The sequence below is a fragment of the Sus scrofa genome, chromosome 15, assembly GCF_054392235.1.
Source record: "Sus scrofa isolate SSC_HxYL_T2T_F1_AM1 chromosome 15, Sscrofa_HxYL_maternal_Yorkshire_Landrace_v2.0, whole genome shotgun sequence".
In the NCBI taxonomy this organism is placed as follows: domain Eukaryota; kingdom Metazoa; phylum Chordata; class Mammalia; order Artiodactyla; family Suidae; genus Sus; species Sus scrofa.
Window position 1 is genome coordinate 146,132,962 of NC_139397.1, and position 117,814 is coordinate 146,250,775.

The 117,814-nt window shown below is 40.2% G+C and overlaps 2 protein-coding genes, 2 long non-coding RNA genes, 1 other non-coding gene and 1 pseudogene across 18 annotated transcripts; 5 read left to right on the plus strand and 1 right to left on the minus strand.

The window, feature by feature from the left end:
* The first annotated feature begins 8,174 nt into the window (after positions 1 to 8,174).
* On the plus strand, positions 8,175 to 9,373 carry LOC110257098 (large ribosomal subunit protein uL1-like; annotated as a pseudogene).
* Positions 9,374 to 10,375: 1,002 nt separating this feature from the next.
* PSMD1 (proteasome 26S subunit, non-ATPase 1) lies at positions 10,376 to 114,972 on the plus strand. Of its 8 annotated transcripts, XM_001925902.8 has the most exons (25): positions 10,376 to 10,549; positions 15,515 to 15,558; positions 16,968 to 17,041; positions 17,229 to 17,398; positions 21,636 to 21,841; positions 25,404 to 25,547; positions 29,998 to 30,224; positions 32,004 to 32,064; positions 32,979 to 33,107; positions 35,170 to 35,258; positions 35,717 to 35,795; positions 36,268 to 36,441; positions 38,243 to 38,354; positions 38,918 to 39,114; positions 40,611 to 40,706; positions 43,298 to 43,362; positions 75,072 to 75,186; positions 80,185 to 80,301; positions 88,200 to 88,302; positions 93,870 to 94,039; positions 96,494 to 96,586; positions 98,702 to 98,788; positions 99,582 to 99,728; positions 112,839 to 112,994; positions 114,768 to 114,972. In XM_001925902.8, exons 1-24 carry the CDS (start codon positions 10,534 to 10,536, stop codon positions 112,983 to 112,985), a joined length of 2,862 nt encoding a protein of 953 aa, XP_001925937.3. In that variant the 5' UTR covers positions 10,376 to 10,533; the 3' UTR covers positions 112,986 to 112,994; positions 114,768 to 114,972. The 8 variants fall into 8 exon arrangements, 1 of the variants encoding a protein (XP_001925937.3); XR_014830192.1 differs by lacking the exons at positions 96,494 to 96,586; positions 98,702 to 98,788; positions 99,582 to 99,728; positions 112,839 to 112,994 and having other exon boundaries at positions 93,870 to 94,357; positions 114,086 to 114,972; XR_014830193.1 differs by lacking the exons at positions 93,870 to 94,039; positions 96,494 to 96,586; positions 98,702 to 98,788; ... (1 more) ...; positions 112,839 to 112,994; positions 114,768 to 114,972 and adding an exon at positions 90,016 to 92,875 and having other exon boundaries at positions 88,200 to 88,471.
* On the minus strand, positions 46,039 to 63,167 carry HTR2B (5-hydroxytryptamine receptor 2B). Of its 7 annotated transcripts, none has more exons than XM_013984563.3 (4): positions 63,076 to 63,167; positions 61,513 to 61,762; positions 52,992 to 53,192; positions 46,039 to 48,681 (listed from the first exon to the last, which is right to left on the minus strand). In XM_013984563.3, exons 2-4 carry the CDS (start codon positions 61,739 to 61,741, stop codon positions 47,789 to 47,791), a joined length of 1,323 nt encoding a protein of 440 aa, XP_013840017.1. In that variant the 5' UTR covers positions 61,742 to 61,762; positions 63,076 to 63,167; the 3' UTR covers positions 46,039 to 47,788. The 7 variants fall into 7 exon arrangements, with proteins under 7 accessions (XP_013840017.1, XP_084854403.1, XP_084854405.1 ...); XM_084998277.1 differs by having other exon boundaries at positions 61,513 to 62,015; XM_084998279.1 differs by having other exon boundaries at positions 46,039 to 48,435; positions 61,513 to 62,208.
* On the plus strand, positions 53,605 to 60,809 carry LOC146396189 (uncharacterized). Its single transcript, XR_014830226.1, has 2 exons — positions 53,605 to 56,711; positions 57,692 to 60,809. It is a non-coding gene; the product is annotated as an uncharacterized LOC146396189 (long non-coding RNA).
* On the plus strand, positions 100,888 to 106,527 carry LOC146396190 (uncharacterized). Its single transcript, XR_014830229.1, has 2 exons — positions 100,888 to 104,063; positions 104,586 to 106,527. It is a non-coding gene; the product is annotated as an uncharacterized LOC146396190 (long non-coding RNA).
* LOC146396191 (U6 spliceosomal RNA) lies at positions 101,290 to 101,396 on the plus strand. The gene has a single exon (XR_014830650.1). It is a non-coding gene; the product is annotated as a U6 spliceosomal RNA (small nuclear RNA).
* Positions 114,973 to 117,814: the final 2,842 nt, after the last annotated feature.

Sequence of the window (117,814 nt, forward strand, 5' to 3'; positions counted from 1 at the left end):
CCATGAGTGCAGCCCTAAAAAAAAAAAAAAAAAAAAAAGCAAAAATAAATAAATAAAAAGCTAGTTTTCTGGGTGAAGGATGGGCCATGTGATCCGCTTCAGTTTCTTGCCTTCCCCTCAAGCCAGCTTGGGCCCCCCTCCCCCCCATCTGTCCCACCCTCTGATGCTCTCGGTTTGTGCGGACCACCTGCCTGGTCCTGGTCCTGGTGGGCAGTTGAGTTTGCGACCCTCTGGTGTAAGGGGTGGTTTATACATCCTTTTCTCATCACCGTCGGTATTTCCTATGAATAGTGGAGGAGAGAAAGGCTTTCTTTCCTGAGATTCCGGTTCTGCCTCCCAAATGTTCAGCGGGGGACTCGCACCCATTGTGCTTCCTTGAGAACCTGCCAGGGTGAGTCCCACCCTTTAGGAAGAGTGTCGATGCTGTCTCCTAGCAGACAGAAGAGTCCAGGGCCCGAAAGAGATGGCCTCGGTGGTGGGTCTCTTCTGCAGGACTCTTTACAAGGCACAAACATTGAGGTGGGCCTGTCTGAGGGTGGAGGTCCCCAATTAGGTCCGTGGTACCCGCAGCCACCGGCAAGGGGCCTCTGGTCAGGTCCCTATCTGCTTCTGGGTGCCAGTCTTTCTCATACGGTGGTGGTTGTGCTACTTCTGACTTGACAATTCCCAATATCTAAGAAAACCAAACAGTATCTCACTGCTGTCTAATCGAAAACAGAAAGGATGACCCCCTTTAGTCTCGTAACACGTTCCTTGAAGGGACCCTTGGGAGCAGGGCATCTGGGCACGTGGTGGGACCCCTGGAATCAGGTGGCCTGAAAGTCCCCCAGTCCTGCCCTGGGAGACATTTCCACAACCCTGTTGGCTGGGATTGGGAAATCTAGCCGGAAGGTAAATATTTAAAAAGAAATTCATTTAAAAGAGAGCATTTAACTTGGGATTCATTAGCGCGTGTGTGCATGTTTAACGAGATAAAATGGCCTTAACTGAATCTCAGAGAACCCTTTAAAGTGACATGCATCCATTGCTTTCCTCGCAAAGCATTTGTCTACAAGGCCTGCTGCACCAGAGTCCCTCAGTTATCAAACCAAAACCTGAAGGCACACCTGCAGAGGGGACAAGGGCTGAGGCCCCCAAATCTGTGATCTAAACCAGCCCCTCATCCCCGGGGCAGACCCTGCCTCCCTGGGGAAGGTTGAAGTTGTCCAGATTAACCTGAAAGCCGCCTCTACATCAAAGTGTAGCAGAACCACGTGGGTGGGCTGTTCCCTGGTCTCAGAGGCCGCACTTTGTCCTATTGGGGTGGCAAACACAGCCCGTGCCATGGAGGAAGCCGCTTATTTTGTACTCGAGGTCTGTAGAACCCCCTTCTGACCTGGCTTTGTGTGTCCATGGATCAAGGATTGGGACAGACTTGGAATTTGACCTGGGCAGCCTGCCGCTTGTGTAATCTGAGAGTTCAAGGGGAAATGGGGTTCAAGGCAGGGGTGCCAATCAGGATCCTACACGTATCCCTCTGACGCCTTTGGCGTCTGAGCCAAAGCCCTCTGGTTGCCTCCTCTTGGGGGCTGGCTGATATGGAACCGAGGCAGAGACCACCGCCACCTCCCAACCCCCGGGGCCCTGCCGTGGTTCATGGGGATCTCAGAATTTGATTCCAAGGAACTGTGGTGTGCAACTGGGCACTGGGGTTGCTGTGGGACCAGGGCTTTGGCAAGAACCAGAATCCTGTCTGGCTTCCTCCCTGAGCTGCCCAGCCCCCAGCCAGAGCTCCTGCTGCAAATGCAGATCAGGCCTGGCTCTTCCCTTAACCAGGGACGTTCAGAGACCCTGAGGCAGACGTTCCGATTTTAGGTCTTAAGTCTTGCTCGTTGCTGTCCCTCTCTGCACGTCCTTGGAGTAATTAGGCACGTAGCCTCCTCCTGATGACTGAGCCCTTGTATTGAACCCTGGTTACAGAAACTGGGTCTCTGTCTGGTCACATGTGTTCTTTCGCGCCCTCATTCATTAACAAGGTCGTCTCGGAGCAGGGCCCTGCCTCAGATCATTACGCCAACGCCAGGCGGCCTTGACCCTGATCCTCCTGATCCTCCTCTGTCCCAGGTGCATCGCCCGCCCCAGAACCAGGAGGCAGGGTCCCGAGACCTTGGGGCAGGGTCTAGACCAACCCTGTCTCAGAGGAGCCTAACACCAGACACATATGTAGCTTTAGATTTTCTAGCAGCCACATTAGAAACAATTTTTGTCTTTTTTAATTTTTTTTTTTTTTTTTTTTGTCTTTTTGCCGTTTCTTGGGCCGCTCCCGCAGCATATGGACATTCCCAGGCTAGAGGTCGAATCGGAGCTGTAGCCGCCAGCCTACGCCAGAGCCACAGCAACGCCAGATCCTTAACCCACTGAGCAAGGCCAGGGATCGAACCCGAAACCTCATGGTTCCTAGTCGGATTCATTAGCCACTAAGCCACGACGGAACTCCAAAAGAAACAAATTTTAATAACATTTTATTTAGCTCAGTATGCCCAAACTCGTATCATTTCAACTGTAAATATTTTTAAAACATTAATGAGACATTTCGCGTCTTTGAAATCCTGTGAACATTTTACACTTACAGCTCAGTTCAGATATGAAATTTTTATACACAATATTTGATGTAGATTTCCTTACATTTATAGTTTAAAAATAGATTCACATCCTCAAACTGTTCCACATGGGCTTAAATTTTCCAATAACTGAATTGAGAATCAGTCTTTTCATTTCACTGAAATAGGAGTTCCTGCAGTGGCTCAGCGTTATGAACCAGACTAGTATCCATGAGGATGCCGGTTCAATCCCTGGCCTCATTCAGTGGGTTGGGCATCCGGAGTTGCTGTGGCTGGGGCATAGGCTCGCAGCTGCAGCTCCGATTCGACCCCCCCACCCCCCGCCTGAGAATTTCCATATGCTGCAGGTGTGAAGGAAAAAAGAAAAAGAAAAAGAAAAACAAAAACACAATGAAACAAAAATTAAATGTAGTTTAAAATCAGTTCCTGGGCTGCACTAGCCATATTTCAAGTGGTCCCCTCTGGCTAGCAGCCACCAGATAACACAGCTAGCGTGCAGGAGATCTCTCTTCCGGGGTTCATTGTGACTCCTCCCACTCCTGGCCACTTGTCCAGAGCTGATTGGTCATCCCTGACCCTCCCTCCACCCAGGGGTCAGTGGCTACCAGCATCAGCTCATCCAAGGCAGACTTCCGGTTGCCCAGGACCGGTTGCCCAGGATCGGTTGCCCAGGATAGGTCTTGCCCTCCTGGACACTGTCCTTAGAGGGAAGAGAGCCCAGTGTCTCTGGTGGTTTCCCGGGTCCTTCCACGTCTCAGTCCATTCAGGCCAGTTCCAGCCCCCACCGAACGGTTCCCCTCCGATCAAGCACCGACCCACGGGAGGCCCGTATCACCCACTGCGTTTCACATCTCTGCTCCACGAATAAATGCTTCTACTCTAAAAGCGTGTGGCCTGAGTGCTGTACTTGAAGTAACCACGAGCCTCGGGGCTGGTTTTATTGTGCTCTGCTCTATGCCACGCCCTTGGTTAGATCCCCTCCTCTCACAAGCGGCCCTGCCAGGTAGGTAGACCCGCCCCCTCTGCAGCCGGGCTCCTGAGACCCACAGCCACTGTGCTGCTAAGTGGCCGAAAAGGGATAGGATTCCTGGGGGGTCCAGGCCGCAGACGCCTGCCCAGTGCACCTCGTCTCTCTGCAGCCCAAAAAAGCAATCAAGCCCAGTTCTGGACAGGAAGATCAAACCCTCCTAAGATCCAAGATCTAAATGCCAGAAAGCTTGGGAGTTGGAGGGCAGAGGTGGTCACTGAGAGCTCGCCCCTTGCCACCTTCTCCGCCTCCTGGTGAGCGCTGTGACCACCAGAGGGCGCCGCTGGGCCAGGGAGATGCTCCCACAAAGCTTCGGACTGAATCCCGCTCAAGGTGGGCACACGCACACAGGAAAAGGGTGGTCAGTTTCCACCCTTCGCCCTGACAGAGGCCCCCGGCGCAGCCCATACCTGTGCGAGGCCACAGCTGACTTCCTTTGGGCTTTGAGAGCTTTTGTGGTCTAAATTTGGAGGGAGGTGGTTGTTTCTGAAAAGAGCCCTGGGTACGAATTCTTTCTGTGGTTTTACTGTGTCCTAAATGCTCTCTGCAAACAGAGCTCATTTTAGAGTCTGAGGCATAGTGCTGAGTTCTAACCTTGCGCCAATAACTAACTGACCCTGTGTTCATCTATTCATCCAACAAACATTTATCGAGCACCTCCTATGTGCTGCCCCTGTGCTAGTTATTTTAGGGAATACCGAGATGAATTAAAATGTGGCTGTGCCCTTGGGTAGTTCCTTGTCCATTTGGGACATAGGCAAGGAGACGTGATTGTGCCTGTATGGGGACACAGGGTGGGGCGGTCAGGGAAGGCTTCCTGGAGGAGATGCTGCTTGTTTGGGACTCAAGAAAAGTCTTGTTATCTGGGAGTGAGGGGAAGAAGGCCTTGAAGACAGAGGAGAGAGCAGATACCAAGGTCAGAGACAAGGTACCATGGCCACACAACTGCTCTGGCAATCGCAGCAGTTCTGGATGGCAGCAGTGTGGCACAAAGGACAGAGGCATGGGACATAAAGATGGAGGGTAAGCAGGGTAGGGTGAACGTCCTGGAGGAGCTTGGAGGAGAGAGTTCCTGTCTTCCTTACTTTGGGTAATGCTCCAGGATGGCTATTAAAACATGGTCTGGAGGGAGCTCCCTGGTGGCCTAGTGGTTAGGATTTGGCACTTTCACCACTGCAGCCCAGGCTTAGTCTGGGAACTGAGATCCCACATCAAGCTGCTGCATGCTGAGGCTAAAAAAAGAAAAAGAGTGGACTGGAGAATTGTGAGGTGATGAGCAGGAAGTCAAGGCTGCAGGGAGCTGTTGCCATGGGGAAAGAAGAGGGCAGACAGCTAGTGGGGAATGGAGTGAGCTAGTGGGCCACTGGGCTGGTGTGTGAGAGTGATTAAGGAGCCCAGATCTGGTGCAGACCCACTGAGGGGGACAGAAGAGTCAATGGCAGGCTGCCAGCCCCCCTCCCGCCCACTGGGGCCCTGCTTCAGTAGCTGATGGACGCCTTTGATCACAGGGAGATCAAGGCAGGAGACACGTGTGGGGGTGGGGCAGCAGAGTCTGCAGCTGCAGCTTTGAGGTGATTGAATTAAGGAGCATCGAGCAGAGATGCCTGTAGATGTGCGAGTCTGGTGCTCTGGAGAGCAGGCAGGGCTGCAGGAGTACGTTTTCAGGCCACCACATCGTCTACCGCAGTCGGAGGCATTGCACTGTCACAGGGAGAGCAGGGAGTGAGGAGAAGGCCATGCACAGAAACAGGGGAGAACAAAGCTTAAGAATAGAGGCCAGGGAGTTCCCAAAGTGGCTCAGTGGTTAACAAATCTGACTAGGAACCATGAGGTTGCAGGTTCGATCCCTGGCCTCGCTCAGTGGGTTAAGGATCCGGCATTGCCATGAGCTGTGGTGTAGGTCACAGACGTGGCTCAGATCCTATGTTGCTATGGCTGTGGTGTAGGCCAGTGGCTACAGCTCCGTTAGACCCCTAGCCTGGGAACCTCCATGTGCCATGGGTACAGCCCTAGAAAAGACAAAAAAAAAAAGGATAGAGGCCAGTGTGAGGGCTGATGGTTTCAAGGAGCAGAAGCAGTGGTCAGCGTTAAGTTTTGAGAAAGATTGCTCTAAAGAACGCAGAACAGAATGGAGAGGGGAGTTCCCATCGTGGCGCAGTAGAAATGAATCCGACTAGGATCCATGAGGATGTGGGTTCGATCCCTGGCCTCGCTCAGTGGGTCAGGGATCCGGCATTGCTGTGAGCTATGTTATTGGTCACAGATGCGGCTCAGATCCTGCGTTGCTGTGGCTGTGGTATAGGCTGAAAGCTACAGCTCTCATTTGAACCCTAGCCTGGAAACTTCCAAATGCCTTGGGAGCAGCCCAAAAAAAAAAAAGAAGAAGAAGAAGAAGAAGAAGGGAGTTCCCATCATGGCACAGTGGAAACAAATCCGACTAGGAACCATAAGGTTGTGGGTTCTATCCCTGGCCCACTCAGTGGGTTAAGGATCTGGTGTTGCCATGAGCTGTGGTATATGTCACAGAAGCAGCTCGGATCTGGCGTTGCTGTGGCTGTGGCATAGGCCGGAAGCTGTAGCTCTGATTTGACCCCTAGCCTGGGAACCTCCATATGCAGTGGGTGCGGCCCTAAAAGGACCAAAAAAAAAAAAAAAAAGAAGAAGAAGAAGAAGAGAGAGAGGGAAACCACAGGCCTGAGGCAGCAGAATCCCCAAGAAGAGAGGGACTCTTGGGGTTCCCATGGGTCTCAGGTGAAGCTGTCACAATTACAAGCCCAGCATCTAAGCCAGAGACGTGATTGTCCTCCATAGAGAATGTCTTTTTTTTCCTAATTGAAGTATAGTTGATTTATGATGCTGTGTTAACTTCAGCAACGTGATTCAGTTACACACACACACGCACATTCTTTTTCAATGTCTTTTTGATGAGCAGAAGTGTCAAACTTGCCACCCCTCTGCTTTAAAAAACCTTTTGAAGGAGTTCCCTGATGGCCTAGGGGGTTAAGGATCCAGGACCCAAGCAGTGACTTGGGTCACTGGTGTAATGCAGGTTCGATTCCCAGTCTGGGAATTTCCACATGCTGCAAGCATGACCAAAAAAAAAATTCTTTTTACAACTCAACGTCGTCATGCTGTACCTTACATCCCCAGAACTTATTCATCTTGTAAATGGAATTTTGTACCTCTTGACCCTCTTTATCCATTTCTCCCAAGTTGCCAACATCTGTAAAGTTCAAAAGACAACGTGAAATTCTGGTTTCTGGCTTTTCTGGGAAAACTCATAAATTCTCACAACAGCAGCCTTTCATTTTGGCACAGCAACACTGCAGGAGCTGAGTAGCCACTGCTCTCTTTAGATGGGGCATCATTTTTCATTTCGTCACAGTCACCACCGCCCCCTACTGCCTCCCTGACACTGTCAGTTGCCACTCGCCATCCTGCTCAGCTAGTGGTTTCTTTTCTTTTTTTCTTTTTTCTTTTTTTTGTCTTCCCAGGCTAGAGGTCTAATCGGAGCTGTAGCCACCGACCTACACCAGAGCCACAGCAACACCGGATCCTCAACCCGCTGACCGAAGCCAAGGATCGAACCCACAACCTCATGGCTCCTAGTCAGATTCATAAACCATTGAGCCACGTTGCAACTCCAAGCTAGTGGTTTCTTACTCAGCCTGCTTCACCTATTTCCATTTCCTTTAGCACTTGTATGGGATTCTTTTAGGAGTTTGGGGCGCACAGGTGTCCTTATGCTGAGGGGTCAGCCAAAGCACTTCTATAAATAATACTCCCAAATACTCCGTCAGTTTGTTTTCCATGCATATCTCCTAGAGCCTTTCAATCTGAGCTACAGTTCTTCAAAAATGTTGAATAATTATACTTAATATATTTTAGCAACCATAGCTTAAGAACGCTGATTTTTTATTTTATTTTATTTTTTTTGGTCTTTTTGCTATTTCTTTGGGCCGCTTCCACGGCATATGGAGGTTCCCAGGCTAGGGGTCTAATCGGAGCTGTAGCCGCTGGCCTACGCCAGAGCCACAGCAACGCGGGATCCGAGCCGCGTCTGCAACCTACACCACAGCCCACGGCAATGCCGGATCGTTAACCCACTGAGCAAGGGCAGGGACCGAACCCACAGCCTCATGGTTCCTAGTCGGATTCGTTAACCACTGCGCCACAACGGGAACTCCTTTTTTTTTTTTTTTTTTTTGGGGGGGGGGCTCATTTTTTAAAAATTCACCCATAGGTGTTCTTGTTGTGGCTCAGAGGGTTAGGAACCTGACTAGTGTCCATGAGGATGCGGGTTTGATCCCTGGCCTCACTCAGTGGGTTAACGATCCGGCGTTGCCATGAGCTGTGATGTAGATCACAGACGTGGCTCAGATCTGGCACAGCTGTGGCTGTGGTGTAGGCTGGCAGCTGTAGCTCCAACTTGACTCCTAGCCCAGGAACTTCTACAGGCTGTGGGGGCGGCCCTAAAAAGAAAAAAACTAAATAAATGAAATAAAGAAATGTTTTTCTCTTTTCAAGTTATCACTGAACCAGGCACCATGAGCAGCAAAGTCTCCAGAGACACCCTCTAGGAGGCAGTGCAGAGGTCCTACACGGGAACAAGCACAAGGACTGGATGTTTTGGGGGACAGTGGAGCTTCCCATCAGTCTGGAGAACTGGACCCTCAGAAAGACAAATGCTTCTCGAGCACTGCCAGGCTTAAGTCTACTCTTTGCCCCAAGTTCTCCATGTGTGTTCTGGGAGACCAGCCACATTGTGATGAGGCCAAGGCTGTGGAATTCCCACACACGGACACTGAGGCACTGAAGAAACTCAACAAGAATAAGAAACTGGTGAAGAAGCTGGCCGAGAAGTACAGCGCCTTGGAGTTCCCGTTGTGGCGCAGTGGTTAACGAGTCCGACTAGGAACCATGAGGTTGCGGGTTCCATCCCTGGCCTTGCTCAGTGGGTTAAGGATCTGGCGTTGCAGTGAGCTGTGGTGTAGGTTGCAGATGCAGCTGGGATCTCGTGTTGCTGTGGCTCTGGCATAGGCCAGTGGCTACAGCTCCGATTAGACCCCTAGCCTGGGAACCTCCATATGCCGTGGAAGCGGCCCTAGAAAAGACAAAAAGACAAAGGAAAAAAAAAAAAAAAAAAAAAAAAAGAAGCACAATGCCTTTTGGGCTTCAGAGTCTCCGATCAAGCAGATCCCACAGATCCTAGGCCCACGGCTGAATAAGTCTGGCAAGTTCCCTTCCTTGCTGACCTACAATGAGAATACAGTGGCCAAAGCTGATGAAGTGGAGTCCAGGATCCAGTTCCAGATGAAGAAAGTGCTGTGTCTGGCAGTGGCTGTTGGCCGCGTGAAGATGACAGAGGGTGAGCTTGTGTACAGCCTCCACTGAGCTGTCAACGTCCTGGTGTCATTGCTCAAGAAAAACTGGCAGCATGTCCAGGCTTTGCACATTAAGAGCACCACGGGCAAGCCCCAGTGCCTGTACAGCTTAAGAAACCACCTGCCACCATTAAAAAAAAATTCATACATAAACTCACATGGATTATCAACCACGTTTTATTTCAACAGCAAATCATTGGCTTGTGTCACTAGGTTACATTGTTTTGAGAAGGCCCCAGAAATAAGGTTTAATAATCACTATTCAATTGAACGGTAGCTTGAGAGTACAAGTCTAGTGGCTTAAAAATGCCACCATTTGGGAGTTCCTGGCGTGGCTCAGTGGTTAACGAATCCGACTAGGAACCATGAGGTTGTGGGTTCGATCCCTGGCCTTGCTCAGTGGGTTAAGGATCTGGTGTTGCCATGAGCTGTGGCTTGGATCCTGAGTTGTAGGCTGGCGGCTACAGCTCTGATTAGACCCTTAGCCTGGGAACCTCCATATGCTGCAGGAGCGGCCCAAGAAATGGCAAAAAAAAAAAAAAAAAAAGAAAAAAAAGCCACCATTTGTCGCTAATCTTTGTCAAGACTACTCCGAACTACTGAAGTAAATTGTGTATTGAAGCTGTTAGAAGTGTGCAGATGGCGATCACAACTGCCATTTCACATTAGATGTAATAAAAAAAACAGGAACCTGTTGCTGTGGAGGGAGAGAGGAACTGAGCAGATGGAAGACAAGAAAACTTTTTTTTCTTTGAACACTTTTCACTGTATATCTTTTTATACTTCTGATTTTTAAGCCATGTGCGGTATTCTTTCAAATGTAAGTAAAAGCCACTGTTCAACTTTATCATAAACCAGTGATTACTTAGGGATGCATTATGATATGATAGTAAAGTATTTCTGTGAGGATTCTTCTGAAGCTGGGCTCTGCTTTTTTTTAAAAAAATTGAAAAATCATTGTTGTAGGAAAACGCTCTTTGCTCAATCACGAACCCGCCCCGGCCCGGACCCGGACCAAAGGTTTGGCTCTGGCACGGGGGCGCTGCAAGGAGACTTCCCAAGCAGCAGGTGGCGCTGCGAACACCGCAAGCACCTCCCCTCAACACCTTTTTTTCTCAGCAATGGCGGGTGATGGTGGGGTCCTTTTTCTAGGGGTGGCTATTCTGGAGCCTGACCCCAAGTGCGGACGGGTGTTCCCACCCCCGCGGGGCCGCTGGCCCCGAGGAGGGTTGGAGAAGACCACGGAGCTCTCCGTGCATTCTTCCGCTGGGCGGCGGTGGCGGCACGGAAGACACAGGCCGGGGGAGAGTCGGCGCCGGGCGGCAGGCGGGACAGAGGGCAGCCCCGGGGCGGGCGGGGTCCTGGGTGAGAAGCGAGCCGGCGGCCTGAGGAGGTGACTGACTGAGCGGGGCACCGGGGCAGCCAGGAGACGCGGCGGAGCGAGCGGGTCCTGAGCTGACATATACACGGCGCGGCCGGGGCGGCGAGCGAGCGAGCGGGCGGGCGAGTGCGGGGCGCAGCCATGATCACCTCAGCCGGTGAGTGCGGCCGCAGCCGGCGCCGAAAGGAAGGAGGCGCCACGCCGGCTTTTAGCTGAGTCAGGGCCGGTGACTGGGCACCTCCCGGCGGAGCGCCGGCCGCGCGGCCGCCCGCCGCCCGAGGCCCACCCCCGGGCCGGGGGCTGGCAGTGTGGCCCGGCCTCTCTGTGGGCCCCGGGACCTCGTCCGGTTCGGGGGACTCGCGCTGGGTTGACCGCCTCGCCATCCCTCCTCCCCAGCCACACCCCCGTGCTCGGACCCGAGGGGCGCCCTGGACCCTTCTCCCACCCTGACGGGTTTTTCCTAAACTCCATCCCTCCCGAGGTTGGCCGTGCGGGGCCGTCCGATGCCAGCCCTTCCTTACAGGTGGTTAGGATGGGGTGGGCCCCCTTTGCGGGACAGTAAGGTAGCCTCTGGCTACCTAAGTGCTTCCCGGTCTGACCCAGCTCCGTTCTCCTTAGAGTGAAATCTAAATTAAGTCAGGTGTGAGACGGGTCATTTCCAGGTCTGTTCCAAGGATATTTAGTTAAAGCACTTAGGGAACTTTTGTGTTCGTTGAGGACCGCATCCTGAAGACGGTTATTATACTGAGAATCAGCCTCTGGTTTTGAGGCTCCATGATCAGTGAATGTTCTGCTTGGACGAAGAAAGAGCTCCTGGGCGGGCGGAGCAGGTGCCCTACACTCAACCATTGTGTGGGTAGATTCGTGGAATGACGTTTGCAATGGGATGTTACAGGGGTCAAGTTTGGGGTGAAGTGTGAGCCCCCACTAGGGATCGCTTTGCACGTAGCTGTCCACAGCCTCTGGGGCCTTTTTCCTCTCTTGCTCACATGCGCTTTTCTGGTCCTGATTTGCTGTCTTCATGTCCCACAAGTGTTTTGTTGTAAACAAACTAGTCAGACGGCAGTTAACCATGTGTTTATAAGGCTTGCTTAAAAAAGTTGGTGGCAACAGTGGGAGACAGGATCGTTACTTTTAAAGACCTGAGGAGCTGTCACTTGTACATGGAAGTAGACTTTTTCCCCCAAGGGGTACATATGATTGGGAGATGAATTGTAGTACAACATTGGGAAAGGCTTTTCCCCATCAGAGCTCTCTAAAGATAAAATAAGCACTAAATTTCCTGCCACCTGTAAATGGAGGCCTCATTGTTTTTCAGATTCATCATCTTAGCCCCTCCCGCCTTCATCTCTTGCCTGGGTCGCTTTGACAGCCTGGAGATTTTGTTTTCCACCATTACCTCTATACAGTCCATTCTTCTTGAGTATTCTTTTTAAAACCTTGATCACATAATATCCTTTACAGTTCTTCAGTGCTTTTCATTGTGCTTATAATAAAATATCCAGATTGTTAACTGAAAACTTACATGATCTGATTCCTACCTTGTCTTGTACTGCTCTTTTCCTCCCTGTGCTCTGGTCATACTGGCCTTTCTCTTCCTTAAGTCAGTTTCTGTCCCACTTCAGGACCCTTGCCCATTCCTCCTGCACTTTTTAGACTCCTTTTCAAGTTTTCTCTTAGTTTCCCAATCACTGGTTTCAGCACAAGTGTTAGTCTTTCTTTTCTGATCATTCTGTTAAAACATGCTGCTTCTTTCACCCTCAACTGTCCCCTCCCTTCATTACAAGCCCTGTAATTACTTCGTTTACTTGTCTGATTACTGTCTTTCTCTCTGTGTAGAATTTTGGGTGGGAAACTTGTCATTTTCATAATTCTTAGAACACTGCTGAGCAGATGGCAGAAGTTCAAAGGTATATCTTTTCTTTTTTCTTCTTTTCTTTTTGTCTTTTTAGGGCAACATTTGCAGCATATGGAGGTTCCCAGACTAGGGGTCTAATCGGAGCTGTAGCCGCTGGCCTGCACCACAGCCACAGCAACTCAGGATCCAAGCCGTGTCTTCAACTTAACACCACAGCTCACCTCAATGCCGTATCCTTAACCCACTGGTAGAGGCTAGGGATTGAAGCCGCGTCCTCATGGATGTTAGTCAGATTAGTTTCCCAAAAGTGTATCCTGAATGAAGAAATCAGTCAACTAATCAAATCAATAAATCAGTCCCTAGAGTTTTTAAAGTAGAGACTAAAAAAGCATTTGGTGGGGATACAATAGAATGTAAACCAAATAATTTTTGAGGTCCTCCTCTGAGACTCTGATGATAGTATGGTGTGTGTTGGTTAATCTCATTTGTCATATTTACTGGATTGAATTACTTATCAGCTTCTGCTCCAAACCTTTTATTATCTGGTTTCCTGTCTTTTGGTTGGTTCACTGTGGCTTAGGATAGGTCCCAGGTACTAAACAGAACCTAACAGGTTCTAGTTTGGATTAGTCAGTTGATTTGTTCATTTATTCGTTAGGCACTTGCAAGGCACTAAGAACACAATGGTGAATAAAAAGTCAACACGTATTGTGAAGTTTTTCAAGAGGTTTGGCTGTGAAGGGGAGTGGAGAGAGAGAGATGGTGGGAGGGAGATGTGAGAACGAATTTTTTTTTAACATAATACAGTCACATAAAGGAAAATTATTCATAGAAGCTTTAAAGCAATAGTCTCCCACTCCGCTCTCCCTTTTCATATTCCTTGAGGCAACCGTTTTCAACTTTTAAGCTGTGTCTTCTACAATATATATCTTCATATTTATAAATAATATGCTGTTTAAAATAATGCTATAGACTGATTCAATTATTTCATTTATTTATTTATTTATTTTTAATTTATTTTTTTACCTTTTCTAGGGCCTCTCCCACGGCATATGGAGGTTCCCAGGCTAGGGGTCTAATCAGAGCTGTAGCCTCCAGCCTACTCCAAAGCCACAGCAACGTGGGATCCGAGCCACATCTTCAGCTTAGACCACAACTCACAGCAACGCCGGATCCTTAACTCACTGAGCAAGGCCAGGGATCGAACCCGCAACCTCATGGTTCCTAGTCGGATTCATTAATCACTGAGCTACAGTGGGAACTCCTGATTCAACAACTTTAGATAAAATCTGCTGACTTCATACTACGACATAAGAGATTTTTTAGCATCCTTTCCCATTTCCCAGGTGTGCTTCCTCCCCTCATCTGAAGGAAAGTTCTGTTTTGTTATTGAGGTGGGAAATGTTTGTGGATGGAGTGTAGAGTATTTGGCTTAGTTGTGTTCCGTGGACAACAGCCACATTTCTAAGCCAGGACAACCATGTAGCACATTAGTCCTAAGTGAAACCAAACAGCAGAGTATAAAGAGATCCATCACCTCTTTTGGTAAAAGCAATTCAAATATACCATTGATTGATAATTAAGGGTATGGGTCGCATTTTTAGTATTTTGATAAAGTGTCCTGCCATTTATGATTTGTTCTGCAGATCAGTACCCTTGTCTGTCAGCTCTTCCACATCATTAGTTCATAGTCACACACATGCATGCCCATTGCGTGCTTTAATTTGTCTTTTCTTCATTACTGTCAATTTAGCCTCTGTATTCTGGGTTTGTTATACTAATTTGGAGCATCAGGAAGTTTCTTTTTAACTGATTTTATGATTTTAGAGTAGTAGTATGCCTTAGCTAGAACCATGAAATAGTTGGATTTTTTTCTCTTTTTTTTTTCTTATATCCATACCTGCAGCATATGGAAGTTCCTGGGCTAGGGGTTGAATCGGAGCTGCAGCTGCAGGCCTACGCCACAGCCATACTGGATCCGAGCCACATCTGCCACCCTTGCCGCAGCTTGTGGCAATGTCAGATCCTCAACCTACTTCGAGAGGCCAGGTCTTAAACCCAAGTCCTCGAGAAGACTGTTGTTGGGTTCTTAACCTGCTGAGCCACAAGGGGAACTCCTTATTTGCTAAATTTTGTATCCTTTCCTGTATGGCTCTCCAAAGACTGCTGAAGCTATTTGGCAAACCTTCACTTATCAGATAGAAATGGCTACATCTCCCAAGTAAAGTTGTCTTGACACTCTTTGTATCAACTCACAGTTTCAAGTCAGTGTTCCAGAATGATTTTAAGGGCTACATGGAAAGCATACCTGAAAGACAGCTTAGTTTCCTTGGGATCCAAGGATAATAATTTCTCGTATCTTTTTTCTAGTAATCCCTTTGATATATGCCTATATTTCAGGGTGCGTTCCTTTGGAGAGGATAGTTATTTCCTTTACTCTCCAGTATTAGTGCTAATGCCTCAGGGTCACGTGGGGAATTGGGTAACTAAAGTCAGAGTAAGATTGCTCATCATTTAACAAAAACTTCTAGGTTACTTATGATATAAAGGAACTGTCTTAATATAGGCATCTTAGAATAATTGTATTATTTTACTCTGAGTTGATAATTGAATGTTCCTTTTTTGTAATAATTATATAACTGTTGGTTTATTTTGCATGAATTATTTTATTTATTTTATTTTTGGCTGTGCCCATGGCATGTGGAAGTTCCCTGGCCAGGGATCAAACCCTCACCCCTGTAGTGATAACACCAGATCCTTAAACCACTAGGTCATCAGGGAACTCCTAAGATGAATAATTTTATTCTAAAATTATGTGGGTAAGTTTCCCATTTTGGTCAGCAATTTTAGACCCATGATTTTCAAACTGTGGCGAACATCAGCATTACAAAGGAAGGCTTGTGGGCCCTTTACTGGACCCCATCACCACAATTTCTGATTCAGTAGATCTGGGATAGGGCCAAGAATTTTTATTTTTAACAAGTTCCCAGGTAATGCTAATGCTAATTGGTCCAGGGACCACATTTTGAAAACTGTTGCATTAAGCAAATAATGTGATACATATGTGGCATCATGAGAGTTTGATGACGTAGTTAATTCTTAAGCTTTGAAATGTAAACTTTTTCAATTTTAAAGAAAAATAATCATTCCTCTAGTGAAGTCATCCCTCAAAAAAACTTTTTTCCAACGATGATATATTTTTGACTGTTAGTTTATCTTAGCATATATATATTTCATAATCATAATATACCCTTTGTCTTATAGCTGGAATTATTTCTCTTCTGGATGAAGAAGAACCACAGCTTAAGGTATGAGATGAAGAAAAATTAACTGGACTTAATTTTCAGAGCTCTTTTAATTTAGTGATATCTCTCTGTCTTCCATCATTTATAATAGCCATCCTACCCAGTCTATACCCAGACATTGAAATCTAGTTCCAGAGGATAATATTTTGGCAACAGCAGTTGGTTTTCCATAGTGTTTAACAAAGCTAAGGCAAATAAATCTCAGTATGTCACCTGGCACCCCACCCCCAATTTCTTTATCAATACAAATCATAAAAAGTTACTTACACTGTCACATATTTTATTTATTTTTATTTTTATTTTTTTGCTTTTTAGAGCCACATCTGTGGCATATGGAAGTTCCCAGGCTAGGGGTCAAGTTGAAGCTACAGCTGCCGGCCTACACCATGGCGATTTGGAATCTGAGCTGCATCTGTGACCTACACCACAGCTCACGGCAGCACTGTATCCCTGACCCACTGAGTGAGGCCAGGGATCAAACCTGCGTCCTCATGGATACTAGTCAGATTTGTTTCCGCTACACCGCAGTGGGAACTCCTGTGTCACATATTTTAAAACTTTTTTCATGTGACAAAAATTCGTTGTAATATACTTCAGCTGGGCACCTAAATCATTTTATATCCAAACTAGCAACCTAAAATCAGTTTTGCTTTTTAATTTTAAGAGCTGCAGGTGCAGCATATGGCAGTTCCCAGGCTAGGTGTCATATTAGAGCTGCAGCTGCTGGTCTACACCATGGCCACAGCAACACCAGGTCCCAGCTGCATCTGCGACCTATGCTGCAGCTTGTAGCAACACCAGATCTTTTTTTTTTCCCCACTGTACAGCAAGGGGATCAAGTTATCCTTATCTAGACATAGTTCTCAATGCTACTCAGCAGGATCTCCTTGTAAATCTATTCTAAGTTGTGTCTGATAAGCCCAAGCTCCCGATCCCTCCCACTCCCTCCCCCTTCCATCAGGCAGCCACAAGTCCTTCTCCAAGTCCATGATTTTCTTTTCTGAGGAGATGTTCATTTGTGCTGGATATTAGATTCCAGTTATAAGTGATATCATAGCAACACCAGATCTTTAACCCACTGAGTGGGGCCAGGGATCGAACCCGCATCCTCATGGGGGTTTTACTGAGTCACAACAGGAACTCATTTTAAATCAATCTTATATGTATTATCAAAGAAGAAAAATGTTCAGTATGATAAGGAATGACATTATAAGGCTAGTCTGATGTTTTATGATTGAAAATAGGATATGTGTAAATCCAAGAGAAAATATAAGTCAGTTGGTAAACTTTTATATTTGCCATAAATTTAAAGTTTTGGTATATATGACTTAAAATTTGGTCACTGATTTGTTGGAAACTTTATTTTAATGAAGTAAGTAATTCTGTCTCGAATGTGGTTTTATCTTCTACAGGAATTTGCACTACACAAATTGAATGCAGTTGTCAATGACTTCTGGGCAGAAATTTCTGAGTCTGTAGACAAAATGTAAGAATTAACTTTATTTCTATAAATTGGAATAAAGTAGATCAAAGTTAACTACCTGTGGATGTGGGCGGCTTATTAATTCATTTAGAAATTTGCTTCTACTAAATTGCAACTTAAATATTTAGATTTGGAATTTTAAAGGAGGACCACAATTTGAACTAGGCTTATATGTCCTAATTTCTTTCAGAGAAGTTTTGTATGAAGATGAAGGTTTCCGGAGTCGGCAGTTTGCAGCCTTAGTGGCATCTAAAGTATTTTATCACCTGGGGGCTTTTGAGGAGTCTCTGAATTATGCACTTGGAGCAGGTGACCTCTTCAATGTCAATGACAACTCTGAATATGTGGAGACTATTATAGGTAAATAATAGCCTTCCATCTAGTAAGGCTTTATCCTGTTGGCCTCTTTCTTGTTTTAATTCATACAGCATTTTTTCCCCTGGATTACTTTTTGATATTACCACATTTCATTGTAATTGAAAGTTCATAATCTTTCTACAGTAGTTTTCTGCAAGCTGATTTTTTTAGATCTGCTTTAGAGTTCTTTGTAATTTTTGTCATGAAGAACAGTAACATCAATGACAGTGGTAATTAATGAAGGCAGACATCTCAAAAATATTTTAAGAATGAATGTAAGAAATTATTCAGAAAAGCCATTTTATTCAACACAAAGATGGTTATTTCATTGATCTTGTTCATATCTTCTAGTGAGCATAATATTAAATGAAAAAATTAAATCAGATTATTATGACTTACAGAAATTAAATCATAGCAGTTTATAGAGTTGTTTCTGATACTGGAAACCATTATTATTATTATTATTTTTATTACTTGCTTTTCTAGGGCTGCACCCAGGGCATACGGAAGTTCCCAAGCTAGGGGTCATATCAGAGCTGTAACTACAGGTCTACACCACAGCCAGAGCAACTCGGGATCCAAGCTCTATCTGTGACCTACACCACAGCTCACAGCAATGGTGGATCCTTAACCCGCCGAGCGAGGCCAGGGATCGAACCTGCATCCTCATGGATACTAGTGAGGTTTGTTACTACCAAGCCCCAAGGGGAACTTCCCAGGAAGCCATTATTGAGTGTTTCCATCGTGCAAGGCACCGTGCTTGTCATTCTTGGTAGTGTAGTTTATTTCACAGCTACCCTGTAAAGAAAGAGCCAGCCATGTTTTACAGATGAGAAAACTTGGGTTTTAAGATGATAAAGAGATGTGGCTATTAAATAGAAGGGTCAGAATTTAAAACCCAGGCTCATTTCTACTGGTAAGCATTTTTTTCTTATTTGTTTCTTTTTTTTGGCCACGCCCACGGCACATGGAAGTTCCTGGGCCAGGGATCACATGTGAGCCGCAGCTGCAGCAATGCTGGATCCTTAATCCACTGAGGGAACTCCTTGTTTATTTTTTAAGTGAGGAGATAGCACACAGGCAAGACTTTGGGTTCTCTTATCTTGTAAGTTGAACCAGCCCTGTAAGATTTTGGTTCAAAGTTTTTGTAGCTTAAAAATGTTTGAAAATTCCTGATCTAGTAGATGAAATAAGGGACTGCATGCCCTTTAGACATGTCTTTATGACTATCAAGCTTTAGATCATAGTTACAGAGAGCCCAAGAGTGTGTTCTCTCAAGTGGGTATAACAGAGATTTTTAAATTGCTGGTTACGAAAAGATCTGCATTATTCACCTGAACTTTTTTTTTTTTTTTTTTTTTTTTTTTGCCTTTTTGCCTTTTCTAGGGCCTCTTCCCCCGGCATATGGCGGTTCCCAGGCTAGGCAGGGGTCTAATTGGAGCTGTAGCCACCAGCCTACACCAGAGCCACAGCAACTCGGGATCCGAGCCATGTTTGCGACCTACACCACAGCTCACAGCAACGTTGGAACCTTAACCCACTGAGCAAGGCCAGGGATCGAACCCACAACCTCATGGTTCCTAGTCGGATTTGTTAACCACTGAGCCACGGCAGGAACTCCACACCTGAACTCTTAAAAGGGGGAAATTGGTGTTCTCTTTCAGAAATTGGGAAATGCTCTACAAGGCAATCCAAAGGGGTACTTTTCAAATATCCCTGAAATTTGAAGTGAGATTTTGTGTTCACATTTAAAATCTTTTTGCCATAGTGGTGTGGAAATGTTGCAGGGAAGTTTATTGCTATTGGGGACTCATTGAATTGGAGTCTTCATATATGAATCCTGTGGAAAGAACAGATGGTTTTAAAGAACAGACCATTCATTTGAAACCAGAGCACTTTTCCTACATTAAGTTAGAAATGGGGAGTGAATTTCACTTATCATTTTTTTAGTATTTGAAGAATTTTTTTGTGAATGTTGATCATTTTTCCCAGTAGTGATCCGCATGTACTTGCAGTGTTAGCATTTTATGAATGATGCTTTTTTTTTTTTTTTTTTTTTTTGTCTTTTTGCCTTTTCTAAGGCCGCTTCCCGCGGCATATGGAGGGAGGTTCCCAGGCTAGGGGTCGAATTGGAGCTGTAGCCACCGGCCTATGCCAGAGCCATAGCAACTCGGGATCCGAGCCACGTCTGCGACCTACACCACAGCTCGTGGCAATGCTGGATCCTTAACCCACTGCGCAAGGCCAGGGACCAAACCCTCAGCCTCATGGTTCCTAGTCGGATTCGTTAACCACTGCGCCACGACAGGAGCTCCATGAATGATGCTTTTTAAACAGAACTGTTGGTCTTTAAAGAGCTGTGAGGTGGTAGATGCCTTCCTATGTATCATCTTAATTTTAGCTTATGGATGATGATTGTTGACTGGTAGATCAGTTCTGTTTGCTTTTCTTTGTGTGGAAATGAGGTTCACCCTTCTAGTTTTCTTAGGACTGTTAGAATAGATTCTTTTCAATGTTGGTAAGATTTGTGAGAGGGCATAAAAAATAGAATTTAGGAACAGCTTCCTAGGATCTTAATATGACAGACAATTCACCCTGAACATTCAAGACTAAAAATCTCCCAATTATGATAAGACTTCAGCTAGGAATGAGGCTAGATTCTGGGATGCAATAATGACATAAACCTGGTAAGTGAGAGCACAAGTCTTAGTTGAAACCTAGGAGGTGCATTTTTCTTCTGAGGTTCTTCTCTGATGAGGTAGGGATAATGTTTCTTCACAACTACATTTGGTACAAAAAGCTCATATTGAGACCTGATGAGGATTTTTTGCAAGCAAAATTGTTTAAGGTCTGCTTTGTGACTGCCACTTTGTTCTTATTAGTTGTACCTGAACCTGCATAAAGCTCGAATGTGATATATTCTGAGTTATAAAGTCCTCTACTTCCCCCCCAAATGTAGACCCATTACTAGTGGACCGGTAATTCTTTGTATTAGTTCAGATCATTTCTTTTCCTGGGGCTGTAGTTTTCAACTAAGTAATGTTATCCTTGTGCCTTTCTCTTTGAAAGGAAGAATGACAAGCCAGTAAATTATAGAGAAGATAACTGTTATATATGTCATTCAGCTTGAGTGGCTATTTATTTTCCTTATAAAGGTGGAAGAAGGCTTAGGGAAATTTCCTTTTTCAGTTGTTCCTAAAAAATTTAAGTTGTTTGTAAAGTAGTGTCAGTTGTACTCATGGTACCCTTCAGTATGTTGCCCCATCCTCCCCATTTGTCAAAATTGCTGTGAAATGTGAAAGCAGCATTGTGCACGTGGACCACTGCATGAATTTTCAGACTCCCTGTTTGGAGGGGGGGAGGTTTCTATGAATAGGTTCAATCTACCTCACATTGAGACAGTGAATATTTTAGCTGATTTCTGGAAAGGTTTTTGGAAATCTTTGGAATTGCCTTCAAAACCCGTGGCACGTTACAGGTCACTCCACCATTATCCTACAAAGAAAATTTAGATAGGATCTCTACTCTCAAGGACCTAATAGTTTCATTAGTGTGAAGAAGTCTATTAATTTATAGCCATGGGATAAATTGCTACAGTAGGTCTTTGTTAATATTTTCAATCATGGCAAGTGTTTATTTTGGGGTTTTGTTTTGTTGTTGTTGTTGTTTCCTTTTTTTGGCTGCCCCACAGCTTGTGGATTCCCCAGGCCAGGGATCTGCTGTGAGCTGCCGTTGGCAGGCTATGCTACAGCTACAGCAACGCGAGAGCCTCTAAACCACTGTGGTGGGCTGGGGATCAAACCTGCATCCTGGTGTTGCAGAGACGCAGCCAATTCTGTTGCACCACAGTGGGAGGTCCTGGGTTTTGGGGGTTTTTTTGGTTTTGCTTTTTTAAGTGTTTGCTTTTGAAAGCTAACTATTTCAGTAGCTGTTTATAGCCAAATCTGTATAATAAGGAACTTGGTAAAATCGAATAGTATAATTTTGGTAAAAATACAATAAAATAGAAATGTTTTGAATAGTGTCAGCTTATTGGAATTAGTGTATAACCCTGCAGTATAACTGTTAATGAAGGAAACTGTCAATTTAAATGTGTAACTTCTAGCATCTAAGTAATTTGAAATTTGCTTATTGCTGTATAGTCATTCCATGAGTTTTTATGATTATAAATGTAGGCATTGTCCTTTCTAATAGTTTAGCCCAATTTACAAGGTGACCAGAGTTATTTTATTTTCTCTAGCAAAGTGCATTGATCACTACACCAAACAATGTGTGGAAAATGCAGATTTGCCTGAAGGAGAAAAAAAACCAATTGATCAGAGATTGGAAGGTATTGTGAATAAAATGTTTCAGCGATGTCTAGATGATCACAAATACAAACAAGCTATTGGCATTGCTCTGGAGACACGAAGGCTGGACGTCTTTGAGAAGACTATACTTGAGTCGGTAGGTAGATGTTGTGATTTTAGATTGTTGTTGGTGAAGAATCAGCAAACCAAATTATTAATACTGAAAAGTGCATGGGTAGTGAAAAGAAAATCTACTTCAACATTAGATATAGTAAGGTTCTCTTTGCTAAACATTTTATTTTTATATTTATATATGAACCTTGGCTGTGTTTTGTGTTTGTTAAATAGGGCTGCTTTATTTTTTTGTCTTTTTAGGGCTACAGCCACAGCATATGGAAGTCCCCAGGCTAGGGGTCAAATGGGAGCTGTAGCTGCCAGCCTACACCCCAGCCACAGGATCCAAGCAATGCAGGATCCAAGCCATATCTGTGATCTACACCACAGCTCACAGCAACACTGGATCCTTAAGCCACTGAGTGAGGCCAAGGATTGAACCCATAGCCTCATGGATACTAGTCAAGTTCATTACTGCTGAGCCATGAAGGGAACTCCCTAAATAGCTGCTTTTATCTTATACATTTATTCTTTTGAGGTCTTGCATGGGGTAGTTGTTTTAATTACCCTACCCTTTTAAAGAAGATTATACTGATAAACTACTTTTTTAACTCATTTATCATGACTTAAACTATAAACCAGATTACTGGTGTGAGGGTGTTTTGCAATGATCATGACAATTGCAAATCACCAGCCAAAGTGGTCAGAAAGGTGCAAGACTGAGTTAAATGGACATTGATCTGCATGCCCACTTTGTCTGCCTCACTAACTATTCCTTCCACCAACAAACCCATGCCACAGCTATAATCAGAGCCACAGCAGTGACAATGCTGGATCCTTTACCCGCTGAGCCTCAAGGGAACTCCATTTTGAACTTGTCTCATCTACTAGATGTACTCTGTCCCGTTCCCCTTGCTGAAGATATTGCTCATGCCAAAAACATCCTTTTCCTTTTCTTTCTTTACCTGCTTTATTTCTTTTCAAGATTCACAGCTCACCTCAGCTCAACTGTCACTTGTTTATAGATCCCGTCAATTCCTGCCAGCAATACCCTCTTCAACCCCTGTTGCAAAGACTGTCCACCTAGGTCCACCAGATTATATCTTCCATGAGGACAGATACTTTAACCACTGGGTCGCCAAAGCCTAAAGCAATGTTTAGCAGCAGTGGTAAGATATGTTTAAATGAGTATATAAATGAATGACCCAGTGTGATAGAGTGGCTCTTGTTTTACTTTTTAATTTTTGCACAGCTGTAGGTTTTCCTTGTCTTCATGTGAATAGAACTGAAATATTTGTTTTCATTCATTCAACAAATATTTTTTAAGTGCCTACTATGTGCCAGACACTGTTCTAGGTGTTGGAGGTATAGTGGCAAACAAAACCTACAAAGTTCCTGCCCAAGTGGAACAATCCACTGAGGGAAGGGGCAGCGAAGCCTATCCCTAGAAGGTAAATGGGCAATAAATGTTTCAAAGAAGAATAAAGCAGGAGTTACCATTGTGGCTCAGCAGAAATAAATCCAATTAGTATCCATGAGGAAGCGGGTTCAATCCCTGACCTCCCTCAGTGGGTTAAGGATCCAGCATTGCTATGGCCATGGTATAGGCTGGCAGCTGCAGCTCCGATTCAACCCCTACCCTGGGAACTTGCATATGCCTTGGGTGCGGCCCTAAAAAGCCAAAAAGAAAAATAAATAAAGCAGGCAGAGAGTAAGAAATGCATCTCAACTTTCCATCCTAAAGCACATATACATATAGATATAACAGGATGAAGCAGTACCTACTTTTACTACTTGTGATATAACTCTGATGTTTTAAAATTCATCTTTTAAAAAATGCTAGTCCTGGAGTTCCCTTTGTGGCTCAGTGGAAACGAACCGAACCAGTATCCATGAGGCTGTGGGTCTGATCCCTGGCCTCACTCAGTGGGTTAAGGATCCAGTGTTACTGTGAGCTGCGGCAGAGTCTGCAGATGTAGCTCATATCCTACATTGCTGTGGCAGTGGTGTAGGCTGGCAGCTGTAGCTCCAATTCAACCCCTAACCTGGGAACTTGATAAAGCCAAAAAAAAAAAAAAAAAAAAGCTAGTCCCATTAAGTTGATTTCATTATGTGTATACACTTAGGTGTACAACATAGGTCACAAGATAGGTCACAACTAGCCTTTTATTTATTTATTTATTTTTAAACTTTTTTTGAATGAAAATGTGTTTAAATTTTATAGTGCTTTACAATTTTCAAAAGCTTACACACAATTTCTTATTACCCATAAAAACCCTTATTTAAAATCCTCTATTCCTATATTGCCTCTACCCCTCCCTTCCCTACTGGTAACCACTAGTTCTCTTTATCTGTGAGCCTGCTTCTTTCTTTTTTTTAATTTCTTTTTTTATTTTTATGTCCATATCTATGGCAGGTGGAAGTTCCCAGGCCAGGGGTTGAATCAGATCTGGGGCCTGCACCACAGCCACAGCAACACCAGAGCCAAGCCGCATCTGTGACCCATGCTGAATGCTGGACCCTTAACCCACTGAGCCAGGCCAGGTTTCAAACCTGCATCCTCAGAGAGACAGCGTTGGGTCCTGAATCCACTGGGCCACAATGGGAACTCCCTTTTTTGTTTTATTCACTAGTTTGTCGTATTTTTTAGAGTCTGCATATAAGTGAGATCATATAGTGTTTGTCTTTCTCTCTGTCTGACTTAATTTACTCAGCATGATTCCCTTCAAGTCCATCCATGTTGCTGCAGATGGCAAATTTTCATTCTTTTTTATGGCTGAGTAGTATTCCTCTGAGAGAGTATGTGTGCGTGTGTGTGTGTGCGCGTGCGCACGCTACATCTTCTTTATCCATTCATCTGTTGATGATGGACACTTAGATTGCTTCCACAGCTTGGCAGTTGTAAATAATGCTCTACAAGCATTTGGTGTATGTATCTTTTGAAATTAGTGAATTTTGAATTTCTCAACTTGCTTTTTGAAAAATGCTCCTGTAGCTCTTCAGCATGCTTATTGAAGGACTTTTATAGGTTGGTATCTCAAGTATCAGGTATGCTTTGAAGAACCACAAGGTAAACAGAAATAATGTGTAGTCAGAATTTCCGCAGGAATGCGTTCCCATTGGGGCCCAGGAGAGCACCAGCTAGATGTGACAGCACTCCAAGCTTGAGTCACTCAGAGCTGGAAAACATTTCTATTACACTGTTCCTGGCCAGTGAGCAAGCGGTAAGTTATGAGGAGTAGCAAGATTGGAGGCAGACACAATTGAAAAACATAGCCACTTGTATATGGATAATTGTATATGTCTTTTTATAATAATGAGCAGCACCACTCTATTAGAGTATACTGTGTTCATAGAGTGATGATCTTGAATGACCACTAGGCATTAAGTTGTTTTCAACCCATTTTTTCATGAATATGGGGAAATAGGTAATATTATTTTAAGATTTTGGTCTAAAATGGTTGAAATTTTAAAGTTTTATTGTTTAAGTTAAAAATCTTTGGCTGCCTAGAATGACTAAAGAATGTTGATTAAAATAATTCAATTTCTGAATAAACATGCTTCAGTAACCAGATAATGATGTGTCTTCAAATTCTCTCTTTCAGAATGATGTCCCAGGAATGCTGGCTTATAGCCTCAAGCTCTGCATGTCTTTAATGCAGAATAAACAGTTTCGGAATAAAGTACTGAGAGTTCTGGTTAAAATCTACATGAACTTGGAGAAACCTGATTTCATCAATGTTTGTCAGGTAGTTTTAGATTACATTACTGTACACTGTAATATGCTACGCATTGCAGCATATTATTTCACATCACTGTAATTCCATACATGTATCTCAGTTGATCTTCACAATAGCTCTGTGAAAATAAGATGCGTTTATATTTCACTTACTGATAAGAAGCAATTACTCAACACTAAAAAGCTATTCTCTTATAATGTTTTCTTTCTATATATTTGTTTTCTTCATTTTGAAAATAACCTAAGGAGTTCCCGTTGTCGCTCAGCAGTAACAAACCCGAATAGTATCCATAGGATGCGGGTTCCATCCCTGACCTTGCTCAGTGGGTTAAGGATCTGGTGTTGCCGTGAGCTGTGGTGTTGGTCGCAGACGCAGCTCGGATCCCAGTTGGCTAGGGCTGTGGCATAGGCCAGCATCTGCAGTTCTGATTCAGTCCCTGGCCTGGGAACTTCCACATACCACAGATGCAGTCCTGAAAAGAAAAAAAAAGAAAGAAAATACCCTAAGCATATAAGGAAAATTTTGGAAACGAGGTTATAAACCAAAAAAAAGTAAAAGATAAAAGCAGTACCTATGTTATATCATTCTAAAAAGAATTTTAAGGGTAAAAATTATCTTTAGTTTCATTCTCCAGACACAACCAAGATCTTTGGTTGTATATGTATATATATTTTTTTTGTCTTTTTGCTATTTCTTGGGCCGCTCCCGCGGCATATGGAGGTTCCCAGGCTAGGGGTCGAATCAAAGCTGTAGCCACCGGCCTACGCCAGAGCCACAGCAACGCGGGATCCGAGCCGTGTCTGCAACCTACACCACAGCCACAGCAACGTCGGATCCTTAACCCACTGAGCAAGGGCAGGGATCGAACCTGCAGCCTGATGGTTCCTAGTCGGATTCATTAACCACTGCGCCACGACGGGAACTCCGTATATTTTTATCTATTTTCATGTCTGGATTTGCTTGCCCACTTAAAATTAAGATGGTATAGAAAATACATAAAATGAAAAGTGTATCTTTCCCTTTCCCTGGACCTTTTCCCAATTAAAAGATGAATAGATGTTTTTCCTACTCTGCCTGTCACATGTGGGGAGCTACTCCCATTCTTTTCAGTGGCTAGATTGTGTTTTATTGACCGGAAGTGCCAAGCTTGTATTTTTAACAATTCCCTCACTCTGTAAATTTTTGTATTCTGCTTAAAGCATAGCATTTTATCACACATTTTATTTTTCCACTTGAATGTGTTCTCATAATGTGTTTTATCCTCTATACAGCTATTAAAATTTAGATTAATGCATCCTTTTTTTTGGATGACTTTTTTTAAAATTCAGGTATAGTTGCTTTATAGTGTTGTATTCATTTTAGGTGTATAGCAAAGTAATTGAGTTATATGTATTATTTTTATATTATACATATATACATTTCAGATTATTTTCCATTATAGGTTATTACAAGATATTGAATATAGTTCCCTGGGTTATAGAGTAAATTCTTGTTGCTTATCTGTTTTATGTATAGCTTTTATGCTTTTTAAGGCAAATGTGAAACAGAAAAAAACTGGAAGAAAAAATCCTTTACATCTACCTTTATATCACCCAACGTCTACTTAACATATTCCTTTCACTTTTCTCTCTATATAGGTTTTTGGAGTTTTGTTTTCTTCTTTTTTTTTTTTGATAGTTTTTTAAATAGTTGTTTTAAAAAACTGACGTGAAAAACAGTAGTCCTTTTCCCTCTTCCTCTGTGTATGTCATTTTTATTCTTCAGAAATAATTTTATTTCTTTTAGCTGTTTTATTCCTGTCCTTTTTTTTTTTTTAGGCCTGTACCCGCTGCATATGGAGGTTCCCAGGCTAGGGGTTGAATCGGAGCTACACCTGCCAGCCTACACCAGAGCCACAGCAACGCAGGATCTGAGCCACATCTGCGACCTACATCACAGCTCATGGCAACACCAGATCCTTAACCCACTACTCGAGGCCAGGGAGCAAACCCACAACCTCATAGTTCCTAGTCAGATTCGTTTCCACTGAGCCACGACAGGAACTCCTATTCCTGTCCTTTTAATTTTTTAAAAATTTGTTTTACATTTTTAAAATATATTTTTGAACAGATAATAATACATTCACATGATTCAAGATTTATAAAGAACCAAAGGATGGAGTTTCTGTTGTGGCTCAGAGAGTTAAGAACCCAACTAGTTTCCATGAGGATGTGGGTTTGATCCCTGGTCTTGCTCAGTGGGTTAAGGATCCTGTGTTGCTGTGGCTGTGGTGTAGACTGGCAGCTGCAGCTCCGATTCAACCCCTAGCCTGGGAACTTTCCATATGCTGCAGATGTGGCCCTAAAAAAAAGAACCAAAGGTTGTATAGTAAGAAGACTTCTTCCCACTTCTTTCCTCTGTCTCCACAGTTCCCCTCCTTGGAAGCAAACAGTATCAATTATATTTCTCCTTCAATTTAACATTTTTCCATGTTTTAACTCTTCATAGACTCTTGTTCAAACTCTTTCTTTTCTTTTTTTTTTAAATAAATTTTACCGGAGTATGGTTGTCTTAGAAAGTTGTGTTTTACTTGTACAGCAAAGTAAATCCGTTATACATATACATACATCTGTTCCTTTTTGGATTCTTTTCTGTATATGTTTGTTTTTTCCCTTTTGGGCTATCCTGTGGCATATGGAGTTCCCAGGCCAGGGATCAAATCCAAGCTTCGGTTGAGACCTAAGCTGCAACTGCGGCAACACCAGATCCTTAACCCATTGTGCAGGGCTGGGGATTGAACCTGCGTCCCACTGCTCCCACAGTGCTGCCAATCCCATTGCACCACAGCGGGAACTCACCCATACAGGTTATTACAGAGTATTGAATAGATTACCCTTTGCTGTACAGTAGGTCCTTATTAACTGTCTGTTGTAGCAGCAGGTATATGTCAGTCCCAGCCCCCTAATTTATCCCTCCCATCAAACTTTCTTGATTGTGCAGTAGTCATTCAGTGGGTGTACTTTGCTTTTCTTAACCAGGCGCCTGCTATTGGTCATTTATTTGTTTCCATTTTTTCCTATTCTTAATTTATAATAACTGTGGTTAATGTGTTCATTTGGGGTTTTGGAGGGGGGGGGTGGTTAGGCCCGCACCTGTGACATAAGGAAGTTCCCAAGCTAGGGGTTGAATCAGAGCTGCAGCTGCCGGCCACAGCCATAGCAATGCATCATCCAAGCTACATCTGTAGACTGCTGCAGCTCGAATCACTGCCGGATCCTTAACCCACTGAGTGAGGCCAGGGATCACACCCACGTCCTCATGGATACTAGTTGGGTTTGTAACCCACTGGACCACAATGGGAACTCCTAGTGTGTTCATTTTGAAATAGAATTATTTGCTGCTTAAGGGAAAAAGAAAATTTAAATTGAATTATTAAAAGAAAAATTCTAAATTTATTGGATGGTTTTTGTTAAAACTTGTGGCAGATCATAAGAGCAGTAAGAGAAAAGCTTCAAAATGGTCATTTTAGTGCCCAGCCCAATACAATGTGTGTTAAATGAATGACTCTTACAATTTATGGTAAAGCAGAAGGAGCACTTGATAGAAATTTACGGATAAGATTTAAAGAAGCCCAGATTAAAGCAAAAACAAAAACCAAACAGGAGTTCCTGTCATGGTGCAGCAGAAATGAATCCAACTAGGAACCACGAGGTTGCAGGTTCGATCCCTGGCCTCACTCAGTGGGTTAAGGATCTCGTGTTGCCATGAGCTGTGGTGGAGGTCGCAGACATGGCTCAGATCCCACATTACTATGGCTTTGGCGTAGGCCAGCATCAGTAGCTCCGATTCAACCCCTAGCCTGGGAACCTCCATATGCCGAGGGTGCAGCCCTGAAAGGCAAAAAAAAAAAAAAAAAAAAAAAATCCCAAGTTCATTCACCAATTGGGTTTTGAAGATTGCTAATTGCTAGGCACACTATTTGAAGCTAAGAGTATGGAGTTCCCGTTGTGGCTCAGTGGTTAGTGAATCCGACTAGGAACCATGAGGTTGCAGGTTCAATCCCTGGCCTGGCTCACTGGGTTAAGAATCTGGCATTGCTGTGAGCTGTGGTGTAGGTCGCAGACTCGGCTCGGATCCCACGTTGCTGTGGCTGTGGTGTAGACTCACGGCTACCACTCCGATTAGACCCTTAGCCTGGGAACCTCCATATGCCACGGGTGCGGCCCTAGCAAAGGCAAAAAGATTAAAAGAAAAAAGAGGATAAGTTGCATGGGTTTTCTTATGGAAGGCAGTTGCCATTTTCAGAAAAACTTTGGTGCCAGGGTCAGAAATGGAATGCTAGACTAGATAGCATTCCATTTTGCCCTAGTTTGCTTATGCTTATATTTTAAGGTTTCCTATATTGTTAACTGTCACTCTCTAAGTATTTTGTAGACGTAGTTTTCAATTATTATGTAATTGTTCTTTATCTGCATTTCAGTGCTTAATTTTCTTAGATGATCCTCAGGCCGTGAGTGATATCTTAGAAAAACTGGTAAAGGAAGACAACCTCCTGATGGCTTATCAAATTTGTTTTGATTTGTATGAAAGTGCTAGCCAGCAGTTTTTGTCATCTGTAATCCAGAATCTTCGAACTGTTGGCACTCCTATTGCTTCTGTGCCTGGATCTACAAATACGGGTACTGTTCCAGGATCAGAGAAAGACAGGTATAAGTATCTTTTTCTGCATCAACCTAATTGAACAATCTTTATTTCATTTTGAGAGTAGACAATATTATATGACTATAATATATTTATAGGCAACATAATCTAAGAATAAATTTTACCATTAGCTTTCAAAGATTGTAGTTTTATTAAGGCTGTTGCTCTCTTGGGCGCTCTGCTGGGCACATTAAGGAAAACATGGATGTTTTTGGAAAGAAACGGAGGTGGTTGTCTGATAATGAGGGCCTGCCAGACAGCAAGTGTGCTGTCTAATCAGGTAAATTAAAAATCTCAGTTAGGGTAAGTGGGATTTCAGTTTCCAGTTGTTTGTTGCTAATACGTAGAATTTCAGTTGACTTTTGTGTATTAATGTTGACTCTCAACCTTGCTTAAATCACTTATTAGGTCTAGTAAAAAAAATTTTCTAGATTCCTTTATAGAATTTTCTACATAGGAATCATACTACCTGTGAACAGAGACAATTTTACGTCTTCCTTTCAAACTCTCATACCTTTTCCCTCCGTATTTTTCTGCATTGGTTAGGATTTTTGAACATCCTTGCTTTGCGCCTAATCATGGGGAAATAGCATTTAGTCTGTTTCTTTTTGATTTAAAGTTTTCTTTCCTCTTGCCTTCTGCTTTTATTATGTTGTGTTTATTTGCTTTCATATTCCTTCTGAGTTAATCTTCATTTCTGAAATGATTACTTTTCTTCTTTCCTTCCTAATTTTTTTCCTAGTTCTATTATTTCTGAGTTTTTCTACTTCTAATAAGTAATGCTCCTTTATATGTTGTAAAATTTTCTTAATGTCTTTTACTTACTTTGATCCTTTTCTGGGGATTATCTTTACCAAAATTAGTTTTCCTGAATGTTTACAAAGGAGGCTTGTTTAGAATAGTTTTTAAAATTTCATTGTTCTCTAGAACTTCCTCTTCTGTTGTGTTTGTGGAATAATAAAGAAAAATGGCAACGTATGTTCTGAGATCTCCTTGCTCTGTTCCCTTTCCCACTTTTATTTGGACCTTCTTTCCCTTCATTTCTATCTTCTTCTTTTTTTTGCTCTTCAGGGCTGCACCTGGGGCACATGGAGGTGCCCAGGCTAGGGGTTGAATAGGAGCTACAGCTGCCGGCCTATGCCACAGCCACTGCAACGCCAGATCACAGACATGTCTGTGACCTACACCACAGCTCACGGCAAGCTGGATCCTTAACCCACTGAGCAAGGCCAGGGATCGAACCTGCAACCTCATGGTTCCTAGTCGGATTCATTTCTGCCGCGCCACGACGGGAACTCCTGTTTCTGCCTTCTTAATTTGGATTCTCTACCCAGCATTTTCTCCTCAGTGTAGTGCTTTGTCCTAGCAAGGAATGTTGGCTAGTTAGTTTAAAAGTTTTGGGGCCCCAGCTGCTTCACTGTGAACCGGTCTTATAGCTGGTGGTGGTATATCTTCACCTGACTGTGTTTGGGGAATCTGGGAGATAATTTGTCACTTGGGTTTGCTGTATTTGTTGTCCATACATCTTGCTAACCTAGATAGTTGTTTGTGTTTTTATGAATTTATTTGGTGGGAATGCAGTATTGGGCTGTCTTCATCTTATTTTACAACCTTTTCTGTTTCTTAACAGCAATTCCTAGGAAGTAATTAACTTTTTTTTTCTTGCAAAATATTTAATTTGGATGTGATTCAGGTCTTCAATTTGACTTTTAAAAAAAAGGCACCTACACATGAAATTTAGAAAAGAATTATCACATTAGTAACTGCTGGTTCTCTTCCTCTTAGTGAATCAATGGAAACAGAAGAAAAGACAGGTAGTGTACTTGTAGGAAAGACACCAGAAGCGGTAAGTGTGCTTTTTGGACTTGAGGTTGTTTGCCATTTAAACATAAATTTCCACACTATATTGTAAATTAATTAAAAGTGTTACTTGCTTTTATGGAGGTTTATTATTAAGTTTGATGCCAAGGTTATTTTATAAAAATGAGATTTTCTGTAAAAAGTAAGATTTTAAAGATTAACCCCAGAAAGCACTTGACCTAGAAGAAATCAAATCTTTAGATCCTTACCAGGGAATGAACTCTATCTAGAATAACTGAATTACCCATCACAGGGTGAGAAAAAAAGTATGGCCTCTGACAAATGGCAACATATCATGGAGAAAGCAGTACAGTTGTCTTTATTTTTAATATTCGTAATGTATAGAAGAGTGGGGCCAGGATTAAAGCAGAGATCCGTTGGATGTAACGTTTCCTCTGTCGCAGTTTTTGGGTGCTGTGAATCAGGTATATAATTTTCAGCACTTCTTCATCTGAATGGAGAGTCGTGTTGATGACTTGGTAGTTCATGAGATCATGTGCATGTGTTGACTAAAGGTGCTTTTGATTTGGTCAACTTGGAGGAGGGAGTTTCTCACCTGAACTCTTAAGTTGATTTTGTATAAAATAGTTTTCCTTGCATATCATCAATGGTTAGTTATTCTTTTACAGTTCTTTTTAATATTAAAATATTTTACATTGGAAGCAAGTTTTGAATGATGTGCTCTCTTCCATCAAGCTGGTATCATATCTCAGTGATAATAATAAATAAATAAATTATTCTTTCAAATAAATGATACATGGGTTTTCTAGATCCTACTGTTAAAATAGGGGTTTTGTTGTATGTATGACTGTGAATTTCACTGATTTAGGGCTGTTAAAATAAAGTTGGCTTAGTGGATTTTAGTAATATAATAACTTTCATTCTTATTTGTTTTGGCAGAGTCCAGAGCCCAAGGACCAGACTTTGAAAATGATTAAAATTTTAAGCGGTGAAATGGCTATTGAGCTACATCTGCAGTTTTTAATACGAAACAATAACACAGATCTCATGATTCTAAAAAACACAAAGGTAGGAAATTCATCTGTATTGGAGGCTTTTTTTATGGGTTTTTTTTGTTGTTCTTGAAGAATATAAGTGTTTATATGTGTGTGTGTGTGTGTGTGTGTGTATATATATATATATTTTTTTTTTTTTTTTTTTTGCTTTTTTAGGGCTGCACCTGTGGCATATGGAAGTTCCCAGGCTAGGGGTCCAATTGGAGCTTCAGCTGCCAGCCTACACCACAGCCACAGCAACATCAAATCTGAGCTGCATCTCCGACCTACGCCACAGCTCATGGCAACTCCAGATCCTTAACCCACTGAGCAAGGCCAGGGATTAAACGTACAGCCTCATGGTTCTTAGTCAATTCATTTCTGCTGCACCATGATGGGAACTCCTATTTATTTCTTATTGAATAATTTGTTGCATTTTATTCCTCATCAAAGAAGTAAGTTTTTTTTTTTTTTAATCACAATGAGAGAAATACTTGATCTTATTGAAGAAGAAGGGGAATTAATATTGATTAAGCTCCTATTTATGTTATATGGAGCTTATATCTATTATGAATAGATAATCTATTCATCTGGTTCAAAAAATGTTACGAAAATGTTTGTATGTCATACGAAAAGATACATAGTATGAAAATTCCTCCTTTGCCTGTTAATTTACCCAGTATCCTTTCCCAAAATCATTTATTTTTTTATAGTCATATACTGTTTCATTACTAAACAGTTATTTGATTGAAGCATATGTAATCATGCTTCTCCACTTTTACAGATGGCAAAAAGAATTACATAATTTTCATTTAAGACAATTTTTTAAAGCATATCTTTATACTGCAGTCTTATTAAAAATAAAATTAGGAGTTCCCATTGTGGCTCAGTGGAAATGAAGCCTACTAGTATCCATGAGGATGCAGGTTTGATCCCTGGTCCTGTTCAGTGGGTTAAGGATCTGATGTTTCCGTGAGCTGTGGTGTAGGTTTCAGACTTGGATCAGATCTGGCATTGCTGTGGCTGTGGCATAGGCCAGCAGCTGTAGCTCTGATTTGACACCTAGCCTCGGAACTTCTATATGCCACAGGTTCAACCCTAAAAAGCAATAAAATAAAGTTAGAGGAGTTCCCTTTGTGGCTCAGTGGAAACAAACCTGACTGGGATCCATGAGGATGTAGGTTTGATTCCTGGCCTCGTTCAGTGGGTTAAGGATCAAATGTTGCTGTGAGCTGTGGTATATAGGTTGTAGACTTGATCAAGTTGCTGTGGCTGTGGTGTAGGCTGGCAGCTGTAGCCTGGGAAACTCCATATGCTGCAGATTTGGCTCTAAAAAGCAAAAAAAAGAAAGAAAAATTAAAGTTCTTGCTATGGTGCAGTGGATTAAGGATCTGGTGTTGCTGCAGCTGTGGCATAGCTTGCAGCTGCAGCTCACATTTGATCCCTGGCCTGGGAACTTCCATATGCTGCAGGTGGGGCCAATTTTTTTTTGGCTGCACCCGCAGCATATGGAGGTTCCCAGGCTAGGGGTCTTATTGGAACTATAGCTGCCAGTCTTCGGCCCAGCCACAGCAACACCAGATCTGAGCTGCATCTGCGACCTTACCACAGCTCACAGCAACGCTGGATCCTTAACCCACCAAGCGAGGCCAGGGACCAAACCCATAACCTCATGGTTCCTAGTCAGATTCGTTTCTGCTGCACCATGACGGGAACTCCCCAAATTTTTTAAACATAAAAAATAAAATAAGTTACTTTGGTGACTACCAGAGATACAGTGCCAGAAGAGGTGCAGCATTGCTTCTCAGGTTACTCCACCATTTTGGAGACCTTGGCCAAGACACTGAAGAGAACTGCCAAAAAATAGAAAATCTACAAACCCCAAATTAAGACAACAATTAGAACTTTGACTTGCTTGTTTTTATAAACTAGCTATTTAAGCTTTATAAAGAGATATCCAAGATTCATATTTTAAGTATCAGTTCAGTTTATTCATGTTTTTGTCACAAAACAGGGGTTCTTACTGTATGTTCACATGCAAGCCTACATATGTATGAGTATTTTGCCAATGATAAAAAGCTGTATTTGTTTTTTAGGATGCAGTAAGGAATTCTGTATGTCACACAGCTACCGTTATAGCAAACTCTTTTATGCACTGTGGGACTACCAGTGACCAGTTTCTTAGGTAAATATGCTTGTAGGTTCCCATTTTGGCTTAAGAGTGTCTTTAACAGAGGCTCTGTTGAAATTGTTACATGGATGTGGGGAATTCCCTACCTGCCAGTCCTGAATTCTGAATTCTCTTTTTACCATTTTATATAGTTTTAAATTATATATGCTTCCTTGTTTTGAGCTAAAATTAATTTTCCTTATTAGTTACCTTGAATGTAGGTTTTTGAACGAAATGTGTTAAGCTCAGAAATTTGATACAATGGTATTACATACAATGTATTAATAAAAAAATGTCCTCAAATGTATTAAGAGCAACTTAGAAAGTAAAATAGAATTATCAGTAACTTGAGATCCATAAAGTAAAATGATTTATAACAGCTTAAGGCAAAATTTTAATTCCTTTACTTTAGTGTTTTAAAAAGCTTTATGGAGTGCATTTCAATAGTATTGCTAAAATTTCTTTTCTTACAGAGATAACTTGGAATGGTTAGCCAGAGCCACTAACTGGGCAAAATTTACAGCCACAGCCAGTTTGGGTGTAATTCATAAGGTAATGTATACTGATCAGGGTGAGCATACATCCAAACAGAAGCAATTTTTTTGGAGTAAAGTTTACTATAATTCATTGACAAGGACATTTTGTTCAATTGGATTAGTCTTCTTACAGGAAGGATAAAGTAAATAAGAAATGTGTGTTTGTTTGTTATAAAAAGTGGAAATCTTTTTCCTTTGAAGACTCTAAACTATTTCCCAGAAGATGAACTGGAATAAGTTATTTGCCTAGTCTAAGATGAATTTGGGGAAATGTTGTGAAACACAGGGCCTGAAAATTGAAGCATTTGCTTTTAACCGAGATGTGCCTGGATCTCCTAAAAGCTGTCTTCTCATTAGAGTGGTAAAGTTGCTTAGGAGAGAGCCCCACTTCCTCTTCTCTGGAGAAAAGACAGTGATCATGGAAAATGTCATGCTTTTTTTCTCTCACATACTCTTACTGACACCTTTGCGATGGCTCAAATTTACAGGGTCATGAGAAGGAAGCATTACAGTTAATGGCAACGTATCTTCCCAAGGACACCTCTCCAGGATCAGCCTATCAGGAAGGTGGAGGCCTCTATGCACTAGGTCTCATCCATGCCAATCATGGTGGGGATATAATTGACTATCTGCTTAACCAGCTCAAGAATGCGAGCAATGATGTAAGTCTTAGAATGAAAAACTAAATTCCCATTACTTAAGAGTCCAGGGAAACATTATATTTGCCAGTTGTTTTAGTGAATAGAAATTTTGTAGGATTCCCAAACCGGTACTGTTCTCATGGAATCTTTTCTTATAAAGATAATTTCCTTTCCTTCTTTATATGCTAAAATTTTGCTTATCGGTCCTTTAAACCTTGTCTCTGACAAGCAAAATAAAGTACCAGATACTTATAAAATACATGTTGTACTCCCATACGCTAGTCTTGTAGTGTTATATAAGTGATCAGTGATTGTTTAGTCTAATTCTATTTTATAGGAAGCTAAAGCCCAAAGAAATTATATGTACTTGCTCAAGAATCAGAATTTTTGCTTGTTTGCTCTTTGATGAGGTTTTTTTTTTCTTTTTTTATTTACAGCCTCGCCTGCGGCATAGGGAAGTTCCTGGGCTAGGGATCGAATTGGATCCACAGCCACTGCAACACCAGATTTGAGCTGCAGCTTGTAGCAAGCTGGATCCTTAACCTGCTGAGTGAGGCCAGGGATTGAACCTGCATCCTTACCGACACTATATCAGGTTCTTGACCCACTGAGCCACAATGGGAACACCTGGTGATTTTTTTTTAAGTGTAATTGGTTTGAAAAAAAACTTATTAAGCAGCCCTGTTCTTATTTTAAGGAACCTTGAAAGAGGATTTTTAACTTTTATGTTAGTTTCTTTTAGAAGGCTGTTTAGAGAGTAGCTGAGTGAGCCAGAAAACTGTCCTATTTAGTGAAAAGATTGAGGCCAGTAGGATGGTCTCTCTGGGCTAATAAGCCCCCTATCCACAAATCCTATGTATCTTTCACATATCTCTACCTCATTTCCACTGGTCTCAGGTAAAAATTTTCTTATCAGATAAAGTTTTTGGTTACCAGCAATAAAAACCTCTGCTGACCAACTTAAACAAGGAGTTTATTGGAAGTAGCTTGCATAGGAAAAGCTGATGAACCAGCTCACAGAGATTAAGAGTCAGGGCAGTTCTAGGGATCTAGATAGTAGGAACTAATGGGGTCATCTCTTCAGGGCTCTTCTGTCAGAAGGAATGAACTTCAGTCATTCCACTTAAGAAAGCTTAAAATTCCAGAGGAGCGTCTGATCGGCCTGTCAAGTTACAGGCGTACACTTTGGCTAGGGGAAGGTGGGAGCTTTGCTTTGAATGACAATCCTACCAAGACTCTGACCAGTGGGAAGACTATTCCCCAAGCAGGATTGGGGTGCTCTCGCCAATAAAAGGATACTGTTATTCAAAAATAACAGATCTTCACAAAAATATTCTTCAAATAAAGACTAAGTTTCGCTTTTGACACCATTTTCTCCCACTTTCTTCATAACCATGTTCCATTAAATACCTTTTTCTCTCTGTCTTCAGTCTCCTTCTGTGCTGCCTCCCTGAGTCCATAAGCCTATCAGGTCTCACCTATCCTAAAAGAATCTTTCCTCGCCACTTGATTCTCCCTTTTTAATCATTATCATCTTTTTCCTCCTCTTCTGATGTAAACTTATTGGAAGAGAACTGTATTGTCTCTCTCCATTTTCTTTTCTTTCATTTACTTCTTAACTCAGTGTTATTTTGCATCAGCAAACAGCATTCTTTTGAAACTGAAATTGATAAGGTTACCCCTGGCCCTCTGTGTCCTCTGATCATACTCACTAGACCAGCTGCTCTGCATGCTTAATGTCAAAATATATTTTGGAGTTAGAGTGAGACCTTGGATTTTAAGTACAGTGTACCAAATCAGTGGAGCCCTGCTTTTTCCCTAGATCGTTCGACATGGTGGCAGTCTGGGCCTTGGTTTGGCAGCCATGGGGACCGCCCGCCAGGACGTGTATGATTTGCTGAAGACAAACCTTTATCAGGATGATGCTGTCACAGGTAGGTGATTCCTTCTGAAGATGACAAATTCTGGGTTTAGTTAATGTAACTGATACTTGTTTTCTACCTATATTTCATGGCCTCTTAAAAAACTAATGGATTTCTCTACTTGTACAGGGTGTGGCTTTTGCCTCATTTATCAGACAAGTCTTATGAAAATATGTTTTATGATACATAGGTTTTTAAAAATGGCATATCTTGAGTGCCTGTATAACTGACTTTTGCAAATAGAAATTAATTAGAGTGATCTACTTTTATTATGGGGCTATCTACACTGCTCGATGATAATATAGAAAAAAATGTTGTCATAGTGTCTTTGGAAATCACTATAGGGTTTGATGGTGTATCTTAGCAAGATTTGAAAGGAAGAGAACTTTAAATAGTTATGGATGTGCTTCCATATAAGATATCCCCCTTAATATCTCATGGTTTGAAAAAATGCTGTCAGAAGCTGATGGTTGTTTTGATAGTTGATGCTTGTAGTTGCCACTTCCAATAGGGTATGTTTTATTTACTTCACATATGTAACTCTTATTCTGTAATGTCTTGCTTTTACTCACTAGGGGAAGCAGCTGGCCTGGCCCTAGGTTTGGTCATGTTGGGCTCTAAAAATGCCCAGGCTATTGAGGACATGGTCGGCTATGCACAGGAAACTCAACATGAGAAGATTCTACGTGGTCTTGCAGTTGGCATTGCGTTAGTGATGTACGGGAGGATGGAAGAGGCTGATGCTCTCATTGAGTCGCTCTGCCGTGATAAGGTGAGATAACATGTTATTCATCCTTTTCTCCCTGCTCCCTCACCCTCCAGTTAACCTGAAACACTTAACCTTTATTGGAAATTATCTCTTTTCCCATGAGGAACACCTAGCTACATTTGTTGATTAAAAACTTCTCAAAAGATGTATAAAACCTAACATAATGTAGGAGAGAAAGACACTGATTAGGAGAAGTAAGCAGGGCTAATTTGAGAATTTTAAATTGAATCAAGACTTCAGGAGTTCCCGTTGTGGCTTGGTGGGTTAAGAACCCAACATAGAGTCCATGAAGATGCATTTTTGATCCTTGACTGCGATTAGTGGGTTAAGCATCCAGCATTGCAGCAAGCTGAGACATAGGTCGCAGATGCAGCTCAGATCCGGTGTTGCTGTGGCTGTGGCATAGACATGCAGCTATAGCTCTGATTCCACACCTAGCCTGGGAACTTCCTTATGCCTCAAGTGCGGCTGTAAAAACAAACAAAAAAGACTTCAGTGATTTTCAAATAAGTAGATTCAGAAAAGTTCTTTAGAAATATATATAAGTTGATTTCTTTTAGAAATACTGTTTTTTTTCGGAGTTCCCGTCGTGGCGCAGTGGTTAACGAATCCGACTAGGAACCATGAGGTTGCGGGTTCGATCCCTGCCCTTGCTCAGTGGGTTAACGATCCAGCGTTGCCGTGAGCTGTGGTGTAGGTTGCAGACGCGGCTCGGATCCTGTGTTGCTGTGGCTCTGGCGTAGGCCGGAGGCTACAGCTCCGATTCGACCCCTAGCCTGGGAACCTCCATATGCCGCGGGAGCGGCCCAAAGAAATAGCAAAAAGACAAAAAAAAAAAAAAAAAGAAATACTGTTTTTGGAATGATTTTATAATCAGTAAGATATAAAGTTTTTCATCAAAAAACAGTGCCAATCTCTGTACCTTGTTTGTGTGAGATTTTTTTTCCCATTGCATTTTGTTTTGCTTTGTTTTTACACTGGTATTGTGTATGGTAGATAGTTAGTGGTAAGCAGTGCTGTGCTCTGTAACCTGATAGAAACATCCACTGCTGTAGGTTATTGATAAAACTACTAAAAATTTTGCTCAACTGTCAGACTCTATATCTCTTCCACTCAAGGCTCAGTGCCCAAGAATTAAGTGATAAGGAAAAAGCAAGTTAAAATGTAGAATTAGAAGCAAGCTTTGTTGTTTGTTTGACGAATGGAAGTTGAGTATCATAGGGAGTGAGTGTTGGAATTGGGCTTGAGTTTATACTTCCTAAAAAGTGTGAGGCAGCATAGGCGTATTGCACAGAATATTGGGAATTAAAAGCAGCTGAATTCCTCTTCTGTTAGTTTTTTATTTCCCCATTCGTTTAGAAAACTACCAACCACACAGTGGTGTTCTTTGAGTTCATCATTTCCTCCCCAAAACTAGCTGCCCTGGTGGATGCAACTAAGCCTATAGGAGTTACTATTTGAAGTGATTACGTTGATGATGGTGCTGAATTATTTCTTAGGATCCAATTCTTCGACGGTCTGGAATGTATACCGTAGCCATGGCTTACTGTGGCTCAGGTAACAACAAGGCTATTCGACGCCTGCTGCATGTCGCTGTAAGTACTCTGGCTTCTCTTGAATAGAGATGGAAGGGAACGTTTGCAGATTGTCGCTAGAGGTCTTGATGACTACAGCATCCACATCTCAAGACCACTACCTCAGGTTCAGATTCTCACTCCCTGGACACAGTCAGCCATACCCTAGCGCCGGACTCATTTAGCTGTTCAGGAGAATATAGGACAGGGTAACAGTGTGTATGGAAGTCCTGTAAGTCATTCAGGTGCAACTTCTAAAGCCCTGTTCCAAGGGACACCCTCATTTGTAAGGGAGGAGACCCTGTGAATGTTTGCAGCCACGCCAGGGTAGGGAAATCTAGTGAACAATGGGATTGACTTCTTTTGTAGCCTGTGAGCTTAGCTTCCAGGTATCCCTAGGGGAAGTGCTCTATTACAGGAGACACACTGACTAGGAAAGCCAATGCCCATGTTTTCCAACAGGCCTTTCCATTCATAGTCACCCAATCTAGATAGTTTTTAACAGTAAATAATGGTGGACATTCCATATGTCTTAACTCAGTAGATTTCTACCATGTTGGTGCTGGGAGAAAGTAAACCCAAGGTCATCTTCCCGTAAAGAAAGGATTTAGAACTATAATTATTTCTTTCTTCCTAGAGATAATCACACCACACAGTATTTATTAGTAATTTATCATCAGTGCAGCATTTAGTATGTTCTAAATGTTTGTGGTTTGCTTGAGTTCAGAATATATGTTTTTGAAAACAACAGTGAAGGAATGGTTAGATTTTCAGTGTGGCCCATGAAAACTGTGGTGCAGTTGAAATAGTCTTTTTTTTTTTTTTTTTTTTTTTTGTCTTTTTAGGGCCACGCCTGAGGCATATGGAGATTCCCAGGCTAGGGTCTAATCGGAGCTACAGCCACCAGCCACAGCCATAGCCATACCAGATCCCAGCTGAGTCTGCGACCCACATACACCACAGCTCATGGCAACACCAGATCCTTAACCCACTGAGCAAGGCCAGGGATCAAACCTGAAACCTCATGGATACTGGTCTCATTAGTTTCCTCTGAACCACGATGGGAACTCTTGAAACAGTCTTTAGAAGTACCACTGAATCTTAAATTTCTGCAGCTTTGAAGACTTTTAAGCCTTCAAATGAATTTTTCTAGATTGGGGAAAGACGTTCTTTTTTATTTATTTATTTATTTATTTTTTTTGTGTTTATAGGGCTTCACTTGCAGCATATGGGGTCAAATCAGAGCTATAGCTGCTGGCCTATGCCACAGCAACACGGGAAGTGAGCTGAGTCTGTGACCTACACCACAGCTCACGGCAATGCCACATCCTTAACCTGCTGAGCAAGGCCAGGCATCCCGCCTGCATCCTCATAAATACTAGTCGGGTTTGTTACCGCTGCACCACAGCAGGAACTCCCAGGGAAAGACATTCTCTAGAGGAATACAGTAGTTCTCCTTTATCCACAGGGGCGTACATTCCAAGACACTCAGTGGACCCCTGAAACCGTGGGTAATTCTGAAACATATTCTGTGGTTTTTCTCATACACGCCTGCAAAAAAGTTTAATTTATAAATTAGGCACAGTAAGAGAATATCTTAAATTGCCCGTGTCACTACTCCTATGCTTTGGGGGCATTATTAAGTAAAATAAAGGTTATTTGAATATAAGCATTGCAATACCACATCAGTCTGATAACTGAAGCCTACAAAGTGACTAGTAGGTAGATGTTTGGATATGCTGAACAAAGGGATGATTTACATCCCAGGCAGGATAGAGTGCGATGGCACGAGATTTTATCATGATACTCTGCATAACATAAAATTTAAGTCTTAATGGATTCTGGAGTTCTGGTCGTGGGTTAGTGGAAATGAATCTGGCTAGCATTCATGAGGACATGGGTTTGATCCCTGGTCTCGCTCTGTGGTTAGGGATCCAGCATTACCATGACCTGTGATGTAGGTTACAGACATGGCTCACATCTGGCTGTGCCTGTGGTGTAGACCCCTAGCCTGGGAACCTCCATATGCCTTGGGAGCAGGCCTAAAAAGACAAAAGAAAAAAAAAATCTTATGACTTTTTTATTTCTGGAATTTTCCATTTAATAAATACTGGATCATAGTTGACTATGGGGTAACTGAAACTGCTGAAAGTGAAACTGTGGACAAGGAGGGCCCTACTGGGAATTTCCCTCATGGCTCAGTGGTTAACGAATCCAATTAGGAACCATGAGGTTGCGGGTTCAATCCCTGGCCCTGCTCAGTGGGTTAAGGATCTGGCATTGCCGTGAGCTGTGGTGAGCTGTGGTGTAGGTCGCAGACACGGCTCGGATCCTAAGTTGCTGTGGCTCTGGTGTAGGCCGGCAGCTACAGCTCCGGTTAGATCCCTAGCCTGGGAACCTCCATATGCCGTAGGAGCAGCCCTAGAAAAGGCAAAAAGACCAAAAAAAAAAAGGAGGGCCCTACTGTAATATAGTAGTGAGGTCTAATTTACATCTGAATGATGTGGGCCTCTCCTGTCAGTTTCCTCTGGTGATAGAATATGCGTAATGTAATGACTGTATTAATAGAATGCCCGTGGTATAACGTAGTCATCCTTTGAATTTTCCCCTAGGTAAGTGATGTTAACGATGATGTCAGGAGAGCAGCAGTAGAATCACTTGGGTTCATTCTCTTCAGGTAATCATTTCTAACTTCTGCTTCTATTTATATTCCATTTCTGTTTGTAGTCGGTAATTAAACAGAAACTAAATATGTGAAGAATATATCTGGGTTCAGAGTGAAGAGCATTTAAAAATAAAGCTAGTACCGTTCATCTAAAAAAGAAGCCAGTTAAGTTTTGAGAATCTGAGGAGCTGTTTGAGTTGTTCTCCTCTTGCCATGTATATTGATGATTCATATGCGGTGCTGTCTCTCACACAGGCTTGTAGAGTTCTTGAAACTCTTTAATGAGAGTACGAGGTAATAGCTTTTGTTTAAATGCAAGAGAGTGAAAATTTTGCAGATTTGGAGACACACTTGGTATTACAGTGTACATGTGAGTTAGAGGATACCCTGTGCGACCAGTCTGCCAGGATTTGATCATGGCTCTGCCACTTACAGCAGAGTGGCTTTGGGCTTGTCACTTAGTCTCTTTGAATCTCAGATTGCTCATCTGTAAAATGGGTATAATAATAGTACCTAAGAGTGTTTTTTTGACAGGCGAATTAATATATCTAAAGCCCTTAGAACAGTATCTGGCACTACGAAGTGTTATTTCAGAGTGTGTGAGCAGTGGCAGTTGTTACAGTTGGTGGTGCGATGCGGTAATACTTCTTAACAGTAGTTCTGCTTTCTGTCTGCTCATCTCCCATCTCACGTACCACCGTTTCTCTTCACTAAGGTTCTTTACCTTAAAATGCAACATAGGAAAATTAAAAGTAATTCCTTCAGCTCTGTTTGGACACTGCTTATTAGAACTTATTCATGATGAAATTACACAATAAGTTCTGAAGGTACATGTAAGATGAGTTTATCTGCTTTTAATCTTCGGTGTAGATTTTCTACCCCAGATTCCTGAGAGTGAACCTTTGCTGTAAAGATTGTAATGTAATTCAACAAGTATTTATTCAGCACCCACTGTGAACTGGTTAGAGGATCTTCTCTGAGATGCCACATAGGAAGTTATCTGTTTACTGCAGTCAGTGGATATTTTTTTCCTGTTGCGGGTGAAAATGTTGAATAAAACAGCACAGTCCCATATGGCATGTTAAAAAGTTTTGGGGTTTTTTATTTGTTTGTTTTGGGGGGGGTTTGGTTTTCTTTTTTTCTGGGTTTTTTGTTTTTGTTTTTGGTTGGTTGTTTTTTTGCTTTTTAGGGTTGCACCTACAGCATATGGAGGTTCCCAGGCTTAGGGTCGAATCAGGAGCTGTAGCCACTGGCATACACCACAGCCACAGCAATGTGGAATCCAAGCCAAGACTGTGACCCACACCACAGCTCATGGCAACGCCAGATCCTCAACCCACTGAGCAAGGCCAGGGATCGAACCTTCATCCTCATGGATACTAGTCAGGTTGGTTACCACTGAGCCATGACGGGAACTCCAGTAGGTTTCTGCTTACACCAGTCAGTTTTGTTGAACAACGTTGTTCAGCAGAATACTAACCTCCTTCTCTGTGTTAACCCTCATTTGTCCAACTTGTTTATGAAGACATTAGAGAGCTTTCACTAAATCTTAAAGGTGTTGTATTTATACAGATCCATGAGTCCGGTACCTCCAAACCAGAATGTGTGATTAGTTGGTTATTACTGTTTTTAGTAAATCCATAGAAGTGTCAGGTGTTCATCCATTCCTTTTCTAAGATCTGATAAAACCTATTTGTATTAAGCTGTTCACATTTGTTTCAGAAGATCTACAACAGACTTCATACTTTAAATTTCTTGAGTCCTTTCTCTTTAAACATTGGAATATTTAGCCTCTTACAGTCCTTTTGTACCTTTGCCATTTTCTGTTTTTCCTCAGACTTGTCATCGGTGGCTCTATAATTACATTCACAAGTTCTGTTTCAGGGAAGTAATTCCTTTAGCTTTGAGACTTGAACTCATTTAAGGCAGCCAGTCCCTTCACCTATTTTGCATTTTGATCAGTCGTAACAATACTTTTTATCTTTCCGGTCTAAGAATCATTCTCCTGAGGCAAAAGAGGGAAGCAAAGTAAGAAGCTGAAAAGTTATATTTCCTTCCTGTCGTCTTTGCTATATCATTCTAGCCAACCTGTAACCCTAACCTTTCCTTATGTTTGCTCTAGAGTTCAGACACAATTGAAAAACAAAAACAAATCATTATGGAGTTCCTGTCGTGGCGCAGCGGAAACGAATCCGACTAGGAACCATGAGGGTGTGGGTTCGATCCCTGGCCTCGCTCAGTGGGTTAAGGATCCAGCATTGCTGTGAGCTGGGGCGTGGGTAACAGGCATGGCTCGGATCCCATGTTGCTGTGGCTGTGGTGTAGGCCGGCAGCAAGAGCTCCGATTAGATCCCTAGCCTGGGAACCTCCATATGCTTCGGGTGCGCCCCTGAAAAAAAAAAAAATCGTTTTATTATTGCCATCCAGCAGGGAGGGTTTTTTTTAATTATTGGAAAACTAGATAATTTTTGTATGGAAAGTATATTCTTCTAGATGTACCCTTGGTAACTAGTGGCTTGTGTAAAGAATCCTATTCATGATAGTCTCTTCTTTTTATTTATTCATTGCTGGCTACCAACTCTTCCTATTGGTCACTTTATATTTTACATAATATCAATCAGTCACCTAGTATGTATATTCTGCCACACAGGAGGTTGAGCTTCTTGAGAACTGTTTTTCTTCCCTTAATCTGACAGTGCTTTGTTCTCTAATTAACAGAACTCATTTCTGCCCTTGTATTTCCTGTAGTTCCCAGTTTCAGCAGCAGATGTCTTTCATGATCTTCTGTTAGGCTTTGCTTACTATCACTACTACCCAGGCTGCTCAGATCCAGCTAATAAGTTGATTATGTGCTCATTGTTTTTAAGGGGCAATCCAGAGGCGATTGTTCTGGTTTTGGTTTTGGTTTTGGTTTCATAATATGATCCTTGTAAGAAGTAGAAACTGTAAAAGGTTTTAGAGATGATTTTGTCTAAAACTTACTTCATGGATGAAGAAAATTAAATGTTGCCAACTTGTCTAAGGAGCTACAGTTAAAACCAAGTTTTCCTAATTTTAGATTAGTGCCAATCCGTGGAGCTTCTCCATAGCCAGCATATTTCTTGTGATCATTTTCTTAAACTGTGTTGCCCGGAAAATGATAGAACAATAGGTTGAGTCATAAGAATGGGGCGACCTGAAAAGGAAAAGCTAAGATATGGGCTGTCTTTGCTGCAGATCCCCTTAGCCTGGATTTATTCACCATTTATGGGACTAGCATAGAAGTAAACATCAAAAGTAAATAGAATTGGCTATCATTTAAAGAGTATCCACATATACTCATCCTTATGAGAACCCTCTAAGATGTAGATGAGAAGGAGGCAGCGGGTTAAAGATCTGGTGTTGTCTCTGCAGCAACTTGGGTCTCTGCTGTGGTATGGGTTTGATCCCTGGCCTGGTAGCTTCCACACACTGAGGATATAGCCAAAAAAATAAATAAATAATAAAATGTAGAGGAGGAAACTGAGGCTCAGAGAAATTATTTTTGTAAATTTAGTAAGTTAGTTGGTACATGGCACAGATTGGATTTATTCCAGATCTAGCAGTACAAAGTGAAGTAACAAAGGGTGAATAAAAAACTGTGCCAGAAGTTCAGCCAAGTCTTAGGGTAATCTTGGGCAGCCATGATCTCATCTCAGTTTATGGGGTCATTAAAGTTTAGGTTCCTAGATTGAGGTCCCATCCCTCCAATTTACAAATGCTCTTCGGGAAGCATAATGGGGTTCAGGTACCTCAGAGTGGTTTCATTTGCTTTCTCCTCCTCCAGTAGACCCACCTCTGTAGATTCCTGGTGTCAGCCATTTAACAAACAGCTCTGGTTCTAAGAATCTATTTTGTGTGACATCCAACTGCTGTCCTCCCTGCCCCTTCCCCCATCGATGCAAAATTCTAACTACATTTAACTAAGGCAGACTGTAAATGGCAATCCTAGCTTATCTTCAGATGTGATCATTATTTTATGCACTTATTTTTAGCCCTCTGTTCCTGTCACTGCAGTTCTATGCTATGCCTTAATTGCTTTTAAGGCCTTGAAGACAGGTTAATGCTTTTTGGTTTTGATTTCATTCTCAGCATAGCTTTGCATACAATTAGAAACTAAATAAATTCTTATGGTGGCTTTTTTTTTTCTGGTAAGCTTGAAATTTATTGGTTTATTTAATTTTATTTCATTTAAATATCTTATCATTTAACCAGCATGCTGGATTGTTTTAATTTGCAGCTATACAAAAATGATTTTTTTTCATGGGATAGTTTTGCCCAAATAAAGATAGTTGGATAACCACAATACTTAATTCTTAATTTAAAGAGATACTTTTTGATACATGATATAGAGTTCTTTATATAATTCTTGGTATATTTATATCTTATTATATTAATTAGATACAAACTGCCATTACTACTATACATAACTGATTTGCTCTTCAGTTTTGTCACCTTCATTTTCAGTGAGGAGAAGTGTGTCTAGTAAAATGACTGATGAAGACTGAATGGTTGAACTTCGGAGCCTCTTTGGGCTCTGGTACATGGCAGGATTAATGCCGTTTCGCATTCCATGTTTCATGAACAACTTAGAGTTCTCTGCCATTGGATTCTGGAAGTAGATATTACTGGAGCATTTTCTAAGCGTTTTTACTGATTTCGTGGCCCTGTAATTGCAGGTGATATATCGGCCAAATGCATTCCGAAATGTCTTGTTGAAGAGGGTGTAGACCAAAGGATTCACCCCTGAGGAAACATAGCCTATCCACACAAATATCTCCAGGAGCATTTGGAGAGTAGTCTGGTCGCAGGAATCACATAAAACTAAAGTTATATTTGTAATAAAAAAGGGGCACCACATAAGCAAAAAGAGGAAAAACACAATCCCTAGAACCTTCGAAGCTCTCTTTTCATTGGAAATGGTCTGCACTGACTTTTTTCCTACTGTGGACATTCTTCGCATAAGTGTGTCGTCATTTGCATTGGGCAGAGTTTTGTCCTTGTGAGAACCGTCCAGCATTGCCACTTTTTCTGGTGATGAGCAGGGTGTTTCATCTCTCTGGAAAACTGTGGACACAGTCAACCATGTTAGGCGTTGAGGTGGCTTATTTTTGACCAAATAAGCTTTCTTCTGTAAAGCATGGATAGTGAGAAAGTAGGTGACAATCATGATGGCCAGAGGTATGAAAAAGGAAGCCAGTGAGCCAAAGAGCATGAAATTGCCGAAACGATCCTTTGTCAACCCACAAGTGATGTTGTTTGGGTTACCCACATTAGTTTCCACCCCTTTGATAGGGACTGGAATGGCAATGCCTAAGGAAGAGGAAGCAAGATAAATTGAGTTACTTTATGTCCTTCGAGTCTTAGATCGCGCCCGGGGTGTGTGGAAGTTCCTAGGCCAGGGATTGAACCTGTGCCACAGCTGCAGTAACAGTGCCAGATCCTTAACCAAGAGAACTCCACATTAGGTCCTTTTAGAGTTTATCTTACTAACCTTACACTGTTAGTGTGTTGTAATTTCTGGTGCCTGGCGTGTAGAATCTATCAAAGCACTTAATCAATGGAAGATTTGAGATAGAACCTAAGTAAGCAAACCTGTTGTTTTTAAGGAGATTGGTTAGAGGATTCAATTTTATAATTAAAGTTTCCCTAAAACTATAATATATCCATGAAATAAATAGTAGGGAATGTCTTCATTTATTCTCCGTTTCTCATAATCTCTTTTTGTGTATTGATCTGTTCCAGGTTGAGGTAAGGAATTCAAAAGGGAAGCTGCATTTATCTTAATGTCTAATGTAGTTGAACTAAAAAGATTTAAGAATACATTCATGCCGTATGTTAATTCTGAGTAGACACCTGTTTTATTATCTTTGAGGTTATACAGTTTCATTTAACAGACGGTTTTATCTTTTGATATTTGTGAATGTCTTTTAGCCTTTTCTTTCTAACTTCTTAGGGAAAACTAAGAGTTTAAAAATGCTACGTAATAATTTGAGAGTGTGTGAATCACAAAATTTATTTCTGAGATTGAGGGGTCCTCTAATAGATATGAAGAGATGTACCTTGTGCTGCTTTTCTTATACTTTAAATACCATGAATTGGGTATTTAAACTGTGATCTTGGAGTTCCCGTCGTGGTGCAGCGGTTAACGAATCTGACTAGGAACCATGAGGTTGCAGGTTCGATCCCTGCCCTTGCTCAGTGGGTTAACGTTCCGGCGTTGCCGTGAGCTGTGGTGTAGGTCGCAGACACGGCTCGGATCCTGCGTTGCCGTGGCTCTGGCGTAGGCTGGCAGCTACAGCTCCGATTCGACCCCTAGCCTGGGAACCTCCGTATGCCATGGGAGCGGCTCAAGAAAAGGCAAAAAGACAAAAATAAATAAATAAATGAATAAACTGTGATCTTGCTTAGTGAAGTAGCTTATGAGGAAGAAAACACAAGGGTTAGCCCAAATCCTTTCCCTTTGAAACAGCAGATATTTAAAAGTAAGTTTGGGAGATCCCCTTGTGGCTCGGTAGGTTAAGAACCTCACATAGTGTCCATAAGGATGTGGGTTTGATCCCTGATCTTGCTCTGTGGGTTAAGGATCTGGCATTGACACAAGCTGCAGCATAGTTGCAGATGCAGCTCAGGTCCCATGTGGCTGTGGCTGTGGCATAGGGAGGCAGCTGCAGCTCCCATTTGAACCCTAGCCTGGTAACTTCCATATGCCACAGGTATGGCCATAAAAAGATTAAAAAAAAAAAAAAATTAACTGAGTTAATTGCTCTCTGGACACCTGTAGAATCCCTTGAGGTATTATAAAAGAATTCACTTTTATGAATCTACAAGTACTCCTGTCATCTGTACAGTTTTTTTATGGTGGTAGAAAGACGTTTGACAGGAATATTTTCTTCAAACCCTTTCTAATAAAGGCCACTGCTTTTTCTTACTTTTCTTTTCCTCGGGTATACCACCAGAAAGAAAAGAGGATTCTGAATACTTACAGTTCTACACCAGGGGTCAGCAAACTCGAGCTCCAGGGCCACATCTAGCCTGCCTTGTGTTTTTGTAAAATTGTATTGGAACATAGCCCTAACCATTTGTTAGTGTATTGTCCATAGCTGCTTCTGTTCTGCTGCTGCCAAGTTGAGTAGTTTTAACAGAAGCCATCTAGAGTCTGTAAGACCAAACTATGTACTGTCTTGCCCTTTATAGAAAAACTTCACTGACCTTTCCTCTACCCTGTTACTTCCAGGTAATCATTGTACTGTTCTTTTCCCCAAAACACCCCCCTTTAAAGTCTATTTAATGTACATATACTGCTCTGTTCTCCATCCAGATCATCTACCGACCTCTGTCTTCAGTGATTTCAGCCCCTTGCTGTAATCTTTTACCCACTGCTCCGTTACCTAACGTGTTTCATGACTTCATCCCACTGATGACCCTTCTAACCAAATTCTGTATTTCTTGAACTCCTCAACTCTGTAATTTCTACTCCTCAGCCATCCATAAATCCCCTTAAACTATCCCATACCTATAATCATGAACTCTTTCCCTGTCTTGTTCTGCTACTCTTTTACTATAGAATGTCTCTTTACTGTTATCTTGACCTTTAGTCCATCCATCCTTCTCTCTTTTCACATTCCATTAATTCCCATCAAGGCTCACATTACCTTTTTAACCAGCTTATTGGTTAGTAACATTCATGTTGGCACTGGTATTTTTTATACCCTTACCCTCTTCCTCTCCTTTCATACCTTACTGTTTGCAGGTGTTACCTAGGCTACTAAATCCAGAAGAAGAAAGTGAGCTCTTTTCAACACCTGGCAGAATTTAAAAACTGAACTAACCCCATCTTCTACCTTTTCTTTGACAAAGTTACTAAATGGTCATTGGTTCTGCCACACAAGTGATGAAATAAAAAGATCTTGGCCTTTGTGCTAGAAAGCTTTAAGCTAACTGTTTAAAACCTCTAGGTTTCTTTTTTCATCTATAAAAGGAAAAAGTAGATTTATGAGATCCCTTCTAAGCTATAAATCTGGGCTTATCTTTTTTTTGTCCTCCTGTATACTTATCACTTTGTATTAGTCCACCTTCCTTGAATGTGAAAATTCTTTTTCATACTTATCTTTGTATTCTTAGTACCTGACGATCATAGGTACTCAATATATTGTCAACTTATAAACTCATGTCTTCCAGCCCTAATTGAGGCACTCCTTCCCCCAACAGGCTGTTTATTGGTTTGGCCATATTTCAGTTTCAGGTGTTTTATTTTTTCTTAAGAAGCCATATTTCCTATTTTCTTCCTATCTTTGCCCCATCCCCCCGCCTCCACCTTACCCCAGCACACACATCTCACACTATCTCTCTTTGCTTCTCTTACGTTACACTGATCTTATCCAAAATGCATGGGTTATTTGACATGAACTACTTTAGTTTTCCTTTTCCCACTTTGTATTTTGGTAATCGTCATCCATTGTTCCCATGCCCTTTCCCTAGCTTCCTTTTCTGGGGCCTCTTCTGTTCTGTCAATCAGCCTCTGTCCCCAGAGCCAGCCCTTTCTCACTGCTTGCAGATACCTCCATTCTGAATAGACTTTTCCTTGACCCTAATTTCTTCCCAAGTCAGACAGTAATATTCCTTACTTTTACCTCCACACTTTTCAAAAGAGGGTTGGCCTTGGTATCTTTATTCCGGGAATATAAAAATCATTTTCAGTGTCTTGCTTTGTTTTTTTCTTTTCTCCCCCCCCCCCCCCCAGTGTTCTTTTTTCTGAAGACTACTTTTCCTGGTTTTTACACGTGTATTCGACTTGACGTTATAAAATGATTTTCTTTTCTTGCTTTCCTTTTGGCATTTCAGGTCTCTCTTTTTTTTTTTTTTTTTTTCCTCTTTGAATATTTTCTTACTAGGAAGAAAGGGATCTGCTGGTCAGACTGTTGATGATCACAGTAACCATTGTGAATCTGTTTGTTCTTCTGATATTAACTTATTAAAAACTTGAGTTACCATTTATGCTGTATTTCATGCTAAGATAGTCTAATATAGCAGCTCTCTTTGAGCATTAAAGATGGGCATGGGGTGGGGGGATGGATAAAACAGAAGAAATACGATTTCTTCCAAAAATCATTTCTGAACATCATTTGTATTTCTTTTAAAACTTGTAACTAAACATACTCGGAACACTTAAGCAGACGCTAATGCCGTCAGTCAGTATACATACTGGCTTCCAAGATGAATGTATGAACTTTGATACCTGCATACAAAATGTTTGAGGTTTTTTTTTTTCTATTTATCTTCCTAGGTGTGATTTAAGATGCATTTCATTTTTTTATTACTTTACTAAAATTTCAGGATTCTGCATGCTACGTAGACCTTAATGATTGGTTGACAAATATGAAAACTGTCATCTGACAAATATGACTGACAAATATGAAAACCTGTCTTCCTGCATGTCAAAATCAAGCCATAACTTTCCTGCTTTTTCACACTTTTTGCTGATAGTGTGGTTTAGAAGGTGTATGATGAATGTTACATTGTAAGGGTCTTGGTGTATCAGTGTCTTCCAGGCCTGGTAATCTCTAGCTAATTAGAACCAAAGGCTGTTTATACCACCCCACACCCTGGCATTCCCCACATACCTATTGAAATTAACCATACCACTGTAATCTTGATGAATGCTGTAGCTCGTGAGTTATATTGATTGGCCTGGATTGGCTTTTTGATGGCTATGTAACGATCCACTGAAATGGCACAAAGATGCATGATGGATGCAGTAGAAAAAAGAACGTCAAGAAATAACCAGGCAGGGCATAGAACAAGTGGGAGGGGCCACATAGCCTCTGAAAGAAAAACAAAACAAAAACATATTCTACAAAACGGCAACCTTCAATCTGCAGTTTCTTTTTTGTGATACACATGTTTTAAACTTTTTCTTTATTCATGTGAAATTTTATGACTTAACCTCCACAAGATAATGTTTAACTTCAGATATGGCATCAATAATACTAAGTATATTTTTGTATAGGATACTTTTTAAATATATTTTCTGTTTTGTGTAATAATTACAACTTTTTTCTATATTAGTTTAGCATTATTTTGACCTTTGCTCTTTTGTCTATTTCCTTTGTGATCTTTTAAAAATTTATGTAGTGTTGCAACTGGAACCTAACCTTGCTCTTCAGATAAAAAGGTAGTAGTTCTAACAAATCTACCTTTTGGTGCCTTCTGTTTCCGGAGTTGGTATGTGGGTGGCTTTTTCTTTTTTTTTCTTTTTTTTTCTTTTTTTTTTTTTTTTTTTGGCTGCCCAAGGCATATGAAGTCCCCAGGCCAGACATCAGATCCGAGCCTGGATCTGATCCTTTAACTGGATCCACGGTGACAGGCCAGGGATTGAACCTGTGTCCTGGTGCCGCCAGTCTTATTGTGCTCCAGCAGGAACTCCTGGTATTGGCGCTCTTAATTGGAAGACTAAAGTATTTCCCTTTTTTGTGAGGTATTCAGATATTTTTCACTGAGATCCTACTTCACTCTTGAAAAAAACATACTCAAGTCTATCTAACAATCCTTTCCTTTCAGGAAACAACCAGATGATTCGTATGCCAATTAGTGTTTGAGAAGCACTGCTTTTTTGACAAGGTTGTATCTTGAGTTTGCTAGTGCAGGATAGGCACTCAGAATTCCTCATAGAAAAGAATTTATGGGAGACACCTCAAGATAGGGAAATAAAGTATAGCAGAGAAACTCATGTTTAGAAAGAATTCAGCATTCTCCTTCTTAGCCATAGTATTCACACTTCCTGTTAACTAATGGAAAAGGACCTTGAGAGTCAAAGGCAGCAGTGTATTCTTTGACCTGAGCTTAAGCAAACTAATGGTCTAAGTAGAGTGAAAAGAATCATCCATGACTGAGATAGTTTTGAGTAGAAACTACTTAAAGTGAGGCTACATTTTAAACTGTCCCAAAGTTCAGACTGGTAACTGAGTAGGAAGTAGAAAAATAATCAAGTCTAGAGCTGCAGCCAGGGATATTGATCATAGTTAAGGATTTTTAGAGGCAGATAATTAATGTCATATCTTAGCTTCCTCTTTAAAAATACATGCTCTCTATCATCTTTTAAAGTGGGTTGCTAATAACTTAAACATGCCTATTTAGCTATTCTAATTAAGGATTATACTTTTTTTAAATTAAGGTCTGAAAAATTCTAGTCATAAATCTTATCCATGAGCAGGAAGCCACAATAGAACTCATGTGAAACGTACGTGTCTTTGGAATTGGACTGTCTGACCCACATACTTCTAATTGTGGGCTAAGAGAAGCTCTTGAGTGCTGATTTTAATTAAGCCTGTGAAGCTTTGTTAGCCTCACTTTCCAACAGAATGAATTTATTTTATAAACTCCAGTTTTGGAACAGAAAGTGGATATTAAAATGAATGCTATCACTGGAATTTTATTACTTGAGGTAATGCTTTTTGTTGTTGTTGTTGTTGTCTTTTGGGGGCTGCGCATGCAGCATATGAAAGTTCCAGGGCTAGGGGTCGAATCAGAGCTGTAGCTGCCAGCCTACACCATAGCCACAGCAACAGGGGGATCTATCTGAGCAGCATCTGCAACCTCCACCACAGCTCACGGCAACACCAGATCCTTAACCCACTGAGCGAGGCCAAGGATCAAACCCTCATCTTCATGGATACTAGTCAGGCTCCTTACCACTGGGCCACAAGGGGAATTCCAAGTTATTGCTTTTTTATTGTTAACAGTAGAAATATTGAAATATGATAGAGAATTTTCATTAAAACAAAAGAGACTATGAGGCTTAGGATTAAGCAGGGTATGTCTTTTTGATTAACCTTTATGGTTCCAAGTTTCATGAAATAATACTAGTGAATGGACTGTTTCTGTGAAACTAACATAAATGATGATTGCATTAAATTGATAGAAATCTTTTATACAAAGCTAAAGCAATTGCCTAAATAGAAATCATATAATTATTTAAACAAGTTAAAAACTGTTCTAGACATTCTCAGTTTATAAAGACTTTTCCTAGTCCAGATACTTTCACTATAAAATTGTCTTTTCAGTTGGTATTAATTTGATAGGCTCATGGTCAGAAAAGTTTTTTACTATTCAGTCACTAAAACAGGTTAAATTGGTGTGGTGAAATATGTTAACTATTCAAAAATGAAGGAAAAGCGTATCTAAGAATCAGTCTGAGGAAAATAACTTATCAGGTTATTACTCCTGGGGCTCAAAATTAGCGTTTTTTTATAAAAGCTAATACAGAAGAAGGAAAACATTTAAATTATATTTACTGTCCCACAAAATGGAAACACACACAATTTCCCTGAAAAGCAAATTCCATTTCCCACCTCTTTGCCCTATCCACTTGCAGATTTAACTCAGAGACTAATTTCAGTAAGGCTTGAATAACAACATTTCTTTGGATTCCTAAAATAATTACATATTGTTAATTAGAGGACCAAAACAAGTCTTAGATGAGTCTTGGATTATAGACAGTTTATTACTTATTTAAAAATATTAGTAGCCCAAATATTTTGTTATTTAAAATGAAGACTTATGTGCATTAGTATCATCATACATTAAGGGGTGGTAGAACTGCCCTTCAGTTATGAACATTTCCATTTGTTTCCCAGAGAAGGTTCAACAACTTAGACCTAGGTCTAATATCTTCCTCAGAAAAGAAGTCTGCCAATCATGTCAAGGATTCATTCAAGTGTTGGTTAAGACCCAAGCATTCTGTATCATTTCTTGTGAAATATAACTTTATAAAATACTGAGTTCTGCCTTGTTCTAGAAAAAATTCTATGGTGGTCCTGTTAGCGTTATTTAAGATATAAATATTGTCTCTTTGCCAAATATTATAGTTTTGGGTGATTTAATTTCCCATTTCATTTGAGAAAGCAGAGTAACAGGGGTTAAATGTGAATTCAGAATCAGTTCTCCTGGGTTCAAAGTATGTCTCTGCCATTTTTTTATTCCTTTGTCCTCCCTTGTAAAACGGGGATGATAATATACCAATTTTGTGGAGTTGCTTTCAGGTTAAATGCAGTAATACGTGAAAAGTGCTTAGAACAGTGTCTGGCGTAGAGAAAGCACTCAGATATTAGGTTTTGTTTGGTTTTGTTCTGTTTTGTTTTTGTTTTTGTTTTTTTTCCTTTTTGGCTGCCCCACAGCACATGGATCCTGGGCCAGGGATCAGATCTGAACCATAGTTTCAATCTAAGCCGCAGCTTTGGCAACGCGGGATCGTTATCCCACTGTGCGGGCCCAGGGATCGAACCTGTGACCCAGCACTCCCAAGATCCTGCCACTCCTGTTGCACCACATTGGGAACTCCAGATGTTAGTTACTACTATTATTGCTTGACCGAAACTAGCCAACTAGCCCAGTTATTAAAAAAAAAAACTCTTACTTGGAAACCACAAGCTATATCATCAGTATAAAATCAGTATGTTTGTTTTCCTGCCTGCTGTAGCAAGAGTGCATGCATCCAATTAAACTTAAAGCTTTACTTCAAAAAAAAAGGACATGAGAACATATTTAACTATTTAACTTTTAATTAAATTTGTAACGAGGAGTTCCCGTCGTGGCACAGTGGTTAACGAATCCGACTAGGAACCATGAGGTTGCGGGTTCGATCCCTGGCCTTGCTCAGTGGGTTAAGGATTCAGCGTTGCTGTGAGCTGTGGTGTAGGTTGCAGACACGGCTTGGATCCCGCCTTGCTGTGGCCCTGGCGTAGGCCAGTGACTACAGCTCTGATTCGACCCCTAGCCTGGGAACCTCCATATGCCGCAGGAGTGGCGCTGGAAAAGGCAAAAAGACAAAAACAAAACAAAAAACAAAAAAAAAAAAAAAAAAAAATCAAAACAAAACAAAACAAAACAAACAAAAAAAAAAATTTGTAACGAAAGTATGCCTTTTACTCAAGTTGAGTTTTAACTATTTTATATATGGCCAAGAAGCATGAATAACCTGTGCGCATTGCCATGCCTTGCTTTTTGGTTTTTCTTTTTGTTTGTTTGTTTTTGGTTTTTGTCTTGGGTTTTGAGTCATTTGTTTGGCTTCCTTTTTTTTTAAAACCTTTTCTAGGGCCGCTCCTGTGGCATATGGAGGTTCCCAGGCTAGGGGTCTAATCGGAGTTGCAGCCTCTGGCCTACGCCAGAGCCACAGCAACGTGGGATCCGAGCTGGTCTGCGACCCACAGAACAGCTCATGGCAACACTGGATCCTTAACCCACTGAGCAAGGCCAGGGATCGAACCCACAACCCCATGGTTCCTAGTCAGATTCAGTAACCACTGCGCCATGACGGGAACTCCAGTTCGGCTTTCTTTTTAACTGGTATAAAAACCTGAATTTTTTTTAACCACAAACTCCGTTTCTTGGTGAGATAGACTAATTTTCATCTGAAACTGCTTATCCTTTAGGCAAGTTTTAGTTGGAAAGCTAAGTTATGTCATTAGTTTAGAAAGTAATTGACATTAATCTCTGAATCTGGGGCATAAAAGATTTCCCTTTTGAGGATTTAAAAGACTATTTTTAAAGCCATTCCAAGAGGACCATGCTTATAAAGTTCACTGAGGTAAGAAGTTTATGAATATATTGGAGCAGGACAAATCCTAAATGGCCCTGATGTGGAGAAAGAACATTGTTTTCAAATACACATTTTTTAATTTTCAGAAATTCTTACGATTCTATATTTATCTTTCAGAAAAGAGACATAGATCAGTGCTTAAATTTTATTAGGAAGCTTCTGCTTTGTTTTTGTTGTTTTTCCATTACTTTTGAGCAAATGACACATCCTGGGGTTAGATGTCTAATACAGTGTTTTGTTTCAAGTGATTTAATATTTATGAAAAATAGTCCTTGGATTTTTAAAAATTTCCACTCTCCAGAAAGAAGTGCCTTTAATTGCTTTGCTCCCTCATTTACGCATTAGGTAGAGCAGGATTTCACTGCATAAATGAATAACTGATTTTTTTTTTTTACTGATGAACATTTATTTCATCTCTGGGCAAACTCACCTCCAAACTAAATCATATTATATACACCCTTTACATGTGTACTAATACTTGCCAGTTATTAGTGCCTAAAATGTGCTGGGACCTACTTAACAATTTCACGAAATATCTGAAATGGGAGATTTAGCACAGGCATTTTACAGACAAGATGATTAAACTCTGATTTGTTAAGTAATGCCTAAGCCAGTACAATAGAACCAGGATTTGAATACTAGAGTGTCTTGCTTCACACTCCCCATCTTTCAGCTAGTTTATATGCCCTCTTTCAGCTGAACCACAGATACTGTTTCAATTTATAGATTGTGAGGCATGGATTAAAACCTAAATTATAAATAAGCCAGTAATGACCAGTGGATGACCAAATACTATATTTTCTCCCTTTACATTTTTAATCATTGTTTAATGAGAGAAGGAAAAGTTCAGAGAAGTTCTCAAACTATTAATATCCTATCTTTTTTATATTGGTGTATAATGTTCTATTTTCCTTTGCTCAAGTATTCCTAACCTAGGTATTTTCAAGCCTTGTTATAAGCTACTAATTTGTGGCCTTGGCTTTTAAGACTTATAGACAAGACAATAAAAAAACTAGAACTATAAATGTCCAATATGCCCAGAGAGGAAGAAGTAACAGAAAAGTTGATGTAACAGAATTTATTTGAAAGACCGTGTTCTGCCCGTCATCATAATCTTGGTAAAATAGAAATTCAAATATTATACAAATTATTGGTTGAATAAAATGTTTCTCAGTGTAAAAGCCACTTTTAATAATTTCAGTGCTTTTTTTTTTTACTCAATTTTATTAGAATATAAAGTTTGGGTATAGCTTTCATTGAATTTCCCTGAGATAGCTAAAATAATGCATATCACTCATACTGGTAGTTTTTTGGTTTGTTTGTTTGTTTTTATGTTTACAGAACCGGGAACACTTTTGTTTATACAGACTTTAGAAGTTCTGAAGAGTATCCCTATATTGAGAGAAAAATACACAAAATCTACTCTTGCATTTTTAAGTTACCAGGAATTTTTATAAATGCATTAATTTAGAAAGTCTTAGTATTTATTAACATGTGAAAGACGATCCAAAAGTCTTAGTATTTGAACTCAGGTCCCCACTTATAATATGTACAGTTCCCAGAAGATATCCTTTTGAAGTTTTTTAGAGGACAACATGCATTTTCTCATAAAAATAGAATAATTTTTCAATAATGAAATAATGTTTTAAATAGTGATTAAGTTCCCAGATTAGTTTATTTTTAATACAGCTTAATTACTAAAGTAGAAGTGTTTGGGGCTATGAAAGCTTATTTCATAATTAAAAATTAACAAACATTTGGGAGAATGAAATGAGGTTAAATATATTTATGTACGTATAAAATATTTAGGGCATAGATAGGAAGACATTCTACATACTTTGTGTTAAAATATGTTGGATTTTCTGCTGACTCTTACAGCCAAGAATATCTTGGGCCCCAAATATTTAAGTATAAACTTAATTCTCAGCTACCATATACCTACTGTCTTCCTGTGGAATACATGAGATTATCACAGTGACCTGCTTTTGTGTTTTGTCAGCTCACTTTAAAGTTAAAATTCACTTGAGTGATTTGCCACATTAAACTATTGTGTGTGTGTGGAGATAAGAGCTTGAATTAGTGCTTGTACAATCTTTACCAAATGTGCAGAAATGCTCCTACATAATGCTCATTTACTTTCTTTTTTAAAAAAGCTTGTTCAGAATTAAGATTACTTAGGCTCTTCTTTAGAGTAAAATTATTTTCCATGGTTATGTGTAGCACTAGATTATTTTGAAGATTGCACATTTGTAAAAAAAAAAAAAAAAAAAAAAAGAGGGGGATGGATACCAAAACAATATTAATGATTAGAGAGTCTATTAAAGCAGCAGAATTTTACTCATTACTGCTTGCCCTACCACAGATTGGAAGCCTGGGTATGTGTTAATTTAGGATGGGAAGTTTTGCCCTGTTGCTGTCAGATTATATTTGAGGGATCAAGTACTTGATTTTAGATATCTTTCTATAATTACTTATAAAGATGTAACATTTAAGCCTGAATATAATAGTTTGGCAGTTTTTCTTCACCTTCTAATACATGTCTAGTTAATAACTTTTACTTGTATAACCTGAAATATTTTTATCTTCATTGTATAAACAATTCCAAGAAGCCTTGTCTGTTACAAGTAATAACTTAAGCAATTAATGAATGCAGTATCAATTTATGTTAAACATTGAATGAGTTAAAGATCCTTTTAATGCTGATTCTTAAGAGCCTTCATAATTCATCATCAGAACTATTTGTGTTTACCCAAATTTTATAACTAGAGATGATATGCATGAATCAAGAACTACTTATTTTAGTATCAGTATCTTTTTTATTATAATAAACACATTTCAGTTCAAATTGTATTTTTTTATTATTATAAAAACTCAGGTTTTGGTCACTTAGTTTAATAACTTGGAGGTCTGATTCCTCTAACATATATCAAGGGCACAGATGGTCAGAAATCATAAAAATTAAACAGACGAATCGTCTCTTGGGGTATTCTGATCCAGCCCATTCCTTTAGCACCTAAACATAATTTTTTCTTTACATGACACATGTGTGAGACTTATGTTTGTCTTAATTACACAAACTATAAAGAGATACATAACAAGACTTTTTAGAACAATTCCAAAGTGGAGTTTAGAGATTTGTGTTGGAATTTAGTGATTCAAAGACCTTATTACTAATTAACCCAGCATATCAAGTGTCACACCAGTGTCCTAGCTATTGCTTTATCAAGAAAAAACAGTGTTAGTAATGAGGTAAAGTATAGGCTGTTCTTCACTATAATTTTCAGGTAATGTATCCAGGGTATATTGCTAACTTGGATGACTTTAAATGAATTATTAGATGGCTGAGAAGGAAATAGAATTGTTTCTAAAAAAAATAGCTTTTGCTCTTTGAAACTGATTGTCAGTCATAGAAAATGATGAAAAATGAGGGACTGTTTACTCTCTGTTTCTTTAAATAGTTCAAGTCCATCTTTAAAGATTAAATGAGTATCCATTATAGTTTATCAGAGTTTGGTGGTTTGACAGCAGGAACAAAGTGAAATACTTACCAAACATTATTGTCAAGAGGGCAATCGGCATCACAAACAATCCAACCAGCAAATCAGCCACTGCCAGGGACATTAGGAAATAATTGGTAGCATACTGCAACTTTTTCTCCAGTGAAACAGCCAGAATAACAAGGATGTTTCCACCAATTGTGGGTATTATCACCATAAGTATCAGAAGAGCTGCCCAGCGCGGTGGTTTATTTTCTTGTTCCTCACCAATCTGTTTCATTTCCTCTGGTGTCGATTCTGTCTGTAATCCGGACCAGTTAGAAGAGATTAAGTGATGGAATGAGCTGTGTAAAATGTGCTCAGGAATTGTGCTTTGTTCAAATATTCTATAAGAGAAAGCCATTCGCTGTGTTTTTCTCTGATTTGATCCAGATCCGGACAGTGGTCAGCATGGTCAGTAGCTAAGCTGGTCGTCTGCTTTTTTAAGCCATTGTACACATGCCAAACATTCAAGGCCAAAGTTGACGTCTTTCTTTAAAACAGAATTTCAAGTTCTGTAAAATGAGAGCAGACATACATCTGTCCATGTCTGACGGTGAGGCCTGTGTGTTTAGTATTCTTCAGAAGGTTTAGTGAAAGAAACTGATAGCCACAAAAAGAGACCCTTTTTTGGTTTTCCTCTCTCTCTGTTTTTTTCTGCTTGAAGTGGTAGAGTCGAGTTTGAGTTTGAATGCCAGAGAGTTCCCCCTAGATATAAAATATGTCGATTGCATTATTTTATTTTCAAAAACCAGTTAAAAAAAAAAAAAAACCTTGAACTTATTAGCAGCCCCTCCCTATTGAGCCCTATTGAGAAGAATAGGTCTCTTCGGCATTCGTGACAGTGCAGCAGGTTCTCACGGACATATGCGTGATATGCTTCAATTAATGAAACAGGAGATATATTCATTTTTTTCAATGGTATAAAAAAATGTGATGTTGCCTGACCCTTGAATGTCTCTCTACCTTTAGAACAGGTACAGAAGATGAGAAATGTCAAAGCACCAAACCGTTCTGAATAGAACTTTTCATACACACTGAGCACCTACTAGAAACCCTCCGAGCCCACCTAATATCTAAACAAATGCTTTATCAGCTAGGAATCCTTATTTGTAATTGGATTTTGTCTGATCGGGTTTATTTTAATACTGATATAAATGCCATTTTTTATAAAACATTTTAGAATTCCTTTACTTTGAAAGAAGGGGGGGAAATCAGTATTATCAGGATCCAAATACTTGTTGCAGAAACATGCTCTGAAAGATGAAATAAGCAAAAACAAGTATTTTCCAGATTTATCACTTTATGCCAAATTTGAACCAATTCTTTTTCTTTTTTTAAGTAGTAATTTTTTCCTTAATTTTCCCAGTTTTTGTGGGAAGGGTGGGAAGCTAAGAGTCAAATCGTTTTTTCATAAAATCTACAAATCACACATTAAAAATCTCCCCTGTAACATTTGTAAATTTTTCATTTTGGTTTTTAAACCACTGAATAAAAATAAAAGAGTGTGGTAGCAGGGTTTTTGAAGAAAGGGAAAAAAACCCTTTAGATTCAATGTATTTGTTAAATGCTTACCTCTTATTGCTCGTTGCTCTCCCAAGCATGTCCTCTTCTCTGCTCAGTGGACCTGCTTGCTGCCGTGACTGAAGCCTTCCTCCCATTGACTTATTCTGAGCCTCCGGCACTGGTGCTTGAAAGCAGTGAAACAAATGTGTTGTATAGCTGTAAGCGTGCCAAGGAGGTTATTTCATCTTTAATACATTCATTCTTAGAGAGTAGCAGCATTCATTATAATTCATAAAATCACCAGTTAAGTATGTTGAACCAGTTCATGACCCTATGCAAGTTATATTCGTAAGAGCTCTCTTTAACATTTGGAGGACTGTGATATCTGTCGTTTTCGCTTAAGATAGTTTTGTTTTAGATTAACCCTAGACAGTTTTTTCCCACTTGAGAAAAAATAAGATATAATCTAAAGATCTTAGAGCGTTACTTCTGTGAAGATTCTGTCCAGTGAGCCTTACAGTGATTTCCAGAATTTTGATTTCTCCCAGTGAAACAAGATTCCTGTCCAGTTTTTATGCCTTTGTTGTGGAACAGAGTTAATTTGTTCTGGAGTTCCCGTCGTGGCTCAGTGTTTAACGAACCTGACTTGTATCCATGAGGATGTGGGTTCGATCCCTGGCCTTGCTCAATGGGTTAAGGATTCTGCATTGCCATGAGCTATGGTTTATGTAGGTCGCAAATGCAACTCGGATCTAGCGTTGCTGTGGCTGTGATGTAGGCTGGCAGCTACAGCTCCAATTGGACCCCTAGCCTGGGAACCTCCATATGCCACAAGTGTTGCCCTAAAGAAACCAAAAAAAAAAAAAAAAAAAAAATTAATTTGTTTTGGTTACAACCGTATATACAACATAGAAAGATCTGAATTCTACATGTTTACATAAGTTTTAGAAGAGACTTTTTCATTGCTTGTTTTGAAAAGCTGGCCTCTGGATTTGGGAGTTGGTTCACTGGCAGGTACAACCCCCCTCCCCCCAAAAAAAGTTACCAAATTTATATTTCTTAGCTTGTGTGAAAGTTATTGTAAAATATTTGTTCATTTTAGTTCACTGAGCACTTCAGATTTTATTCAGTATTTGCAGCTTTATTTAACTGAAAATTCAATATTTTAGAAAAAGTACTTACTAAAATATTTGGTAAAAAAACAAAATAATCCTCAAGAACAATCAAATGGATTTTAATGTGCCAGAATTTCCTCAGGAGTACAGAAATACCTTAAAATACTGCTTTCTTTTCTTTCCTTTTTTTTTTTCTTCTTCTTTTCTTTTTTTTTTTTTTTTTTTTTTTTTTTTTTTTTGACCAGCTGTGGCAATGCCAGAACAAGAACTCTTCTGCTTTATTTTCTGAACCACAATTTGGTGTCTGTGCTTTTGCAGGCAGAAAGGTGTCTACAAAACAATGTCAGGTTGAAATTGAAATAGCACCATTATATTCAAGAAAAACTTTTCCGTGAAATATACTGTCATTGATTTATGTTTATAGATAAATTTTTTAAAATATCTGTTGAGTATATTATAAAAAACCAACCATTATTATTATAATATTTTGTCAGTACTAACCCTTCTCACCCACACTCACTTTTTTTTTTAAATCTCAATTAGAAGTAATTAAAATTAGTTCCTGGGATGTTTTTATTTTTGTATTTTTAATTAGTTTAATAGCTAAGGACATAACTAGTTAGAACAACCACTTATTTGGCAACCTTGAGTTATTAGAAGCATAGCTAAAAATCAGAAAACAAACAAACATAGCTATAATAATAATAATAAATGAAAGAGTAGATGAATCTCTCACCTGTATTCTAAAACCTCATACACATTAGGTTCAAGGCTGCCTATAAATCCCCACTGCAAATTTTTTCTCTAAACACTCAAAAAACCTGTCTCTCCCTCATCTTTAATGAAAATAAACATTTTTATATGGTGGTGAATGTAAATAGTACACAGAAGTATTCAATGATAAATTCACTCTTGAGACAGTTTTAACAAACATTTTTCCCTCACTTCTCCAGAGTAGGGAGGGTAACACAAGGTGGAGGAGTTCCCTGGTGGCTCAGTGGCTTAAGGGTCTACTGTGGCATAGGTTCAGGCCCTGGCTCAAGAATTTCTGTATGTCATGGGCATGGCCAAAAAAAAAAAAAGTGGGGTGGACCAAGCACTTTGCTAGAGCAAACAGGGCCAGCTAACAAAACAGGAATCAAAAAGTATAGGCATGTAGGTCTACTCAGCATAGACTTGTGCCTTCTTCACAACTCTTATGTGGTATATTAATTGATATCATAGTGATTACTTCCACACAGGTAGTAAAGGTTAAATCATCTTTCTTCAGCTATGTTTTGGATGGCAGGGAAGGTGAAATTCACTTTTAAAAAACTTCCGTCCAAGGGGTTCCCATCATGGCTCAATGGAAACGAATCTGACTATATCCATGAGGACGCAGGTTCCATCCCTGGCCTTGCTCAGTGGATTAAGGATCCGGTGTTGCCGTGAGCTATAGTGTAGGTTGCAGACACAGCTCGGATCTGGCTTTGCTGTGGCTGTGGGGCCAGCATTTGCAGGCTTCAGCTCTGATTTGACCCCTAGCCTGGGAACCTCCATATGCTATGGTTGTGACCTTTAAAAAAAAAAAAAAACCCATCCAAAATGATAAAAAATACAAAAGTGTGATTCTAAATGATAGAATGAGATTTCAAATGTCTGGAAACTTCATTTGTGTAAAATGTCTCATTAACCAAGAACTCTAGATAAATTAATTCTTAATAAGGTAACTTCTAGAGTACTCTTGTGTAGGTAGGGGGTTAAGGGTCTGGTGGTGTTTCTGCTGTGGCTCAGGTCTCTGCTTGGTCCAAGTTCAGTCCCTTGACTGGGAACTTCCATATTTTGTGGCTGCAGCCCAAAAAAAGGGGGGGAATTAAAGTAATTTAAGGTCAAATAAACACTAATCTGACCATAACCAAAGACCTAGTGAGTGTATTTTTTTCTGAAATAATTGAATTTTATCTCTGATGCCTTTTATTTATTCAACAGATTGTCTTCACTTTAAAGGGATAGTGTAGTATCTTTTATATGAAACGTTTAGGAAGACAGCTTAAATCAGCCAAAGATTTTTTTTTTTAACCTCTTATTCATGGTATCCTTCGAACATTAACACATTAAGGAATTTTTAACAATATGTAGATTGTGTCCATTATATATTCATTTAATTTGTGAAATGGTCATTGAGTTCCATTTGCTCTTAGAGGTACAGTGATGAACAAGATGAACATTTTCTGCCTTTATGTAATTTATAATCTTATGGGGGGTGCAGACGAGCATACTGATAATTATAATAACAGACATGGTAGAGCTAATAAGACCAGCTTGCTTCAACAGAGCCTACAGTGCAGCTCAGATATTTCTTGGCTTTTTTTTTTTTTTTTTTTTCATTCCTTCCTTGTTCATTCTCTTTTATGAGATCAGTGAAAGAGCTGAAACTTCAGTAAGAATAGCTGTTTCAAACTTAATCTCTTCTCCTTAGACTCTCTCCCTCATTTTCACCTGATGACTGGATTTACCTCTTATTTTAATCAAAGACTTTAATCAAAGCTCTATCACCTTTCAGCTTCTCAAGATGTCTTTGTTTCCATCTGTCCTATCCTTTGGGATCATGTTGTCATTCCTCATTTCCACGACTAAATTCTACTTAAGTTCTTGATCCCAACTCTTTGTGATATTCTTTGCATCTTGCTGAATAAAGTACCTTGTTTTTCACACATAGAATCCATGCCTTGAAACTTCATTTCCTCAGCTTTAACTTCTTCCTTGCAGAAATATTCAGGTTTTCAGTTAATGAAAAATAAAAGCTTTCTTTATTCCTTCAGTCTCTTTCCTTAATCATTAGACATCTTTAGAAAATTGCCTGTCCTGGGAGTTCCCATCATGGCTCAGTGGTTAACGAATCCGACTAGGAACCATGAGGTTGTGGGTTCGGTCCCTGGCCTTGCTCAGTGGGTTAAGGATCCGGTGTTGCCGTGAGCTGTGGTGTAGCTTGCAAACATGGCTCGGATCCCGAGTTGCTGTGGCTCTGGTGTAGGCCAGTGGCTACAGCTCCAATTGGACCTCTAGCCTGGGAACCTCCATATGCCGTGGGAGCGGCCCAAGAAATGGCAAAAAGACAGAAAAGAAAGAAAGAAAATTGCCTGTCCTTTTCTCTTCACCCACCCAGTCTGTAACCCTTGTAATCAGATTTTTATCTCCAACACTGCACTAAAACAACTCAAAAAGTCGCTAATTAACACCAGTTGTTGATTTTGTGCAGTATCTGTCACTGGTGACTGAACATTTCTCCTTAAAACTTTTCTGCCCTCTGAATATGCACATTCCCCCAGGTTCCTGTCCTCTAAGACTTTATCTCCCTCTTCATCCTTCCATCTACTCTTACGGTTTCCCATCAGCTTGTTCAAGAAAGCTCCTAAAACTCTTATTTCCAGCCTCATAACTGTTGCTGGGGTTACGAAATGAGACAAGCAGCATATACCTAATGGCTAGGAGACCTTAGACAAACTAATTTCTCTGAGTTTTAATTTCTGCTTTTGTAAGAAGGAGATGATGTAACCTGCTCTGCCTACTTCACAGCAGCATTTGACCCAGTTGATTATTTTCTTTTCCTTAAAATAGTGTCTTTGCTTGGCTTCCACACTCCCTTGAATTTCCTTCCACCCCACCCCTGTTCCTTCATAGTCTCCTTGTTGGCTTTCTTCTCCTCAATGTCTTAATATTGGGGGCCCTCTAGGATTCATTTCTGCATCTCTTCTCCCCTTTGTACTTGGTGATCCCATGCACACTTAGGGCTTTAAATACTAGCTATATACTAAAACTCCCAAATTTGTGTCTCTAGCCTAGACCTTTCCTTCAAACTCCAGAGTGTTATGTACAATTACCTATTCAGTATTTCCTTCAGATGTCTAAGCATCTCAAACTCACAGTGTCCAGAACTGAACTTTGCCTTTTTCCCTCCAAATCTGTTCTGTTGGTGTCTTTATCTCAGGTAAGGGCAGTTTCTCATGTCTTGTGTTTTATCCATCAGGTAATCTTAATTCTATTGTCAGTATGGGCACCATATTTCAGCCTTTTCCACCTACATTCATAACTACCATCTTATCCACATCACTGTCATATCTCAACCAGATTTCTCAAATAGCTTCTTTTTTTTTTTTTTTTTTTTTTTTTTTTTGCCGTGTCTGCAGCATGTAGAAGTTCTAGCCCAGGGAATGAACCCACACCAAAGCAGTGACCCAAGCCACTGCACTGTCAACAAACACCACATCCTTAACCCTCTGTGCCACAAGGGAACTCCCGAGGTAGCTTCTTAACAGGTCTTCTTCCTTCTGCTTTTGCCCTCTGTTCACAAAAGAGCAGCCAAAGAGTTAGAGCTCTCTCTCTAACTATCCCCATCCAGTGTAACAAAATCCACTATTTCTCCTGTGACTTGACCATTTCTAAACTTTTGTTTTTCAGTATGTTCATGGAGAATAGAGATGAACTTTTATTGCTGATCAGGGATTAGTCATTTAAATGCTTAGTTATTCTGATCCAAGGACATTATAACAAACCATAGGAATTGTTTTGCGACATTTATCTTGAGATAAATATTTACATAGAAAAGCTAACTTTGGAGTTCCCGTCGTGGCTTAGCAGAAACAAATCTGACTAGCATCCATGAGGACGCAGGTTCGATCCCTGGCCTTGCTCAGTGGGTTAAGGAGCTGGCATTGCTGTGAGCTGTGGTGTAGGTCACAGTCACAGCTCGAATCTGGCGTTGCTGTGGTGTAGGCCAACAAGTGCGGCTCCGATTTCGAATCCTAGCCTGGGAACTTCCATATGCCATGGGTGCAGCCCTAAAAAGACAAAAGATAATAATAATTAAAAGAGAAAAGCTAACTTTTAAGGAGTGTCAGAATTATCTAAAGTAACTAAAAGAAAGTCTTATGGGCTGTTATTAAAGAGTTGATGTATTGAAGTTCCTGCTGTGGTGCAGTGGAATGGCAGCGGCTCTGTCTCTGCAGTGCTGAGATGCAGGTTTGATTCCCCAGCCTGGCAGAGTAGGTTAAGGATCTGGTGTTTTCATAGCTGCTGCAGCATAGGATCTAATCCCTGATCCCAGAACTCTGTATACCATGGGGCGGCCAAAAAAAAGATTTAATGTGTTTCCTGTTAATTTGTAGGTTCTTTCTCCATCTCTTGCCTTGCCTCTCTCTGTGTCTCTTTCTCTTTCCCTCCCCCTCCTTGCAGCTTATTTGTTGAAGAAACCAGGTCGTTATTACTGTCAAGTTTTCAGCAGTATGGATTTTGCTGGTTGCATCCCTGTATGTAATATAATGTGTTTTTTCATCTTCTATATTTCCTATAAAGTGATAGTTAGATCTACAGACTTGGTCACATTCAGGTTCAGTTTTTCACTCTTTTTTTTTTCAAGGAGGGGCTAACCGTGTACATAAGATATAAAGTCTAGCTGTTCTCCTCTCATGGTGTTAGCATGGTGTTATGCTGAGGCCCATTAATGCAAAGTTCCTAAATGGTGATGATGTAGTTTTATCCTTTATTCATTTTTTAACTTACTTTTAAAAATTTCACATATACCAACATGTGTGTATGTGTTTGGATAAAGGTTAATGTGAGGAAGTTTTCCTTTCAGTGATTGTTTGCATTCTGATCATTGCTTGGAAAGATTCTTTTGTCCTTTTAGAGTGGCCTGTTAAAAAAGTAAAATAAACATAGAATCTTATGATTTTATTATACCCTTGAAGAGCTTGAATATCTAAGCCAATTTATTAAAGAATTTATCATTCCTTGTCTTAACATTTTCTGAAGAATGTGTCAGAGTTGGAACTGTTATTAGACTAAGAAACTTAAAAGAATTTTTTATGTCCTTTTGTGTTTATAGCCCTCACAACTTATTTCATCCTTTATGGTAATCAACCAGGTAAAGCTTTTTGCAATAGGCTCCCAGCAAAACTCTGTATTTATGTTTGCAGGAAAATCTTTTTCTAAACCTCATGAAATTGTTAATGTCCTATTTAAGCAGAATACTTTTAACAAGAGGGGAATCATAAGCTAAATGAAGTTTTGAGATACGTTTAGGATAAGCTCTTTGCTGTGAGTCACTTTTCCCTGGAAGATCTTGTCCTCGTTGCACCTGAGGGGCGAGGTAGGTAAAGTGTTCTCTGTGCCACTAGCTCCCGGAAAAGTTGGTGAGGAAATCTGGAGGTCAGAACTCTGAATATAACCAACTTTCTAGGTTTAGTATCCAACTTACTTTACATTGTTTTGAGTACGTAAAATTGTTTACATTGGGTATGAGTTACCTTACCTTTTTAAAAAACAAAAACTGGAGTTCCCGTCGTGGCGCAGTGGTTAACGAATCCGACTAGGAACCATGAGGTTTCGGGTTCGGTCCCTGCCCTTGCTCAGTGGGTTAATGATCTGGCGTTGCCGTGAGCTGTGGTGTAGGTTGCAGACGTGGCTCGGATCCCGTGTTGCTGTGGCTCTGGCGTAGGCCGGTGGCTACAGCTCCGATTCAACCCTTAGCCTGGGAACCTCCATATGCCGCGGGAGCAGCCCAAGAAATAGCAACAACAACAACAAAAAAGACAAAAAAAAAACAAACAAACAAACAAAAAAAACCCATTTGATCCTCGGCTTGGGAACTTTTACATGCCAAAGGTGTGGCCAAAATAAATTAAAAAATAAGAGCTCACACTGCAGCATACTAGTAGCCAGATTCCTGGTTCTGACCTAAAGGCAATTTCTGGCTATGCATTTAGATTTTAGAAATGATAGTATAGTTTTCTACGCTACCACACCACTAACTCCTTCCAGCATGCATAAGGTGAAGCAGATAACATTTTATGCGCAAAGTAGTTAAGGCTCTGAGAGTCTTAGCCATTGCCGCACTTAATAAATGGCTGTCCTAGAACTGGAATCCAGGTGTCTCTGATTCCAAGTCTACGTTCTCTCTACCACAGCTTATTGAAGATGAGAAGGAAAGGAGGCAGGTAGATCATTTAAGGAATCACTGTGTTCTTCAAGGGAGAGATGATTAGGGCCTTAAACAAGCAATGGGAACAGAACAGAAACCAGATTTAAGGATTTATTCTCTCTCTCTCTTTTTTTTTTTTTTTTTTTTTTTTTTTTTTTTGCTTTTTAGGGCCACACTCGCAGCACATGGAGGTTCCCAGGCTCGGGGTCTAATCGGAGCTACAGCTGCTGGCCTACGCCACAGCCACACCAGATCTGAGTTGCGTCTGCAACGTACACCACAGCTCACTGCAATGCCAGATCCTTAACCCACTGAGTGAGGCCAGGGATCGAACCTGAAACCTCGTGGTTCCTAGTCAGATCGTTTTCTCTGTGCCTCGACGGGAACTCCCTAAGGGTTTTACTTAATTTGGCAGATTAGATGTGGAGAATGAGAGACTAGAATGATTGAAAATGTGAACTTCCTTGTGTGTGGATGAACGGTCTTGGTGGGAAAAGAAGCATTTTAGGGGAGGGGTGCTCTTTGTCCCTCTTTCTATATGGAATTCTGTATATTGATTGAGATATTTGTGGTATATTTAGTTAAAGACATCCAGTAGGCACTTTAAAATTCAGGATGCTGCTCAGATTATTTGATGTCTATTGGTAGGGAGTACAAGGAATTTAAACAGGGAATATTCTTAATTCCTGTGGCACTATGTTAATGCTGTGGAACTAACCTAATGAGAATATAAATTCATAGCTCTACCAAGGGACTGCCCTGAGGTTTAAGGTCTCACCAAATTCCCACTGTGATGGACCACACCCATGTGCTTAGAACAGCGTTTCTGTCTATGGATGTATATTGCTATATTCTTGGGAAGATAGATTAGAAAAAGACATCATATTCTTGAAAGCATTTTAATTCATTAATATGATTTAATGTTGAGGTTACACAAAATAGTCAATAAACAGTATTTAATAGCCAGAGTGTTGAAAGAAAGGAATTCACATGTGTGGTTTATGTTGGATAATATGGCAGTGACTTGTGTATGTGCCCTTGCACAAGTCCTGCCCTGTGGAAGGTTGTACAAACAGTAACGTTGGTAAGATGACTATTAGCTACAAGCCAGGAGATTTTATTGAAATAACAAATCAGAACTCAATTACCTATTTCAGTGTGTCACTTTTAAAAACAGACCTTCTCTAACACTCTGTGTGGTCTCCTACTGGGAACTTCAAAGCACATAAATTAAAAGACCCTCCCTTAGCCCTTATGAAGTAACTCACAGGTTTGTTAACTCTTCCTTGATTATCTAGCTGAGTTGAAAACTTAAACTGGGAGGGGAACGGGAGGGCCTGATATTCCCCCCAGTGATTAACCATTAGGTCTCGAATCTAGTAGAAAATACTTGTTGGTTAAGTCTCTAAATATAAATTTCATTTGGCTCCCTTTGTTTTTTATTAAGTAATGAAAATCATTTTTTAAAAATACCTAGCACTGTGCTAATAATTTATGAGAAATAAAGTACAGAAGGCACAGTCTCCCCCCTTGGCCCTTGAGACATGTGCGACCTTGAATGGTTTTATTCATAATTTGTTAGGTGATGATAGGATGCTTGCCTTTGTCAGAGGATTTGAGTATCAAATTATGGATAAAACTTTTAAATTCTTAGCCTAATAGGCGTGAAAAATAAAAGTTAAGTGACGCTTTTAACTACAGTAGTTCTCCAACAACCTCTTTGCTATAACATTACTTTCTAAATTTCATCTGTATTTCACAGGAATATTTCTCACTGAAGAAATGTTGTGCAGTAATGAACTCTGATTTAAAGCCTTTGATGATTGGTTCATTTTTAGAAGCCAATTGTAAAGTAGAATAGACGTTACAGAACTTGTGGTTCAATTCCTTCTTTCTCCAGATGTGGAAAAGGACCCCAGAATATCTAGTTAATTGGACCTTGTCTGAAATTATCCCAGCTATTTAGAGACAAAAGAGGAACTAGAACATGGGTTTTTTACTTCATGGCTTCCTCTTATATAACTTATTATTTATCTCACTGCTTGCTAATTGAAAGCATATGCATTATTCCTATATTTTCAGTTATTTGCTCATTTATTTTTACATTATTTCTGCATGATAATCAAGGAATGTTGTCTCTGATTACAGAAAAGAAAATGTGATTTGCCTAATGTCACATACAAATAAATAAAACGGAGACTAAAACCCCTATCTTCTGTTATCTGATATATTGCTTTTTTTATACCACCAAACTATTTTTCCATATTATTGCCACAAGTATTGTTTACAGATTTTTCATCCTAGGAAGCTTCTTCAAACTGAGAACATTAAGAAAGAGTGATGGGCTCTGTTGTGGGGAAATAATCCAGCGATCCCTTTCAGCAAAATTCCATCTGGGGTTTTTTCTTTGTTTAATGAAGGTTTTTTGTTTGTTTTCTTGTTTTGTTTTTTGAGTTATAGTTGATGTACAACATTACATAAGTTTCAGCTGTACAATATAGTGATTCACTTTTTTTTGGCCATGCCATGGTGTACAGAAGTTCCCAGGCCAGGGAGCAAACCCAGGCCACAGCAATGATAATTAACCACAATCCTTAACCACTAGGCTACAAGGGAACTCCAGTGAGTCACAATTTTTAAAGATTATATTCCATATATAGTTATTAGAAAATATTGGCTGTATTCCCTGTGTTGTACAATATATTCTTGTAGCTTATTTATTTTATGGATAGTAGTTGGTACCTCTTAATCTCCTAACCCTATGTTGCCTCTCCCCCAAATTCCACCTTTATAGACAGTTTTCATTAACTTGGCTCTATTTCATTTAAAATTTGAATTTATCACTCAACTGAAGTTTGCAGCTAGAGGACAGTTTCAACATAGAATTACAGATTTGAACTGATTTGTAGGTAGTAACTGCTTTCGTTCACAATGGTATACTTTTTAAACTTTCTATTAAATATATATGAGTAGTCTTTTCTTTTTCTAATTTTTATTGAAGTATAATATACATCTACAATTACACATAATTAGCCTACAGCTTGATGAGTTTTCATAACTGAACATACCTGTGTAACCAGCACCTGGTTTAAGTTCAGTGTCAGCCTCCCAGAAACTCCCCTTACACTGTCTCCTAGTGACTACCCCCATCCTGCTGCCTGTCAAGGTAATGACTGTAACAGAAGAGTCTTTCAAAATAAGATCAGGTACTTCACTAGTCAGAGTCATGTCTTTTGTATTTGCTACAGATATGATGAGGATGAGAAAAGAAAATTTTCTCTATTCTTATCAACATGAAAATAATTGCTAAAGACAAAAAAAAAAAAAAAATGAGAATTCTCTCATCACCAAGTCGTATTTACCAGTTTAATATTCAGTCAGAGTAATCCTGAGAGATTCAACTCTCTCATGCAGCTTTGGCAATATCTTGGAGTCTCTGTGAGTAACTTTTGTCTCCTGAAACAAAACACAGAGTAGAAGTTCCCATTGTGGCTCAGCAGAAACGAATCCGACTAGTGTCCATGAGGATGCAGGTTCAATCCCTGGCCTTGCTCATGAGTCGGGGATCCGGCATTGCTATGAGCTGTGGTGTAGATCACAGATGCAGCTTGGATCCTGTGTTGGCTGTGCTGTACGCTGGCAGCTGTAGCTCCAAGTCGACCCCTAGCCTGGGAACTTCCATATGCTGTGGGTGTGGCTCTAAAAAGCAAAAAAAAAAAAAAAAATGGATGTTGCCCCCCCCCCACCTCCACTGCGTGACCATTCCTCACTAGGGAGGAGACATGAGGGAATGATTGTAGTTTGTGATGCAGGACTGAAGATAGGTTTCTGACGTCAGTAATTGGAATTTTGTGGGAGATTTTTAATTCTGCAACTTTTGTATTAAATATAACTGCTTCCCTTAACTTAAAAAAATTGGTTAAAATCCTTCCATCTTAATTTAAAATATTTTATCTATAACATTGTCTTCTCTATCTCTTGTTTTTTACCAGGACCCCTGAACAGTGTCCCAGCGTGGTTTCATTGTTGTCAGAGAGTTACAATCCTCACGTGCGTTACGGAGCCGCAATGGCCCTGGGTATCTGCTGTGCTGGTACAGGAAACAAGGTAAACCCAAAGCCAGTGAGGTCAGTCCTTTCCTGGCGCCGGACTGTTTTCCCTGGCAGAAAAGTTTAGGTAATAGCTGTGAAAGTACAAGTGTGCTGTGATCTGTAAGCCTTAACTTGCTTCACAAAGCTCCCCCAAACTGCCTTACTTTACTGCTCGGGATTGCTCAGAGCCTTCTAAGAACAAACGGTCATCATCGCATTACATGGGTGGCTCGAAGGGAAACAGTGCTGCTGAATTTCTTTCTGTTTGAAAGCACTGATTTCTTTCGAAAGAAGAAAAAGTACTTTTTCTTCTTTCAAGAACTGCTCTAGTCATTTTACATGGTTATTTTACATGTTTAATTTGAATAATTAGTATTGCGAAAATCGAAGTTCTTTTAGGCTACCGTAGTCAGCTCAGTTTGATGCTTTTTGGGTTTTGGGTTTTTTTTGTTTTTTTTTTTGTCTTTTTGTCTTTTTGCCATTTCTTGGGCCGCTCCCGCAGCATGTGGAGGTTCCCAGGCTAGGGGTCGAATCAGAGCTGTAGCTGCCAGCCTACGCCAGAGCCACAGCAACGCAGGATCCAAGCCCTGTCTGTGACCCACACCACAGCTCACGGCAACGCCGGATCGTTAACCCACTGAGCAAGGGCGGGGATTGAACCCACAACCTCATGGTTCCTAGTTGGATTTGTTAACCACTGCGCCACAACGGGAACTCCTGATTTTTTTTGGTTGTTTTAAGCTTACACTTAACTGCTCTTTGCCTTTTTTCTCCTCACGAACATAATAGGTAACCTGGTGTTTGTTAAGCCCTCAAAACTGACAAAATAGTCAGGTCAGGCACATCGATGACTTGAAAGCAGTTTGTCATGAAAATCATAAGGAAATGAACTAATTCTTTAATAATATGTGGCATAATCACCACATTTTGCCTTTCATAGCACACACAAACACACCTTGGCCAGTTCCTCAAAAGGTGACCTTTTCATAACGCACAGAGTGCACACATGCACGCACACACGCACACACACACACACACACAAACACACATACTTGCTTCACAAAACTCCCCAGAACATCCTTACTTTACTGCGCAGGATTGCTGGGGGGGGAGAACAGTTTGTTCCCAGTGTCTTTATGTCAGAAAGGAGCCTCTTTTTAAATCATCTCTTGTCTAGACTAAAGTAAGACAAAGCATAATTATTAGTTTATTGAGTGATTCAGGAATTAGATTTTAACTTGCTTTTCTTGAATAAATTTAATAAATCACCTTTTCTAGTCACATGAAACGTTGAAGCTAGAATTAAAATAGGCATTTTTGGGAGTTCCTGTCATGGCTCAGCAGAAATGAATCCAACTAGGAACCATGAAGATACAGGTTAAATCCCTGGCCTCGATCATTGGGTTAAGAATCCAGCATTGCCGTGAGCTGTGTTGTAGGTCCAGACACAGCTCGGATCCTGCGTTGCTGTGGCTCTGGTGTAGGCCAGCAGCTACAGCTCCGATTCGTCCCCTAGCCTGGGAACCTCCATATGCCATGGGTGCAACCCTAAAAAAAAAAATACAGAAAAATAAAGTAAAATAAAATAGGCATTTACACTATATGTGGCAAGAATTGTATAAAAATTTAAAGAGAGGGAGTTCCCGTCGTGGCGCAGTGGTTAACGAATACGACTAGCAACCATGAGGTTGTGGGTTCGGTCCCTGCCCTTGCTCAGTGGGTTAACGATCCAGCGTTGCCGTGAGCTGTGGTGTAGGTTGCAGATGCGGCTCGTATCCCGCGTTGCTGTGGCTCTGGCGTAGGCCGGTGGCTACAGCTCCGATTCAACCCCTAGCCTGGGAACCTCCATATGCCGCGGGAGCGGCCCAAGAAATAGCAACAACAACAACAACAACAAAAAATTTAAAGAGAGACATACCCTTCCAACATTTCATTCTGTCTCCTCACCCCGCTTTGTTTTTCTTCATGGTACTTGTCACCACCTTACATACTCTTACACCTATTTATTTCGTTTCCATCTCCTCTCCACCAAAATGGGAAGTCCCTGAGAACAGAATGTTTACTGCTAGAACCTAACGTCAGACCTGGCGCATAGTAGATTTTCTGCAAACAGTTGTCAAATGAATGATGGAGGGAAGATCATTTTAAGGATATAATGACGAACAAGTTGGACGTGGTCTCTGCCCTCACAGTTTTGTTTTTTAAATGTTTTCGTTTCTTTTGAAGGAGAATTTCTTGTAGGAGAAGGTATCTTCAGTTTTATTAGAAAAGTCATTGTGCATATAAAATGCAGTTTATAGGAATTGGCCTTCATTTTTTTTTTTGGCACAGATTTGTTCTATAAACAAAGGAAAAATACAGTTGGATATTTTACCGAGTATTTACTCCTTGGGGTCTTTAGTAGAAATTTATGTCAGACCTTGTAAGTTAAATGTAAATTAGATTTTTTTTCTTTCCAGGTTATTCTAAACTTAATGTGGTATCTAGGAGCAAATGTTCTTTGAGACACAGCATCTGACAAGTTAACTCAATGAAAAATTTTCATTACTCATACTAAGCAAGTCTGCTTTATTTCTAGATAGTTCGTATGATCTACACATCAATACCTATCTGTCTGAAGTTTGGTATTTTAATTCTTTTTTCTTAAAAACATGAAACATCAGAGTTCCCATTGTGGCTCTACAGTAATGAACCCAACTAGTATCTATTAGGATGCAGGTTCAGTCCCTGGCCCTGCTCAGCGGATTAAGGATCTGGCGTTGCTGTGAGCTGCAGTGTAGGTCGCAGATGCAGCTTAGATGTGGCTTTGCTGTGACTGTGGCGTAGGCCTGCAGCTGTGGCTTCAATTCAACCCCTAGCCTGGGAACTTCCATATGCCGCAGGTGCAGCCCTAAAAAGACAAAGCAAATAAAAAACATGAAACATCTATTTATTCTAAAACACAGCTTTCTTTTTTTTTTTTTTTTTGGTGATGCTCATAACATGTGGAATTTCCTGGGCCAGGGATCATACCCATGCCACAGCAATGACAACACCAGATCCTTAACTGCTAGGCCACCAGGGAACTCCCTAAAATATATCGCTGCAATTATATCACATGCCTCAAAGACCAAGTTAGTGTCTTTTTACTTACAAGTTAGAAATTTTGTTATGTTTTTATCACAACTACTTTGTAAATAATGACTATAAATGAGTATCATTTGAAAAACTCATAAACAGTGGTGCTGCACTTTTCAGGGAAGTGGGGAGAAAAAATACATCTATTTGGTATGTGTATTATCTGTTAATAGCTCTGGGGGGGTTGTTTGTGTTTTGGTTTTTTTGTTTTTGTTTGTTTTTTTTGCTTTTTAAGGCCACACCCAAGACACATGGAGGTTCCCAGGCTAGGGGTCAAATCAGAGCTGTGGCTGCTGGCCTACACCACAGCCGCAGCAACGTCAGATCCGAGCCACATCTGTGACCTACACCGTAACTCACAGCACTGCCGGATCCTTAACCCACTGAGCAAGGCCATATCCTCACGGATCCTAGTCAGGCGTGTTTCCACTGAGCCATGATGGGAACTCCAATAGCTCTGATTTTTTTAAAAAAATAGATAAGTAAGTTGGCATATGAAGAAATTTAAAGTCATTTTTCACCCCCCACCAAAAAAAATGTATCAATTTATTCTTCCTTTACTTGGCTTTAGAACAAAGGATATTTGGAAAGTGACATTAAAATTAGTTTGATAATCATATAAACTTATTGCTCCATTCCTCCAGATTTATATCTACCTAAAGACCTCATAAGGAGCACTGAAAAAAAGGGTGTTAATAGAAGTTATATAGGGCCGAAGAGTTCTTGCTCAAATAATGAACAAATGCTAGATATACAAAATTCTAGTGGTTTCTTTAATAAGGCTTCCTGAAGCTTTTGTTGTGATACCTATATTCCTGGAGCCCTTGATACACAGCTCACGGCAACGCCGGATCCTTAACCCACTGAGCAAGGCCAGGGATCAAACCCACAACCTCATGGTTCCTAGTCGGATTTGTTAACCACTGCGTCATGACAGGAACTCCATGGCAATTTACCTTTTAACTCTGTTTCCTTGTTCGTAAAGATTGTGTTGCATTGTTATTGTTTTAGGATTAAGGGGATTATATGGAAAACATATATAAAATACTTCCCACTGCACCTTGAAAATAATATGTGTTTATCAAACATTAATCTCATTTTTGGGAGTTCCCTTCATAGCTCAGTGGTTAATGAACCCAACTACAATCCATGAGGATGCGGGTTCCATCCCTGGCCTCGATCAGTGGATTAAGGATCCAGCGTTGCCGTGAGCGGTGGTGTAAGTTGCAGACTCAGCTCAGATCTGGCATTGATATGGTTGTGGTGATCCAAGCCTGGGAACTTCCATGTGCTGAGAATGTGGCTCTGAAAAGCAAAAAAAAAAAAAAAAAAATCTCATTATTTCTTACTTTCTTTTTGACCTCTCTTACCCCAAGACAGGAGCACTTGTGTCCTATAAGCTTCCTTTTCAGATCCCATCAATTATATCAGAATTTAAAAATATACTCAGTTCTGGAGTTCCCGTCGTGGCGCAGTGGTTAACGAATCCGACTAGGAACCATGAGGTTGCGGGTTCGGTCCCTGGCCTTGCTCAGTGGGTTAACGATCCGGTGTTGCGGTGAGCTGTGGTGTAGGTTGCAGACGCGGCTCGGATCCTGTGTTGCTGTGGCTCTGGCGTAGGCCAGTGGCTACAGCTCTGATTCGACCCCTAGCCTGGGAACCTCCATATGCCGCGGGAGCGGCCCAAAGAAATAGCAAAAAGACAAAAAAATATATATATATATGTGTATATATATATGTATATATATATACTCAGTTCTGAACTGTTGTGTTCAAGTAGTCTTAAATTCACTTGTGATTACACTGTCAGATGAAAATATTGACTTAGAATGACAGCAGCTAATCTGAAAGTGTAGCTATATGAACTTTATTAACTTTTTTTTTTTTATGCTTTCAGGAAGCAATTAATTTGTTAGAACCAATGACGAATGACCCTGTGAACTATGTGAGGCAAGGAGCTCTCATAGCTTCAGCTCTCATCATGATCCAGCAGACTGAAATCACTTGTCCAAAGGTGAGCAAAAAAATTCTCTAGAAGAGCTGATGCACACTTTTCTTTAGTATCTTACTTTCTTTTAAGGACTTTTTACCTCAACCATGGTGAATAGTGAACTCACCAGAAGTAAAAGTTTTGAAACAGGAGAATGAGAAAACTTTAAATATATAATATTTTAATGCATGTTTTTATAGATTTATGGTCACTTTATTAATTCAACTGGATAGCCATACTTGAAAAATTAGAACTCATGAGTTGTTGAAATCATAAAAATCAGCTTAATTTTTTGCCTCTTACTGTCCTTTTAAAATTTATTCAGTGAGATAGGAGTTCCCATCATGGTGTAGCAGAAACAAATCCGATTAGGAGCCATGAGGGTGCAGGTTCAATCCCTGGCCTAGCTCAGGGGGTTGAGGTTCCGGCATTGCCGTGAGCTGTGGTGTAGGTGGAAGACTTGGATCTGGCGTTGCTGTGGCTCTGGCACAGGCCCGCAGCTATAACTCCAATTAGACCCCTAGCGTGGGAACTTCCATATGCCGAGAGTGCGGCTCTGAAAAGACAAAACCAAAACTTTTATTCAGTGAGATAACTTGTTCTTCTGATATGAGATGCATTCTCAGTGGCCGTGACTTTTTTCATCCATCCTTGTGAGGCAGTAAAAAGTCCTACAGTCCCTATATTAGTGCGTACAACCTCAGTCTAGAAATGAGTACATCCGCATTCTCTGTTAGACTGTCCTTGCCCTCATGGGAGCTCCCATGGGCAGGGTTTCAAATGGCTCGGAGAAGGCTTTTTTTCTTCTTGACCCACATCTATGCACAGAAACACTCCTGCATGTTTTGCCCTTCTTGTAGGTAGGAGTATAATAGGCCCTCAGTGCAGCTTTGCCTGCCTCTCCCTCTCTTTCCCTCCCCCCACTTCTTTTTCCTCCCTCTCTAATTGCTTGTGCCTCAGTCAGTAGCTAATGCCTCTTAATGTGTCAGGTATCAGTGCAGAGTGACCACAGGGCCTCTCTGAAGTCCATCTCTAGTAGGCTTAGAATTGGCGGGAAGGTGTAAAGCCCAGCTTTGCCCATAGAAATCCTCTTCACATATCCTTCTACAGTTCAGTTCTCATACATACACTGGGTGACTTCATAACAGATTTTGAGGCAACTGTTTTAAAATGTCCTTGTGATAATCTTTCAGACCTCATTTCACAGTTTGATGTTTGATGTAGAGTTGAGAAACAGAAAATGCATAGGTCTTATTTTTATAGACACTAAAAATTACCGTGTTTGACATATTGAATAGATGTATATAGCTTGTGCAGTCGTTTTAGATCTCTTAATTCTTAAAGTTAGGACATTTAACAATCTTGTGTTAATTCCGTTCCTGTGTGAGAAGCAGTCAAAGAAACTGAAAACTGAAAAGACAGCTGACATACTGTTTTCTGCTTCATCAAGCAGAGGTAGAGCACCCTCATTTTCAGCAAAGTAGATTGTTGGGGGGCAGATAGCGTGGAAAAGAAAAAACCTTTTAGAACTCACTGATTATTCTGTGGAACTTTGTTTAATAGATTTCAGTTTCTGAGCAGTTGCTATCATTTTTGTTGGGTTTTTTTGTCCTTTCTTTGTTAGAATCACTTTTATAACTTTGATTATTGCAAAAATAGAATCAAACTTCTCTTTCTGTTTTAATAATGTATTACTTAACGTATTATATCTTCTATAATATAAATCTCTTTCAAACAAACTACATTTTTTGGGGGGATTTGTTGTTGTTTGACTACATCCCAGCATGCAGAAGTTCCAGAGCCAGGGATCAAACCCAGAACACAGCAGCAGCAACAATGCAATCTTAACCTCTAAACCACCAAAGAACTCTTGTTTTTGCTTTTTAAATGGAGCAGTTACAAATAGCTTTTGCATCTTCTATTTCTACTTTTGATCTTCTGTTGAGCTTTATCAGCTGGAGGTTATCCAGCTGAGTGATACATTAACAAAGGAAGCCTGGCCATGGAACATACCTCTTATAATAATATATAGGTATTTATTCACTTTGACCTCACATATTGCTTTCATGTTATATGTTTTGTGAACATGACAAACGTTTTGCCATTTTCCCATCCTCTGCTGTAGTATTTCATTGATTTTTACAACCATAAGCTCTTCACCAGCAGTGGCAGAGCACTTTGCAGTGGGAATAGGTAGGCTGTGTAGTTTCAAAAAGCCTTCAACTATTTATTATCATAAACAAATACAATTTTTTCAGGTTTAGGAAAAGTGAAAAAATAATGAAAATTTAAATAATTAGTATTTTGTAATTATTCTATAAATTTTTGTTGAACCAAGTCTAAGTTGATATGAATATGTGGGGTACACTTCTATCTAAACATTGTATCAGAATCTTGGGTATTAAGAGTGTTGAAATGTAGTTACAGCTGGTAAGGTAGCCTTTCCCATTAATATAAACACAGTGGGGAAAGTTAAATGTGTATCCCACTGAGTACAAAAGCAAAACTGGGGAGTTCTCGTTGTGGCTCAGTGCTAACAACCCAGCTAGTATCAATAAGAATGCGAGTTCAATCCCTGGCCTTGCTCAGTGGGTTAGGGATCCGGCATTGCCTTGGCTATGGTGTACGCCGGCACCTGTAGCTCGGCACCTGTAGCTCCGATTCAACCCCCTAGCCCAGGAACTTCCCTATGCCACAGGTGCGACCCTGAAAAATAAAAAAAAAACAAAAAACAAAACCGCATTTGACAAATGTTTTTTTCTGGTAATACTATCCCTTAGAACAAAATTGTTAGTTCTTAAATCCTTCAAGTTTGTTTCATTGTTTTCTGTTGTTAAGCGTGTGATCAAGAGCTTTGTAGATTGTAGTTTATATCGCTTCTCTTTTAGCTGATAATTGCTAAGAGGACATTAATATTCTTTTGGAGTGGTATGTGACATTTTGCTGAAAAGAAAAAGCTGTTAACAAGCTTGAAGAGAATTAAGTTCTCAAAGCTACTGAGTCCTAATCACGAGGTTACAAACTAGTCTGTGAGATAAAGTGAAAACGCCTTGAAATCAAAGATCAAATGTTAATTTCATCAAGACTATAACCCCCACCACCACCAATGAAATCCAAAAACAACATTTCTCAGATATTTTGTGAGATTCAAGTTGGAAATTTCCAAAGGAAATGTTTTTTGTGTAATCATGATCTGCGTCATATCCTTTGACAGAATGCCGTCTTAACACTAAGCTCCACACATTGTGGTCTTAGTTTAACTCCCATGCGCCTTTGCTTTTCTTCTGCCAGTTTCTTGCTCACTCACTCTCACAAACATAGACCTGGGAACATGCATACATCCTTGGAAAGCTCTTATACCAGAGATTCAGAACCACTTAACTAAAATATTGTTTTCAGGAGTTCCCATCGTGGTGCAGTGGTTAACGAATCTGACTAGGAACCATGAGGTTGCGGGTTCGTTCCCTGGCCTTGCTCAGTGGATTAAGGATCTGGCGTTGCCGTGAGCTGTGGTGTAGGTCACAGTCATGGCTCGGATCCCACGTTGCTGTGGCTCTGGCTTAGGCTGGCAGCTGTAGCTCCAATTCGACCCCTCGCCTGGGAACCTCCATGTGCCGTGGGAGTGGCCCAAGAAATGGCAAAAAGACCAAAAAATAAATAAATAAAATAAAATAAAATACTGTTTTTGTATAGGTCCTTGGAGTTGTTTTATCTCAAGAACCCATCTCTCCTCTTTATAAAGAATCTACCTTTTGTTTTTCTTATTAAATGAACTCCACCTTGAGCAGTTATTTGAACATGTGTATAACAAGTATCATACGTAGAATCAGATAAAAACATTGCAGTTGAAGAATCGGCTCTGGTACTCCTTTTTGCCTAATATCATCTAGCCTAAGGCCTGCCACAGAGAACTTCTCCCACCACTGACATGTACACTTTTTGGAAATAGGGTGATATTTGGCTAAGTTTGATGAGCTTTTGCAGGTTCAAAGTAAATCAGCATGAAATTTTATATCATAAGGTTTTATTTTATAGCATAACACGTGAGTAAATAGTAATCTGTATTACCACACTATGCCCTAAGATGGGGACTTGGACACTAAAGGCATTGGTAATAATATGAAGAAAAGGCTACAAGCAACTACCATGAACAAAGTAATATGAATAAAATTGAGAAGGGAGTGAAAAACATCATTTGGGATATTGACAATGGGGGAAATCATTATAGCTTTGACAGAAAAATCTTGAAAAAAATAAAGATAATTTTCGGTTTATTAGGCATGTTGTTTTGGAGGTTATAGCAAGTCAGTTGGAGATGAGAGCATAGGAAAAAAGTCAGAACTAAACAAAGAGGAGCTAGCCCAGATCAACTATATAATAAGTCATGGCCCCTCATCTGCAATTCCAAAGTCCAAAAAACTTTGAAAACTGAGAGTTTGTTTTTAAGGTCTCATTTGGCTGTAAGATCTGACCCCATATGAACTCATTTATAGCCTTTATCCCAGTTAGTAAATATTCAGTTATTTTGCTGCTTCAGAAATACTAATTTGATTGTTATGGATATTGCCCCCACACTCCACTGAGAGTATTGCATAATTTATGGTGTATGCACCATGTTAGCTTTCTAAATTCTGAATAATAAGACTCATCTGGTTTCAAGGATTTCAAGAATTATAGACCTAGTTGCAGTCATAAGAGCAAATGTAATGTCATAGAAAAAGAAAGGAAAAAACCTCCAAAACTGATCCCTGATATACAGCTTCATTTCTCCATCCAGAAAAATAGAAAAAAAAATAGAAAATTAAAGGCAAGTGATAAGTAACACTAGGTAATAAGTAACAACAGAAATGACTTTTTAAAAAATTTGTTCTCTTTTCCCCATCCTTTATTTTCCTCTCTGACATCTAAAGAATGGTTTGTTTTCTTCCAACAGCAAAAGGTGTATAGAGTTAAAAACATGATGAATGTTTAAAATACAAGAATTTGGAGAAGGCAGTGTTTTTTTTTTGGTTTTTTTGTTTGTTTTTTTTTGTCTTTTGTCTTTTTAGGGGTGCACCCACTGCATATGGAGGTTCCCAGGCTAGGGGTCGAACTCAAGCTGTTGCTGCTGGCCTACACCAGAGCCACAGCAACGCCAGATCAGAGCCATGTCTGCGACCTACAGCACAGCTCACAGCAACACCGGATCCTTAACCCACTGAATGAGGCCAGGGATCGACGAACCCACAACCTCATGATTCCTAGTCGGATTCATTTCCGCTGCACCACGATGGGAACTCCATGAAGGCAGTTTTTAGATAATCAGGCACAGCAGAATGGATCACAGCATTGTCTGAAATTTAGTTGTGTTTTCTGTGAGATTATCATAATACCAAATAGGAAATCAGTGTGATTTTTCTCCTACAAATTCTAATTTGTTTTCTGTAGGGAGCCATACTATTCATAACAATGAAATTGAGTCACAAATTCATGATCCTTAGCCATGATTGCAGCTGGTTGGTTGTGAACACAAGCAGGCCAGTGACTTCACCTGTCTTTCATTTTCACATCTATGAAATTGGGGGAGTAGACCAGATGATCTCAAAGCTGCCTTGCAAATAAATTTAAGATACTATCCTAACCTACTAAAATAATAATTTTTTATGAAGACTCATAATAATGGAAATTAAGTTACTGCTGGATAAGTAATAAAATGTGAGGAAATTTTTTTTAATGATGAAAACTAGCTTTTTTAAGTACTGGTCTACTTGGAGTTCCCGCTGTGGCACAACAGGATCAGCAGTGTCTTGGGAGTGCTGGATACAAGTTGGATCCCCAGCCTAATGCGGTGGGTTTAGATCCAGCATTGCCACAGCTGTAGCTCTTAGGTCACAACTGTGGCTCAGATCAGGAACTCCATATGCCTCGGGGCAGCCAAAAAGGGGGAAAAAGAAGGAAAAAGGAAAGAAAGTACTAGTCTACTTAATATTAATTGAATAAACCCATCATGTGTTTACATTGATTTTTTTTTTTTAATTACATCTTTCAGTTTCACTGAATGTTGCCCTATTGTTTTGGGTGTGATTTTATATACAAATTCTTCCTTATAATGTACATACGGTGCTTTGTCCAGTGTTTTTTAAGTTCATGAAATATTTTGTAAACCTTTAGCACATAAAATTTCCATTCTATATAAGGTAATGTGAGTGCTCATCTAAAACAAGTTCAGAATCAAAGGAATTTGACCTGTGGAACCAGAGTAAAAGAATCAAACCTTAGGATTTTTCAAACTAGTGAGGAATTTTGTATTAATCTCATGCCGAGTTTTATAGTTAGAGAAAGTAAGATGCAGGGAAGTAAGAGGCTTGCAAAGGGTCACATGCTGGGTAATGGGGTAATGGCAGAGTTAGGTTATTGTTTTCATCACATTCTTATTGCTGCCTATGAATAAAAAGTGAGAACCACCCTAAAGAATTCCATTTTGTTAGCACTATTTAGGACGCAGAGATGATAGTCAAGAAGGACTGGTAAAACTCTGCTCTGGGATGCTAAGACAGCCATGTGCTTACTGAACTTTAACATGCCTTATCCACACACATAACATTTATATTACCTCATATGCAACTGCCGTGTGCGTGCGGGGGTGCTACAGTCCCTGCGAGATAAAGAAACTGAGACCTAGAAAAGCTAACTCATGTATCCAAACTGTGTACTGGAGACCTTATAAGCCAGCATCGTCTGATTCTGTATTACTTTGCACTATATCATAATGTGGCCTCCCAGACAAAGATGAATGAAAAGAGGAAGCGATTCTGGAAAAATATATAATGTAGATAAAATCACTATATTGAGAAGCCCAAATTCAGTATTTTCTGCTTTTGACGGATTCAGGACACTCCACAATCATGTGCTTCTGGAGCAATCGCACATCTTCCCGGGTGCCTACCATTTGATATGCACTTGGTGGGAAAATAGTGAAGTATAAGACATGCAAGAAGCGTAAAATATTTCCCTTATTATCCCCCAGCTTTAAAGAAATCACAGGTATTTTGATAAGAACATTTATTTTATAAATATTTTTAATTATAAAAGTAATATATTTTAGTTTTAGAAAATGCGGGGGTGGGGGGAATGCAAACAAAAATTACCAGTAAAGTAATCCCTCTCTAAATGAACCCGCAAGTATTCCATTTTGGTGTGTCCTTTTGGTAAGAGTGATTACTGCGTCATGTCCTCAAGAAACTAATGTGTGTGCATAATGAAAATCTTTCATGTATATGTGAATATACTTAAACCATATGTACATTACACAGCTGCAGTGAAGAGTAGTTTGTTTTAAGATAATATTGAAGAACTGTTCAGACACAACCTAGAATAGATTTATAAGGAGATCCTGCTGAATAGCATTGAGAACTATGTCTAGATACTCATGTCACAACAGAAGAAAGGGTGGGGGAAAAAACTGTAACTGCAATGTATACATCTAAGGATGACCTGACCCCCTTGCTGTACAGTGGGAAAATAAAAAAAAATAAAAAAAAAAAAGAACTGTGCCCATGGGGAAATCTGTAGGTTGATGGTAAGCAGGATAGCGGTAATTCACAATGCAGTGAACGCCTTCATGTTCCCTTGAACCTTTAAAGCCTGCTGACTAACAGTGCTGAAGTATGAACTCACATTGAGCATTCCCCTGAGTCTGAATCATCCACTGTGGAATGAGGATTGAAAGCAGAGCTGGTGCTTCCACATCAGAAAAGTCGTGATATCGGTGATTTCACCCGTGGGGCTGTTCTGCCTTCGAATCTGGTCGAGATCCCTCTCTTTTTGAATGTTGTGAATTCAGAACTCAGGTTTCATTACCACATGAGCAATCTATTCCCTGCACTAAAATGATACAGCAAATGAATAGAAATAGACTATAATTCTTTTTCTTGTTCCTTCAGGTGAATCAGTTCAGGCAGCTGTATTCCAAAGTCATCAATGATAAACATGATGATGTCATGGCCAAGTTTGGCGCTATTCTGGCCCAGGGCATACTGGATGCAGGTAAATGTTTTTAAATCTTCCGGGTTTACTTATCTATTTAAACTAAATTTAAGGAAATATGTGTTCTAACTATATGACATAGTAGAAATTGAGTCTGGGGCAAATTATTCCTGGAGAAAATTTGGAGCCTAAAGTTCATAGAAATAATCTGGTAGATGGAGTTCCCGTCGTGGCGCAGTGGTTAACGAATCCGACTAGGAACCATGAGGTTGCGGGTTCGGTCCCTGCCCTTGCTCAGTGGGTTAAGGATCTGGCGTTGCCATGAGCTGTGGTGTAGGTAACGGACACGGCTTGAATCCCGCATTGCTGTGGCTCCGGTGGCTACAGCTCCGATTCAACCCCTAGCCTGGGAACCTCCATATGCCACGGGAGCGGCCCAAGAAATAGCAACAACAACAACAACAAAAAGACAAAAGACAAAAAAAAAAAAAAAAAAAGAAAGAAATACTCTGGTAGAGTTGTTAAGAGCACAGACTATTAGGGTTTGAATCTCTTTACAGTACTAGCTATATTTCCCCTCTTTATGTCTGTTTTCTTGTGAAGTCTACCTCATAGTGTTTGAGAGATTAAAAATACATCTAAAGCAATTAAAACAGTCCCAGCCACTTAGTAAAGTACTCAATGAGTGTAGGCTGATTTTTTTCCCCTTTAATTTTCATAGTATACATCAGTTTTAAACAAGTTGACATTGAAAATTTTTTGAGGAAAAAAATAGGTTTTAGACAAATTCTAGTGGCCAGATCATCCCAAAATAAGATACCTGGACTATTTCCATAGTAAATACATAGCGCCCAGTACCAAGTGACTCCCAAATTCACACTTTTCATCGCTACGCTGTGGTTTATTTCAGAAGTGAGCTGCCCTTCCAAAGTAGAATGATGTGCTTTAGTACCTTGGACTTGGGGTTCGTTCAAACTATTCTTTCACTGTTGTTATTGGCAATGACAATAACACTCCCTAGGGTATAAGGGAACAGGCATAACTGTTTCATTATTCAAGTATGTGATTCTTTTCAAACTATACCCTAGCCATGTAGAATACAATCTTTTTTATTAACCTCTGCTAATTTAAAAGGTAAAAAATAGTATCTCAAGATAATCTTAGTAATTCTTTTATTAGATAGCTTTTCTCAAACTTATTAGTTATATTAATTTCTTCTAATAAAAACACTCTTCTTGATCAACTAGAGATGTGTTTATAACCCTAGTTTAAAGGCGATCGGGAAAAGGAATTGAAATTTTTGGTATCTTAAGTTGTTTTGTTAATCTAGAAGTTTTCTACTTGATGAGAGTATTTTTAAATCATATCAAGATTTTCAGCATCTTTGTTTTACAATTTTAGGAAATCTCCCTTGTATGGCTTTTGTTTTGGTTTGGTTTTGGTTTTGGTTTCGTTTTTTTGAGCTCATTCTTTTCAATATATATTTTTATCGATAAATTTATTTGGGTGCCACCTATGACATTGGGATGTTGTCTGGCCAGGGTGTATGGCCTTTTTTTTTTTTTTTTTTCCTTTTCTAGGGCCGCTTCTTCGGCATATGGAGGTCCCCAGGCTAGGGGTCTAATCGGAGCTGTAGCCGCCAGCCTACGCCAGAGCCATAGCAACACAGGATCCGAGCCGAATCTGCAACCTACACCACAGCTCACGGCAACGCTGGATCCTTAACCCACAGAGCAAGGCCAGGGACCCAACCCACAACCTCATGGTTCCTAGTCGGATTCGTTAACCACTGAGCCACAATGAGAACTCCAATGGCTTTTTTTTTTTTTTTTTTTTTTTTAATGTGTCTCCTTTCTAATATTTTTTTTCTCTTTCTTCTTGATTAGATATGTTTATATGATACTACTGTTTTTCACCTTTTCTCATTCTAATTTCATTAGAATTTTTTCACCTAAATTATTTATTTTTGCTCAAGTCTTTTATTTGCTTTTTTTTTTTTTTTTTTCCTTTTTCAGATGTTGGTGCTGTTTTCTAAATTTTTAAGGCAGAGTTTAAGTGATAGTGTTTAAGATACAATTAATATTTTTCTTTTTGACTTAAGGATAGTTCCTTGCAGCTGACTAAAGTAAGGAAAATGTTCTGTAGATACTTTTGACAAAGTAAACCATTTCAGTTCTTGGTATTGATTCTCTCTTATGTATAAACAGTACATAGTTTTCTCCTTTCTCATTCTTTGCCACCTTCCAGTATTTTTAAATCATGTTTACATTGTCGTGGCTTATAACATTTACATTCTCTTGTGAAATCATAATTCTCCCAGTTTAGTCTTAGTTTCATGTTAAAATAGATTCAGTGTTCATCATCATTTCTTTTATTGCTGCTGCTTTTTCTGGAATGTCTGTACTAAGACTTGACACTTAACTGGCTGGATTTCTAGTTTACATTCAGGTTCACTCTGTAGGTTTTGATAACACTCGTAATGACCTGTATCATACAGAGGAGTTTCACTGCCCTAAAAATCCTCCGTGCTCCACCTTTTCATCCTTCCTTCCCTCCCCACACCCCCTGGCAACCACTGGTCTTTTTTGCTATCTCTGTAGCTTTAGTTTTTCCTTTTTCAGAATGTTATGTACTTGGAATCATATAGTGAGTAAACTTTTCAGATTCTCTACTTTTGGTAATTGGTTTTTAAATAGAATTTAGAAGTAATTTGCATACTCTTGTTTTTTCTTTTAGCTGCTACCTCGTGAAGTTTGTAGTTTTAGGCTACAACCTGTACTACTACAGTTTTTTGCTGGTTTTTACTAAATATGAGTTGTTTATTTAAATTTGGGGGAGGCTGATTCACTAGAAGCCCTCTCTCTGTTTTCCCCTCCTTCCTCTTTGAGCCCCTCTCTCCTTCTACCTCTTTTTTTTTTTTTTGGTATCTATTTGATCTGTAATGAACCAAAGTTTGATGCTTCTTTCCATTTCTCTCTTAATGTATAATCATGTTTGCCTTAGGTCTTTTATTGTTATTTAGTGCGTAAAAGTTCTGTACTGCTGTGTTCACTACCAGGAACATGAAGTTATTCTTTTACCTCTTTTCACTTTGCTGATATCCGATCTTCCTAGGAAACTGTGCTGCAACTGCATTAGAAAAATGTTTAGTCATGTAATTTGTCTCTCAGAAGCTAGTGGTAGTAGAGAAAGACTGGAGCAGGCAACTTCAAAGGAATGAGTGAAGTTGAAGTTGATGGGAATTCAATGATTTGGTCTCTTCAGGAAGAAAAGCTGAAGATTAAGAATGTTTATGATTGACGTTTGTAAAACTGTAAACTCGGAGTTTCCTGGTGGCCTAGCAGTTATGGATGTGGCATTGCCATTGCTGTGGCTCAGGTCACTGATGTGGTGTACGTTCATCCCCTGGCCCAGGAACTTCCACATGTCTCATGTGTGACCAAGAAACCAAACCAAACAAAACTGTATAAACTCTATCAATAGCATAAACTTGCCTTTGTTTTATATGCAGTCTCAGACTGTTAGAACAGAAGGCTAGTCTAACTAGTTGCTAAGTCTGGAGAAGATAAGTCTCATTGAAATAAAAGGAAATTCAGCTTTAAAATTAGATCAAATGTCACATTCTCTAGGAAGCATTTCAGTCTCCACTGTGGATTAGGTGGGCCATGCTTAGCTCTGTGTTCCCACTAATACCCAGGTTTATATCATACTTTTATGCCTTATTTTAATTATCTAATTATCTGTCTTCACTAGATTAGAGGCTCCTTAGAACTTTTTCCAGTATTTTGTTCAAAATTCTCAACATATAGTAAGCATTCTATGAATGTGGGGGTTAGAATACGGAAGAATATAAATAGACAGTAAATAGTAAAGAATATAAATCGTCTCAGTCCTGTTGGGAAAACTCAAGTATACCTGATTTTTTCTGGGTAAAATCTTAAATGAAACACCTATAGAAGAGTATTAATCGGAGTTCCCATTGTGGTGCAGTGGAAATGAATCTGACTAGAAACCATGAGGTTACGGGTTCAATCCCTGGCCTCGCTCAGTGGGTTAAGGATCCGCTCAGTGGGTTAAGGATCTGGCATTGCCGTGAGCTGTGGTGTAGGCCGGCAGCTGTAGCTCTGATTAGACCCCTAGCCTGGGAACCTCCATATGCCATGGGTGCGGCCCTAAAAAGACCAAAAAAAAAAAAGAGTATTAATAAAATATAGATTATTTGGTGAACGGTAGAATCCTGCTTCTTATAAAAAAAAAATTTTAATGCTTTTTGGCTTAGTAAAGTTAGTACTCATTTCCTAACTCTAAGCAAAACTTAAAGGCACCTGCGAGATACTGAGACGAAGAGACGTGAAATGTGAACAAAGGAGATACAGAATTGGAGTTCAGGTTAGGATGGTGATGAGGCACAGATAAGCCCTAGTTTTATAAGCTGTATTGTATAAACTAAAAAATGTGTGTCTCAAATCTCTGGGGTCCAGCACTAACTCTGTTACTACAGAGCAGAGGCAGCAACCCAGCAGCCCATGGGCCACATCTGCCTATTTATAACATGTTTTTTTGCCTGCCTAGCAGAATTTGCAGAATTTTGGACAAAATTCAGATTCAAAGGTGCTTTAAAAAAAAAAAAAAATTACATGGCAACCCTGGATCTATATACCCCTTATAACATGTTCTCTTTAACTATAATAAAAACTTTTCAGTTTGCTTCAATCCCCACTACTTCTAGTCCAAGTTTTCTCCTTTGTTTACTGACCAGTTCCTAAAGACATTCAAGTTTGCAATCCCCAAAGCCTCCTGGAATCTCAGCCGTAAAAGGGCCCAATAAATATCCAGCTAACTGATGCGTGAAGCTTTGCTCTTGTTCACGAGCTTTCCAACTGTCTCTCTGCCCTCCCTCAGGGGATAGTGTAAGGGATCTGGCAAGGGGTGGGTAAGCAGGTTGGGTTCCAAGCCCCAGATCTCTTCTGATTTAAAAGAATTAGCTGTGATTTCATTGTTTTACAGCTTGTGCTGCTTCATATTTTTTTCTATTGAATCAAGGATTAGAGATCAAAATTTTTCTTTAGTTAATGGCAGTGCTATAGTTCAGATCCCCAAGTTCAAATTCTCATTTTGCTAATGAGAAAAAAAGACTTTAGAGGTAAAATGATTTGTCCAGGGTCACAAGGCTAGGTAACCTTGGAGCTGCCTGCATTCAGACATGACTAAGGCAAAAAGAATCTACTTTGTCTCTTTGCTGTTGTGTATGATATGTATATACACACAAATATGATATGGACTGAAATTCTCCTTTTTGTTTGCATGTTAAAAGCCAGTGTACAATATAGATTAATATTTAATTTAGCATACAGTTCTGATATCCTTTAGGCTTAGTTTTTGAAAAATGGCTATCTGCATAGAAAGAAGTTCTAGGTTTGCCCGGAGTCTAGCACTTCCAGTTTTGGAGACCCTAGAAACTGGAGACCCTAGATGGCCCACTGGCTAAATAATTCCAGTGACGCCATACTAGTTTTTATGAACTACACTCCTAAGATAATCACCAAATTCTTCCCTAGTGCAGTACTTAGAAATCTTTATTATTGCCCTGTTGGATTCATGTTTGTGGTTTCTCTCCTTTTCTACAGGTGGTCATAATGTCACAATCTCCTTGCAGTCCAGAACTGGGCACACCCATATGCCTTCTGTGGTTGGTGTCCTTGTGTTTACCCAGTTCTGGTTCTGGTTTCCTCTTTCACACTTCTTGTCATTGGCATATACCCCTACCTGTGTCATTGGCCTTAACAAGGACTTAAAGGTATGTTTGTGAAACTTTAGCTTTATAATAACGTCTTCACCATAACCTATTCACCACCCACTCATGGGGATTTTCACGATATTTTAAAGGTGAATTGGCATCTCATTAATAAAGTATTTTCCCTTCAAAATGAGTCTTCACCTTGTTGAGAGGAGTACGTTGGAAGATTTGAAAATCAGGTCTCCTTATTAACTGTAACCTTGGATAAACCAATTGAGAGGGAATGGTAAGAAGAGGGCAAAATATAAAACATGAAAAGGGGAGTTCCGGTCGTGGCGCAGTGGTTAACAAATCTGACTAGGAACCATGAGGTTGCAGGTTCAATCCCTGGCCTTGCTCAGTGGGTTAAGGATCCGGTGTTGCCGTGAGCTGTGGTGTGGGTCACAGATGTGGCTCAGATCTGGCATTGCTGTGGCTCTGGTGTAGGCCAGTAGCTACCACTCTGATTCGACCCCTAGCCTGGGAACCTCCATATGCCGCGGGAACAGCTCAAGAAAAGGCAAAAAGACTAAAATAAAATAAAATAATAAAATATGAAAAGGTTTATTGATCACTAATCAATTTTATCTAATGCTAAACATCTGTGGGAGCTATTAAAGGATTTCATGCAGATAAATGACATGATGAGATTTGCGTTTTAAAAACATCATTCTGGTATCAGTGGAAATTTGTTTCATTGCTGCGGTAATAATCTGGGCAAGGAAGACCTCAACTAGATCTTACTAAGGAGGGAGGATTTGAGATAGTGGTGTGTTCCAGTGTTATGTGATGCTAGAGTGTTTGATGGAAAATAGGATTGTTATTAAAGGGAAAAACGAGAGGAGGATTTCCCCTTGGTAATGGCAGAAAACGAGACCAAACGTGAAGAGCCAGGGAAACTGACAGTAAGAAACCAGTCACTTAAGTCAGCGATATTCCCTGTCATCACACCATTTCTTTTTAAATGGGGTTCTTGCTTATGTCTTTCTCAGTCCCATGGCCTGATGATTCACATTCCTGTTCTTCCATCTTCTCAGAGGCTTGTGACCTTTAAATAACTTATATCTGCTCACCACTGCTGTTAAAACATTCTATTCAATTTTCAGGGTGGAAAAAACTTTGGCCAAAAAATGACTAGTAAAGATTATTTCATTGAACTGATTTTTTTTTTTTTAAGTATAGCTATACAGCCAATTAATTATCCTTTGGTGTTTCAGTATTAAACTGCTCATATTTTTGTATATTGAGCAGTTTTATCTCTCAAAGCAGGAATCTTTTGGTTTCCCAGTCCCTAACTTTTAACATTATGGTTAAACATACTGTATAATTTGGGGGGACTTTTTCCTTTGGCACCTGATTTTATGATGTCCCTTTCCAGTCCTTGCAATGAAAGTGGGATGGAAAAGACAGGATCACGGATTTCCTGTTGTAGCTCAGTGGAAACAACCCCCACCCCCACCCCCCTGACTAGTATCTGTGAGACTAGTATCTATGACGTTGCGGGTTAATCCCTGGCCCCACTCAGTGGGTTAAGGATCCAACATTGCCCTGAGCTGCAGTGTAGGTCACAGATGCAGCTCGGATTCCACATTGCTGTGGCTGTGGTGTAGGCCAGCAGCTGCACCTCTGATTTGACCCCCAACCTGGAAACTTCCAAATGCCTCAGGTGTGTCCCTAAAAAGCGAAAGAAAGAAAGAAAGGAAGGAAAAGAAAAGAAAAGAAAAGATGGCTTGTCCTAGTAGGTGTGAGGCTTTACTACCATTCTCTATCAATCCAAATTGGATAAATAGAGAAAAATCAAGACTTGAGAATTTTAAACCTGGTCAGTAAGTAATGCAAAGCTGACTTTTCCATCAGGCTGATTCTAGACTCTTGTAAAGTAGGATTATGTGGTATAATAACTGTATACAGACTTGTAGAGGTTGTTAGTGTGGTACAGGGAAAGGACATGCAAGTTGGGTATACAGGATGGAGTTCCCGTCATAGCTCAATGGTTAACGAACCCAACTAGTATCCATGAGGACGCAGGTTCAATCTCTGGCCTCACTCGTGGGGATCCAGCGTTGCTGGGAGCTGTGACGTAGCTTGCAGATGTGGCTTGGATCCCTTGTTGCTCTGGCTGTGGTGTAGGCTGGCAGTGACAGCTGTGAGTCTCCTCCTAGCCTGGGAACTTCTGTATACCACCAGTACGGCCCTAAAAAGACCAAAAAAAAGGATGACTGTTCAGAGGCACAGAGCTCCAGGAAAATATAGATAACCACAGTAGTTCTGTAAAACACCTCGAAACTATTTCAATGAAAGAAGACAGATGCCTTTAAGGGAGGAGTGGAGGTAACAATTGGATAGCTGTGTAATTTAGCCTGGATCACAACTGCTGGCATCCCTTTGCATCTGTGTGATTGTTGGGAGTGTAGAATACTTAAATCTGGATTTTGAATATTTTAATAGAGAGGGGAAATTCTCTTATTTCTTCAGATGCCGAAAGTTCAGTATAAATCAAATTGTAAACCATCAACGTTTGCATATCCTGCCCCTCTGGAAGTACCAAAAGAAAAAGAAAAGGAAAAGGTAGGTTCTTTGTTCTTTTGAGCAGCATTTGTACTTATATGTCAGAGCTGCCTAGTTTTTTACTTGGGTTTGTTTAAATATTTTTTATGTTTTAAATTAAGTATTTTAAAAATAATGCTTCTTGGAAGTTCCCATTGTGGCACAGTGTAGTGGATTGCAAACCCGCTTAATATCCATGAGAATGTGGGTTTGATCCCTGGCCTCGCTTGGTGGGTTAAGGATCCATCATTGCCCTGAGCTGCAGTGTAGGTCACAGACTCAGCTCAGATCCCTTCTTGCTGTGGCTGTGGTATAGGCCAGCAGCTGCAGCTCCGACTCAACCCCTAGTCTGGGAACTCCCATATGCCACAGGCGTGGCCCTAAAAAAAAGCAATTAATTAATTAATACTCCTTATGGTAAAATCCAACATTATACAAGAAGAAAAAGTCAAAGTCCTTTTCTCTTCTGATCATCCGAGTTTCATGTGATAGGAATCACAATATGTAAATCCCTTCAAATGTTTTCACTGCAAATATCAATACTTTTTTTGACCACAAATAGAATTATTCTCTAATAATTCTATGTTCTGTATCATATTATTTTCACTTTAACAGGGTTTTTTTGGTTTGTTTTTTTTTTTAACTTCAATGTGTATTGATCTCATTTTTTCCAAGGGTAATGAGCAATCCGTTTATGAATATATCATTGTCTTACCAGTTCCTTATCTGATAGACATTTAGGTTATTTCTAATTTGTCACTGTTACAGATGAAATTGAAATAAATTTTTATATGTGTATATTTGTGCATTTATACAAGTGTATCTATAGTTGAGGATCTTAGATTGTGGTATTGCTTGATCAAGAGTAATGCACATGATTTATTTTCATAAGCATTAACTGAATTTCCTTTCAAAATGGATATAACAGTTTGTGCTCCTACCAGCATATATGAAGGCACTCGTTGATACGTGTTAAATTAAACTATGGTGCAGAGTTCCCTGGTGGCCTAGTGGATTAAGGATCCAGCATCGTCACTGCTATGGCTTGGGTCGCTGCTGTGGCGCAAGTTTGATCCCTGGCCCTGGAACTTCTGCCTGCCCTGAGCACGGCCAAAAAAATAAAATTACACTGCAATGAAATTGAGAGCTGCACTTGTTCCTTTAGTTTTCACAATAAAATTATCCTTTCTGACACCTTAGGCTTAGGAAAATGATTTTTTCTCTGAAGAGAATGTTCCATTTTAGCCATTTGTTGATTATTTGCTGTAATTTTTGTGTGTAAGTAGGGATAGTTATGCAGTTGACCAAGTTTGCGGGTGGTAGGTGATGATGTACTTTGACAGCAATATCTTGTTCATCAGCTGTGTTTCAGGGCCCTGTCTTTAGTGTCTGAAACAAAACCAGCTTTATTCCAGTACTGCCAAGCCTTTCAGAGTCCCTGTTTGACCTTGATTTCAGTGAGGCCCATCAAGGAGGATAACTGCGGGCTAATCACTCACCCACTGTGTTATTACCATTGCAGGGCCTCTAGTCCAGTAAGAGTTGTTTATGAGAAAACAGATTTAGAGAAAAATTTTGTGTTTTCCAATGCTTTTCCTATAAAGAAAAAAGCATACAACACCTAAATCTCTGTCTCAGAAACTTATAATAGAGGAGTTCCTGTCGTGGCTCAGTGGAAACGAATCCGACTAGGAACCATGAGGTTGAAGCTTTGATCCCTGGCCTTACTCAGTGGGTTAAGGATCTGGCCTTGCCCTGAGCTGTTGTATAGCTCTCAGCAATGGCTCAGATCTGGCGTTGTAGGCCGGCAGCTGTAGCTCTGATTAGACCCCTAGCCTGGGAACCTCCATATGCCATGTGTGCGGCCTTAAAAAGCCAAAAAAAGAAAAAAGAAACTTATGATAGAAAATTCATATCCAAGGTAGGCTACAGATCAAAAAAAGTTCAAGTTATATTGGACATGTATAAGCCTCTAGGAACTAAAGGTTCACCTGATGACTGTAGCAGTAAATTATCTTTATATTCCCAGATTATTTTGTTCTGCCAGGAAGCAGTCTTGTAGAACTGAGTTCTTTGGCCTTGTATATTTGTATCCGAGTAAGGGATCACGACCATTTACCCTGTCTACTCCTCTAGGTTTCCACTGCTGTGTTATCTATTACTGCCAAGGCTAAAAAGAAGGAAAAAGAAAAGGAAAAGAAGGAGGAGGAAAAAATGGAAGTGGTAGGTATAATTTAGTGGTCACATGGGTTGATGTAGCTATCTCTGTCATGGTCCAGATTCTTCCTTAGTTGAACATTGCTGTACTTTGCTCTTGGCTTTCTTTAAATAATGATTGTGTTCCAAACATGGGGACTCATATAATTTTAATTGGAAGAGACTTTAGAAATTATGCCCAAGACTTATACCTTCCAAGAATAAAAGGGTGCCTATCAAGAATGGGTTCTTGGGAGTTACTGCTGTGGCACAATGGGATTGGCTGTGTCTTGGGAGTACTGGGATGCAGGTTTGATGCTCGGCTTGGCACAGTGGGTTCAGGATCCGGCATTGCCACAGCTGTGGCTTAGGTCATGACTGTGGCCCAGATCCAGTCCCTGGCCTGGGAATTCTATGTGCCGAGAAGTGGCTAAAAAAGAAAAGGAAAAAAACCAGAATGAGTTCTTGGAGGAAATGACAACTATAAAATGTGTTTTAGAGGGCAGAGTAGGATTTTCAGCAGACAGCAAGACGATGGGAAAAGAAAGGCCCTTTCAGGCAAAGAGAATATTGTTTATTTAAGTATCTCTGCTGATAGAAAAACCTCATTCTTTACAACTGAGTTAAATACCATTTTTACCCTCAAGCAGAGTTATCATCTCTCTTTTCTAAGTCTGGTATCACTTTAGTTCTGCTTATATTATATCTAATCCTAACCACCTTTTGCACCTAGTAATTGCTCAGTAAATTTACTGAACAGTATTCAGTAATGTAGAACATAAGCGAACCTTTACGGGGCTATTTTCTTTTAATTTTCTAGGATGAGGCAGAGAAAAAGGAAGAAAAAGAGAAGAAAAAAGAACCTGAGCCAAACTTCCAGTTATTGGATAACCCAGCCCGAGTTATGCCTGCTCAACTTAAGGTCCTAAGCATGCCAGAGACCTGTAGATACCAGCCTTTCAAACCAGTAAGTTACCAATGGCTCTTACCTATGTATTAGTAAGATGTTAGTGTGTAAGGCAATGGAGTCTTTATAGAGAAAGATAAATCTCCAGAGTATTAGAGAAAGCTCTCTAGTACGAATAAATGTCTTAGCAAAAGAGAACCTTCCCTTCCATTCCATAGAGAATTGGGTGAACTTTTGTGTGTGTGTGTGTAACCCTTCAGACACCTTTTATGTACCAAAGGCTTATGTCATGGACGTTCCTGATAACTGCATAGTGATTAGGACTGTAGATGCTAGAGCCAGACGTCCTGAGTCTGAATGATTCTACCACTTTCGGCCTATGTGACCTTAAACCAGCTACTAATCATCTTTGCCTCAGTCTTCACTGCTGTAAAGTAAGAATTATCATCCCTAATGCATAGGAATGTGGTAAAGATTGAACCAGTTAATACATAAGGATTTAGAGCATTCCATTTTATAATTAGAAAAGGGTCTTAATGCCATTTAATTTATTCTAAGACAGAATGTTTCATGTTAGAAACAAATGCTGATCAGAAACTTGAACATGATAATGTCTTTATTTTCTAGTTTCTTGTATCTAGAAAACCAGAAAGCCATTTGTAGACACATTTAATACATTCAAATCCTGGGCCTATCTGAAATGTCATAGACAAGATTTCTAGATCCATAGAGAAAAATAAACCCGTTCTCATTGACTTGAAGGTAGTTCCTGATGGTGATAACAAACTCTTACCCACAGTTGTGAGTCACGGCCTTACCTGACTAGATTATCAGCTAGAGGAGACAAGGGCAGAGGATGGAAGATCCTGTATTTAGTGACAGAGCTGGAATTGGGCAGAATTGAGTTTATATTTCAGCTTTGCCATTTCTTAGCTGTGTGAGACAGGTCATTTAATTGCCTCATTTTTCAGTTTCCTCATCTATAATAATTGAGATGGTTAACTGCCTACAGCCTAGGAATATTGTAAATATTAAATATGTTGTTATATGTAAAATACCTAAAACAACATCTGGAACCTGGTAAATTCATTAAATACTACTTGGTGGTGGTGACATCTGTGGATAGCAGGCAGTCAGGCCGGGAAAGATGGAATAGCATGAAGGTCTTCTCCCACCTTCTGTTAATCTTGCATCACTAAGGGCTGATACTACTTGGTCTGTTGAGTGAATGAATTTATAAAATCATTAGTGAACACATTAAATGTAGTTGCTGTCTAATCTGCAACCCAGTTCACCTGAGTGACATGTTTACAGAGAATGTATTCTAATAGCATCCTTTAGAAACTGTTCTTGGAAAGGAACAGATCCAGAACAGGTGTATTAGTACAAAACTAGTGATACTTTAGGCGTACAAGACAGCTAGTGATCTTGACAGTTACAAAGAATTAAAGACAGCAGAGTATATGCTCTATGTCTGTCCTGAGACCATATGAAGAGACTGGTTTGTCTCAGGTGGAACTTAAATGACTGCTCAAAATAAGTCAGAATGGGAGTTCCCATTGTGGCTCAGCAGGTTAAGAATCCACCTAGTATCAAGGGTGCAGGTTCCATCCCTGGCCTCGTGCTCGCTTCAGCAGCACATATACTAAAATTGGAACGATACAGAGAAGATTAGCATGGCCCCTGCGCAAGGATGACACGCAGATTTGTGAAGCGTACCATCCCTGGCCTCGCTCAGTGGGTTAAGGATCCGGTGTTGCCGCAAGCCATGGCATAGGTCGCAGATGCATCTCAGATCCTGCGTTGCTGTGGCTGTGGCATAGGCCACCAGCTGCAGCTCTAACTTGACCCCTAGCCCAGGAACTTCCATATGCGGCCCCCCAAAAAAGAAGAAAAAAGTCCGAGGAAGCCATCTGTAATCGTTGTTCATTTATGAGCCAAGAGATTTCCCCTGTCTGTGCCTGGCTGACTCTTCAAGGTATGGCCCAACACATGCATGGCCCCTCAGCAAAGAGACTTGTTGTTCTGGGTACTGAAGGAAATCCCTGTCTAGTCGTTAGCTGTCCAGTCAGGTAACTGAGTAGAAACTCCATGGTCACATGGAACAGAAAATACTATGTAGAAAAGTCACAGAACAGGCAAACAACAATAACAAACCCTGGGGAGCAGTGAGATCTGATATCTAGAGTTGCCGCATTATATTATTTAAATGTCTAGTTTTCAACAGAAAATTACAAAACATTCAAATCAATAAAGTATGAGTCATACGTAGGAAAAAAAGCAATTAATAGAAACTCTGAGGAAGCCTAGACATTAATAGCCAGACTAAATTAGCTAAAATATGTTTAAAGAAGTAAAATAACTATGTCTAAAGAACTAATGAAAAGTATAAGAATGGTGTCTCAACAAATGATGAATATCAGTAAATAGAAATTATTTTTAAAAAATCAAATAGACATCCTGGAATTGAAAAATGCAGTAACCGAAATCTGCCAGAGGATCTTGACAGCTGATTCAAAACAGACTTGAACAAGCTTGAAGATGGGTCATTTGAGAAACAACAAAAAACAAAGGGTGAAGAAAAATGAACAGAGCCTCAGAGACCTGTTCAAAACTATCAGGCATACCAGCAATGGGATGATGGGAGGCCCCCAAAAAGAGAGAAAAGTATAGGAGTGTATTTGGAGAAGTAATGACTGAAAACTTTACAAATTTTATGAATAGCATTGATCTGCATATCCAGGATCTCAGTGAGTCCAAGTAAGATAAAGAGATCCACACCTAGACACATCATATTCACACTGTTGAAAGACAAAGAAGGAACCTTTTTTTAAAATTTAGGTAACGTTGGTTTACAGCAAACGCAGGATTCACGTATACAACACTGTGGTTCACCTTCTGTATACACAGCAGTGTGCTCACCACCAAAAGTCTAATTTCCATCCATCACCATCCAATTGACCCCCCCCCTTGACCCGTTTTACCCTCCCCTACCCCTTTGGAAGTTACTGTTTTCTGGCTCTATGTGTTTGTTTTGTTTTGCTTGCTAATTTGTTTGTTATATTCCGTATATAAATAAAATTATGTGGTATTTGTCTTTCTCCGTCTACCTTAGCATAATATCCTCAAGGTCCATCCATGTTATTTCAAATGGCAAGATTTTTTCCTTTTATGTGACTGAGTAGTATTCCATGGTATGTGTATACCATATCTTCTTTATCCATGCATCTATTTGATGGGCACTTAGGTTATGTCTATATCTTGGCTATTGTAAATAATGTTGCTGTGAAGAGAGGGGTGCATGTATCTTTTCAAATTCGTATTTTCATATTCCCAGAAGTGGAATAGCTAGATCATTTTTTGAAGAATCTGCATACTGTCTTCCATAATGGCTTCACCCACTTATTTTTCCACCAACAATGTACAGGGGTTCTCTTTTCTCCACATCCTCTCAATCACTTCTTATTTGTTGCCTTTTTGATAATAGCTATTCTAATAGGTATGAGGTAATAGCTCATTATGGTTTTGATTGATTTGCATTTCCTTAATAATTTGTGATGTCGAGCATCTTTTCATGTGCCTGTTGGCCATCTGTATGTCTTCTTTGGAAAAATGTCTGTTTAACTCCTCTGCCTATTTTTTAATTGGGCTGTTTGGGGTTTTGTTGCTAATTTGGATATTAATCTTGTTTGATGGGTATATGATTTGCAGACATTTTCTCCCATTTGGTAGGTTGTCTTTTCACTGATGGTTTCCTTTGCTCTGCAGAGGCTTTTTAGTTTGATGGAGTCCCATTTGTTTGTTTTCACTTTTGTTTCCCTTGCCTAGAGAGACAGACCAGAAAGATATTGCTAAGACTCATCAAAGAGCATACTGCCTGTTTTCTTCGGGAAGTTTTCTGGCTCCAGGTCTTACATTCAAGTCTTTAATCCATTTTGAGTTAATTTGGGGGTATGCTATAAGATAGTGATCTAGTTTCCTTCTGTTGCATGTGACTGTCCAGTTTTTCACAGCATCATTTATTGAGGAGACTTTACTTTCTCTTGTATGTTCTTGGCTCCTTTGTTAAAAATTAGTTGTCAGTGGGTTTATTTCTGGATGCTCAGTTTTGTTCCACTGATCTGTGTTTTTGCTTTTCTGCCAGTACCATGCTGCTTTGATTACTGTAGCTTTATAGTATAATTTGAAATCAGGGGTGTGATACCTCCAGCTTTGTTCTTTTTCTCAGAATTTCTTTGGCTATTCTGAGTCTTTTGTATTTCCATTAAAAAATTTGGTATTGGAGTTCCCGTTATGGCACAGTGGTTAACGAATCCGACTAGGAACCATGAGGTTGCGGGTTCGGTCCCCGCCCTTGCTCAGTGGGTTAACAATCCGGCGTTGCTGTGAGCTGTGGTGTAGGTCGCAGACGCAGCTCGGATCCCGCGTTGCTGTGGCTCTGGTGTAGGCCTGTGGCTACAGCTCCAATTCGACCCCTAGCCTGGGAACGTCCACATGCCACGGGAGCGGCCCAAGAAATGGCAAAAAGACCAAAAAAAAAAAAAAAATTGGTATTTTTGTTGTTATTGTTCTGTTTCTGTAAAAGATGTCATTGGGATTGTGATAGGGATTGCACTGGGTCTATGGATTGCTTTAGGTAATATGGACATTTTAATATTTTTAATTCTTCCAATCTATGAGCATGAAATATCTTTCTGTTTCTTTGTGTCTTCAGTTTCTTTCAACAGTGTCCTATACAGTTATTCATATATAGATCTTTCTCCTCTTTGATTAAGTTTATTCCTGGGTATTTTATTCTTTTTGTTGCAATTATAAATGGTTTTGTTTTCTTATTTATTTATTTATTTATTGGTCTTTTTAGGGCCGCACCAACAACATACGTAGGTTCCCAGGCTAGGGGTCGAATTGGAGCTGTAGCCGCCAGCCTGCATCACAACCACAGCAACACCAGATCTGAGCCACATCTGTGACCTACACCACAGTTCCTGGCAACACCAGATCCTTAACCCACTGAGTGAGGCCAGGGATTGAACTTGCATCCTCATGGATGCTAGTCAGATTCATTTCCGCTGAGCAACAATGGGAACTCCTGGGTTTGTTTTCTTAGTTTCTCTTTTTGCTACTTTGCTGTTAGTGTATAGAAATGCAACAGATTTGACAAAGAGAGAATCCTGAGAGCAACAGGAGTTACACAACTCATCATCCTGTACCAGGATCCCCAGTAAGATCAATAGCTGATTTGTCATTAGAAACCATGGAGGCCGGAAGGCAGAAGGGTGATATATTCAGAGTGCTGAAAGGAAAGACTCAACCAAGAATGCTGTATCCAGCAAAAATGAAGGCAAAGTTAAGACATTCACAGATATAAACTATAAGAGAATTAGTTGCTAGCCAACCTGCCATACAAGATACTAAAGTGAACTTAGTTTTTGTTTTTTGGGGGGGTTTTTTGCCATTTCTTGGGCCGCTCCCACGGCATATGGAGGTTCCCAGGCTTGGGTGTCACTGCTATGGCATGGCTTTGATCCCTGGCCCCTGGCCCAGGATCTTCCATACACCACGGGTGCGGCAAAGAAAGGAAAGGGGAAGAGGGAGAGACAACTGTATGAAACAATTATAGATTGGTGTTGATATGTACGCACTATATAAAAATGTAATTTGTAGAAGTTCCCTTTGTGGCTCAGTGGTAATGAACCCAACTAGCATACATGAGGATGCGGGTTCAATCCTGGCCTTACTTAGTGGGTTAAGGATCCCGAGTTGCTGTGGCTGTGGTGTAGTCCAGCAGCTGCAGCTCTGACTTGACCCCTAGCCTAGGAATTTCCATATGCCACAAGTGCAGTCCTAATGTAATTTGCATTAAAATATGTTTTAGTCTGTTGTGACTGCTGTAAAAAATTGCCACCTGCCACTTAAGATGGGGTGGCTTAAACAAACATTTAATGCTCACAGCTCTGAGACTAGAAGTCCAAGATCAGGGTGCCTGCATGAGCAAGTCCCTGGTAAAGGACCTCATCCAAGCCTACAGACAGCCCTCTTCTCATTATGTCCTGACATACCATAACGAAGAGAAGCTAGCTCTCGTCATGTCTCTTCTTGGTTTTTTCCTTTTTCTGTTTTCTTTCTGGCCGAACCCCAAGGCATGAGGAAGTTCCCAGGCCAGGTGTTGAACAACCACGCCACAGCAGTGACAATACCAGATCCTTAACCCACTGAGTATCTCTTTTTTCTTTTTTGGCTGCACCCAGGGCATGTGTAAGTTCCTGGGCCAAGGATCAAATCTGAGCTGCAGGTGCAGTAACACCAGATCCTTAACCCACTGTGCCAGAATGAGGCTCAAAACTGCACCACCACAGATTCTTATTTTTTCCATTATAGTTGATTTACATTGTTCTGCACAGCACTGACCCAGTCACACATACATATATATACGCATTCTTTTTCTCACATTATCCTCCATTGTGCTCCATCACAAGTGACTAGATATAGTTCCCCTGTGCTGTACAGCAGGATCTCATTGCTTATCCATATTCCAAAGGCAATGGAAACTCCTTTTCTTAAAAGGGCACTAATTCCATTCCTGAGGGTTTCACCCTCATCACCTAATTGCATCCTGAAGACCTACTTTCTCATACAGTCACTTTGGTGGGGGGAGTGGAATGGCGGGGCGGGGGGCGCGACACGCAAACAAATAGGCATGTTTGGCACATACTTGAACTGTACAGAATCATGTCTGGCACATAATGTGTATACTACATGCTAGTTATTGTTATAATTATTCTTATGTATGGTAAATAAATTCTTACCTGTTTAATCAAAAAAAAAAAAGAGTGAAGGGAGAAGACTCAAATTACTAAAATCAGGAAACAAAGAGGGGACATTACTACCAACCTGAGAGAAATAAAAGTACTATGAGAGAATACTGTGAATAACTGTATTTCAACAAACTAGGTAATCTAAATGCAGTAAATTCTTAGAAAGACACAAACTGCTATAACTGACTGAAGAAGAAATAGAAAATCTGAATTGACGTATAGCAAGAGATTGGATTAATGCTCAGAAAACTACAAAGAAAGGCCCAGGACCAGATGGCTTCACTGGATAATTCTTCCAAATGTTTAAAGAGAAATTAGCACTGATCCTTTACAAACTCCTCTAGAAAAATAGAAGAGGGTCTATACTTCCAAACATATTCTGTGAGGCCAGTATTACTGTGAAAGTAAAACTAGGCAAAGGCATAAGAAAAAAAGAATAGAGCAGTAATTAACATTCATGAATTAGAATATTTAATATTATTTAAGATGGCAGTACTCCCCAATTTGATCTATACATTCAACACAATCCTTATCAAAATCCCAGCCAACATTTTTTTGTATAAATTGACACCCTGATCCTAAAATTCATATGGAAATGCATGGGACCCAGAATAGCCAAAACAAAGTTGAAAAAGAAGAACAAAGTTGGGAGAATCACACTTCCCAGTTTCAAAACTTACTACAAAGTTACAGTAATCAAAGCTGTGGTATTGGCATAAGGATAGACATCCAGATAATTGGATTTAAACTGAGAATCCAAAAGTAAACCCATGCATTTGTGGTCAGTTGATATTCTATTTTTGGCTACATCTGTGGCATGCAGAAGTTCCCAGACCAGGGATCGAACCAATGCCACAGCAGTGACCTGAGCCACAGCAGTGACAGTGACAGATCTTTAACCCACTAGGCCACCGGGGAACTCCCAATTAATTTTTTTTAATAAAATTATAGTTGGTTTACAGTGTTGTGCTAGTTTCAGGGTCTGGTAACACGATTCAGTTATACACTATATATACATATTTTCTTATTCAGATTCTTCCCCATTATAGGTTATTAGAAAATATTAAGTATATATGTAGTTCCCTGTGCTATAATTTTATATATTTTATGTATTTTATATATCGTAGTGTGTTTCTATTAATCCTAAACTCCTAATTTATCCTTCCCCTACCTTTTTTCCCTTTGGTAACCATAAGTTTGCTTTCTTCATCTCTGAGTCTACTTCTGTTTTTTAAAGAAGTTCATTTGTCTCATTTTTTTTAGATTCCACATATGACATTTATCTTTGTCTGACTGACTTTGTATGATAATGTCTAGGTCCATCCATGTTGCTGCAAATGACATTATTTCATTCTTCTTTATGGATGAGTAACATTCCGTTACGTTTATTTACATATACACACACCACATATTTATCCCTTTATCTGTCAGTGAGCATTTAGGTTGCTTCCATGTTTTGAATGTTGTAAATATTGCTGCTGTGAATATTGGGGTGTTTGTATCTTTTCAAGTTAGAGTTTTTGTTTTTTCTGGACACATGCCCAGGAGTGGGATTACTGGGTCATAGGGTAACTCTACTTTTAGTTTTTTAAGGAACCTCTATGGTGTTCTCCGTAGTGGCTGTACCAGTTTACATTCACACCAACAGTGTAGGAGGGTTCCCAGTTCTCCACACCCTCTCTAGCATGTATTATTTTGTAGACTTTTTGGTGATGGCCATTCTGACTGGTGTGAGGTAATAACTCATATTTTTGATTTGCATTTCTCTAATAATTAGCATTGTTGAGCATTTTTCCATGCATCTCTTAGCCATCTGTATGTCTAAATTGGAGAAGTGTCTATATAAGCTTTCTCGCCATTTTCTGATTTGGTTATTTGGGGGTTTTTATATTAAGCTGTGTATACTGTTTGTATATTTTCAAAATCAATCCCTTGTTGGTCACATCATTTATAAGTATTTTCTCCCATTCCATGTATTGTCTTTTCGTTTTGTCTGTGGTTTCCTTTGCTATGTAAAAGCTTTTCAGTTTAATTAGGTCCCCTTTTTTGCTTTTGTCTCCATTAGCCTAGGAGAGGAATCTAAAAAAAAAAATACGTTGCTGCAATTTATGTCAAAGAGTATTCTGCTTATTTTCTCCTAGGAGTTTTGTAGTATCTGGCCTTACATTAGGTCTTTAATCCATTTTGAGGTCAACTGATTTTTGACAAGGATGCTAAGAGTGGGATAGTCTTTTTAAGAAATGGTGCTTAGGGAGTCCTGTCATGGCTCAGCAGAAACGAATCTGACTAGTATCCATGAGACTCAAGTTCGATCCCTGGCCTCACTCAGTGGGTTAAGGATCTGGGAATGCCATGAGCTATCGTGTAGGTTGCAGACATGGCTCAGATCCCACGTTGCTGTGGCTCTGGTGTAGGCTGGTGGCTATAGCTCCAATTCGACACCTAGCCTGAGAACCTCCCTAAAAAGACAAAAATAAATAAATAAATAAAAGAAATGGTGCTTAGACAACTGCTTATCCATCTGCAAAAGAATTAAGTTGGATCCCTCCCTTATATATAAAAATTAATTGAAAACGGATCAAAGATGTAAATGTAAAAGCTAACACTATAAAAACCCTAGAAGAAAACTATATGTAAATCTTTGCCGTACTGGTTTAAGCAAGTTTTCTTATGTGTAATAGCTAAAGTACAAGCAACCCCCCAAAAAGATAAATTGAACTACATCAAATTAAAAACATTTGTGTTGCAAAAGACACTATCAAGAAAAGATAAACGAAAAAGGAGTTTCCACTGTGATGCAGCAGGTTATGAACCAACATAGTGTCCATGAGGATGTAGGGTCGATTCCTGTTGAGGATCTGGCATCACTGTGGTTGTACATAGGCCTCAGCCACAGCTCCAATTCGACCCCTAGCCCAGGAATTTTCATATGCCCCAGGTGCAGCCATAAAAAAGAAAAAGAAAGTGGAAGGAAAATCCATAGAATAGAAAATATTTTCAGATCACATATCTGATAAGAGACTTCAGATTTTTTAAAACTCTTGAAACTCAACGATTAAAAAAAACCCTATTTTTTAAGCAGGAAAGGATTTGAATAGGAATTTCTCTAAAGAAGACTACAGGTGGCCAAAAGCATATGAAAAGATGCCCACATCATTCGTTATTAGGGAAATGTAAATCAAAACCAGAGATTAAAGTTAACGAGGATGGGAAGAAATTGGAACCCTCACATAGTACTGGCAGGAATGTAAACTTTTAGAGCTTCTATGTAAACCAGTTTGGCAGTTTCTCAAAAAGTTAAATGTGGACTTATCTTAGGACCCAGCAATTCCACTCCTCAGTATATGCCCAAGAGAATGAATACTGTCCACACAAACACTTAACATGCTAATGTTTACATTGGCTTTATACATAATAACAAAAAGAATAGAAACAAGTCACATGTCCATTCAGTTGTACATGGATGAACAAAATGCAGAATGTGCAGTGGAATATTATTCAGCCAAAAAAGGAAATGCCATACTAATATATGCTGCAGCATCATGCTAAGTGAAAAATGCCAGACACAGAAGGCCACACATTATGTGATCATGTTTACTGGAGATGTCCAGAGACAGAGCCATAAAGACAGAAGTTGCTTTAGTTGTTGCAGAGGTCTGGGAGGTTAGAGTGACTGCCAATGGTGCAGGGTTTCCTTTAGATTGACGAACATGTTCTTGATTAGATAGTGGAGGTGGTTGCCTGATTTTGTGAACATACTCAAAACTCACTGAATTATATACTTTAGAAGAGCTTATGTTGGAGTTCCCGTTGTGGCTCAGTGGTTAACGAATTCAACTAGGAACCATGAGGTTTGTGGCTTCAATCCCTGGCCTTGATCGGTGTGTTAAGGATCCGACGTTGCCGTGAGCTGTGGTGTAGGTTGTAGATGTGGCTTGCATCCCGTGTTGCTGTGGCTGTGGCATAGGCTGGCGGCTACAGCTCCGATTAGACCCCTAGCCTGGGAACCTCCATATGCCGTGGGAACGGCCCTAGAAAAGGCAAAAAGGAAACACACACACACACACACATAAAAGAGCTTATGTTATGTGAATTATATTTCAATTTAAAAAAAGAAAGAGGCATTCTCATTATGGCTCAGCAGTCAAGGAACCCGACTAGGGTCCATGAGGATGGCGGGTTTGATCCCTGGCCTCACTCAGTGGAGTAAGGATCCGGCAATGCCGTGAGCTGTGGTGTAGGTCACAGACGTGGCTCGGATCTGGTGTTGCTACAGCTGTGGTGTAGGCTGGCGGTTGCAGCTCCAATTGGACTCCTAACCTGGGAACCTCCATATGCCACAGGTATGGCCCTAAAAAGCAAAAAATAAAAATTTTTTAAAAATTGTTTTAAAGTAAAAAAAGAAAGAAAAGACTGCCTCTGTGTGTGTGCCTTGAAGAAAGGGGTGCCCCCTGACCCATTCCCTCCAGTGCCCTCAATGGCAGGGTCATCAGACCCTTCCTCAGGCATTGCATTTAAAAGGGGCAACTTTAGTTTGAAAATGAGTTGCTTTCCTACTGTTTCTTGTCCATTTTAAAAGATTTCCTATAGAGTGTGTGGATCATTTGGCAACAGGAAGTGTCCCATTGCCCCTGTTTTCCGTTTTCACGAGCCTTCTCAGAAAATAGACTGTCTCGTATCTTATTCTCTGCTTAAAGCGTATGAACTTTCCCTCTAACATATAAGGCACTAATAAATCTAAACCATGTCGCTATAGAAAGCTCTTTCCAAATGTTGATTTCATTGTAGGATTTGGGTTGGCTCATGCCAGTTAAGCATGAAATAGTGTAGTTATAACCTGGAGCCACATATTTCCAAAATAAAGAAGCACTTTTGTAAACATGGGTATTTTCTGTTCAGAGAAGGAGTCCTCTCCATTTGGTCCTTTCGAAGGTTCAAATGAACTTTGAGGCCCTGGGGTACTAGGGAGTGGTCATGTTACCCTGCTCTTCGGTGAGTGTGGGTAGTAAAGGCACGGTCCATTCATAACATGGCCTTTCTTCAAGAAAAGCACACTTTTCAAGGGAAAGGGTTATAGATTAACGTGTATGAATATATGTGTATTGAGGGGAAATAGTTTAGAAATTCACAAAGGCACACCAGTTTTATAGCATGGCAGGGCAGTGTTCTGATGAGTAAAAATTAGATTAGGTTGAACTGCAGAGATGCTTACACATATGTGAATCATTTGACTAATATGCTTGTGCTTCTTTTCCTTCCCAGTAATGTGCTTTGGTAAAAATATGTTTTTTCCAGCTGTGCTCTGCCACTGTTGACTGATTTAATTATAGAGAGCAGCTTTCCATTTCCTTTGACACAAGCAAGCAAATAGAATAAGATTAGCACACCAGAGATGGGCGAACGGTTTGGCGTTTGAACTTACCTTGTGCTAATACGTTTGGGAGAGGGCTTAATAGAATTGCTCCTCACTCCACCTCCCTTGCTTCCTATCTAGTTCTTCACTGACTTACATCACAAGGATTTGTAACTTAAAGTGAAAAACACTCAGATATCTGCAATATTTATATTGTCCTATCATTCTGAAATTGCTGGAGAAAAATTGGCTTTTCATTTGTAGATTGTCTCTTGTGTCCAAAATGGTCGTTTTCTCACAAATGATAAAGTATCTATTAGGCTAGTGTGTCTCAAACTTTAACATGCATACAGATTACCTGGGGATCTTGTTAAATACAAGATCTAAAGTAGAGGGGGGTTTTCTGCATTTCTCACGGGTTTCCAAGGTAATAATGATGCTGCTGACCCAGGACCACGCGTTGAGTAGCAAGGCTTTAAAGTACCTTCTTTGGTTAAGTCACTGGTGTGCCATCACACAGGCACAAGTGTCCAGGTTTACTAACTTGTCCAGGAAGGTTAGTTCCATCCCAGCGTTTTTTGGGGGTTTTTTTGGGTTTTTGTTTCGTTTTGTTTGTTTGTTTGGTTTTGCTTTTTTAGGGCCGAATCTGTGGCATATGGAGGTTCACAGGTTAGGGACCAAATTGGAGCTGCAGCTGCCGGCCTCCACCACAGCCACAGCAATGCCAGATCCGAGCTGTGTCTGCAACCTACTCCGCAGCTCACGACAACGCCAGATCCTTAACCCACTGAGCAAAAGCCAGGAATGGAACCCTCATCCTCATGAATACTAGTCGGGTTCATTACCGCTGAGCCACAGTGGGAACTCCCTGTCCCAGTTCTTTACTTCTCAGTCGTTCCAGAAGCCTTAAGGTTCCATTTAACAAATCTGCACTCTGGATTCTGGGGCTGTCTGGCAATATGAGTGGCACTTGTTCTTCTTCCTCCCTCGCCCTGTTCCTAGCTGTCCATTGGCGGCATCATCATTCTGAAGGATACCAGTGAAGACATTGAAGAGCTGGTGGAGCCTGTGGCAGCCCATGGCCCGAAAATCGAGGAGGAGGAGCAAGAGCCAGAACCCCCAGAACCATTTGAGTATATTGACGACTGAGGACCAGAGGTGTGTATATGGAACAGAATTGTGTTTCGAGGAAATCTCTTTGTCGATACTTCACAAATGTTTTGTGGGATGTGGTCTCACTTTTTCCCTTTTGTGCTCAATCCTTACTGACCTAAACGGTATTAAAACGTCCCCTTTTTTGACCTCTTCCTGCGTATGTGACCACCGATTCCTTTTTCTTTCTTCTTTGACTTTCTACCCTCTAGTGTTCTACCAGCGCTTTTCAAAGTGACCAAATTGCAAACTGTTTTCAGAGATCCATGAAGAAATAGGGCGCTTGCTCCAGAATGTAACTCTACTCAGTGCTTCTCTCATCATGAAAGCCTTGCTACCCCCTAACCTCAACAATGTCAGCTGGACCAACAGTCTGCTTCATGATGGAGTTGATTTACATTTTGTCAGAAGCTCCTTCCTGTGATCAGTTATGGTCTGTGGCTGGCACAGTCCATAGATGACACTTGGAGTAGCACACGCTGATTCTTTTCTCTCTCTTTCCTTCGGCAGTACTTTGGGCACTAAAAGCCTTAACATTCATTTATTCATTGAAGCTATTGAACATCTAATATGTAAAAGACATGGTGCTTATAGGTACTTTGGGGTCTTAAGTTAAATTGCAACACAAAGCTTTGTCTAATTGAAAAAGATGATCATTATTATGCCAGTGTCCTAACAATGTTGAAGGGGTTTTTAATGCAAATGCTTGGAATAATCTCATTTTATGAAATAGTGATTCTCTTTCCACCATTTTTTTCAAGTGGTCATCACAGATTTGAAGATAACATAAACTATATAATCAAGATTCTCTAATCCTACCCTAGTACAAATACATTGTCAAACAAATATGAATTTATTCTTTAAAGAAAGTAAGGACAGTATCATTTGTTATGTTATGACAACAGAAAAAAAATTTTTTTTTTTGTCTCTTTATGGCCACTCCTGTGGCATATGGAGTTTCCCAGGCTAGGGGTCTAACCGGAGCTGTAGCCGATGGCCTACACCACAGCTACAGCAACACAAGATCCGAGCAGCATCTGTGACCTACGCCACAGCTCACGGCAGCGCTGGATTCTTAACCCACTGAGCAAGGCCAGGGATCGAACTTGTGTCCTCATGGATGCTAGTCAGATTCGTTTCCACTGAGCCACAACGTGAACTCCCAGAAAAATGTTTTAAATGTTAGATTGCAAATCTAGCACCATGAGTGTTACCACATTAGTAGCAATTAATGAAAGCTTTATAGAAATCTCCAATAAATATTAATACAGAAACCCTGACATTGGTGGAAAAATCTATTCAAGACTCTGAGAGACAGTTTGGAGATTTAGAACTTCCCTGCCTCTGGCTTTAGAAAATTACCTTTCAGCTCTAGATGGTTTCCTGAGCTTTACCCAAGCAGCACATGGCAGTATTAATACCGTGAGCTCTCAGTCTGTGTGCATAACTGAACTCACATTAGCCCCCTTTAGCCTTTCGCATGCCTTACTGAAGACCCCCAATTAAATCTTTCAGGGCCGTTAACTCCGAGATGACCTAGAGTTTTCAGTTAGAAACTAGATTCCTATTAGGTAAAGGGTAAAACCAGTCCAATAAGAATTTGAAATCTTTAGTCTGTGTGAGCATAAACCGGCATATTAGGACTGTAGTCAAGAGTTGGGGCTAGTTTTAGATTTCAACAGCTAGTAGTTTTTGTTTTGTTTTGATTTTTTTTTTAATGTTTTTAAAATAAGGAATAACCCTAGCTTCTCCCTCTTCTCCCCCCCACCCCCACCCCAGGATCTCATTGCTCATCTGAAGATTTTACAGCCTTGTATTGGAAATGCCTGTGAGGAAATTCGTGCTGAGACCTGCTATTCACTGCATGTATCATCGCCTCCGTGCTGACCTTGTCTCTAAGTCTTTGGTTGAAGAGAAAATATATGACTATTTAGTGTGCTCTTTCACACGACTTGGTTTTCAAATAAATATATTAAAATCTCCAGATGGACCAGGACTTGTTTTTCAGCCTGGATTTTGAATAAATGGATTTAATAATACTCTCTTCCTCCCAACATGAAATGCCTGAACCCAGAGAGCTAACCCTTGATTGCTAGCTTAAATATGCATGACTTTAATACCGTTGAAAGAGTTAAACTATTTTATAGATTATTTGAAAAATAATGGAAAAAATAAGAAAGAAAAACCACCACCCTTGTTTATTACTCTTAAGAATTCTCGGGGTGGGGGTGGGGGGCATTGGTTGGTTTTGTTTGGGGCCACACCCAGGGCATGTGGAAGCTCCCCAGGCCAGGGATGAACCTGAAGGCTACTGCAGTGACAATGCCAGATCCTTAATCTACTCAAGGAAACGCCATCTTTGCTGGTTTATTTTTTTAATGAGATTGAGGATGTGGGGTGCCATCACTTACTGAAAAAGTCTCTTTAATGCTTTGAGGAAAGTGTCTTTTTAGGCAGCTTTTTTTTTTTTTTTTAATCTTTTCTTATTGTTTCCTGTGTTTGATCCCGCTCAGGACAATAGATATGTTATTTCATTTTAGCTGCACTATGTTCTAAGGATACCCACTTTGATATTACTAAGATGATAATGCCTATGCCTGTCCCTCTGCCCACTAATCTTGTCACCTTTCTTAGTCCCATTAATAATAATCTTATCACCTTAGTAAAAAAAAAAAAAAAAAGTTATTTCATTTTATTTAGCCACATGATCTAATAATGTACCCTTTTTTTTTTTTTCCTTTTCTGACTTTCTTTCATGATTTTTTAAATTCAGGTATAATTTAATGTAATAAAAAATGCAGGCATTTGGTTGTGTAGGGCTTTTTGCGACTTGGCCTTCAACTGTTAAAAGTAGGTAGTTTCCAGCATTCATTCATTCAAAAGAATGGTTCTTTACTCCTAACTTGATTCTTCCACTTCCTAATTTGAGATAGAGCCCTCCAGAAGTTCCCTGGTGGCTTAGTGGGTAAGGATTCACTGCTGTGGCTTGGGTGCTGCTACGGTACAGGTTCAATCCCTAGCCCAGAAATTTCTACATGCCATAGGCACAGCCAAGAGATAGAAAGATACAGCCTCCCAGGTCTGAAAAGTAAACTATTCTTCAAGGAAACAAACTCCTGGATAGATCAGCTCTATCCATTCATCTACCACAGCTTTGTTGTTAGGTCCAGGTCTAAAGGTTACTGATCCCAAAGGGTGGTTCCACTTGTTGGTTAATTTCATTATATCTCCTCCTTTGTAAATTCCTTGTTTCCTCAATATCAGATGATTCTATAAAAGAGATTATCTCATTTCCTAGCCTCTCATTAGCTGGGTCCTTCCTGTTCAAGCTTTTAACATTGCTTGCATTTCAGACAGAGTTATCACTAACATTTCCCTTAATATATGAAATGTTTAAAAAAACAGAAGTCTCTCAATGATGTCACTGTCCAAAATTGAGTCATCTGGGAGAAATGGTACAGTCACTGGTCTCTGGCCAAAGTGAATAAATCCATTCTAAAAGAGGAGACTGAACTTCAGGGAGAAATCAGCACTAGTTCCTGGTAAGCAGTTCAATTCATAATGTACGCCTTGGTCTTAAATCTTTTTAAAATACAAGCTGTTAGAGTCAGATGGCCACTTGGGTCAGAGTATGATAAGATTGTGTCTTTTCCTGCCTTTGTTTCCTAGGAGATTTCCTCAGATAGGCATGGCACTGAGAGAACTAAGGAGCCAAAAACATCTGAAGTGAAATAGCATAGGGTGAAATAAAGTCATCTATGAAGACACGATGGGAGCTAGAACTGACACATTCGGCGAAGAGGCAGAAGGGGGCGTGACAGCACTTACTCCCAGGAGGGGTCATTCACCTGGCCCACTGTATCGGAGTTGAGGGCAAGAGGGGCGCCATCCACCCAACCACTCTCTGCGCTGCCTCACAGGCCCTTAAAACACTATATATAAGCCCAGCTCACCCAGCCTCCTCTACTCCTTGGGGCAAGCGACAACCCCTGCTCCTGGTGAGCCACACCAGAAGCCCAGAAAGGCTTCACCCTGACTCAAGGTTTAGCCTCTCAAATCATCTCTCCAGTTCATCCGCCCTCTTTCCCCACTCTTCACTAACCCTATAGCTCAAGCGTGTAACTGCTGCTGCCTCCTTCTCCCAATTGATCTAAATTGCAAATCAGGAGTTGCCGTTGGGGTACAGTGGTTAACGAATCCAATTAGGAGCCATAAGGTTGCGGGTTCGATCCCTGGCCTTGCTCAGTGGGTTAAGGATCTGGTGTTGCCATGAGCTGTGGTGTAGTTCGCAGACGCAGCTCAGATACCGCGTTGCTGTGGCTGTGGCGTAGGCCAGCGGCTACAGTTCCGATTAGACCCCTAGCCTGGGAATCTCCATATGCTGCAGGAATGGCCCTAAAATAAGACCCCCAAAAAAAATTTTTTTTAAATAAATTGCAAATCATATGAGTCTCCTACTTGAAATCTCTCAGTGGTCTTTGTTGAGTAATGTCCAGATTCTTTTCTGTAAACTGTATATAGTTAGACAAGGCGCTAGCTGCTGCTCCGCTCTGCAGCCTGCCCTCTCTTCACTCCTCCCATCTCACACACAGGACCACTTTCACAGCCTTCAAAGATCCAGGCTTGCTTTCATCTCCTGGCCTTGGCACAAACCATTCCCTCTGCCTGAAGTGCCTCCTCTCTTTACCCCAGACTCTCCCTCAAGGTCTGGAAAATTTACCAGTTCTTTAGGTCTCAATTTAAAGAGACTTCCTCTAAGGTACCCTCCCTCGTTTCCCCACCAGAGCTGGGCTAGGTCCTCTGGGCTTCCCCAGCGCCCAGTATTA

Excerpts from the sequence above, each read along its gene's own strand:
- PSMD1 (XM_001925902.8), top strand. Across the intron at positions 17,399-21,635 it reads ATATGTGGAGACTATTATAG|CAAAGTGCATTGATCACTAC; the intron begins GTAAATAATAGC and ends TATTTTCTCTAG. Across the intron at positions 94,040-96,493 it reads GCCTTAACAAGGACTTAAAG|ATGCCGAAAGTTCAGTATAA; the intron begins GTATGTTTGTGA and ends TTATTTCTTCAG.
- HTR2B (XM_084998277.1), bottom strand. The coding sequence starts at position 61,864 with ATGGCTTTCTCTTATAGAATATTTGAACAAAGCACAATTCCTGAGCAC. Across the intron at positions 53,193-61,512 it reads CCTCTTGACAATAATGTTTG|AGGCTATGTGGCCCCTCCCA; the intron begins GTAAGTATTTCA and ends TTTTTCTTTCAG. Across the intron at positions 48,682-52,991 it reads GGTATGGTTAATTTCAATAG|GCATTGCCATTCCAGTCCCT; the intron begins GTATGTGGGGAA and ends CCTCTTCCTTAG.